Raw genomic sequence first — 125698 nt, forward strand, 5'->3', positions numbered from 1 at the left:
CTGCCTGCCCCAGCGACACGGACTGTGCTGAGACAAGCATTCTCTCTCCTGCAGGCCACTTGCCAGTCCTTGGAGGTCTGGGGTTCAGAACCACTGAGAAACTTGCTTTCCTTAAAAGGTAAGGAGAAGGCCAGGTGTGGTGGCGCATGCCTGTAGTCCCAGCTACTCGAGAGGCTGAGGCAGGAGGATTCCTTGAGCCCAGGAGTTTGAAGTTGCTGTGAACTAGGCTGATGCCACGGCACTCTAGCCTGGGCAACAGAGTGAGACTCTGTCTCCAAAAAAAAAAAAAAAGAGGACATACAAATGGCCAAGAAGCACATGAAAAGATGCCCAACATTGTTATTTATCAGGAAATGGAAATTAAAACTACAAGAGGATATATCGTTACACCTACTAGAACACTGGAATGGCTAAAATTAAAATGACTGACCTGCCAAGGTTGACATGGACGTGGAGCAACTGGAACTCCCATGCACTGCTGGTAGGAGTGTTAAATGATACAACCACTTTGGAAAACTGTTTAGCAGTTTCTACTAAAGCTGGACCGGTGCCTACCCTGTGATCCGGCAACTCCACACCTGGGTATATAGGTATATACCCAACAGAAACACATACATATGTTCTCTAAAAGATGTGTATTGGGATGACTATAGTTAACAATAATATGTAGGTTCAAACAGCTAGAAGGAGGATATTGCATGTTCCCAAAGCAAACAAATGATAAATGTTTGAGTTGATCAATATGCTAATTACCCTAATCTGGTCACTGTAGGTATCAAAACATCACTATGTACCCATAAATATGTACAATTATTATATGTCAATTAAAAATAAAAAAGAAACAAGAAGTGTATTAGAATGTTCATAGATATCGCTTCTCAGCCTTTTGGCTAAGACCAAGTGTGGAATGTTCGTGGAGCATTGTTCTGAAGACCCCCTCACCGGAATGTGCATTGACTAGAAAAGAGATAAATGAAGGGCGTTTTCACACAACAGAATAATATACAGCAATGGAAATAACCGATTTACAACTGCACACAACGTCATGGGTGATTCTTGAAAACACGATTTTCAGCAAAGAAACTAGACACAAAAGAGTACGTGGTCTCTGGTGCTGTTTAGCTAAAGTGCAGAAACAGGCGAAATGAATCTTTGCTGTTTGAAGTGAGAGTGACACCCTTGCTTCAGGGGTGGGTTAGTGACCGGAAAGAGCCCAAAGGAGCTTTCGGGGTACTTGCAACGTTCCATTTCTGGATCTGGGCCGTGGCTACACGGGTGTGCTCGGTTTGCGAAAATTCGTCACGCTGTTCCTCACGACACACACCTTTCTGTGTGCATACTGTATTCCAAGAAAAGTTGAAAAAATGATGATGCAGACTTACAAGAAATCACTTGGAAAGTACAAAACCACTTTATTTTTCTTTTAAAAGCAGATTGCAAAATAGCGTGCACTGTACCGCGTGGTCCCATCTCTGTAAGTAAATAAATATATTCATTTACAATATTAATGGTGGTTAGTTCTGGGTAGCGGAACTATGAGTCATTTTAAAAATTTCATTTATCGATAAATAATCTACACTGACCGTGCATTACTTGTAGACTTGGGCCAAAAATGTTATTATAAATTTGATTTTTAAAACCTTTATGCACCTCTGGAGAAGCAGGCCAGGTCTGGGGCTGGGGAATGGAAAACACAATGCTCTCTTTGTTGATGGAAGATTGTGTCCCTTTGGTAAAACCTTGTTTGAAAGCTCCTAAGGGACCAGCCATCCAAGCCCTATCAGAACAGCTCGATAACACTTATCACGTTTAATTGTTGTTTCCAGCTTGCCATGATCGGGCTCTTTTGATTTCATTCCATTACTTGATTGGATATGTTCACAGAACATTTCTGAACACCTGTGCCCTTGCCAGGGGGTGCCTGCCTTAGAGGCGATGTCCCCAGTGCCCCTGAAAGCAAGGCACTACGATACCAAGGGAGGCAGGGCTAATGGCAAGACAAACATTGTTGTCTAATCTTTCTGCTGGACCGGTCTGGCACCATGAGATCACGTGGCTTCCCTGCTGGCAGCCACGGATTGGCCCCGGCTGACCAGACTTCACGGAGAGCACACGGTCCCAGAATCAAGGCTCCCTGTTCCCTCCCAAGAGTTCCTCTGGCAAATGGGGCTGTGAAACGGCTTCTCTGAGTGGCCCTGGGATGGAGGCTGTGGCCATCAGGGAATGCCCACAGTACACTCTAACTCATGGGCAGAAACCAGGTGCGTGTTCGTGGACACAGAGTGTGCCCTGGGACAAGAGCCTTCTGAGACCCAGGTTCAGGTCCCGCCTGTGTCACTACTCAGTTATGTGAGCCTGCACTGATCACTTAACCCCTCTGAACTTAGTCAATGGGGAGAAAGCAGGATTAATAATTTTTTTTTAAAAAGATCGTGTATCTCAAAGCTTTCAGAAAAGTATAAACAGCCACAGAAATGTAAGCCCTGCTGCGCTGATGGAGGTTTGCAGATCCCTCGACCGATGATGTCAACTTCCTCCTTCTCAGATCACTCACATTGCCTGAGCAGAAAACCACCTCACAGGGCACTGAAATGTCCCCCAAAAGAGGAAGAGCATGAACAGCCAGGTGGATCTTTGTGGAATTTTCAAGGAGGTTTCCAGTCCTGTTTTCTATTGCTGATGACAAATTAATACAAATTTAGTGACTTACAACAACTCACAGTTTTTGCGGGTCAGGAATCCAGGCTCGGTTTAGCCGGTTTCAGAGTCTCCGATGAGGCTGCAGTCAAGGTACCTGCCAGGGCTGTGGTTGCATCTGAGGCTCCGTGGAGAGGCTCTGCTTCGAAGCTCACGTGGTTGTTGGCAGGACCCGGTTCCTTGCTGACAGTCCGACTGAGGGCCTCAGTTCCCTGCTGGCCATGTGGGCCTCTCCACAGGGCAGCTGTCTTCATCAGAACCAGCGAAGGAGAGAGTCTATACAGAGAGTCAGCTAGCAAGATAGACTGTACAATCCTATAGAATGTAATCACAAAAGTGACATCCCTGGCCGGGCGCGGTGGCTCACGCCTGTAATCCTAGCACTCTGGGAGGCCAAGGTGGGCGGATCGTTTGAGCTCAGGAGTTCGAGACCAGCCTGAGCAAGAGCGAGATCCCGTCTCTACTAAAAAATAGAAAGAAATTATATAGACAGCTAAAAATATATATAGAAAAAATTAGCCGGGCATGGTGGCACATGCCTGTAGTCCCAGCTACTCGGGAGGCTGAGACAGGAGGATCCCTTGAGCTCAGGAGTTTGAGGTTGCTGTGAGCTAGGCTGACGCCACGGCACTCACTCTAGCCTGGGCAACAGAGCGAGACTCTGTCTCAAAAAAAAAAAAAAAACAAAACAAAAGTGACATCCCATCTGCTTTCCTGTCTCCTGTTGCTTAGAAGCAAGTCATAGGTCCTGCCCACACTCAAGGGGAGGAGATGACTCAGGGGAAAGAACCCCAGCAGGCCTGGGTCACTGGGGGCCATCTAGAGTCTATCTGCCGTGTGCCCTGAATTGTTACCAAGCATGTCAGCCTCCCTCAGGGTGCAAAAATCTCTAATGTGGGAAGACTTAATTACCTTCACCAATCCAAGAGCTTCCTCCCCTGGGTGTGATCCAAATACCCATCCAGGTGGGAAAGAAAGACCTCCCCCATCCTGACCACAGATTCACTGAAGACACGGCCTATTCCCATCTTGCTCACGGATGTACCCTCAGCTGCTAGAGCATCCCTGCACAGTATACAGCAAGTGCACAATAAAAAACATGTTGAATGAATATATAAAGGAGCCTGCAGGTTTTTGCCTGAGGGGACTTCCTCTGCTTCCCAAACACAGTTCTCCTCTCCAAAATTCCCCTGTGGGTCCCCAGACAAGCTGTGCCCCCCCCAAATCAATGCCCATACTTGGACTCCAAGCCCTGCACACCAGCTCCAGGATGCCAGGGGAGCCTGAACACGATCTGCTCCTCCTAGAAGGAGCCTCCCAGGGCTTTAGTCACCCTCACCCCCAGGATGACACGAAAGAGCCTCTCTAGAGGGCTCAGCATCCGGGGGGTCTGAGAAGAAGGGGGATTCCTGAGTCAAATGACAAGTGCAGGTTTGCCTTCGAAGAACCTGCTTAAACTGTTTTCCAAAGTGGCTGGACCATCCTGCACTCCCACCAGCAAGATCAGAAAGTTCCAGTTGTTCAGCCTCCTCGTCAGCACGTGGTGTGCACCATTGTTGTAATTTTAGCTGCTGTGAGCGTGTGGAGGTGAGCACTTCATGTTTAATCCTCACAACAATCCCACAAAATCAATGGTACTATTGTACGCACTTTACAGGCGATGAAACAGAGTCTCAGAGCAGCTGGGTCACTAGTTCCAGGTCTTATATCTACTCAGAGGCAGGGCTGGGTTGAAACCCAGACCCTGGAGCCAGGGCTCTTCATCCAGGCCTTCCATGGCCCCCAGCAAGCCCCAGCCAGTGCAGTAACGGAAAAGGCACAGGGATAACAGGGACCTAGATCCAAGTCCTTGCTCAGTCGCTCCTTATCTGTGTCACCTTGGGCAAGAGGCACGACTTCTCTGAGCCTCGGTCTTCTCATCCGTAAAATGGAGATAATAACATTGCTTACCACACAGAGCTAAGAATAAACCTAAATGCCCCTCTCTCTTCGCCACCAAGGAAGAGAAACACAAACGACGTTGCTCTGTGAGTTACCAGAATGGCTGACAAATGGCAAAAATAGCTCATTCCAGAATCCTGACCCCATTCTAAGGCACGTTCCCAAGCTGTTCCTAACTAAGCTTACCTGGGATTAATTTTAAAAACTGCTTTGAGCACTTCCAGGCACCGTGCAATTCACTGAGAAAGATGAAAATGAATAAGCTTGGTTCCTTCCCCACATCCCCATCCTGAGGGTGCCCTGACTCTGCCAGTGGCCCACAACTCTAATCCCAGCACTTCAGGAGGCTGAGGCAGGAGGATCACTTGAGGCCAGGAGTTCAAGACCAGCCTGGGCAACATAGTGAGACTCTAGCGCTACAAAATATTTTTAAAAAAATTAGCCAGGCATGATGGCCCTCCCAGCTACTCAGGAGGCTGAGGCAGGAGGCTCTTTTGAGCCCAGGAATTCAAGGGTACAGTGAGCTATAATGATGCCACCGCACTCCAGCCTGGGCGACAGGGCAAGATGACCCTGTCTCAAAAGAGTATGCACAAAGGACTCAGTCTTTCTTTCTTTCTTTCTTTTTAAAGAAATTATTATGAAAGTTTTCATACATGCATAGCACATACATAAAGTTTAAAAAAAATGACAAACACCGAAGTACCCGCCACCCAGCCTAACACACCAACACCTCTGAGGACGCCAGTGAGGGCTCCCCCGTCACATGCCTCCGTCCCTCCCACCCAGTGGTAGCCTTGAGTGCGGGGATTCCATCTGGTGCCCCCAGGACTCAGGCAGGCATCTTCAACACCACCGCGTCCTCCACACAAGTGCTGGGAGCAGCCCGAAGCTGAGAGCATGGCTCCGAGGAGAGAGGCTCCAGAGGGGGAAAGAGAGAGGAGAAGCAGGCTCTAGACGAGAAAGTGGAACTGCAGGGCAAGGATTCACATCTGAGGCACAGAGATGTCTGAACAGGTGAGTGTGAACTGCTGACATGCTTTGTACTGACAACCACTGGCCCTGACCTTGATCCACACTGCCATACCCACCTAGAGGCATGGGGGGATCTTTGGAGCTTTTATAGACTCTGTGGCTCTCAAGGCTGGAAAATCCAAGGATGGCCCAGGGGACCCGATTTCAGAGCAAGACCCTCAGACAAGGCTCCCTACGTACCTCGTAACCGCCCCCACCCTCCTCCCCAATAGTTCATGAATTAAGTTTTCACTCCACTTTGCCCATTGAATAAAACCCCACAAAGTAGAGAATCTGCTGGGTTGGTAAGCATCCTTTTTAAAGAAAAGATCCTTCCTGAGTCATTCACACCCTAGTATGAATTCCTGTTCACCGATTGCTTTGCTCCATTGCAGCTGATTTCAGCCCAGTTTTAAGCATGGAGCATCCGGGGGAGTCAGACACAGGCGGGATCTCAAAGGTGGGGAGGGTGGAAGGAGGGAGCAGTGGGAAGAGCAGGGGTGCAGGAAAGGAGGGACACGGTTCCCAAAGACAACCCGGCCTGGGTCAGGTTTGCCTCCTCCAGGAAAGGCGGGCAACACTCCTCCCTAACCTCCCTCCTCGCCAGACTCAGCCCAGCCGCCACAAAAGCAAGCCACGATAAGTCCCCCAGGCTGGCTAGACACCCAACGACCCCACACAATGACATTTACATGGGGAACTGTGTCCTGAGTCACAAACAACCTGCCTACCCATGTGTCTTGGGTTCACAACTACAGCAACGTCCGCTAAGAACCCCAGCTGCGTGTCCCACTGGGACCAATCAGGGTACTCGGAGCTCCTTTGACATCTGTTCAATGGTATGTTAAGTGCACTGTTAGCCAGTTTTGTCAAAATACTCAGCCTGTAAAGTTTTGATGCAGGCCTTTTTCATTATTTCAGAAAAGTGACCACTCAATCTCTCCTCTCTGCCTCTCTACGGGCGTCCCGGTCCAGGCGGTGGGCACAGTGGAAAGCTACTCAGCTGGCAACTTGTCAGAACATGCATGGCTCGGGGCGCAACAATCTTATCAGGCACTTTTCTGTTTGGGGTTAGGATAATCGGTGACATTTGAGGGCTGATAAGGCGGGTGACGGGGACCCGAGCCGTATATAAGGAGCAGCTCCCGCTGCTGCTGTACACCGCATCCCACCTCGCCTTCTCCCTCGACTTGGGCGCAGGAAGAAACAACCATGAAGTGGCTGCTGCTGCTTAGCCTGGTGGTGCTGTCCGAGTGCAGCCTCCACAAGTGCGTCCGCCACCTCCCGGGGCCACCTCCTGGCCCCTTGGCTGCCTCTCATAGCACCTTTCTTTCCTCCCACGTTTTTCTGCTTCCCTTCTCCCCTCAGTCAAAGCCTTCCTTTCCTGGCTGCCTCTCCGCCCTTCTGAGGGCCAGCCTAGGCTTCCTTCCCGGCCCTGTCACTAGGCAGCAAGCGCTGAACTTCCTTGCATTATTGGGCAAAAACATGGGAGCTTCTCCTCTCTTCCTTCCTTCTTTCCCTCTTGGACAAGCTTTCTTTCCCCTCTGGGGCTTCCGCAGCACCCCATGGGCAGAATCCTTGCCTACTCTCTCTTCCTCCTCCGCACCGCAGGGTCTCCCTTGTCAAAAAGAAGTCCTTGCGGCATAACCTGATCAAGCATGGCCAACTGAAGGACTTCCTGAAGAAGCACAGCATCAACCCAGCCAGCAAGTACTTCCCCAAGGAAGCCTCCCTGCTGTCCACCCAGCCCCTGGAGAACTACCTGGACGTGAGTGCGGGGCAGGCGGCGGGGCCAGAGAGAGGCCATCCCGGGGGCCTCAGAGGACAGGCCTAGGCTCTAATCTCCAGGCAGTAAGCCAGGGGCTGCTCCCTGGATCTCAGCAGCCCAGGGCTTTCGGGAAACTCCCGTTGCTCTCAGCTTTTCATCCATTCATTCAATGTTTATTTCCACTGAGCACCTTGTCAGGGCCCGTGCTGGGCCCCGGGGTGGCAGCGAGCAAAGTCACAGTCCAGCAGGGAGAGGAAGACAGTTATCAATGAGAAGAACACCAGGATGAGGACAGGAAGTGAAGGAGTTGCACTGTGAGGGTCTGACGCCTGGTGGGCACGGAGGCCCCTGGGGCAGTGAGGGAAGAGCAGGAGTTTCTAAGAGCAGGAGTTTCTAAGAGCAGGGGGGAGAGCTCCAGCGAGCTGGACCACTTGCGCCAAACCCCAAGGCAGGAGGGAGCAGAGTGTGTTTGAAGCAAGGAGGCCAATGCGTGTAGGGAGAGCAGAGAGGGACGCAGGGTGCTGCAGGGGGAGGCCCGAGGGGCCCGGGGGCCAGACCAGAGAGAGGCCAGGGATGAAGGTGGTTTATATCCTAATTGCCACCAATTTACCTTAACCAGGGGGTTGACATGATCAGATCTGAGTTTCAGGAAGATCATTCTGACTCTTATTTGAGACCCAGTGGCAAGGCCATTGTATGTCCCCTCTGTGAATGGCACAGGGCCAAGGACACAAAACAGTGCTGCCTGTGGTTAAGAGCTTGGCCTCTGAAATCCACCAGGCCTGGTGCAAATGTGGGTTCTAATGCGCCCAAGCCCTGTGACCTTGGGCAAGTCATTTAAATTCTCTGAGCCTCAGTCTCCTGGTCTGTAAAACAGAGCCACTGATATTTGCTGGTAATAACACAATAATGTTTTCTGGAGTGCTTAACATGGGGCCTGGCTGGCCCTCGGTAAGAGGCTTAGTTAGTCTGTTTGCTGATTTGACAAATAGTTAAGAAGCACTTACTGTGTGCCAGAGGCTATGCAAGTTGCCGAGGAAATAATGGTGAATAAGCAAAGATCCTGGAGCCTATCTTCTAGGAGGGAAGACAAACAAGCGTGTGAGATAATTTCAGGAAATGACAAGGGCCAGGAAGAAAAATAAATTAATTGGAGCAAGGGGAAGAAGAAGAAGGAGGGGCAAATTTAGACAAAGTTGTCAGGGAAGGCCTCCTGGCAGTGGTGACATTTGACTAGAGCTCTGAATGATTGGAAAAAAAGCAATTAGCCAAGGAAAGATCTAGAATAAACATTTTCCTAGGAAGAGTAAGTGCAAAGGCTCTGGGGTAGGAATGAGCTTGTCACCATCAAAGGATAGCACGCAGATCAGCGTGGCTGGAACAGAGCTGGCCGGGAGGAGATGCTGCCACTGAGAATAAGAATACTGACAATGCCCTTTCTTGCAACCTGCTGTACACACCTAGATTTAAAAACAAGAGATCTCAGGCTGGGTGTGGTGGCTCACACCTATACTCCCAGCACTTTGTGAGGCCAAGGAGTGGGGACTGCTTGCGGTCAGGAGTTCAAGACCATCCTGGGCAACATAATGAGATCCTATCTCTACAAAAAATAGAAAAATCAGGCCGGGCGAGGTGGCTCACGCCTGTAATCATAGCACTTTGGGAGGCCGGGGAGGGAGGATCACTTGAGCTCAGGAGTTTGAGACCAGCTTGAGCAAGAGCGAGACCCATCTCTACTAAAAATAGAAAAAATTAGCCAGGCATGGTGCTGCGAGCCTACAGTCCCAGCTACTTGGGAGGCTGAGGCAGGAGGATGGCTTGAGCCCAGGATTTTGAGGTTGCTGGGAGCTAGACTGATGCCACGGCACTCACTCAGGCAACAGAGTGAGATTCTGTCTCAAAAAAAAAAAAAAGAAAGAAAGAAAGAAAGAAAGAAAGATAGATAGATCAGCCAGGCCTGGTGGCACACCACGCCCTCGGTCCCCTCGGGAGGCTGAGACAGGAGGATCATTTGAGCTCAGGAGTTTGAGGTTGCAGCGAGCTATAATGACCTCACTGTACTCTACCCCGGGCAAAAGAGCAAGACTCTGTCCTTCCCCCTAAAAAAGAAAGAAAAAAGAAATAGATCTCTAAAAAATAAAAATAAGAGATCTCGGGAGGTTTCCATCTTTAGGTGACTTGTTTATCTCCCAATCAGCAATTTAAGGAACAGACATTTACATCTCTACTCTGCCGGGTGCTGTAAGGCTCCATCCCGTCCGTCCTCGTCCTCCTCGGAGAAGTGCTATCTCTAGGATGGCAAGACTAAGACATAGGAGGCCATGGCTGAGCGCGGAAGGCAGATTGCTATTAGGTGCTAATGGTACTTAGGAGAGAACAGGCAGTGGGTGATCCAGGGAGCAATCTGGGAAGCCTTCAAGGAGGAAGAGAGATCAGGCTGGGCTTTGAAGGATGAGTGCAGAGAAAGGCAAGATGGGGGAGAAAGGCAAGAACTGTGAAGGGAAAGGTAGGGAGGTGGAGTGAGGAGAAGACCCAGAGACAGTCACTGGGGAGGCCCGGAGAGGGAGGCTGGGTCCGTGAACGTGCCACCCTGGCCCCGGCAGACGGAGTACTTCGGCACCATCGGCATTGGAACCCCCGCCCAGGACTTCACCGTCATCTTTGACACCGGCTCCTCCAACCTGTGGGTGCCCTCGATCTACTGCTCCAGCGCCGCCTGCGGTGAGTGCCTGTTGCCCTGCTGCCCTGCCGCCAGCCCCAGCTGCCCTGGGAACCCTGAACACTCATGGGCTTCAAATAGGTCCCACTTCAGGCCTGTCGGAGTCAGGGATTCACTCAACATTTACTGATCACCCACTGTGTGCCAGGCACTGGGCTTGGGTGCTCTGGGGGGTGCAGGGATAAATCGGACATGGTGCCCACCCTCAGGGAGTTCACAGTCCCAGGGCAGAGAGAAGCTCTGGTAAATAACCACAGCCGGGGAAGAGAGTGTTTGGGGCCCAAAGCAAGAGGGGGCTACGAGGCGACAGGACCGCCAGCCAGGAGGAGAGTCCAGCGTGAGAAAATGGCTCAAGAGCCTGGCTAGGGCACCTACAGGTGAGCAGTGAGCTCATTTTTTACAAAAATCATTGGCTTTTTCATGTTAGAGAGTTCGTCTTTGGAAGTCACAGACAGTGTTGGAACCTCCTTCCTCTTCCAGATTTTTAACCTGAGTTTTACTCAGAGCAGGTGCCCGTGGACTGGCCCACGTCACAACAGGAGCCCTGGCCGTGCTGTGATGGCTGCCGTCACTGGGCAGCCACAGGCTCTGCTCCGTTCAGTGTCTGCCTGGAGGGTCCTTGGGAGGACGGTGGGGTTGGCTGGGGACCTTCCAACAGTGAGACAGTCCCAACTAATCCAACGAGATGGGAACAGAAGCTGGCGTCTCTCGGGCTCCAAAGGTCTGGGGCAAAGGTCACCTGCTCCCCCAGAGCCCCACCCAGGACCACGGTGCCCCATCGCAGGGAGATATCCCCCCACCCACCATGACCCCCGGCTTCTGGAGGCTGACGGTGTGACTTCTCGCACCCACAGAGAACCACAACCGCTTCAACCCTGAGGACTCCTCCACCTATGAGGCCACCAGCGAGTCCGTCTCCATCACCTACGGCACCGGCAGCATGACAGGCGTCCTCGGATACGACACTGTCGAGGTGGGTACCTGCAGGCTGTCACCACGTCTTGTCCAGCCCTGGGGCCAGCTTCTGAGGACCTTGGGGACCACAGTACATCCCCAAAATAAACTCATTCAAGCAAGATGAGTCCTAGTGTTCACAAAAGTAACTAGTGATTGGGAGGAGGAGAAGAGGTGGCAGAGATGTCACAGACATTTCTAGCTGGGGCAGTAGTGGCTAAGGGGCTGGGGTGCCCAGATCCAGGAGCCAGCCTCAGCTCCACCCAAGCTGCATGTTATGGAGAGGTCAGGGTGGGAAGGAGGTGAATAAAGGCTCAATTCTCTTTTAGCACCTCCTCCTCCCCCCATCAGCAGCCCCTCTGTATCACGAAACTCCACAAGTGCCCCCCGCAACTTTCAGGGCATGGCAGGGTCAGGGCCCTGATTCACCCGGGGTCTGCTTTGCTCTGCTCGTGAGAAACACAAGCGCCCAGTGACCATCTGCTCTCCAGCAAAATCTCACACCGAGTCACAGGCTGCGGCCATCTGGAGATGCGCTGCCACGGGTACCTCCAGGGGAGACACCAGCATTCCAGGAGACAGCCTCTCTCCCCTCCTTCCAGCCTGACGCCCCGGAAGCTGAGTCCCACACAAAACGAGCCAGTGTCGCTCTGGGCCCAGGGGTGTCGCTCTGGGCCCAGGGCTGGCGCTCGGCAGAACTCCATGAGCGTGAGCCGATGGTGAGCACCATCTCGGTCCCCCCCACCCACTCAGGTTGGAGGCATCTCCGACACCAACCAGATCTTCGGCCTGAGTGAGACAGAACCCGGCTCCTTCCTGTACTACGCTCCCTTCGACGGCATCCTGGGCCTGGCCTACCCCAGCATCTCCTCCTCCGGGGCCACGCCCGTCTTCGACAACCTGTGGGACCAGGGACTGGTTTCCCAGGACCTCTTCTCCGTCTACCTGAGCTCGTAAGTTGGGTGAGGAGGGGCCTCCCCCAGAGAGGTCACGGTCACCTGGCCCAGCAGGGAGCCACCCCGGCTGGGTGGGTGGAGAGGGTCTTGGAAAACAAGGGACTTGGAAAGTCAGAGTCTGAGCGTGGAGAAGTGTGTCTTTGGAGAATAACGTGCTAACTCTCTCTGTGACGACCAAGTGCGTTCTGTCGTATTTTATCGGTGTGAGTCACTGTCCCCTTGATTTGCACAACTCATATGTCATCAGCCATTTGTCCTGCAGCCCCAGCTCCCTCGTCCTTGACCCCCAAATGACAGCATTTAAAGTGAATCCAGTTAAAACAGGGACCAAAATTTCATAGCAAAAAAAAGAGAAAAAGATTTGATCAGGACTTATATCTTGAACAAAGACATTTTAAAATGATGAAAGCAAGTTTCTTTGACGATTTAACAAAAATCTAGGTTCCACTTGCGACAGTGAGTTAATTCTAAGAATGAACAAAGAGCAAACCAAGTGTTAGTTTTTGGCTGAGTAGAGTTCTATGCAGGAATATCTGAGGGTGTCACCAACTTTCTCAAGACACTCACCTCCTCCTCTTTTGAAAGGGTTGTTCATCATTTGTGTTTCTTTAGTCGTTAACCGTTCTGCTAGTCTTACTATACCGCACCGCACTGCCGGACACTCACAGCAAAGGTGGGGCGAGTTAAGTGAGTGGGATCATGTTATATAAATGGCGAGTTCTTAGGGTAATTAATTTCTTATTACCACCTACATTTGCTTCCCCAACTAACCTAAAACTACAGGTTAGAAAACTACATTTAGAAAATGAACATTCCAATAACAAGGACCCCTGCAATTTACAACAGGAGGGCTCTTTTATCACTTTTTTCCCTCCTGGCCACTTAATAATCATCTCTGCCTTTAGGAGTGCTTAAATATTTCATGCGGGGCCTTTTTATCTCTCCAACGAGATCAGAGTCTCTCAGTCTCAGCACTGTTGCCATTTTGAACCAGATAATTCTTGGCTGTCAGGGGCTGTCCCACGCACTGGGGGACGTTGAGCAGCAGCCCCCTACCCACTAGAGGCCAATAGCACCCTTACCCCCACCCGATCACGACCATCAAAAATGTCTCCAGACATTGGCAATTGTCCCATGGGGACAACACTGCTTCTGGCTGAGAACCTGAGCTACACCATCACGTCCTTAAGAGCCACTGCAGTCATGCCTTCGCTTCTCTTGTGGTCCCCAAGGCAACTAGTGAGAAACCACACATTTTGAAACCAGAGGACTTGAGTTCTTCTAGTCTCGGTTCTGCCACGTCCTGGCTGTGTGTACTTGGGCAAGTTGCCTCACCTCTCTGTGCCTCAGTGCCCTCATTGTAAAGTGGGAACAATAACAGTGACCAATGCATGGGCCTTGGTGTAAGATGGAAAGAAACCATTTCTGTCACATGCTTGTCACAGGCCCTGGCACTGGTAAGAGCTCGGTCAAGGGCAACTCTTAGGATGCACACAGCAGATGTCCAGATGAATGAATGACTGAATCCCTGTCTTCTCCCCTCACTGTTCACAGCGATGACGACAGTGGCAGCGTGGTGATATTTGGTGGCATCGATTCTTCTTACTACAGTGGAGAGCTGAAATGGGTGCCTGTTTCTTACGAGGGTTACTGGCAGATCACCGTGGACAGGTGAGACCACCCACAGATGGGCAGCGTCTGCCGGGGGCCCCAGATCCCCTTCCTCTATGGACTCACATTCACCCAGAGTGCCAGACCCCCCGGAGCAGCCAGCACAGGAAGGACGTGCTCCAGAAGGAAGCCAGAAGTTGGCCGAGCCCGAGAGACCCTGAGCAAGGTGTCTCACAGAGGCGAAGGGAGAGCTGTCTGGGAAGCCCAGACTCTGCAGGAGTGAGACAGCCACTTCCCTTCTGGTCAGAGGCAGGGCAGTCTTCCAGCACCCCGGAGGAGAGCGGGAGGACCAGCTTGACCACACATCTCAGCATTTAGGGGGCCTGTGAACCGGCACACGGAGTCTAGGGGGCAGGGCAAAATGGCTGAGAAATCACTTTCGGCCATTCCTTCCCACCCTACCCTCCAGGGCCTTCCCCTCAACCCCCTGTAGCCTCATTCCCCCACCGTTTGTCCCCTGCTAGCCTGCTAGGGTGCCAAATCGTGCAGGTTTTCCCAAGAATGAGCAATTTCCCAGGACACGACACTTCCAGCACTAAAACAGGGCAAACCAGGCCACACTGGTCACCTCACGTCTGCCCAGCCATGCTAAAACTTCACCAGTTCCTGCAACCGCCGCCCCAACGCCCTCTTGTCTCTGTCGCTCCCTACATGTCGTCCCCTCTGCTGCAATGTCTGCTCCTCTCTTCACCTGCCTGGCAACCTCTGGGGTCTGCTCCCCCGAGAAGCCTCCCTGGCGGCTGTCCACCACCCTTCACCCTGGACCATGTTTCTGTCCCTGCCATGTGTCCTGCCTGTCCTGCTCCTCCACTGGCCAGCCACGCTGGGAGCTCCTTGTAGCCGGGAACCGTGTGGCTGGCACAGAGTAGGCACTCAGCAAATATTTGTTGAATCCATGACTGCAGGATAAAGGAGGGAAACTGAAGTTGTATGTACCGGCCAATGGATGGGGTGGGGAGGAGCTGTCTGGGGTCACCTGGTTCCTTCTTGGGGAGACGCACCCCCAGGGGGTTCAGGGGATCCTTACCTGCATCTCGCCCGCAGCATCACCATGGACGGAGAGACCATCGCTTGCAGTGACAGCTGCCAGGCCATTGTTGACACCGGCACCTCTCTGCTGACCGGCCCAACCTCCGCCATTTCCAACATCCAGAGTGACATCGGAGCCAGCGAGGACTCAGACGGCCTGGTGAGTCCACCCCAACTGCTCCATTCTAAAGTGGTGGCACGTCAGGCAGAAGAACAAAACCCCTTCTAACCATCTCACCCTCGCCCTTTCCAGCTGGTGGTCAGCTGCTCGAGCGTCGATAGCCTGCCCGACATCGTCTTCACCATCAACGGCGTCGACTACCCCGTGCCCCCCAGTGCCTACATCCTGGAGGTAAGGGGCTCGGACGTCCCCTAGAGGGGCCCTCAGAATGTGGCCACCCAGTCCTCTCGGCAAAGGAAAAATGCACTTTGACGAGCTGAAGGCGAGAGGCCCGTTGACATCTGCTCTGGACAGGCTTCAGAGAAAAAGAATATATTAAAAATAGATGCACGAATGAGAATTTGGATGCAGCCCCGAAGGGAAAAATCAAGGCAAAAGGTGGCAGGGCAAAAGGAGGAGTCCGTCTATTTGGACACCCGGGTCCAAGTCCTGGGTCTTAATTACTAGCCCATGGACTCTGAGCAGGTTGCAACCTATCTCAGCCTCAGTTTCCTCACCTAACACCTACCGCAGCTTTCCCCACCCTCGAGGTGTGGCAGGGTAATCAAGTGAGACTGGCCGCATCAGAGCTACCAAGGGGTGGGCCAGTGGAAATCCTGACTTCCATAGGTTTGGGGTTTACAACACTCCTCCTACCATCTCTCCCAAGTAACAAATCTTAGCCAAAGCAGCCCCAGGAAAACTCTTCACCTTCTATTATAACGTCAGGTGGAAAGCTAATTTTGTCCAGTGCACTGATGTTATTCACCAAGAGTACTGGGCCCGGCCCAGGTGATTCCGAGTACAGGAAGAGGGGGTGAGGCCTGAGCAAGCGGCGAGGGAGGGCGGTGTGCAAAGTTTCCCAGGTGGTTCTAACGTGCAGCTAAGGCTGCAGCCGGTGACCTAGTGAGGGAAGGACAGTCCCTCTGGTCTGCCACTGGACAGGATCGGAATAACGAGAAAAGGCTGTGTCATCAGGGCTTCCAAACTCCTTCCAAGCAGCTGGGTTCTCCCTGAACCCCTTAGCTCCAGTGCTGATGTCAGGGTTCATGTGCCTGCCAGAAATGTCCAGTAACCTGTGGACACCAATGGTTCTGCTAACAGCCCCGTCCCAGACACTGGGCCAGGAAGCGCCTTGCACACACCTTGCAGCTGGACCACGGCACCCCGGGTGTTTACCACCCAGGGCCTGTCACTGCTGAATCTGTGTCCCAGCTCCGCTTTTATCTCCTTTTCTCCAGGAGGACGGAATCTGCACCAGCGGCTTCGAGGGCATGGACGTCTCCACTTACACCGGAGAGCTCTGGATCCTGGGCGACGTCTTCATCCGCCAGTACTACACCGTCTTTGACAGGGCCAACAACCAGGTCGGCCTGGCTCCAGTGGCCTGAGCTTCCCGGGAGTCTGACCTCCGTCCCGTGCCCGCTTTAGATGTACATAATTCTCCTGACTGTCCTTCCTCTAGGAGTGTGGAGGTGGATTCGTGGCCCTGTTCCCTGTCATACCAATAACGTAGAATAAAAACATAACCTACTGAAAAATGTTCTGTGGAGCTGCTTCTCTTTGCTGACACTTGTCCTTCACATCGCTGGGGAGGGGGTGACACTGCATAACAGAGCTGGGAAGACAAATGGGTCCCAGTAGGTCATGCTGGAAGCATCATCAAAAAAGACTTGGGGACCAAAAATGCTGGGATGGTTGTCTCTTTATGGAATCGGGCGCCTAAGCTCTTGAAGAGTTCAGGGAGTCAACTTCTTCTCCTGAAGCCAACGAGAGATAATGAGGAAAGGAAGGAGATCAAGGAAGGGGAGGTGGCCTCTGTTGGTGACATTCCTAAATAGACAGGACAAGGCGGTGTTGTCTGCGAGACATGGACAGGAGAGGTGAGAGAAGCTGGCGCCTCACCGCCCTCCAGGCCGCCCTTGTGATTGGACGGCTGATGGAGGCTAAAAGACACTGAGCTGATCTGTTTCCCCACCCGTAATTAGATTAAACGAATAACTGGGATGGCCTCCCACCTCCCTGAGCAGAGGTTGTGAGGGGAGAACTAGGCGCGCTCGTTAGCATATGTGCCCTAGAAAGGCAAACAGGAAATAGTCACAGCAGCGCTTCTCAAAGTGAGTTTAGTAACAAAACGTTCAATGAAAAACACAATCTCAAAATAAGTATGGAACCTGCTACATTCTAGGCCCTTCTCCAAGGTTCACAAAGTACAGTTCCCAATCCAAGGCTCTGAGAAGTCCTGCCGCAAAGTGCTCTGTTTCACTTGGACTCAGCTTAGCTTGATCCCAGGCTCTCTCTTGCTAGTAAACCTGTTACAGCCCTGTGCTCCTGGCTGGACGTTGGGAAAATTCCCAGAGCTCCTGCCCCTGCCGACAGCTGACCCAGGCTGTTCGCTGGAGACACTGGCCCACAGGCTGGGGCTGGGTTCTGGGAAGGGTGGGTGGACCCCACTATCCAATGTCACAGTCACTCTCCCCCTCCTGAGCCCACTTTCCACAGCTGAACAATCTTTTTGAAATATCAATTTGATCACATCCCCCCTTGCTTCAAACCCTTAATTAGTACCTTGCAATTACAGTTGGAATAAAACAACAAATCTTTGGCGTGGCAGCCAGGCCCTGTGTGCTCTGGGGCCTGCGAACCTTTCCTGCCTCACTTTGATCCCTTTACCCTGAGCTCCCTTCACACTGGCCTTCTCTGTCCTCCACAAGTAGCCCAAGTTCTTCTCCAGACCTTTGCACATGCTGTTCCTTTTGCCTGGCTTGCTTTTCCCTTTTTCTTGACTTACCAACCCCTAGCATCTGCAGACTCAGGCATTTATCACTTCCCTGCAGAAGGGGTCAGTCTTCCCTGAGCACTGTCTCACAGAGCCCGGCCCTCCTTTTCCCTCACGGCACTGGGTACGACCTGTAATCCTGCATTACATGAGTGTTTCTTTCACCCGAGCACAGAGACTGTGATCCTTTGGTTTACTGTTGAAGCCCCAGCAGCAAGAGCAGGGCCTGGCACATAGTAGATGCTCAATAAATATTTGTGGAATGAGGGATTAGAGATGACTTTTTAAAAGGAAACAACTAAGACAGGACTTGATTAAGGACAACAGATCGGTCAGCTCCCACCACCAACATTCTGTGCCAGACATAGTGGGTCATGGGACAAGCAGGTGGGTTTCTCGGGTTTCTGGGAAGGGACTTCACTGTGTCCCGGCTCCTTTGCTGCATTTGTTTCCTAACGCTCCCCATGCACCTACTTTGGCAGGGCAGAGTGCCGGGCTCTGGACGGCAGCAGATCCTCCTGGATCCCTCCCGGCCTCCCACCCCTGGCCCCATCCTTCCTTCCTCCCCCTTCTCAGCTCCAGCAGCTGCTGCCCAGCCTCACCGCTGCTCCAGCCCCTCATCTATCCCCACCCCAGGATTCCTGGCTCCAGACAGAAGCTAAAGAGCCCCCCATCAGACAGGTAGTTTGCACTAGCAAGCCCCGTGCTCGCAGCCGACCTGACGCTTCCCACCGTGCTCCACCAGGGAGGACGGAGTCACGTTCCTCTCCCACGGTCTCCGGTCTCTGCTTCCTGCACCTTTCTCCGAGGGCCCCACAGCCTCGGAGCAGCTCCATCGTCCTTTTCATCCACACTCGTCCAGGAGTGTTATTTTAATCTCACAGGTCTCTGCCCCACTCATCCCATCCCTCTGCCCAAGGTCACTCTTGCCACTGCTGTGGGGGTGAGAATCGGCATCACTCCTAAGGAGCACTGTGTGGCTGTAGCTATCAAGATTAGAAATGCATAAACCTTTTGGCCCAGTAACCTGACCTCCAGGAATTTATCTTAAAGATACACTTGCACACACGTAAAATGATGTAAAAACATCATTCTTTGTAGTACCATGTGGAAAAGCAAGGTTCAAAATGACCCAAATGTCCATCCACAGGAGAGGGTTAAAAAACCTTCGGCGCGTCCCTGCAATGAGCCCCTACACGGCTGTGAAAAGGAACAAGTGGGTATGCTCCTAGGTAGGAAGATGGAAAGATCTTAAAAAGAGATTAAGTTTAGGAAGAAACAAACTGGTGCACAACAAGGCCTGTACTATGCTATCTTTGGATGATAAAAAAAGAAAATAAAAGTATCTGCTTACATATCACAAAGGAATTCAGGAAAGATGCCCACGAGCCAGAAACCATGGAGAGAACAGGGGAATGTCCCACTGAATACAATTTACATATTTTCATTTTTAATGATGCAGACGTACTATACATTCAAGGTAAGTTGATTAAAGCTATTTTGAGCCAGGCACTGTGGCCGGCACCTGTAACCTTGGCACTTTGGGAGGCCAAGGCAGGACGATCACTTGAGGTCAGGAGTTCAAGACCAGCCTGAGCAAGAGCAAGACCCCATCTCTACAAAAAACAGAAAAAGTAGCCAGGCGTGGTGGCACACGCCTGTAGTCCCAGCTACTCGGGAGGCCGAGGCAGTAGGATCGCTTGAGCCCAGGAGTTTGAGGTTGCTGTGAGCTAGGCTGATGCCATGACACTCTAGCTCAGGCAATAGAACGAGACCCTGTCTCAAAAAAAAATTGAAAAAGCTATTTTGAAACCTCTGAAAGCGTATCCTAACTAGAAACCTACTGTGATCTGTCTTCAGGCTCAATCACCTAATAACCTCCAAAATCAGGTCTCTTGAAACAGGTCTGATCATTTGGCACTCTGGAAAGCTCCCAGGTCCAGGGGACGTGAGGCTGCGGAACAGGCTTCTGACATGCCGCGTCCTGCACTGCTTCTCAGAACCCCAGCCAAGTGGAATCCTAGCTAGGGGAGTGCAGGGAGTCTCCATCTAAGAACACACACACCCTTGCTTGTTGGAGCCCAGGCTGCTGAGAATTCAGACCAGCTCATCCCGCTAAAAGCACTGCTCGCTCAGCTGGAGTTTCTGGGTGGTCCCCAGTCTTCTGGTGCCAGCCAGCCCTGGGCAGGGGCCATACACGCAGGGCTTGTCATGGCAGAACATGTTCTTACCTACCCCAGTGCGAGCCCCGGCCCAGCCCGGGGCCTCTGCAGATGGTGCCTGCACCTCTCCCCCAAGAGCCTCCTCATACCTGGGAGCACCAGAGGGGAAGCAGGTTCGGCCCTTGGGCAAGGCCAGCTGGACGTGCTGGAGAGCCCAGGAGCCAGGTTCGCCCAGGGAGGAACAAGAGAGAGGAGACAGCCACTCTGCAGCTCCACACCCTCAGGGGGACAAGCCTGGGGCATGAACGTCCCTAGAAGGCCGAAAGTGCCGATTGCCCCAGCAGTGACCAGCTCATAAATGCACCTCAGCTGGTCTCCTTCCCTTGACTGTCACCCAGATACTTAGCTCTGGGTCTGCTCTGGCAGGGACCCAAACTCAGATAAGCTGGTCAACTGTCTGTCTGAACTTCAGTGGAAGGACCTAAGCAAGTGAGATGTGAAGGAAAAAAGCCGGGACCGGGAGTCAGGGGAATGAGGCTTTCCTCCCAGCTCAGCCACCATAATCTGTGCAACCTTAGAACCCTTTCCTAACCTCTCTGGGCCTCTGCTGCCTCAGCTGGAATACTGGGGCTGGGGGATAGTCCACGCAAGTATGTCTCTATGTATTTATTTATTTTTTGAGACAGAGTCTTGCTCTGTTGCCTGAGCTAGAGTGCAGTGGCATCAACGTAGCTCACTGCAACCTCCAACTCCTGGGCTCAAGTCATTCTCCTGCCTCAGCCTCCCAAGTAGCATGTCCATGCCACCACGCTGGGCAATTTTTTGTTTTGTTTTGTTTTGTCTTTGTAGAGACAGTCTCGCTCTGTTGCTCAGGCTAGAGAGCAGTGGCATCATTGTACCTCCCTGCAACCTCAAATTCCTAGACTCTTGCCCCAGCCTCCCGAGTAGCTGGGACTACAGGCGAGCACAACCAAACCTGGCTAATTTTTCTATTTTTTGTAGAGATGGGGTCTTACTCTTGCTCAGGCTGGTCTCAAACTCCTAGCCTTAAGTAATCCTCCCACCTCGGCCTCTCAAAGTGCTAGGATTACAGGCATGAGCCATTGTGCCCCGCCCAGATAAGCATGTCTTTCTTTATACTTGGACCAACTTGGAGAACATGTTCACAGCTGTCTCCCTGCCCACTCCACCCACCCACCCCCTTTTATTTAACATTCAAAATGAACAACGTTGACTTGAGTCCTACGGAGGGGGAGACTAGTATTAAAACTTAAATTACATGCGTATTTACTGAGTAGAGGAACAGTGATGAGAAAGTTGGCACTGATTTTTAGCCACTACCATTGGGACAGCCAGGCTGTGTGAGAAGGTGCAACGTGGAGGCAGTGACATTCTACAGTCTCGTCCTGAAATCAGATCGCGGTGGCATCGTGAAGCTGGGCAGGCTGCAGCCAGCTCAGGGGCCGTTACTGCACGTCATCGTCACAGCTCCATAAGGCAGGACTGTTTTCTATCCCCGTTGTCTGAGGGAGCAGAGACCCAAGAGCCCAGCACTAGTCAGCAGCTGAGCGGGGCACACACCTCGCCCCGGATCACCACCCTTGTGTCTTACTGGACAAAACGGCCGCTCAGTCTTACGCCTGTCTGAACTCTTTGATTTTCACGCTCCTAACTCCCAAGTTCATTATTCCTGCCACTGTACTCAGATTAGGACGCACGACTACACTGGGGTCTGGGCTGGAGCCCCCAGATTGCCTGTGCAGCCAGCAAGCACGTCAGCAGACCCCTCCCCTGGGCAGGCAGGGCGAGCAGCAGGTCAGGGAAGCGCCAAGAAGACAGAGGGTGGCCCCGGCAGCCTCCAAGGGTTTCAGTGGTAGCCAGTGGCGACTCAGCGACAGGCAGCTCTCTGTCTTCCGGCCTCATCTCACCTCGCCCCAGGAATGATGGAGACCGTGCTGTACTGTCCAGGTCCCCTCCAGCTGCCGAGGTTGTTGGCTGGCAGCTCTCAGCACCAAGCCTCAGAGGGGGCGGCCCTGGCTGGGGAGAGCTGCCTCCCCCAAGCTCACACCCTTTCCTGCAGTGACCCAGTTGGAACTACTGGTCAGCATGGTGACACAAAGCCCTGGGCCCAACTCAGAACGACTCTGAAGAGCCGTCCCAGCCCCAGAGCTTCCAGAGGGGCTGGCTGAGGCTTCGGGACCACCCCACACCCCGACTCTCCCTCCGACCTGCCTCCCGCTCCCCCTCCCGCCCACAGGTGTTCATGCCGAGAACACGCCCTAAGAAACCATCTGCCTGTGATTTCCTCTCAGCGCTTCCTTCCCAGGGTGCCCAACCCGCAAGGCCCTCTCCATCGTCTTCTCCCTTCACTCCACACGTCTCCCAACGCCAAAGGCCACCAGCCGCTTACACAAGACCCCTCCCCATCCCAGCCCCAGTGTGGTGCTCGCTTCTCCCCCAAGCAGCAGGGTCAGGGTGGGCGCCCGTCTACCACCTGTGGGCTTGGGGTCATGTGTCCCACCTTCCCCCAGGCGAGAAGGGAATGAGCAGGGCAGCCTGGGGAAACCGAGACAAGCTTTAATCGGGAAACCTCAGAGGAGGACACGTGAGGATGGCGGCACAGTCCCGGTGGCATCCCGGCCCTATCTGACGCTCCTCCTCCGGGAGAGAGCTTGGCAGCCCTCACTTTCTCCAGCGACGAGCAGCGGGTGGTCCAGGGAGGACGCTGACAGTGGACAGCACCGTTTTGCTTAATTCTTATAGCACATTCCCAGTGCTGCTCGGGAACAAGGCTGCATCCAGCCTGGGGCCCGCCATCCCTGCAAGGAGCCCTGCGGGGGTGCACCCCTGCGCCACCTGCCAGGTTCACGCCCGGAGCGACCCTGCACGTGCCCTGCGCCACTGGCAGAGCTTCCTCTGTCCGGAGTCTCCCAGGAACAGTGACCTGCTTACGTGGTGGACTCTTGTCGCCGTGAGGTCCCCGCCGGCAGCTGCTGGGTGCCAGGGCGGGCAGTGGCTGCAGGGGCCTCGGAGAGGCTGGAGGTGGTAGGAGAGAGTGTGCGAGGCCTGAGGGGGGTGATGCGGGTCTCTGAGGGGGTGGGGTCCGTCGTGGAAAGTGTTGAAGCTTCGGTCAGGAGGGTGGCCGGCAGAGAAGGCCACCTGGACGCTGTCCGGGGCCCGGAGGCTGAGGAGGAGCGCTCCGGAGTCACAGGAGGTGGCTGAGGAGCCCCCAGAGAGGCTGGAGGTAGAGAGGAGGCTCCTGGAGGGGTCGAAGGCCGAGGAGAGAGTGGAGGGGACTGGACAGCCCTGGGCTGCCCTGGGAAAGTGCCCCGTGGCCCCAGAGCAGCTGAGGGCGAAGCCTGAGCCCCTGAGGGGCTTGTCGGTGAAGTCTGTGTGTTAGACAAGTTCGTTCTCAAGAGGAGCTGGAGCAGACGGAGCGCTGGCCTCGGGGGTGATGCCGGCGGGGGCCCCGGGCAGGAGCTGCAGTTGACAGGGGCCTCGGAGTCTCCACGGGGGCTCCGGGCAGCTTTGCTGAATTCCACGTCTCCGGGAGGGGAGAGCACTTGCCTTCCTTCCAGAGGAAACAGAGAATCTAGAGAGACGGGAAACGGGACGCACCACGGTTCGTCCCAGCGGCTGAGGTGGCTCTGGGGCCAGCGGGGCCGGGGACAGACACCCAGGCCCTGCCCTTGGAGGGGCCTCAGCACACCTGGTCAGGACCAGCCAGCTCCTGCCCTGGGGAGAGAAGACTGAAAAGGAACCGTGAACAAAGGGAGGCAGTTCACTGCGCGACCTTGCACAAGGCAATGTCACCTCCCTGGGCCTCCGTTTCCTTGTCTGTAAAATGGGCAGAAGAATAAGGACTGGTTCTCAGAGTCTCATGTGGGGGGGGGGGGGAAGAGGAGTGAGTCTGAATGACGGGGTACATGGAGAGTCTCAGCCTAAACCTCAACATGAACTACAGACTTTGGGTGTTAATGACATGTCACCATAGGCCTGCAAATTATAACAAATATGCCACCCTGGTGTGGGTCTGTGGCAGATGTGGCCTTGGGGTAGATGGGAACTCTCTGTACTTTCTACTCAATTTTGCTATGCACCTAAAACTGTTCTAAAAAATAAAGTCTATTTAAAGAAAATTTGTTTAAAGTCTCAGCGTAGAGCCTGGTAAGCGCTCGATACACAGGGGAAAAACAAACACAGATGCCCGTCGACTGACATGGGGGCTACGTCCCAACAAACCCATCCTAAGTCAAAAATGCGCTTACTACACCTAAACTACCAAACATCAGAGCTCAGCCTAGCCCACCTTAAACGCACTCAGAACACTCATGCTCACCTGCAGTTGGGCAAGATCATCTAACACAAAGCCTATGTTACAATAAAGTGTTGAATATCTCATGTACCACGCATCACTCGCCCGGGGGAAAAGATCAAAATTCAAAGTACGAACAGTTTCACATCATCAGAAGGTCAAAAAATCATTAAGTTGAACCATCACGTGAGTCAGGAACCATCTATAAGGGAAGGAGGAAGCTCAGCAAGAGGAAAATGAGAGTGAAGAAGCAAAAGGAGGAAGAGATTCGAAGGCGGATCCAGGAGGAGAGGGATGTTGTCAAGCACGTAAAAAATGAGAATGATCAGATTTGAAAAATCATTAAGAGGACGGTTGCACAGCTCTATGAACATGCTCAAAACCACTGAATCACACACTTTAAACGTGTGAATTGTAGAGTATATGAATCATATCAAGAAAATTGTTAGCTTTTAAAAATCAAAAGAGAATAATTTATATTCAGTAAAAAAGTTGTTTTTCCTTAAAGAGAGCTCTCGGTAGGAAGAGGCATGTGGCAAACATAGCCAGGGCAGTGTGCTCCGGGAGAAGGAGCTGGGCTCTGCAGGGTCACCTCTTTGGGCCTCAGTCTCCCCAGCTGGAGGCAGGCAAGCAGTGGGGAAGAGCACAGGATAAGGAATGGGAGAGAGCGGGGCTTGAGTCCAACACCACCCACTAGAACTTACCTTCTCTGAGCCGCCATTTCCCTATCTGCAAAATGGAGATAACGGGCAGCCACGCCCAGACGTGCTCACGGGCATGTAAATGCGGTAATACAGGTAGAGTGCTCAACACACGGCCTGGCGCGTTAGCCTGCAATTAGTCTCTAGAACGCTGGGGGAATAATATCTGTCAGCTTGCAGAGGCATTTGTGGTGGTTAAAACAAAGTAAAATCTATAAAGTACTAAACAGTTCGCAGCATAATGAATTTACACACGCAGTGGATGTTCCCAGCCCCAGCGTCCTAACAGTAAGTAGCTCAGCGCGCATATCTGAAGAGCTGCCCTAAAAACAGGATATACTCTTCAAAAGGGCAAAGGAGGCCGGGTGCAGTGGCTCAGTCGGTAACCCCAGCACTCTGGGAGGTCGAGGCGGGAGGATTGCTTGAGGCCAGGAGTTCAAGACCAGCTTGGGCAATATAGCAAGACCCCATCTCTACAGAAAATACAAAAATTAGCCAAGCATAGTGGCATACACCCTGTAGTCCCAGCTACTCAGGAGGCTGAGGTGGGAGGATCGCCTGAGCCCAGGAGTTCAAGGCTGTAATGAGCTATGAGGACGCCATTGCGCTCCAGCCTCGGTGACAGAGCAAGACCCTGCCTCTTCAAAAAAAAAAGGCAAAGGAGGAGTTAAACAGATATTTTATATTTTATACAAGAGGAAATCCAGGCCATAGATCTGTGACGAAAAAAATTCCCTGTCTTCCTAGAAGTTTAAAAACATAAAATAGACCCAGCAATCCCACTCTGGGTATTTACCCGAAAGACGTGAAATCAGTTTGTGGAAGAGATGTCTTCAGTCCCATGTGCACTGCAGCCCTATTCACGATGGCCAAGTTATAGAATCCACCTAGGTGTCCATCAGCACATGAATGGGTACAGAAAATGTCCTATATACCTGCACAACGGAACACTATGCAGCCTTTAAATGTATAACGTGTAAATGCATCGTGTTGGGAACTGTTTAGCATTTTACAGATTTATTTTGTTTTAACCACCACAAATGCCTCTGCGAGCTGACAGATCTTATTCCCCCAGCTTTCTAGAGACTAACTGCTGGCTCACGTTGTCATTTGTGACAGCGTGGATGGAATTAGAGAACACTATGCTAAGTGAAATAAACCAGGCAGACAAATCTTACTTATATGTAGAATCCAAAAGAGTTGAACCCATAGAAGCAGCGAGCACACGGTGGTTTCAGAGGCTGGGGGTGGGGGGGGGAAACGGGGAGACAATGGCCAAAGGGAAAAAAATCTCAGACAGGAGAAGTATTTTTTTTACTTCTATTGCACAGTGTGGTGAACAGAGTTAATAATAGAACAATTGTACATTTAAAATTGCTAAGAGAGTACATTGCAAATGTGCTCACCACAAAAATGTTAAGTATCCGAGGTGAGGGCTGTGTTAACTAGCTTCATTTCATTATTCCACGTCGTATTCATAAATCGTAACATCACTTTGTGCCCATAAAATTTATACAATTATAAATTGTCAACTTACAATAAAAAAGTTAAAAAAAAAATTAAATAAGCCACATTTAGGGTACTTTATAGATAGTTAATTTAAAAAATTAAAATTCTAAACATAGAGCTGTAGAATTGGCAGGAACAGGGAGCCAGCCATGGCTCTGCAGGTTCCCTCTTCCTTTAGGGCCCTGTCTGGCGTCCCGTCATGGGAGTTGTGGGAGTCACGAAACCACTCTGATGCCCCGGGGCCCGGGGACTCCACCTAGTAACCACACAGTCTGAACACAACTCACAAGATTTGAAAAATATAGTCTGACCAAAGACTTTTCCCAGTGGTTCTATTATGGATAGAAAAGAAGCCACCTAAACGCCATGTGAGCAGGCAGGAGGGAGGCAGACCAGCCCGGGAGGGCACTCGGGAGCTTTCGAAACGGCCGGCTGTGAGCCGCAGCAATACAGGGCGTCGGAACTAGGGGTATGGCAGGTCGTCGCATCCTGCTTATAACTCTGCAGAAAGATCCGCATGGACGTGCACGAACAATGGAGAAAGGCAGACAGATGAGGCAGTAATTTTCGGGAATGACCTTGAGCACATCCCTGCACCTCTCTGTGCCTCAGTTTCCTCACCTGGCAAAGGGCAATAAGAATGCCTGTCTCAAGGGCGGCTGGGAAGATGGGATGTAGACACATGAGGTGCCCAACACACAGTGAGTGCTCATGCACACCAGCAATGACTCTTCTGCAAGACACACGCAGTTCCTAAGTTGGAACTTAAACTAAAGAAGAAAGCAGGGGAATAGATTAAGGAAGGAGTACTGAGGAAGAAAAAGGAACAGTAAATGAACAAACAAATATGTCAGGCGGCACGTCCTGGTGTGGCATTATGAGCACTGGTCGAGTGTCAGCAAGCCCCGCCAAGGCTGTGCAACCTTGAGCAAGCCAATTCCCTCTCTGAGCCTGGGTTCCTCACATCCAGCCCTTTATAAGTTCTATGTTTCTGGGAAGAAGAGTGAAGCACAAGAGGATGGCGGTGAAAGTCCAGGACCCAGAGGCCCGCTTACCTGGGCAGGTGGAGCAGCAGTCCCCGGGGAGCAGGGAGGGGTCCGCGCAGGCCCGCTGGCAGGGGACGTTCTCACAGCTCACCTCTCCCAGCTGGGGAAGCAGAAGGACACCCGTGAGGAAGCCCTGAGCCTCTTGCCTGCCCAGGGCAGTGTCCTCAGGGGGCTCTCGCACCAGCAGTGGGACCCCCAGAAGACCCCGGGACAGAGGCTGCGGTGCCTGGTCCTCGCCTGGAGAACAGGCGAAGCAGCGACAGCGGGGCTGCCGTAAGGAAACCACTTCTCCATCGGACGCCCACAAACAGGCAGGAGACGGTCAGAACCAAGGGTGTCCTGGCAGTAATTAAAGGAAGAATGGCTCTTTCGAGTCCTTGCTTCCAAGGTGACAAAGAAAAGAAGGAACAGTGGTCACGTCCACAAGGGCCATGGTCAGCGCAGCCTATTCATTGCATGACTGCGCCTGACACGCGCCCAAGGACAAGGCTATTGCGACGTTCATCATTCAAAACACGGGGAGGACGCAGCTGTCAGGGACATTTCCGAAGCGAGTGTCTTCGACGCCTGCATCTTCCCCAGCTGCACGTGAAGCCACGTTGCTGCATGAGTCGTGCCATTCACACAGGGTCGTCAGGAACAGACCGAACACCCCCACCCCGATTTAGACCTGTGGGCACCGCCCGGACCTCCACCCGAGCCCATGTAAGGAGCTGAGTCCTTAAGGACTGAAGAAAAACTATAAGATAAAATGGAATTTTTTTTTTTTTTTAAAAGCAAAGAACAACAGGAAAAGGTGGACTCACATTGGCTAAGGGGCTCCGTGTTTCGCAAGTGGACAAAGGGCAAGAAGCAGCCCCCTGGCCGGGCAGCTCCTGGGCTCCCAGGCCCAGCTCACCTGGCACGTGCACCGGGTACAGGGCTCGTCGTCCAAGGTGAACACCTGGCCGTTCACCACCTTCCTCCCCTGGTAGTTGCAGTCTGCAGAGGCAGGGGAGACGGGGCCCATGAGGGCCACGGCCCACCCAGGAGCCCAGGACGTCGGGCAGCTGGTCCCACTCACCTCGGCACACAGGGCAGCACTCGCCGTCAGGGTGGAAAGGGTAGGTGCAGGCGATGGGGCAGTCCACAGGCGAACAGGCCACGGAGCCCAGCTGCAGGACACGGAAATGTACAAGGCCCTTTGTTCAGGGCAGTTGGTGGATGCTCAGGAAAGCACAGCTCGTGCAGCCAGTGAGCACCCATCAGAGCAAGCCACGTGTGGGAGAAGTCCACAGGGGGGCAGGCGGCAGGGACGGCACCTACTCAGGGTCCATTTTCCTGCTAGAATGCAAGGCCCACAAGGGCAAGAGCCGCCTTGTCCACAGAGTTCCTCTGTCAACAAGTGCCTGCTGGCTGGGTGCAGTGGCTCATGCCTACAGTCCCACCACTTTGAGAGGCTGAGGCAGGAAGATCACTTGAGGCCAGGAGTTTGAGACCAGCTGGGACAATATAGCAAGACCCCATCTCTACAAAAAATTAAAAAATTAGCCAGGCATCATGGTATGTGCCTACAGTCCCAGCTTAAAAAAAAAAAAAAAATTCAAATAAATTGAAAAAAAAAAAAAAAAACAAACAAACCTATACAAGTGCCTGTTGCATGAACTGCCCAGAAAGGTTAAGCACCAAAACCCAAGGAGAAAGAAAGACCCAGAGGCCAAAGCTCCCCACAGCACGTGGCTGTGAGCAAATGGGGCCAGTGCCATGGGTCACTCAGGGTAAACACCCCTGTGGATGTAAATGGCCACAAGGATGTTTACCCCGAGTTTCTCAATCTTCTGCAGACCACGTCACTTTTCACGCACACACCCAGCTGGGGCTCCCACCCATGCCCACGCCAGCAAGGCAGCTCCACTCAGCATTAACAGTCGGCGAGACAAGCAATAAGGATTTTTTTTCATCCTTCAAATACTAAATTATACTTCTATCTAACATGCTTTTTCAGACCGAGAGGCAGCGTGCCTGAGGGGTAGAGACGTACATCCCGGAGTCAGAGTACCAGGGCGCAGTTCTCGGAACCTTCACTAACCAGCTGCAGGGTCTTAAGCAAATGCCTTGTCTCTCCAGGCCTCAGTGTTCTCATGTAGAAGAAGGAGCTGACAGTGGCACCTACCCCGTGAAATTCTCAAGGGCATTCACGGAGTTCATGCGTACCAAGGCCTAGAACAGGGCCTGGCACAGAGCAAGAGCTGGGCGGTGTTAGCATATGGAAAAGATTCCACTACAGAGCCCCGTATAGGGTTTGCGCACCTCCTCGCTACCCTCGGCAGGAATCCTTGGGCCTCGTTTTACACTTCGAGAAGCCCCCAAGACTCTCCCTGATAACTCAGAAGCAGAGGACTTTTGCCAACTGGGCTTAAAAATATTTCTCTGGCCCAGTCTAAAGATTCACCCTGGGCAGGGCTGGAGGGAGCCGACTTTCGCCATGAACCTGAAGCGACCCTTCTCTTGAGAGAGCTCTGGATTTTTGCATCTGGGGTTCAGGAGCTGACGGCAGTCGCTGGGGACTTTCCAGAGACGGGGTCAGGTCTGGGTGGTCCATACCAGGCAGATGCAGCTCAGACACGGGTCCAACACAGACGGGAAGGTCTCGTTGTTGTAGAAGATTCTGCCTGTGTAGGTGCAGCCTGCCAGAGAGCACGTGGTGAGCTGCGCCAGCCAGCGGGGTGGCCAGTGACCCGGCTCCCCACTAGGGCAAAGGTCGGAGGCTTATCTGGAAGGCAAAGGTCAGGCCATGCGCCTCCACCTCCAAGGCAGTCACCCGGGGGTGAGGGAAGGGACAAAACACTCATCTGAATTGAACTGGGCACTGACTTTTGTCCCACTGGATTCAGCAAAGGGATCACAGTGTCTCAGCCTTCGGTGTTCTCACCCCAGAGTGGGGGAGGGTCCCCCTCTACCCCCTCACCAGGTGGCACAGGCAGGTACACGGTGTGTCGAGGCCTCACGGCCGCCCCCCAACATCCTCTCTGCCCCTCCCCCACGGCCACACCTCAACCCCCCTGTCCAGTTCCCCCACATCGCTCCCTCTCTGACTCCTGACGCCCCCAGAGGCCCGGCCTGAAAGACGCCACCTTGAAGATCTCATCACGTACTGGGAAATGTAAAAGCAGGTGGCGACACAGTGCAGGAAGATTGTGTAAGAAAAAATACACATCATACACATCAATAAGTATTACATATGTGTGCGCGCATGTGCATCGCAAGGAGACGAGAGGGGAATAACCACAAGATTAACAGTGGTAATGAGCCCTTTTAAATTGGTCCTTATTTATGCTGTCTGTATTTTCTGCAACAAAATGCTATTTCTGAAATCATGGAAAAGGTAAAAATTACCATGAAAAAATAAAAGTATCGCGTTTATCTCCCCTGGCTGTTCTCTGTCTCACAGGTACAGTTCCTACACGGCCCCACCTGGGCCGTAAACTCTGCGCCTTCACATCCGCCTCCAGCACCCAGACAGGACCTGCCTTGGGCAAGCTGCTTTGCCTCTCTGAGCCTCGGTTTCCCCGTCTGTAAATCAGGGCTGCCCCTCAGGGTTGCGGAGAGGACGACACGAGATGAAGCCCGTGCGGTGCTTAGCAGAGAGGAGCCTGGTGCAGGGCGAACCGGATGAGGGCAGCCCTGAGACGCCCCCCCCTGGGGCTGGGGGTGCTGGGCAGGGGGTTACCTGCCGAACAGTCTGGGCAGCACTGTCCAGGGATCCGGATCGGGTGAGGGCAGGAGTCCACACAGTCTGTCCTCTTGCAGCTCACCGAGCCATCTGCCTGAAGGAAGGAGGATCTTCACCAAGACCCCACCTGTGACAACAGTCCCTGCCTCCCCACCCCCAGAGAAAGGGCGACACTACAAACTGGCCAAGGCGTGCCCTAAGGGTGCCATGATGTGGCTGGGAGGTGACAAGTTCCCCCTAAACAGGATCAGCTGCTTGGGAAAGGTGATGCGAGCCTTCCAGAAAGGTTTCACATATTTAAGGAGAAGGAAAGTCAGAGCTTGTGGTCCCCTGGGCTTCCTGTCCACCCCCAGCGGCAGCCAAAGGCAGCACCCTTAGCCCATGCAAATTCTTCCCTCAGCTTTTCCCTGAAACCCTGGCTCACCCCAAACTTATGGAGTACAATAAAATCCTATTTTTATAGAAAATTATTCTCCTAAAACGTCTGTTTCAGAAGACCAAAGTGCCATACAAGGTTTCTTTCTTTTTTTTTTTTGAGACAGAATCTCGCTCTTTTGCCCAGGCTGGAGTGCAGTGGCATCATCATAGCTCACAGCAACCTCAAACTCCTGGGCTCAAGTGACCCTCCTGCCTCAGCCTCCCAAGTAGCTGGAACTATAGGCACACAGCACCACACCTGCCTAATTTTTTCTATTTTTAGTAGAGACGGGGTCTCGCTCTTGCTCAGGCTGGTTTCGAACTCCTGACCTCAAGCAATCCTCTCGCCTTGGCCTCCCAGAGTGCTAGGATTACAGGTGTGAGCCACTGAGCCCAGCCTTTTTTTTTTCTTTTTTTAAAGAAACTGAATATTGGCCCGGGCAATAATTCACCTTCATGAAGAAAGCATCGCAATTTCATAGAAACAGCCCTGGCACCTGGGTCCCAGGCAGCCCAGCCCCCCCGCCATCTGTGTGCCCCAGGAAAGCCTTCCGTGAGGACGCCTAATGCTAACTCCTCGTGCTGGCAGCTCCCTGCACAGACACAGTGTGTCACACACAGTTCATAAGGCAGATTGCCGAGCGCCATTGTCCTGAAACCTCTACCAAGAGCAGGAAAACTGGCCCCTGGCCCTTTCTGCAAGAGGGGAACGTGACAGCACGGGAGGGAGACCGAGGCAGCCTGCGGGGGCCCAGCCTCTGGAGGGCAGATGCTGGGTCTCCGCTGGCGGGCGGGCGGGCAGCGGGTAAAGCAGCTGAAGGCGAGCAGGTTGTCATTCACCTGGCAGATGCATAACTCACAGGGGTCACCGGGCGACCAGATCTGTCCAATCGGAAACTCAACCCCGTTGTCGTCGAGAGAGCAGCCTGGCCAGCGGACGGGGAGGGAGGCAGACAGTGGGCTCAAGTGCCCGCCAGACCTACAGCACCACCCCCAGGACAGACACCCGACACAGACACACAGACACACGGACACACGGACACACAACCTACACTCACACAGACACTCGTACAAATGTACACTTACACACACACATATATTACATAGACACAGCAGATACACTAATATGCACACTCACACAGGCATATTCACACAAACATACAGACATACACACACAAACACACTTGTACATACACTTACATTCACACTTATATGTATATTCACACAGATACAACAGACACACACACAGATACCACTCACGCAAACACACACATACTACACCAAACACAGACACACTCATACACAGACGTATGTATACACACTCGCACATACAGATACCACTAACACACATACTAACAGTCTCAGCAGGTGAAGTTCAACCTCCCTCCCCGGGGCATCCAAGCCCTGAGACGGCCTCACCTGTCGTGGGCGTGGGCTCCCGGCAGGTGAAGCAGCACTGTCCAGGCCCCAGCCACCATTCCTCTCGGGGACAGTCCAGCTCTGGACACGGCATGAAGGAACATTCCACCTCCCCATTCTGGAAGAGAGCCAAGGGCCACAGGCCAGTGAGGTAGCCCCCACCATAGGCCACAGAGGGCTAAAGAGGATGCTGGCAGGCTGCCATCACCCATGCCCTCAAGTAGAAGTGACAAAGAAGTCTCGAGGGAGTGGTGGTTGTGGGGACAGGCCAGTCCTTCATCGAGGACTAGGGTGTGAGGCTGGGGGAACATCCTGCGAATGTGCCAGGTCCTGCATGGTCACTAGTCCTTGCTGCGCACAGCAAAGAGAGTCTGTACAACCGGCTCATGCTAGGGCACAGGGCTGGGCTCCCAGGCACAGTCCCCCTCCAGAGCTCCCCGGAGGTCAGCCCGAGAGCACCCTGCACTTCCCTGCCCTGCCCGGGCCTCCTCCCCAGCTGCCTGTCCCGAGAGCACTCCCTCGGTAAGTCACCTGCACAGCCCCGCTGCTAGGGACCCAGCCAAGGCAGGACTCCTGCCCGCAGCCCCGTCTCCCGCCAGGATGGCCCGTCTCGGTCCTCCACCCTCTCCCACCTGGTGCCCTCTGCCAGGCACAGCACCCGGCTCCCTGCCATCCTCTGGGTCTCCACCTGGCATCTCACCCTCCAGGAGACCTCAGGATTCCCGGTTACCCGGCCATGGCCTGCCTCGGCTGTGGGCTTCTGGACTGAGGGCACGGGAGACCTCTTGTGCTTAGTTGGGTCCCCAGCACACAGTAGGTGCTCTATAAACAGCAGTGCTTAAGAATCAACTTCAAAGAGACTTGGGAAGGCCTGGGGAATCCCTGTAGTAGGTTTGCTGCCTCAGTTTCCCTTCTGCTGCCTGGCAGCTCATCTTGTCCTGGTCAAGCCATCCTGGATAAAGTCCTATGTCCTGCCCTCCTCCCCGTCACCCACCAGGACCCTGTGCCTCCCTACCTGGCAGACACAGGTGGTACACTCGTCACCACCCCCACTGAACACAGCCCCGTCCGCGTACCACCGGCCGTGGAAATAGCATCGCACTGCAGATGAGAAAGGGAGAGGCAGCTCAAGGTCTGTGGGCAGGGGCAGCTAAAGAACAAGGGGAATGAGTGGCCAGGGGGTCCTGGGGCGGCTGACACCCACCCACCACACTCCACAGCACACTCCAGGCCCAGGAACCCAGAGCGCTTCTTTGCCTCCAAACCCCGACGCAAAACAAGTCACTGTGCAAAAACCAGCAGAGAATGAGTCACATGCAAGATGAAGTCCTCAGCCGAAAGGCAGGGGAAGTCGCAAACAGCTAAAGAGTAAGAGGAAAAAAGAAATAAGAAGTGACAGCCCCCGACACCTAAGACAAAGGTCTGGGAATGATGCCCCCTTGGAGGTTTCGAGGATTTAGTGAGGGCCTCTAGTCTAAAGAGCCCCCCTGATGAAAACCAGCCTCAAATACTGCCCAGGCCCACCTGCCTTTAGCTGGACCACCTAGGTGCAAATCCTCACTACACAACTCACCAGGGAGTGACTTTGGGCAAGATACCGAAAGCTCCCTCAGCCTCGGTTTTCTCATCCAAGCTGCTGATGACAGTTCCTACTTCATAGGGACTACACTGACTATGCAAAAATAATTTAATTTAAAAAAAACATCATTGGCCGGGCGTGGTGGCTCACGCCTGTAATCCTAGCACTCTGGGAGGCCGAGGCGGGTGGATCGCTCAAGGTCAGGAGTTCAAGACCAGCCTGAGCGAGACCCCGTCTCTACTAAAAATAGAAAGACATTATATGGACAACTAAAAATCTATATAGAAAAAATTAGCCGGGCATAGTGGCGCATGCCTGTAGTCCCAGCTACTCGGGAGGCTGAGGCAGTAGGATCGCTTAAGCCGAGGAGTCTGAGGTTGCTGTGAGCTAAGCTGACGCCACGGCACTCACTCTAGCCTGGGCAACAAAGTGAGACTCTGTCTCAACAAAAAAAAAAAACAAACAAACAAACAAAAAAAAAAAAATCACACTTAAAAGTTAAGAAAAAATATTTTAAAAAGAACACCAGCTTTGAACTCAGGTAGACTGAAGTTCAAGTTCTGCTCCCTTACTAACTGGTTGTGTGTCTTCGGGCAGTGACTTGACTTCTCAGAGCCTCAGTTTTCTCATCTATAAAATGGGGCAATGAATTGTACTCCTCACAGTGTCAACACAAGGATTCAGTGAGATCAAGTGCTGGCAAGTGCCCACACAGCACGGGGCACAGAGCTGGCAGGGAATATCTGTGACAGTGTCAAGGCCATCCCAGGCAAGAGAACCATGCTAAAAAAACAAAGGAACAACTAAGGGGAGACCCCTCCTCATCTAGAGAGACAGAGTAATGCCAAGGGTGGACTCCGAAGGTACCTCCTGGGGCCGGGGGCAGGCCAGGCTGTGAGCAGTCTAGCGCACAGTAGGTGTGCACACAGTAGGTGTGCACATAGTAGTTGCTCGATACAAACAGACAATTTGAAATGCTTCACTTCGTCTGAGTTTCTAAAGCAGTAACCAACCTCCTTCCTCTCTCCTCCATTCTCCCCACCCAACACATACCCAGAAACATCCCTCCCTTACATACATGAAAAAAGCAAAATGCCCCAAGAGAGTCACTTACCTGGGACACAAGTACAGCAATCAGACTGTGGAGGGGTCTGACAGGGGCCGGGGGGACACTCGGGGGAAATGCAGGACACGTTTCCAGCCTGAGGAGGAGGGAAGAGATGGCACTGGGGCTGCAGGGGGTGGGACAGGACTGGTTCCCTATTTCACACCTCGCCTTTCCAACACAAAAGCTGCCTAGAGGAAGCCAGCCGAGACCTGCAAATGCTGCCTCGGTCACAGGGACCACGTTCCTGTGTTTATTCCGGTGTGGTTTGGAACATCCGCTTTGCCGAGACACATTGTTTCATGACAAAGGCCAGTGCAGAGGGCAGAGTCCACCCCGCTCCTTACACAGAGGTGCCGGGACGCTCTGCGAGGGTGCCGAGGGGTGCAGAACAGTTACCCCTGCACCTCCCTGTGCGTCTCAGTTTTGAACCAAGTGGCTCACGTTGGCTATTCAAAGAATTAAATTTCAAAATAAATTTGAATAATTTGGCTTTAAGATCAAAAAGCCTCCACTTTGGAGTCAGCCAGACCTGAGTTCCAGTGTCTATTTCTCCACTAACGAGGCTTTGGGCAAAGTACACCACGTCTCTGAGCCTCGGTCTCCCTGCGAGACGGACCGGAATCGGCGCCTCTCTCGGGGCTTGCCAGGAGTCACGTACAACGAGATCACGCACGAGAGCCCTGGGCCACTGTGCACTGGCCTGACACACAGAAAGAGCTCAAGAAATCGTGCAGTAGCTGATTATCACGCTGCAGCTTCCACCCTCCGTGCCAGAGCAGGAGCCACTTGTTTTTAGAGACAAGGTCTCACGCTGTCACCCAGGCTACAGTGCAGTGGCATCATCATAGCTCACAGCAACCTCAAACTCTGGTGCTCAAGCGATCCTCCTGCCTCAGCCTCCCGAGTAGCTGGGACTACAGGTGTGCACCACCACACCTGGCTAATTTTTCTATTTTTTGTAGAGATGGGGTCTTGTTATGTTGCCCAGGCTGGTCTTGAACTTCTGGACTCAAGCGATCCTCCCGCCTCAGCCTCCCAAAGTGCTGGAATTACAAGTGTGAGCCACTTTTAGATTGTCAGAGGGCAGCAGGGTGAGTTGGTAGACTTTGGGCTCATACAGACCTCAGATCAAACCCCAGCTCTGCCACCTCCCAGCCTCAATCTTTTCATCTATAGAATAGGGACAATAAAGCTGACCCTGAAGAGCTGCCAGGAGCCTCGGTGAGGACAGAGACAAAAAGCACCAACTCTGGGCCTGGCACACAGTGGGTGCTCAAAATCAAATACATTTGACAGCATCTGGTGGTGTCTGCACACAGTAGGTGCTTAAAAACTATTTTTGGAGGAGTGAATTTGCCTAAAGCAAAATACTCTTAACAAGGTGCGTTTGGTAAGGAGCTTTCTGCCTCCCAGACGTGAGACCTTTATTGTGCCGGCAAATATTTTGCCTGGAGAGAAAAACAGCCTCCCCGGTGGGAAGTTTCCAGCGAGCTTGGTCCCCCCTCCTTCCTCAACAGACGGACCCTGTTTGCCTGTTGGCTCTTTTCTGCCCGGCAGAAGCCTCCCTGACTCCACGACCTTCAGGTTTTACACTTCCCCCGCCCTTTTAAATTCTACAGGTTCTAACCAAAATCCACAACCTGAGAACTCTGCTTCCCACTCAACAAGCTCACCTTCAACATCCAGTCCTTCCCCCCTCCTCTGAAACCCCAAAGGTTAAGAAAACAGCCACGAGGCTTTGAGCATCCCGTGATGCCTACCAGGCAGACACAGACGGTGCAGTTCTCATTGGGAGGTGAAAACACGTCCCCTTCAGCTCGGACGACGCCACTGTGAAAACAGCCTTTGAAAGACAAACAGGAGGTGGTGGCATCAGACCTCTTCAAAGAAGAGGAAACTTGAGGTCTCACTACTTTTCCAGGCATAACGTAACTGGAACCTTCCCTCACTACCCTGGGTGCCCCAGGGGCGGCAGATTCAGGTACCCTAAGTGTGTGGTCCTAAGACCCCTGGGGAACTACCCAGGAGACATCTGCAAGGACCAGCCCCTGATGGCCCCAGGAGGGTCTATTCATGTCTGGCCCACAGCTGTCTACAGGACACAGCATTTTATTCCCAGAAGGCAGGAAAAGCAGCCTGGGTTCAAAACCTGGTCTGCCGGCTCAGTTTACCTGAGTGGCCTTGGACATGCCATTAACATCTCTGGGACACAGTTGTCTTCACTGCAAAACGGGAATACCACCATATACCCTGCAGGGGACTTGAAGGATCCGAAACCTCAGATGTAAAGTACCCAGTACTTTACATTCAGGGCTCAGTGCATAGTAGGGACATAGTAAAAGATCACAATTATCATTAAGAAAATCACTAAGTGCATTTCCATTTTAATCCTTTTTGTTTCCTCCACGCCTACTCAAGTCCATCCAGTCTAATCCTTAGGAAGACTTTTTAACTGCTGCTCAATGTCCAGCAACCTGGGCATCCTATCACTGAGCGCATCAGAGGAATGAAGATTCTCAGGCCTCTCCCCAGACCTGCTGGGTGGGACTCCGAGTTTCAATGGGAGCCCAGCGACTCTTGTGCAGGGCAAGTTTCCAGGAGGTCTGTGAAGGCCCTGTTAAGAATCTGGGTCCTATCCTCACCGCCACGAGAAGCAAATGCAAAGTTAGAAGCAGACGAGAGGGAATCAAAAGTGGGAGTTGGGACAGAATTTAGAAATGACAACTCCTCCATCTGTATGAGGGGCTTTGGGGCAGGGGAAGGGGACTGCAGAGTGGATCTGGAGAGGCTCGTTGAATGAACGAATGAAAGAACCAATGAACGAGGCTCAAAAAGGATGCCCAGAAGATAAAAGGCTCCCCTTGAAGGATATTACAGCATAGACAAGTGGTTCTCAAAGTGTGGCCCCTGGACCCGCTGCATCAGCAGCTCCTGGGAATTGTCAGAAATGCACATTCTCAGGCCCATCCCAGATCTGCTGAATCGGGAGCTCTGGGGGCAGGGCCCAGGGTCTGTGGTTTCGTAAGCCCTCCTGGGGATTCTAATGCACACTTAAGATGGTGCACAGCCTTCGGCTGCAGGAGGGCTGGGGGAAGGGAAGAGGCAGGACTGTGTCATTCCCTGGCACCCGCTCTCACCTGTGCAGGAGGGGCAGCACCCTCCATCTTTGGAGGGAATCGGGTGGGAACAAGCAGCTTCACACCTCAACTTTTCACAGGTCACCTCCCCGTCCTGAAAGCACAAGCAGAGTTACAGCCACCACAAGGCCCCAGACGCCAGACCAGGGCAACCTCAAGGGCCCCTGGCACCCACCTTGCACCAGCACTGGGAACACCCAGGCTCTGTCCAGTGGCTCCCTGATTCGTATATGGCGCCCAGGTGCCAGCAGGGAGAGGGCCATGTTGCCAGTCGTGGGGCCTCGGGGCCCCTGGGTGAGGAAGGGGTCCCCACGACCTCCCCCTGGAGGAGGGAGGGAGGCCTGAGGGTCCCCAGCAGGGAGGCAGTAGGCACTGGGGTGGCCATGGGACTGGAGAGCAGCCTCGTAGGGGTGGAAGGGGAGGATGCGGGTAGTGGTGGGGAGGGAGATGGCAGGCGGGTGGTCCTGACTCCAGCTGGGGGCCCTGGAGCCCCAGAAGGAGGGCTGTGTCCTGGGGACAGGGCAGGCCGGCCCGCCTCTGGAAGCAGCAGGAGCATCTTGTGGGGGTGCTGCCGGGGCTGCAGGATGGCGGATGGGGCCAGCACGGCTTTCGGGAACGCTGAAACGGAAGCACAGGATCTCTCGAGGGGGAAGGCAGGGGCAGGAGGAGGGATTCAGGGGGACCTGGACTTGGCACCACCACCGAAAGTCACTGAACTGGGCCAGTTTCTTCATCAGTATAATGGGTCTAACTGCTGGGGTGACAAGCCCAGGAGAATACGGATGGAAAAGCACCACAAGCAGGAGGAAGTTACACTTGGACATGCCGGAGGTCTGGCTGCTGCAGGCGCTGCACGATCGGATTCTCCTGCCTCCCGTTCCTCACCCGCCACGAGGGAGCTGCAGGTGTTCCAGGCGGACCGCTAACCCCTCAGGGACCCATCCTGGGTAACCTGTCCGCACTCCTACGTCCTGACAGGTCGGAGTGTGCCCCCTGCACCCACCCAGCTGTGGCTTTCCTGGAGGGGTCGCTGAGGCTTGGGATGGAGGAGCAGCCCAGGGGCCGCTGCAGCCCCAACACACACACTTAGGACAAGGAAAGGGCATCTTCCCTGCAGATGGACTCCCGCTGCCCAAAGGTCTGAAAGACGGAGAGAGAGAATCAGAAAAACTAAGAGGGCAGAGAAGGTGGCAAGTGAGGGATTCAGGATCCCAGCGAGAAAGGGAGACTGCAGACGCCGGGCCAGGAGAGGAAACGGACAGGCGAGCTCAACGGTCATCCCGGGAGATTTATAGGATGTGAAACTCTAGGCTGTGCACTAGAAGGAAAGAGGTCACTTTCTCGGCGCTGACAAGGAGAGACCCCATGGCACCCTGAGAAGTGAAAAGTGGAGGATTCTGGCAAGGCCCCCATTACATGCATGACATTATACATGTGTTCGGGGCACCATAAAAGCGCAGAAGGGTGGTCCCTGGGAGCCCCGTCACTCGGACTCCTCTGTCACATGTTCTATCGGTTTCTCTCCTTTTACCATTGGGGGAAAACAGAAGGGCTGGGGAAACAGTGAAAAAAAAAGGGAAGAAGAGAGGATGCAGAAGTGGAAAGAGAAGGCGAGGAAGAAAGTGGGATGCTGAAAATAAACAAGATGGGCCGGGCGAGGTGGCTCACGCCTGTAATCCTAGCACTGCGGGAGGCAGAGGCAGGAGGATTGCTTTGAGGTCAGGAGTTCGAGACCAGCCTGTGCAACATACCAAGACCGAATCTCTACAAAAAATAAGAAAAATTGAGGCTGAGGGCGGAGCATCGCTTCAGCCCAGGAGTTTGAGGTTGCTGTGAGCTCTGATGACTTCACTGTACTCTAGCCAAAGAGACAGAACGAAACTGTTGTCTCAAGAAAACATTGAAGATGAACCGAAAACAAGGTGTGACAAGAAAAGGGGGGCCAGGAGGGCGGGGCCTGGTGCTGGGGGCGGGGCCAGTCTCCAGGAGGGCCAGGCCGGTGCTCACCTTCACAGGACACGCGGTCAGCTCGGAGCCTGAAGCCAGGTCTACATGTGCACAGGAAGCTGCCCACGGTGTTATGGCAGGAATGGTGACAGACTCGCCTCTCCAGTGGCCTCCGACACTCGTTTACATCTGCAGGAGAGCGTCGCTGCAGACAGCTGCCTTGTCCAGACTAGGGAGCTCTTCTTCCTCCCATCCCTTAGCCCAAAAGCCTGGGGGAGTCCCCCTCCCAGGTTCTTATGGGGTCCATCCCTGCCCCAGGGTGCGGGATGTGCTCAGACAGCTGGAAGCAGGGCTGAAATCTAGTGCTAGTCTTCTTGCAAGGTTCGTACATATGGTGGGATTCAATGGGTACTCAGTGACTCATCCCGACACTATGAGCAATGATTAAGCACTAATGAGCAATGATTAAGCGCTACCTGGGAATCTCTTCACCAAACCTTCCACCCTCCCGTTTTCTTTCTGAAAAAGTCTCCACATTCCCTGAGCTGCTCAAGGTAGGCTTCAGGACAAATACCTAACTCCACTAGAACAAGGTCTTTTTTCAGGCCCACGGGACCCCACCTTCAACCCATGAGCCAAGCTCAAGCCAAACATGCCAATCCCTTTCTGGAAATTTCTGCTAATGGGCTGAAAACACAGGGGTCTCCTTCTAAACCAGAGGAACCAAGACATAACGTGCTTTATTTACCCAGGGGAGCAAAGGCAGCCAAGAAAATGGGTGAGCAGAGAGGAATCCTTGGGGTGTATCTGGGGGAGGAGCGGAAGAGAAACATAACAGGATGAAAGTGGCACGTGGCCAGGAAAAGTCCGAGCCGGGATCTCCCGTGGGGAGCCACGCCAGCCCGAGACGGGCAGGCTCCCAGCAAAGGCTCCAGAGGACCAGAAGGTCCAGTTGTTGGCCTTCCGGGTCCCTGGGCTTGCCCTGTCCATCTTCCTGAGCAGCAGCCTAAGTGTGCAGGCCGCAGGGTCCTCTGGGCCTTACCTACGCAGGAGTGCCGGTTGCCGTGGAGGTGGAAGCCGCTTCGACAGGAACACTTGTAGCTGCCGATGCTGTTTTTACATCTCTGCTGGCAGGGGGTCCCTAGGCATTCGTCAGTGTCTGGAAGGACAAAGTCCAGGGCGGGGGTCCATTGCCTCATGGAGCTCTGGAAATATGTGGTCCCCTCTTCCTCTCTCATCACGATCTCCTACCCTACTCAGGGTCCTGGGGGACCACCTTAACTCCCTCTCTTCCTCGCCACCTACATCCAGTCTACCAACTCCTAAAAACACCCTGGACCAGCTCGCTTCTCCGCACCCTCACTGCCACCCACTGGCCCAGGCCACTTTCGTCTCTAGTCTGGAGAGCAGCCAAGCCTCCTGCACATCTCTCTGTCTCTACCTGTTGCTCACAAGCCGTCCTCCACACAAAGGGGACTCCCAATCAGGCAACCCCCTGTTTAAAGCCGCTCGTGGCTCCCAAAGGCCACAGGCCTTATCCTAGGATAAAGCAGCAACGCTGCACCATAGCTCAGCACCATAGCTCACAAGGCCTCTGAACACAGCCCTCGGCTGCCTTCCCCATCTCCCTCCCTGCCCCTCACCTTCACTATGGCCTGAATTCTTGCCATCTTCCGAACACACCACGCTCTTTGGGCCTCTCCATTTGCCCACATTCTCCTGTCTGCCTGGTATGCCTTTTGCTCTTGTCTGGCTGGAAAACTCCTACTCATATCTCAAAACTCAGCTTTGATAGCACCTCCTGTATAAAAGCTTCCCCATGCTGTTGTTTGAAATTGTGAAAACTGGAAATAATCTCCATGTTCATCAATAAGAGAAGAGTCCGTAAACTATGGACTGCAGGGTCAGCAGTGAAAAGGAACAAGGCAGGTCTGTTTATCCTGATGTGGAAAGATCTTCAATACCAATTGTTGAGGAGGTAAAAAACAAGCAGAGGAATGACTGGGTTCAAATCTTAGCCCTAACAAGATCTTGGTCAAGTCATTTAATTTCCTTAAGCCTCAGTGTTCTTATCACTATGACTTTTAAAACTTTTTTTACACTTTATGAAAATTTCGAACACACAGAAAATAATAGCACAGCGTCAAAGGGGACCTTTTATCTGATCTGCTTTGTTTAAATGAGAATGTTTCCTCATATAACTTGTGTAAATGAGAATCATTTTAAAAGAACAAGTGATTATTATAAAAGATCTCTCCTGCTCACCTAGGAAAAAAGGTTCCTTCTCTTCCCCAGGTTCCCACAGCGCTTATCACTCCCACCCACCTTGCCCTTCCCCTCCCCACCAGCTGGCTCCAGACCCTGGGCCAGCACCGGCAGGTGGAACCAATGAATGAGAGACTGAATGACCCCAGTCCAGTGTGCCCCCCCCCCAGCTCCTCCGTTCTCGCTCACAGCCCTCCGGCCCCCTCCCCCCTCATCCCGGTGGCCTCCTTCCCCAGGCTAGCGGGCCCCACCCCTCCCAGGGGCCTGTCCTCCCTCCCCATCCCTCTGGGCTGCAATGGCAGCAGCAGGTTCTAACAGTCAGACGTGCTAGGGATTCAAACTCTGACTCCACCTCTTACTAACAGAATGGCCTTGGGCAAGCCTCAGTCTTCTTATGCAAATGAAGATGATAACAGAAGATCTCGGGGAAAGTGATATGCGGACAGCACACTGTGCTGGGCCCAGCAGGGCCCAACTTGGCATTACTGTCACCCTTCCAGAGCGGCCATCCCTTCCCTGCAGGCTCACCTTGGCAGCTGTGGCGATCGGCAGATAGCTGCATACCTGGCCCGCACTCACACACGAACCCGCCTTCCGTGTTCACGCAGTGGCCCTCGCAAGAGGAGCTTAAACATTCATCAATGTCTGGGAAGAGAAACACCTTTGCACGATCCACTCTGAGCATTGCTGTGACTCGGGGAACAAACTGACCCCACGAGGACCCTGTGCCCACACTGAGCCTGCCCTCAGCAGCCTGGAACCTCCACCTGCACCCCAGGAAGACAAGCAGGCACCAGGAAAGCCACTGGCTAGGAGGGAACCCCAAGAAAGAAGAGGGAGCAGGCCGCCCTTTGACTCATGCAGATCAGCTGAAGAGAGCAGAGAGCTGAGACAGGACTGTTTCCAGCGCCCCCACCCGCAGGGCAACCCCACAGGGCCCCTAACATGGCAGAGAGCAGTAGACGGGAAGGCGGATCAAATTATCAACAGCGTCATTGCCTTGAATGTTCACTGAGCACCAACTGTGTGCAGCAGACCTGGAGAGGGACTGTTAAGGACACACATGTGGCAAAGACACAGCTCTGACTCTCCAGATGTTTACGGTCTGATAACATAGGAGCCAAAACACACGCCCAGCGGGCCCGTGCGGGCCAGTGATAGATGCCTCACCCAGGAACCACTGGCCACAGCAGGTGCCCTGGAGGCGTCATGGGCTGGGAGGACCAGGGCATTAGGAGGAGGGCCCCCCCCCCAGTGGAGAAAGAACTTAAGAGGCTTCCGGGCAGCAGCTGGGCTCTATGGGGGCTGCACGGAGGCCCAGGCTGCCTGAAGCGTGGGTTACCATCCAGAGAAGTGGCCTAAGATAAGACCAGGCTGTGGAGCACAGAGGAGTTCCCTGAGGCCTCTGCCCACGGTGGGGTGACCAGATCCAGGCAGTGCTTAGGCAGGTGGGCTTGGTGAGATGCTCTGGCTTCAGGGGTGCGGGCGCCAGGAGCTAGAACCCCCAAGTCCTGCTGCATGGCGCCTCTTCCCCACCAAAGAGCCAGGGCAGCTCCTGAGGCCCCACAGGATCGGCCAGCCTGCTCCAGTCTGCACCACGTCCCTCACCGCCTGGCCCCCAAGCCCACTGGACACTTCCACTCCCCTTACCCCCTACTCAGCCTTCTCCCTGGTATCTACTTGCTCTTCTCATGGGCAGGCCCTTCAAGACCATGCCCACCACCTCTAAGAAGCCCACCCTGACTAACCCCATCCCACTGGGATCCCTCATGGCTACGGCCAGGGCCACTCTGTCCTGCACCCTGTGCTCTGACATTGTTCTCTGGTTTTCCCTTGGTCCAGTTTGCCCCGACAATGAGAAGTGTGTGCGGAAGCACCCCATGAGGAAAGACGAAAGGCACTCCGGGGCAGGATCATTGCTCAATTGCTTCTTCTTTCTGGAGGAGATGGAGCAATGAGCTCTAAGACTCCTTTAGGGAGACCCTCTGACCCAATACTTCTCCTTCTGGGAAATAACCAGAGTAGCAGACGAGAAGCCTCTTTACTGCAGCATTATATAGTAGTGAAACATGGCAGACTGCCTAAAGGAGGGGTAGCAGGCTAGTATCGCAATTACAGCAGCCAAGTACACAGCTGTTAAAAACTGTGTTGCAAGGAGTAGTGATTCAACATAAAGCTAAATGGGAAAAATAATAAATAAAAACTACAGATAAGTTACAATCGCAATTTTATAAAACATATATACGCATATACACACATAAGCACTCACAAAAAAGAACAGAAAAAATAACTTCATTTTAGTAACAAATGTCTCCAGGTAGGGACTTCCAGGAAATGTTTATTTTCACCTTTCTTCTCTTATTCCAAATGTTCTAAAATGAAATTATCTCTTACTTTTCTTTTCACGGGGACAAACATTATTTTTACAACGTTAAAACTCCAAAAGGCTTTTGCTGCTCTGGCAAGACCAGCAAGAAACTAGTCACAGTGGCCGCCTCTGGGGAAGGTAACAGACTTTGCCAGTAGGAACTTATTTTAATCACAGATCATACTTTTACAAAATAATTAGTGAGTTTAGCTTTCCCAAGGAGCCTTCCCTTGCCAACCCCCCAACCCCAGACTCCAGCTTCGTGCCTCTCTGCAGGCCTCCCCACCTTGCACGTCCCAGTTAAGGTCCCCAATACGTTGGGCTGTCCCGTTCCTTGTCTCCTTTCCACATATAGGGAAGCTCCATAACAAACAACAGGGACCAACTGTGGCTCCAGTAACCCCAGGCCCTAGCTCCGTTCCTGCCCATAGAGGTGCTCAAAAAATATTTGGGAAGTACCAGAAGTGACACATTTCTTTCGTTTGCACGCCTCCCTGCCCACTCCCAAATGTCAGAGCTTGCCCTGGCTTAGCCTGGCTCTTGCGACTCTCTGGAGACACCCTGGCAGGCCAGGGAAGAAACACAATTCCCGCCCTTCCCCTCCCCTTCCCCCACGGCTCCCAGGCCTCTCACCTGTACATCGGATGCCAACAGCTGTCTCTGTCATCGAGAAGCCCACGGGGCACACCCGGGCCACCTCCTGACAGCCGCCATGGTTACACGTAAGGTCACAGCCGTACTCCCCACAGGGTCCATGGGCCTCTACAACAGGCATCGCCCCGGTGAGCACGCACCACGCGGCAGGGCAGCCCAGCCACCCCCGCCTCGCCAGGCTCATTTCTGTTGGGAGGGTGGCTCCGCAGGCAAACAGGGCTGGGTTTAAATCCAGCTCTGCCACTTACTACCTGTGAGACCCTGGGCAAGACAGTAATTTCTGTGTCTCAGTTTCCTCCTCTGTAAGATGGGAATGAAATGTCTACCTAACAGGGCTCTTTGTAGATGATATTCTAGAACGCAGCTCAAGTGCCTGGTGTCCGGCATATAACCTCAGTGTTACTTCAGTCCTTCCCATCAGCCACTGCCCATCCCCAGTTACCTGGGCAGGTGGCCCCTTGTTCTCCATCCTGGCAGGAGCAGACATTGGGAGCGATGCAAACGCCACCCCCGCATCCAAAGGAGCAGAGGGCTGAGGGGAGAAATGCAGGTGAGGGACCAGGCACTGGGGCCCCCAATCTGCCCCTCAGACCAGGGACTGAGTGCTGGCAATGCACACTGCTGGTGGAGAAGGCTCGGGGCACAGGGACAAGCACTTACGCAGGGTGCAGTGCCCGCTGCCCATGGAGGGCGCCCAGCCAGGGCAGCAGCCACTCCCGAACCCAGAGAGGCAGACGTGGGGGCCCAACCGGCGCCTGCAAGAGAGAAGAAAGCACTTTCCACGTTCTGTGTCAGGGGAGGGATTGGCCAACAGGAAAACTTCCCAGCCAGTCTGTAAGTCAACCAGCAAACAGTTCTCAAGAACCCCTGGAGGGGCAATAGGAAGTTTCCAAAGAAAAAGGACCCAGATAGTCTCCCCTGGAGGGAGGACGAAGACACAAGTGTGAGAGCAGATACCTGCCACATGGATACAGAGCAAAGAGTGGCCAGGAAGAGGGGACTCAAAGCTGAGGGAAGGCTCTGGGATGAGTGAAGAGCCCAGGGATGGCTGCCTCAGGACCTTTGCACTTGTAGTTCCCTCTATCAGGAAGTTTCTTCCTCAGACACACACTCAGCTCACTCTCTCCCTTCCCCCAATCTCTGCCCATGGCACCCTCTCAGAGAGGCCTTTCTTGTCTGCCCTTTCCTCGCTTTTATTTTTCTCCATAACACTTCCTGGGACATTATTCATTAATTTGTTGATTTGTTCATTGTCTGTCTTCCCTACAGCTCCCTGAGGACGAGGGCTTCTTATCTGTTCCCCCCAGCACCCAGAGCACTGTCTGACACATAGTAAGTGCTCAATAAATGGCTGCTGGGAAACCAGCTGAGAAGGGAGGCCAGAGGGCCCCCACAGGCACTGGCACAGGTGACAGCTCTGCGGTGAGCGTGGGAGCACCAGCGAGCTGCCCAGACTGGAGAGGGCAAGAGAGTCTGCTCAACCAGGAACATGGGAAATCCGGAGTCCAGAAAGGGCAGAAAGCCGGGCACAGCGAACCATGTGCCGGACACTGGGCGGGGCGTGGCCACATAGCCATGAGCAAGTTACCATCCCCACCTCTCAGGGACGCTGGGCAGACCAGGGACCAGGTGACAACAACATAGCATGACGAGCGCCACATCAGGATGGGCTATGGAGCCCTGGGGAGGGGGGGGCGGTTCCTGGGAGGGCAGCGCCTCGGCTGAAGCAGAACAGGAGACTAGGAGCAGCCAGCAAAAAACGAGGAAGGGAGAGGGTGGTCCAGGTGGGAGAGCAGCACAATCACAGGCCTGTGGGAGGACAGAGATGACAACCACAGCCAGTTCCAGTAATGAGCTGGACAGAGGGTGATGAAGTCCCGCCTGGTTTGAATTGGGAATCCCAGTGCAACAGAACAGGGACAAGAAAACCCTCCCAGCTGTGCTCTCTATCCCTGCTCAGAGGCTGATGGGAATATCATTCTGCCAGTCCCGCCCTTCACAGACCACCAGGCAATGGGGACGTGGGGTAAGACAGATTCATCCTGTTCCTGCGGAGAATAATCCATGTCAAATATGACAAGTATTCTGGAAAGGGAAGCTCAGGACACCATGGCACTTTTAGAAAAGTCTACTGACATCTGTTCCTGGGGACTTGGGACCTTTTTTCCCTCTGTGAAGTCATCACAGAAGAAGAGGAGGCACTCCTGGAGGAGGCCGGAGTTGGGGGGGGGGGCGGTTGGCAGTGAAGTCTCATCGCCCCCTTGCTGGAGCGATTATGGCAGCAGCCTCGGAGGCAGGAGCCGGCAGCTCCCGATCCTCAGACCTCTCAGACCGGCCTAATGAGCTGAGCCTTGGGAGGCTCGGAAAGGGACAGGCAGTGCCACCAAAGCGCCAGATGTAAGGATGCCCGGGAGGCTGGTGCAGTAGAACCCTCAGGTGGGCAGGAGCCGAGCACCCGCCAGAGAGCCCCAAGGAGCCTCCTAGGACCGGTGGTCACCGGGAGACAGGTGGCAGGAGGCTGTGAAAGGCCGCGGAGCCGGCAGGATCTGAGCAGGAACTGGTGTTGGCTGCGGAACACACGTGCGAGCAGCGAGACTGGCTGGGCCGCCCCCGCTGCGCGCCCCCCTGAGGACGTGGCCACGGGCCAGGCCGCCCGCTGACACCGTGTTCCTCCGCTCCGAGCGTCACGCACACAAGCGCAGGGCCCCGCGGCTGCCGGGCCTCGGCCCGGGGACAAACACGTGCGCAGGGCGGCATCCAGCGTTAAAGACAGCGAGGGGGCACACCCCCATTCCCCCACCCGCGCGCACGCACGGACAGAAACCGAAACATAACCCAGAGAGACCCGGTCGGTTCCAAGGTCCACGATATGCGTAAAGCCAGGACACAGGGAAAGCCCCCAGCCCCAGAGCGGCCAGCGCAGTGGGGAAGGCCAGGCGCTTGCACGTTTGGGAGCGAAAGCCAGCCAGTCCCAAGACCAGGTGGCATGTCCCGGTCTCCCCTCGCCAGGGGTCCGCGCTCCAGGGCACCCTCGGGCTCACCCAGTGCCTGGCTCTCCATCTCCCCAGGTCCCAGCCAGGACAGTCCCAGTCAGGGGCGCACGACTGGCACCCGCCCAGAGGCACAAGTTGCTGTCTCTTTGTCCGGACCCCCCGGCTGCGCCCGCGCGGACAGCGCCCCAGAGCGAACCCCGACCCGCGGCTGCCGGCGGCTCCGGGGCGCCCCTAGGCGCCTCCAAGCTCCATGCCGGTAGCACCCCCCCGGCGGCGCCGGGAAGGGGCGCGGGGCGCTTACCTCTCCGCCGCGAAGTGCCCGGGCGGCTTCCTCCCGGTGTAGCTTCGGGCCGGGGCCCCGAGCAGCAGGAGCGCGAGGCAGGCGGCCCGGAGGAGCAGTCCGGCCCACATGACCGGCGGCGGCGGGTCCCCCGGGCTGAGCTCGGCTCCGGCGCCGCGCGCGCGGGGGAGGGGGCTGCCGGCCCTCGCCCCTCCTCCTGGCGCCGCGGGGAGCGAACCAGCGATCCCCGAGCTGGCACGCGGAGCTGAGCGGGGGGCTGGGGACGCAGAGAGGAGGGGCCGGGACCGCGAGGGGACGCGGCAGCCGGCTGGGGGTGGTCTCCAGCACCTCGAAGCGAAACACACAAAAGGTAGCGCCGCCCGCCCGCCAGTGCCTCTCCGGGAGGCGCGGAGCCCGGGGCGGGGGCAAAGATCAGGGACCCCTGGGGGCGGGGTTTCGCCCTCGGCCCACACCCCCTGCCCGGGTTTGGGAGTCGGCTTCCTGCGAAGGGCTGAGGGCGTCAGACTGAGGCCCTGAGAGGAAAGAGACTTCGGGAACAGCTAGCGCCAGAGGCTGCGCTCCCAGGGCATTGCCCGCCTCGGTGGAACCCGAGACGCCTGTGTTATCAGAAGGTGAGAATCGTGGAAATCCGAATCCAGGACGCTGGGTCGCTGAGCCGCTGGGCGGTTCTAGGCCTGCCCCGGCCTGCAGGTCTACACCCTAACCCCTGAGTGCGTGGATCGGTGGGTCCAACCGTCCCGGGCTAGGGGGCAGCCCCCGGTCTGGTAGCCACAGGCTCCCCTGGGCACCCAGAGGACAGAGAGAGGCCTGGCCTCCCCGGCTACTGGTTGGGGGCGAGGAAGCAGTGGAGCGGGCAGAAGCAGAACTGGAAGGCACCCGCTTTGCCCCTTCTGCCACTGCTCCAGGCCAGGGTCAGAGATGGGTGGGCTGCGGAGGGATTGAGGCAGCACAGTGTCGAGCCAGTGGTGGATGGAACTCAGTAGCATCCAGCTGGGAGAAAGCTGGGAAGATGATGGACTTTTACCTTTTGCTCCGTGTAGGAACTTTCCCTTAGCCACCCAGACCTAATTAGTTCAAGATTTTGCTTAAACACTTCCAAGTATAAGAAACTCACTACCTGTCAAAAAGCAGCCCAATCGTTTTGAATAACTACATTTGTTAGAACTAGTCGTTACTTCCCAGCTAAACAATCCCAATTCCTTTGGTCCTGCCTCTGCCATTGCCCTCCCGCTGACTACCTCAGCCTGCTGCTGAGGTCCTTCACGTTGGTGGCCACCAATGGACGTGGTGTACCAACAGTGGCTTGGACTCTCCCCTCCTTCCTACAGACACGGTACTTTTACTAATGCAGCCTAACAGGACCATGATACCGTTAGCTCATGACACAGAGTTTGCATTGAAGGAAAACCTCAGATGTTTTTATTGTTATTAAACACAAGCTGCCAAGCCAATCTCCCTACGTGAACCTGTGTGGCTGAGTTTTAGCAGACATTCACATTTAGGCCCGTCTCTCACCTTGTTAGTTATGACCCATCTTCTAATCTAGTCGACAAATTCTTAGCAAGCAGGTTGCTAACATACTCTGCATTGTAAGATGAATGCAACTTCTGCGTTTATGTCCACTGAGTCCTAAGGACTCCCAGAATCTTCCAAGCATCTTTCCTTCCTGCCTCAAACCTCCAAAGGCTGCACTTTCCCCCTCCCCTACCAACGGACCACCACTCAGTGTCGAACAGGTGCTCCTTCCTGGCCCTAGGAGCTAGCTACCCACACATTTTCAACATGTTTATTCGGGACAAAAGTGAACTTTTACATGGCTGTCATCTCTCATGCTATCTTCTTTCTCCCACACTCCAGCACACCTCGACTACCTCCACTCTTAACTATTAATACTACTTTTTGGAGCCCCAGCCCCTCCACCTCACCCTGTAAAACTCAATTCTCTGGCAAGGTTTGCTCCATACTGGTAAATGAGCAGCTGGAATAGAAAATGCCACTTGGTGCTTAAACACCTCACCCTAACAAGGCATTCAGGATACTTACTACACAGTAAATTCCTGTTGGTGAATCTCTTAAACAACTGCCCCTGGCATTTCTTTCACTCCCCCATAAAGTTCATGACCTTATGGCATTCACCTTGCTCCTTCTACCAAGTTTGCTCCTTTAGTTTGTTTGTTGCTGCTTTTTCTTGTCTTTTTGTTTGACCCCAAGGCTTCTCAGTTTGGACTCGTCTCTAACTTAATATTGTTCATCTTCAAGGACCAGTTTGGGCATATCACTTAACTGAAGTTCCTCAGTGTTTCTTTCCCACTTCTGTGGCTTGTGGCTTCTCAGTAACAAAAGGGACCCTCCACTAAGGGTGGAGGATCCAAGTTGTTGTTGGCTGCAGAATGACGGCCTCTGGCTTGTGACCCTTCCAAATGGTCATGTGATGAGTCAGTGTTTCTATTATTCTCCCAAAGGTCCCTTCATGCAGAGGCCTGGAGTGATGCTAGCTCATCAGCGCCCGCATGGAATGGAGCTGTTCCAGCTGGCTAGAGCCACGCTCCAAGACAACCTTTCACCCCTAGAGAGGTGATTTAAGAAGGGGATGTGGAAGTACGGCAGTAGAATGTCAGTTTCCAAAGGGTTGCTGGAATGCAGTCCCGAGTGAATATACCCAAGATTATAGGAAACAAAAAAAGCAAAACATTGAAAGGACTCCACAAGCTTCCAAATTCCAGACTGAAGCCACTGATAACTACCTTCTACTCAAAGTAGCAGGTCTCAGTGGCTGCAGGTCAGACTGTGAAGAGTGCACCAGAACAGTAATCCCATTTTGCCTTCTGATCATGGCACCTTATAGTCAACACTCCCATCTAGGATTAAATTTTGGAAGTAATCATAATCTGGAGACTGTTGCTTGCTTGCCTGCTTGCTTGATTAAAGCTGTCTCTGGCATGGGGGCAGGCCTTTTTCAAATTCAAACCATGACTTTAAGAATTCAAATCACAGTGTTGAGTTTCAAGTTCAAACTGTGGTTTTTGAGCTGCTGATTATTTTTTCTCTTAAGACCCTTATCCCCCACCCTCAGAAATCCCAGGAGAATAAGGGGCAAAGAAAGGTAATAAAACACAAAGAATTTCTCCAGGGAAGGAAACTTACTCCAGAAGACCCCTGAAGCAAGGATGCTTCCTTGATCTTTTCCTTTTAAGCTAGAATCTCTCAAAACCACTGTTTGAACTTGAAACCACAATTTTCCTGACACTGTATCAAAGGCTGGTCTTAAAGGAGCCAGCCAATATGCCTAGGATCAACCCTACTCCACTGTTGGGACACAGCAGCCTTTATTCCCACTGGATCACTGGTAGCAATATGGGCCCAGACACTCTGACCCACTGAGCTGAAAAAAGACAGGCTTTGTTTGCTGGACAGAAGGGTGAACCCCAAGTGTGCCCTACTCCTGTATTTTCAAACTAAAAGCACCAAAGCTTCACTTGATTAGACCAGAGGAAATAAAATGAGAATCCAAAGGGCATGTGGCAACAGGAAGCTGGGAGGTGCATGAGGAGCCACTTGGTGGCCTAGGGGCTAATTGGACACTGCCCACAGAGCTAGCTGTAAAGTGAGCTCAGGGAAGGCAGCCCAAGCAACCCCTAGGCATGCCAGGTTACTAGCGGATGCAACTGAGAATCAAACAGTGTTCTTGAGTCAAGGGCAACAGAAAGGCTGAATTTCCAAAACCTGACATCCTTGAGATCCCACCAAAAACAATCACATGACAAAGGAGAGGTACAGATGTCATTTCACTACTTGAGAGAGTTGTTCTAATAGCAAGGACAAGTGATTGCAGCAGCTGCCATACAGTGGGGACACTGCCCAAGTCTGCAGTAAATTGGGAATAGCATGCCTGGGATGCTGGATATCTGGGCAGGGAGAAGAAAAGCCAAAACAAATGTACTTTTCCGCTTAGATTCTACTTTATTTGGTAAAACTCAGGAACTAACAACCAATTCACATCCCCCCACCTCCTTCTCTCTGAAGAAGGCAGTTTGCAGAGACAAAGAGCAGTGGCTTGGGGATCGCCCACCATCTCCAGGTTTTATGCCCGGGCAGCCCACGGCCTGGTAACCCAATGCGCTCAGAGGCAACAGAAGAAAAGTAAAAGGAAGGTTTCACTTCAAGACAGTGAAGCCCTCCTAAACTTCTTCCCTACTAAAGGCAACCTCCCCACACCCCCAACCTAATTAAAAAGATGGTAGAGGACAATGCATGAGTGTGAGATACACACACACACACACACACACGCACGCGCACACACAGAGCTTCCTTTCAGCCAAAGAACCGCAAAATCCCTCCCTGGAAGGAGGACAACTGGCAACCCCAATCAAGGCTTGGTGGTCCAAGGTGATGGCTGGAATCATGTGAGACTGGTAAAAATCCAGGGAGAAAATGGTTCACCTTTAGCCCATTCCCAGGTCTCTAGTGAACTGGTTTTAGTTCTAAGAAAGCCCCATTTCCGCACAGGTGAACTGTGGCTTTGGGGCAGCTGGCTTAGGGAAAGGCCCCCCCGCCATGGCCGAGAAGAGAATGGTAGGAGAGGAGGGGGAGGGCAGCAGAGCGAAGCCTTTGGGGAGGGTCAGAAAAGGGTACCCTTGCCCTTGGCTAATGGATCCGAGTCAGCTCCTCCACAACTTTGATGAGGTCATCTGCGGTGGCCTCTCGCTTCATACCGCTGCCATCGTCATACTGCAACAAGAAAAGGGGCAGGGCGGTGAGGGCCAGGAGGGTACTCTCCCTCAGCTGGGGAAGGGAATGCCCCCAGCAATGGAGGGACATGGCTCCCCCACTGCCACGGCAGGGAGAAAGGACTCAGCAGAAGCCCACCCCACCCCCCCTTGGTAGCACAGGTCTCCTGAGGCAAAGCTGGCTCGTAGGCCACCCGCTGGCCTACATTTCTCCCTCTTTAAGGATGTTCCCCAGAGGTACCATCTCCAGTGAGCAATATCCCAAACTCCAGAATTGTGGAAATCCCTCCTCCCTGTAGGATCCTGACTCTGCCTTCCACCTTTGGGTCTTGCCAGAGATCCCAAATGTGCCCACGTTGATAAGGACAGAGGTTAACATGGGTAGAGTTCCTAGTGGGTACCCATGAGCTCATCCATATACATCTCCTTTCCCTCAGACTCCACCTTCCCACCTGGTAAGGATCATAAAAGGCCATAGAGGGCCGATGGCACCTTAGAACTGAGCAAGAGAGGTACCCAGAGCTTTCAGAGTCTCCTAGCATGCTGCGACCTGCAATGACTTATTTAATTGGCCCATGGTTGAACACCACATGGCTCACCTGTAGGTTTGCCACAACCTCCTGCATCTTGGGGCGGCTGATATCCAGGAAACTCTCAATCAAGTCGCCATCTATGAAGCCTGTGGCCGGTTCTGTCTTACGCTCAGTGTGAAAGGATCTCCAGGTAGACAGGCAAGTTAAGGAATGCGTGCTTACTGGCAAACAACCTTTTTCAGTCATCCCCACCTCTGAACAAGACCCAAGTCTAAAGCAATCAGGGTTAGAATAGGAAATGACAGTTTCAACTAAAAATCACATTGCTTTTTGGACTTTTTTGGAATTGTAAGAAATATAAAATTATTATATTGAGAATTAGTTCTCAATTGGGGTAATCTTCAAAATACTATTTTTAAAAATCCAGATCAGATTCTATTAGTGTTAAGCCTGGGCATGTCTGGATATTTTTAAAAAGTGCTCTAGATGAAGCTGATACACAAGAACCACTCATCTGAGTCTAGCCTCAAAGCCTCATGGACGAATAAACTGAGGCTCAGCGAGCCAGGGGCTGCCAAAGGTACTGCCAGTTAGCAAAGAACCAAGACATCAGCCCATCAGCAACCCCCTGGCTACAGCTAGGCCAGACTCCCAGGGAGTCCCTGCCTGGGAAGGACTCTTTGTATCTCCCGCAGCAAATAAACTTCCAGTAGCACTTGGGTTCTGCGTGTCCCAGCGCAGCTGATTCTTGAGCTTCCAGCATTTTCTTCTTCCCTTTTCTCTTGCTCCTCTGCTAGTGTCTCTAGCCTCAGACACTGCTGCCCCCAACACAGGAGAAAGGATGTTCTCCTATGTCATGCTCTAAACTTATGTTTGAATTGTGGAAACAGGTACACTAAAAGCCCTGACTTCAGCATTATAGAATTCACCCATGTAACAAAAAATATTGTATTGAATGTTTGAAAGGTATTAAAATAAAAACATAAATAAATAAATAATCAAACAAACTTACGTTTGAAATGCAACACCAAGAAGGCCAGGAGCAGACATATTTCAGGGACATAAACGTACATTTCCAAGATGGACCAGTTGAAGCCCGGTGGTGAGTATGTGGGAAGTCATTATGCCATTCTCTCTCTACTATGCTGTATGTTTGAAATTTTCCACATAAAAAGTTAGAAAGAAATTTAAAAAAAAAAACAACCAAAAAAACCTGATCCATGGAGGAACTTAGTGAAGACATTCTGGATAGCAGTTTCCCGAAGCAATTTAGGGTAATGTGACTCTCTGCACGTGGTAGGATGTGCTTCCCAGCATGGGACAGCTCTGGGAAGGATATAAGGAGTGTTCAATCTTGCCCACACTTTTGATGACTTTATTGAGTCGATTCTGCATGTCCAACAGGAGGTTATACCAGCTCTCTGACAGCGAAGTCACCAGGCCTGAGGAGGCGAAGGGGGCAGTGAGCTGCAGAGCTCCGGAGCCCACAGCCCCGGGAAGCACCAGCAGGAGGAAGCTTGCTGCAGCCTGGGTGAGCAGCCTCCCACCAGCCTCCTACGTCTTGTCCAACCGTTCTCCCCAGTTCCTCAGAACGGCAATCTCAGGAAGAAGGCCTGTGGGGCTGTGCCCTGCAGCGGGGGTTAACCTTACCGATCATGCCATTGACCGTGCCGAACAGCACTGAGCCTTGCGTGGGGGTGGACGTCTCGCCCAGATTCTGCATGACCAGAGAGCCGTGGCAAAAGACGTTGACAAACTCGCCCAGGTGGAAGAGACCAACCTCCTGAAGGTGTTGCCGCTCCTCATCAGTGGTGGCAGCGCTGAAAGGCAGCGAGAAAGTCACTCCCTGATCATCCTGGTCTCCACGAGGCCCCGACACACGACCATGTGCAGTGGACACCATGTGCTGAGCTTCCCTGGGCAGCCCACACACCCCAGAGCAGGGGAGCCAGTCTGGAGAGGCTGATTTGTGTGACCTTTTCTTCTCTCGTGAAGAAAATGCTACCTCTGTGAAGAGGAGCACCTGAACCTGATACAGAGCCCCACGTTCTCAACACCACAGACCCAGGAGCTCCAGCCCCTCCCCACCGTCCCCAGAGCTGGTCACTCACCTATCCTTCTGACACACAAACAAGTTAAAGGCATTTTCAGCCCCCAGGAAATTGTCATCATCCAAGATTTCCACAGCACTCATCCAGTTGGGATTAAAGTCTCGAGCAATCTTAAAATAGATAAGGTTCAACAAGAAAATCCAATCAGCAGTTTGCATGGAATCCAGTTCTGGGACTTGTCTTTTTTTTAGTCAGAAGCCAAGACCCTACCCTGCAGAAGATGCAGCTCTGTTTAAAAACTGTCATGCTAGAAGGAATCTTCCCCAAAATCTCTGGCCTACATAGCCCGTTTGGTTGCAATTGCCCAGAGATGAAGCCCACTCAGAGTTTAGGTTGGGGGTCTCTAAAAATACATACTCGATGCAGAATTGTATCCTTCGGGGAAATTCTGCCCCCACTGGGCTTGAGTATCCTCCATCACCAGAGAAACACTTGCAGGGATCATGGCTTAAGCAAGACATTGGTCCCTCATCGCCCCACTACCTCTTCGAAGTTTCCTTCCATGGGCTTGTAGGCCAGCAGCAGCACTGAGCGCATGAGGTCGCCCACCAGGATGAAGTCTCCCTTGGTCTTCAGGTAGAGGGCCATGATGTTGTTGTAGTGGTTGCACTCGGTGCGCAGCTCCTTTTCTGTCGTCCACTCGTAAAGCCGCACCTGCAAGGGCGTGTTGTTTCTCTCAGCCTGAGGGGCCGGAGTCCTCTCAGAGCAACTGTCCCCGTTCCTCAATCCTCCACCTGCAGCACCGCTTCCCAAAGTGCAGTGTGGGGTGGGAAATGGTCTTACGTGTTTACTAGGGCGAACATTTTTGTTTCACTATTACATATCTATGAAACATGAAAATAGAGCACACCAAACTGGGAATACAAAGTTTTGCTTTACATAAAACAATGAGTCCATGTAAAGGAAACAGTAATGCAAGTATAATACTATGGATAGGACAAAAAATCTTCTTATGACTCAAGTTTGGTAACCGATCTACAGAAATATCTGTTAGAAGATCCAACTCCAATTTCCTAATCAGAATGGAACAAGATCACCCCCCAACAAACTGCCTTTTCTGAACCCTTCTCAAAACGTACATTCCTGGAACTTTTTAATGTAAACCCAATGAGTAGAGAAAAGCGAATGAGAAAGTCCAACAGAACCTGTCAAATAACTAAAGGAATCTAAAGACCTTGATTCTATGGCCACCCCCTACCAACCCTAAAAGGGAGAAAGAAACCCTGCTCTTCTCCTTCTTCACTGCAGTGCTTCTTCGATCACAACCACATCTCCAAAACACTGGAGGTGCTTTACCATCAGCACACAGATGGAGAGACACGTGGCACAGCCCAGGGCTAAGGAAGACAGATGCAACTTGTCTGGGTTGACAAGCTTCCCTGGCAAATCCCTCAGGATCCCAATAATCGCACCATGGCCTCTGCACATCTAGAAACTCCTGGACAGAAAAATTAAGCCGATTTCTCAAGGTGTGTCGGAAGAACCCTGCCTCCACAGGTGTATACTCTAAGAGTCATTCATAATGATTATGATGGCTACCATACTTCTGCCAGCAGGGTCAAGGGCACCTCCAGAGTGCTCCATCTTCGGGTGAGGTCAGCCTTGCTGGGCCTCCACACCTCCAACAGTGGGAGTGAAAAAGGGGTACCAGGGCTCCCTGTGTTCCCACCAACACCTGCCACCCTCCCTCTCCACACTCTCAGCTTCCCCATTACCATCTGCCATGAAGACAGACCAAGGCCAGATACCACCAAGCCCAGGACTCCCACTCTATTCCCAAGAGGTTCTAGACCTCTGCTGTCCAATATGGTAGCCACTAGCCACACGAAGCAATGAAACACTTGAAATGTGCCTAGTCCAAGTCGAGATGTGTTGTGAGTATAAAATACACATCAGATTCTGAAATCTTAGTATAAAAAAATGTAAAATATCTCAGCAGTAGTTTTTATAATGATTACATGTGGAAATGATAATATTTTAAATATTGGATTAAATAAAATACATTATTAAAATTAATTTCACTGGTTCTTTTTACAGCACTGACAGAGCTGAATAATTTGACCTGCTTTTTACATTTATTAATGTGACTACTAGAAAATTTAAAATTACATATATGGCTCGTACAGTATTTCCACTGGCCAGCAACAGCCTAGACATCTAATCTGACCTTGCATGCCACACCCACTTCCCACATCCACACAACGTACCCCTGGAACACACACTCATTAATTTCGGCAGCCTCTTCTCTGGCCTGACCCTTCACCTTCTCATTCTGACCGATAGCCGATACCCGGGGCCCTCTCGGCTTAGCTGTTTTCCCTCCCACTGTCCCTCCCAACACGGGACTGCAGGTGAGACAGTCTTCCATGCTCCTCCTGGCCTTCTCCCTCCCCCTCCCTAAACATCCCAGTTCTGAAGTTCACATCAGCTGAGTACACCCCCACTACCGTGCCCTGAAGCAGTCACCTAAACTCTCACCCCACCACTCTCCCTCAGCGCTCCTGCGATTCTCTGTGCCTTACACATTCACAAAGAAGGTCCTTCCAATAACTTTTCTGACCCTCCTCTTTCCTACTTATTTTGTCCATTCTTATGATCACCTATTAGAGCCCATCATTAAAAATAACTGCACCCCATCCTCAGTTCCACCTGTTCTCAGACGCCCAGAGCCCAGCCCCTAAGCACTGTCCTGCAGACTCTCAATTCCCCTGCCCCTCTCCCTTCCTCAAGCTCACCAGACAAAACCCGGCTTTGGCTAAATTCTCATGTTCCATACAGGTGAGGGCAAACAACCCCCCAGGGTGACCGCTCTCATTTTAAAGACTACTAATGGAAAGGGGGGCTCTTAAACCTCTTGGTAATTGTGCATTTTCCTAGTCCATTCACTCTTCTGCTCCTAAAACAAATTTCGTCTCCTCAAACCACTAATACGTCCCCTTCCATCCTCCCTCTCAGCTACGTCACAGAGAAGATGGACACAACCAAAAGAGAACTTCTACACACTTCTGCCAGCTGTTCCCTTCTCTGCCCTCTCAGACCAACACTGTGTTCCAGACCCACCTCCTTTCTGCCTATTCAAGAACATGGCTCCAAGCAATCCTCCTCTATCTGACGGACCATTTCCAGAGAAATGTGCAGCAATATTTCCCAGCTTGAAAAATTAAAAACAAAGTCTTGTCCTGAAATTTCCCTCTGAAGTCACTGCCCCCATCACTCTCTCCCATGCTGTGAAACTCCTCGAAGGGGTTTTCCTTACCAGCTGTCCTCTCCTCCCACTCTCAGCTGAACCCATTTCATCCAGGTTTTTTTCCCACAACTCGCCGGTCAAGGTCACCACCGACTTCCATGTTGCTAAAACCAATGATCAATTCTTAATCCTTGTTACTGACCTATGGGCAGCATTTGCAGTTTACCAATTCCCTCCTGTTTGACAAGGTCTTTCCATGGCTCCCCGAACACTGTCCTCTCGGTTCTCCTACTTCACCAGTCACCCTTGCTCGGTTTCGCTGGATCTTCTCTGTCACCCCTACTTTGAAATGCTGGACTGCCCCGGGATCAGCCTTCAGCCCTGCTCTACCCACTCCAGTGGATGGCTGGATCCTGGGTGATCTCATCATGACTTTTAGCTTTAAATGTCACTGAGTAACTGCCATGCTGACATCTCCAGCCTACCTCTTTCCTAGATACCTCTCTGATCGTTACCGAGTTGACATCTCCATTTACATAACCACTGAAACTTAGTGTGTCCAAACCCAAGTTCCACTCCAAACCTGCTGCACTCACAATCTTCCCCATATCAGTAAATGGCAACCCCATCCTTACTGTTGCTCAGGTCAAAACTCTTGACCCTTTATCCGCCACCTGTCACACCTCATCTACAACCCATCACCAAAGCCTCTCAATCCTACCTTCATAACACATGCACAATCTGACCACTCTCATCCTCTCCTCCGTCACCACCTGGTCCCAGCAACCACCGACTGCTGTCTGGACTATTACGAGAGTCTCCTAACTGACCTCATTGCTTCTACCCTTGGTCTCCTACATCCTACAGCCTTTCCAGAGAAACAAAATGATCTTTTAAAATACAAGTTTAATCATGTTCAAACCCTTGCTCAAACCTTGCAGAGAAAAAGGAAAAAATAAAACCCCAAAAAACAAAACCAAACCCTTCAGAGATTTCCATCACCCTCATAAAAAACCCCAATTCCTTAAACGGCCTACCAAGCTCTGCCTGTTCTGGTCCCTTGCTGCCTCTCGGGCTCATCTCCCACCACCACACCAGCTCACTCCTGCCAGACACCAGGCCTGCCCATTCTCACTTTCGACCTCTCACCCTGGCATCTGTCCTCCCCAGACACAGGCATGGCTCCTCCCTCCCTTCCTTTAGAACCTGCCCAAATGCCACCGTATCTGCAAGACCCTCCTGACCATCTGTTATGAAACAGCCACCCCCCACTTCCCATGTTCACCCTGGGGCTCCTCCAGCCCCAGGCCTCTTTTATTCCCTACCATTTCACATACTATATACTTTATTTGCTCATAAGTTCCAAAAGGGCAGCTCTTTGTTCATTTTGTTTACTACCATATCCAAATACTAAAACAGTGCCTGGCATACAGCAAGTGTTCAGATGATATTTTCTGAATGAACAAATCACTTAGAAATGCTCAATTTAAAATATCTGCCAGTCATGGTGGCTCATGTCTACAATCCCAGCATTTTGGGAGGCTAAGGTGGGACGATTGCTTGGGGCCAGGAATACGAGACCAGCCTGGTTAACACAGTAAGACCCTATTTTCTACAAAAAAAATCAAAAAAAAGTTAGCCAGGTGTGGTGGTGCATGCCTGTAGTCCCAGTTACTGCGGAGGCTGAGGTGGGAGGATTGCTTGAGCCCAAGAATTCAAGGTTACAGTGAGCTCTAATCCTGCCACTGTACTCCAGGCCTGGGAAACAGAGTGAGCCTATCTTTAAGGAAAAAATAGACACACACACACTTAAGTAATGTTTCTTTACTCTCAATCTTCTTAGCACCTTTAATATGCTACAATGCACTGTGACAGCCCAAGAGAGGGATCCAAGATAGTGCGTTTTTCAAATTTATTTGACCATGAAACTTATTTTAAAAATTTTTAATCAAAACATCAAGTTGTACATCTTAAATATAAACAATTTTTGTCAATTATACTTAAATAAAGCTGGGGGAAAAAATTTTAGCAAGGAAGGAGGCAGAGTCATGGTAGAAGGGAAGTGGAATACTTCAAAGGACTGGGATGTCTTCAGGATATTCTGTCGATACAGATAACATGTTCTTCTTTTTGTTTGTTTGGAGACAGGATCTCACTCTGTTGCCCAGGCTAGAGTGCAATAGTGTCATCATAGCTCACTGCAACCTCCTCCCGGGCTCAAGGGATTCTCCTGCCTCAGACTATGGAATGGCTGGGACTACAGGCGCGCGACACAACACCTGGCTAATTTTCCTATTTTTTTGTAGAGACAGGGTCTCACTCAGGCTGGTCTTGACCCTTGACCTCAAGTGATCCTCCTGCCTCAGCCTCCCAAGTGCTAGGATTACAGGAGTAAGCTACTGTGTGCAGCCTAACCTATTCTTTTGATGCGGAACACCCTGCACTCTCTCCCTCCTTCGATTCCTGCAGCACCCAGCATTTGATACACATGGGGTTCCCTTAACCCAGTCAAATGCCTGGTCCAACCTCAGCTCCCCAAATTCCCAGCTTAGAGCTCTATCCTCCATACCCACTACTTTGTTATCCTTAAAATCTCACCACACAGCCCCAGAAAACATAAGGGAGGTACGTTCTGTAGACAACAATGTACAACAACTGGTGTGCAACCTAAAGCAGGGTACCAAGTGGTACGGGCCTCACCGTGCTATTGATGCTGGCTAACAGCTTCCCATTAAATTCCACCATGGAGTACACAGCCCCTTTCACTTCCTTTTCAGCCACAGTCTGTAGTTTTCCTGAGGGGGGAAAGATTAATTCTTGAGTCTCAAAATTAAAGAGCCTACACTTTACCTAGTAAAAAGAATCCTGTGGTTGCCCTCTGGCCCTTATTTTCTGCCTCCAAAAACCACTCATCTGAAAAGTAACACAGAGTCATCAGTATATATGCTGGGATTAACGGCCACCTAAAGTATGAGCCCCAAGGGAAAGTGTAGTGATTCCAGATGGTATCCAAGATCTACCTCCCACCCTAACTCCAGATCTGTCTCTCAGGATGGAGACCAAATTCCATCTTAGCTGATCTGAGATTTCCGGGCTGATAGCCAATCTTTAGAACCATCTTGGGTCGGAGTAATGAGAAATGATATAAAGAAATAAACACAGTGCTGAAGCTGGAAAGAGCACCTAAATGCCTGAGCAACCAACTGGAAAACAAATCTAGGATTCTCAACTCTGATTCTGGCCACTAGATTCTCTTACCCATTTTTCACCGCCCCCTGCTTTTTTTTTTTTTTTTTTTTTTTTTTTTGCCTTTCGAAGAGTAGAAAAGGAAGAAAGACAAGCTAAATTTTACTTGAGCCCTACTCATCTGCTCCAAAACTCAATCAATTAATGGCTTGAGAGGAAGGAATAGAATGGCTCTTCACAGCAATGAACCCAAGTTTCTTCCACTACTTAACTGAGGCTCTGAAATCTCAAATGGTCTGCCCAGTTTCCCAGCATTTCCCATCCCTCAGCAGCTGGAGACCGAGCCCACTTACCATCTGAATACTGAAAGACAACAATGCGACCCTGCTTGGGCTCCGCCTCTTCAGGATATACCATGGCTGTGCCCACGATGAAGTACGTGTTCGGGTCTTTGCCCAGCTTGCAGGAGACCAGGCTGAGGGCATACTCGTTCTGCAGAAACTGGTGGGCATGAAGCACTAGACAGAGAGTAGAGAGATGACTGGTTGATGACACCTCGCTCACACCCCCCTTGCACATGTAACCCTATGCTTCCGTGAGGCCTGCAGCTTAGGCGGTGAAAGAGCATGTGTCACCTGCTGTCCTTGTCTCTTCACATTGTCCGACTCCCACCAGCCTATGCCAAAGAGAGGATGCCCAACCCCAGCCGCACTGAAACTCAGAGCTCCCAGCCCTCCTTTCTGCTCTGCCACACTGTCTGTCCAACAGGGCCCAGAAGCCCAGTTTAGGAAGGACGTAGGTAAAAATTATAGAAGACCCAACTGCACCTTCAAAGGTGTGCTGGTCGATGATAAGGAGGTTGTGCACCTCCACCTCTTCTCCAAAGGAGGTCTCGTGAGGAGCTGTGCTGCTGGAGAACAGCTTGCTGGAGCTGACACTGCTGGACAGGGCCTAAGAAAGAGAGAATCCCCATCATCCCGCTCGAAAGCAGAACAGGTGCTCAGAATGGCAGAGTGAGGGGACCCATCAGAGCAGAGACAGGCTGAGGAGAACTCTAAAGGCGGGCAGTTCGGTGGAGCCTGCCATAGGAGCCAGTTTACATACATAATGACACCACAGGAACCTAGCAGTCATTAAAGACAGTTAAAACAGTGATGTGCAAGTCAATCAAGCAAAGCTGAAGAGGAACCCTGGGGCCTAATAAAGTGACACGCTCCACCTCTCGATGGGAGGAGCAGAGGAGCACTCCAAATAAAAGGAAAAATGTAAAGACTCTGGACTAAGGGAGGAGGTACTACGACAAGTGTCTGGGAGCAAGAAAGACCGAGAATACACAGAAGAAAACAACCAGCTGCTATCTCCATCGAACCTCTTATGTGCAGCTCTAGACCATCCTATTATCATCCTCATTTTACAAATGAGAAAACTAAAGTCTAGACTTTCCCGAGGTCACACAGCTGGCAATAAACCTTGAAGATAGTTCTGTTAGACTCAACATCCCAAGCTCTTACCTATTCTATTACTCTGCCCCCAATTACACATACCCTACTAAGTATCCACACTGATGACAGAAGAGGAATTATTCATGCTGCAAGGCCACCAAGTAGCAACCATTTTTTTATACATAAAGTTTTACTGGACCCCAGCTATGTCCACCTGTTGTCTGTGGCTGCTTTCAGGCTATAATGGCAAAGTTGATGAGTTAGTTACAACTGAGACCACACGCCTGCAAGCCAAAAATCTTTACTATCTTGCCCTTTACAGAAAGCCTGCCAGCCCCTGCACTAATGCCACCTTGTTTGTCCACTGCCCTCACCTGGGTGCTGGCACTGGGCCTTAGAGCAGTTGTGCCCCCACTTGTGTCTTGGACCTCAATGCGGCTGGAGAGGACCCCGAAACACTGGGACACTTCCTGATAGCATATCTTCCTGCAGAACAAGTACAAACAACAATGCCACTCAAAAAAAGCCAGGAGCACCCTACACCAACTCCCAGATCGCCACCCTCCGCAGCTCTTTTACCCTGGCCCTCACCTGGGAGACTCGTAGAGGGGAACTGTGCGAATGTGCAGCTTCTGGATCTCGTCAATGGTGCCAATGGTGAGGGTGCTGTTGTTGGCCAGTGCCAGGCTGGAAAGAAGGGTCTAGGTTTAGACTGAGTAGACCCAAGGAAGGAAAGGATTCTACGAGGCAACTCCATAAGGGGAAGAAAAACAAAGCAAAATTACACCAGCTCACTCCAGGGCAGTGGCTCTCAACTTTGACTCTATGCTAAACATCACCTGAGGAGGGGTCTTGCTCTGTCACCTAGGCTGGGGTGCAGTGGCAGGATCAAAGCTCACTGCATCCTTGAACTCCTGGGCTCAAGCAATCCTCCTGCTGCTGCCTCATGAGTAGCTGGGACTACCAGTGCTTGCCACCACACCTCGCTAATTTTTTGACTTTTTGTAGAGACAGCGCTATGTTACCCAGGCTGGTCTTGAGTGGCCTCAAGCAATCCTGGTGCCACCCACCAACCTGGCCAAGATATTCTTTTTTAATTGGCCTGGGTGGGCCTAGGCTGAAATTTTTAACAGATTTCCATTGACTGCTAATGTGCAGGCAAGGTTCAGAATCAAAATATCACTGTTGTAGGACAGTAACTTTCAAACTATTGTGTGCATAAATCAATCAGCTGGAGGGCTTGTTAAAGTAGACTGCTGGGCCCCACCCCCAGAGTTTCTGATTCAGTGGGCAGGGCAGGACTCAATAACCCAATAATCTGCATTTCTAACCAGTTCCAGATAGTGCTGTTGCTGCTGGCTGGGACCACCTTTTGAGAACCCCTGCTCCAAGGGAATACATAATGATCTCTTAATCAGGTGTTATGAAACTTGATTAATCATCTGAATCATCTGAGAAGTTTTCTGAAACTATAGCTTCTACAGCCCAACCTCAGACCTACTGAATCAGAATCTGAGGATTCAAAAAAATCTGGTTTTTTTTTAAAGCTTCCCAGATGTTTCTAATGGGTGGCCAGATTTGAGAACCCCTGCTCTACACTGCCCATCTCAGCCATTTACTGACTTTGACATTAGGAAAAAGCTTGAGGGAAAGGGTTTGAAGAAAACATCATGATGCCCTCAATGACCTTTGTTGAAGAAAGAAAAGAGACTCACCTGTCAGGATAGCCATCAGAGTTGAGGGGACACATGTAGTTCACTTCCTTGAGGTTGACATTGGAGAAGACCAATTTGTGGTTGCTGCTGTAGATGACAGTGGGGCGGTCAGAGCAAGCAAAGACGTTGGTGGTAGAAAGAGAACGGAAAGTCCTCAATACCGTGGGCTGGGTGCCCAAAGTCACCTTCTTACGGTCGCTCAACAAGCCTACAGAGGGAACGGCATCAGGAGGAAGAAGGAAGGAAAGGAAACAGGACAAACAGCTGGATTGTGAAGGTTCAAAAGCAGTACCCTGAGGCTAAGAACTCTATGCAACTATAATACTCTCCATTTTTGAAAGAGCCCCTCACTCCAGGTGTTTTTCTCACCTGTCTCAATGTTGAGCCCAAAGTAGAAAAGTGCCCCATCTCCCAAGGCACAAAGGAGGTAGTGGCTACTCTCAAAGGTGGTCATCAGAATGGAGCGAGGGATGATCTCTGTGGAAAAGGGGTACATTAAGTTCTTGTTCCACATGATGACTCTGATCCCAACCGAGGTTCCTAAATGACACGTACCTCCACCCAGCATCTCCTTATGCAATAGTTCAAAAGAGGGCAGCTTCAAGATACGAGCTGAGATGTCTGTCCAGAGGCCAATGGCACAAAGAGGAGACATCCCATTGCTGTCCCCTAATGGTGTGATGTCCAAGCATGCCACTTCATGTTCCATCTCTGTGTGGCTGAACAAAGAGGAATATGGCAGAGGAAGGAATCCAAGGATCAAAGAAGTCCCAGAGAACAGGGGAGGAAAACAAGCAGACAGGAACACACACACACACACCTGATCTGTCGGAGCTCCTGAGGATGGATCTGCAGGTAGTAGAGGGCCCTGCCCACAGCTACCACTACCTGGCTGCTGTTGCAGGAGGCCACACTAATGTTCTTGCCCTGAGGCTCCTTCCATTCACTGACCAGAGCTTTGGGTTCTTGAGAGACCAACCTCACCGATGCTGATGTGATCTAGAGAAAGAAGAGCAGACAAGCAGATGTCTCCAAGCACCTGCAGGGATCTACACAGGAGCGGAAATGTGGTAAATGCAGCCCTAGCAGAGCCCTAGGAATAAGCTACATGAGGTCTCTTCTGCCATATATATATATTTTTCCAAAGTCCTGCTATGAATAATTATAACAGATGTCATTTTTGGATGAAGCTCTGAAGGAGACTGGCTTGAAGCAGCTTACAGCTTATAAACCTCCAGCGAGGGGGAAAAAGGCCTATTTCATTCCTGCTGAGGCTTGCTTGGGTAACACAAACTGCATCCTGTGGTAAGGTATTAATAGAGTAAGACCATGTGACCACCAGTCTAGCAGTTTTTTCAAACCCCAAATCAGACCTCTAAAACATCCAAGTTCTTTACTGTACACGAGCCATTAAAATTATTGAAAGCTCCTTAGTAAAGGTTACAAAATTATATTGAAAAATGTTTTATAAATTCATTTTATCACTGAAATAAAACAAAGAGTAGGTTGATTACACTGTTACCTATTGATTCATCTTACCTAGCATGATTGAGTTTATATTTAAGGATGAAAGCTCTTTAATAATAGATAGGTGAGCTGGTGCCAGTCTTCAGGCCAATAGTTAGATAACACTGACAAAGCAATGACTCAGTATCTGGGCACATCCCACACTTGGTCCACAAACCGGCAGAACTTTCCCTCTGGTTTTTACCAATCTACCACTGCCAGGTGGCTAAAAGGAAGACCAGGTGGATAAAAAGATGGAGACAGTTCATTAATTCTCAGGCACCCAAGTGCCCTACCCACCACTGGCAAGACACGGACTCTGGCCACAGAGCTGAGAACAGCTCAGAAGGCAAGGAGGGCATGCAAAAAACTGAAGGGCATCTGGAGTGGGCAGTGCAAACTTCAAAAGATTGCTGTGGGGTGGCAGGGTGCTCAGAAATTGGGCTCTCGTGAATACCAAACGCCAAAAGGCTATCTGTCCCTATACTGCAGATAAATTGAAAATTAGGATCAGAATAGAGTAAGAGCTCTGGTTATAATTAATATGTGGAAAGGGCTGCCAACAGTTGTATGTGGATGGTGACATTATGACTAATTATTTTTCCTTCTTTTTGTTTTCTAAATTTTTATAAATAAGCATGTATCACTATTATAATGAGAGGAAAAATTTGAGTGTCTCAGAAGACATGATATAATTAGTGCTAAAACAGGACCCCAAACAATATATGATCCCAGTCTATAAAAGAAAATGTGAAAAATATACATACATTTGCAGAGGAAAAATAAGCTAAAAGGAGCAAGTCCAAAGTTGAGTTGTGGTCTGAGTAATAGGTTATCAGGTAATTTTACTTTTTTCCCTAGCATTTCTACATTACTTTTAGAGCCATACAAATTGATTGGTTTAGAATCCAGTAGTGCTCCGTACCACACCCTAGATCAGATTCAAGCATGCAGTCACGTCTGCCCCGTTCTCAGTTGTTACCTGGATAAGCTGTTGGTGAGCCACGTTGCCACAGAAGAAAGTCTGCTGATCGTCCACAAAACCCATCAGTTCGGTTTCTTCCACCTCCTCTCCATTTAACATGAGAACTCTGCAGCAGAATGGAAGGCCTGGCTCAGCCTGGGACCAGCTTCCCCACCTCACAACCTTCACACCAGCACCTAGAGCTGGCACCAGACCCTTCCTTACCTCGTCTGGCCCACAAAAGAGAGCACCAAAGTGTCATCAGTCTCACGGTTAGGTTCAGACCGCAGTGGCCATAAGCCTGGAACAAGGACCAAGGATTCAGATGCATAGCACAGACCGACACTCAGCGTGCACATCTAAGAGCAGGACAGTCTGACACCACGGGAAAGGCAGGAGCTTCGCAGTCAGAATCCTGAGCTCAAACTCCCTCTCTATTCCTTCCTGGCTTTAAGACTCGGAAGGAGTTAGATATTTTAAACTTGGATAATACATTTTCATGACTCAAAGTCAAAATTCATTTTGAAAAAGTACACAGAGAAGTCTTGCTCCCATACCTCTCCCCTCCAACTCATCCCCCAAACAAGTAATCAATTATAGCTTCTTGTTTAACTTATTAATTTTTTAAAGAGATGGGGTCTCACTATATTGCCCAGGCTGGCATCTAATTCCTGGGCTCACGTAATCCTCCAGTCTCAGCCTCCCAAGTAGCAGAGACTCCCAAGTAGGCCAACTACACTACACCCACCTTACTTTTTTTTTAAATTAATAAAATAGGGTAAGCACTACTACAAGCAAATACAAATATGAAATAGGCTATCATACACTATTCTACACCTTGCTTTTTCACTTAACAATATATGCTGGAGCCCTTATCACAACACAGTGTTTCCTCATTTTCTGTACCTGTGTAGTATTTAATTGTGTGGATGCACCAGTTTATTAACAAGTCCCCGCCAGTGGACACATTTTCAGTATTTTGCTGTAACATACAATGCCACAATGAAAAAGACTGTATTGACGTCATTTTATTCACAAGAAGGTCTGTGGGGTAGAGACTCAGAATTGGGATTGCTGGATAAATCACTAAATGCAGCTTTTGATATTGCCAACTTCCCTTCTACACAGGGTGCCTGAGCATGTTTATTTTCTCACAGCGCCACCAACCTAAGGTACTGTTAAACTTTTGGATTTTGATAAACTGGTAAGGAATGATGTTGCCATTTAGTGTTGACATGCATTTCTCTTACTACAAGTGAGGCCTGTAACCTGTCCATTCATGTCCTTCACCAAACTGGGGACAGGGAATTTGGTGATCTTCTTTCTAGAAATTTTTTATAAATTAGGGAGATTGGGGCTTTGCCTGTAAGATGAACTGTAAGTACTTTTATCCAGTTTGTCATTTGTTTTGACTTAGTTTACAGTGTTTTGTTTTTGCTATACAGAAGTATTTTATTTTATGTAGTTGGATTTATCAATCTTTCTTTCTGGCTTCTGTATTTTCAATCATAATTTAAAAGACCTTCCCCATTCCAAAAGTATAAATGAAAGAATTTACCAACTTTTTCTTTTAGTTTTTGTATGGCTTCATTTTTTATATTAAATGTTTGATCCATTTAGATTCTAACAAAGCACACATTTGGCAGTGTGGATACAAACTTATCTTTTCCCAAATGACAGCTAGTTATCCCAAACGATTTATTAAAAAGTCCCAACTTTATTTCACTGAATGGATATGCCACCATGATCATACACTAAATTTCCACATGTAATTGTGTCTATTTCTGGACGTCTGAATCTGCCCATCAGACTCTGCCTTTCATTGCCAATACTACAATTTTAATCACCAAGGCTTAATACTAAGTTTTAATATCTGGTAGGGCTAGTCCCATCCCACTGCTTCTAAGTTTTCCTGGCCTTTCTTGCTTTTTCCATTTGGACTTGTCTAGGTCAAAGAAAAAACATAGATATCTCTATTGAGAGACATTAAATATAAAAATAAGTCAAAGAGAGAATACCTTTATGATGTTGATTTGTAAACCTTGGTATGTGTTTTTCACTTGATCACTCTATTCTTCTCATCCTTCAGGAGTATTTTAAAGTTTTCCTTGCACAGATTTTGCACATTTCTTGTTAAATGTATTCACTGGTATTTTATTTTTTTTATTGTTATTGTAAATTGCTTCTTTTCCTCTATTATACCTTCTAATTGTCTGTGTTTACATGAAAGCTACTGAATTCAGTATATTAATTTTACATCCTGCTACCTTAATTAATTCTTATAGTCTATAGCAGTTTTTCAGTTAATTCTCTTGGGTTTTACAGTTATGCTCTCTCCTTTCTAATTTCATAGTTCTCTATTTCCTTCTTCATCTTTCCTCATCCTTTTTTATTTGACTATTCTGAATTGCTCTTTTAAAGATATACCTCCTACATACAGTTTTGAAGTGGTTTTGTGATTCAATCTGATTATGTTTGCCTCATAACAGGTGAGTTTAGTCCATTTACATTGACTGCTGTGACACCCACGTTTGACATCAATTCTGTCATATTGTTTTAGATTATGTTTACTGTCAACACATTGTAAAAGTCTTTCATTATGCAGCCTTCCTCTGATCTTTTTTAATTGTAATTCTTCTGGAATTTAGAAAGATTTTACATTTCTGTTCCAGAACTTACTTTTGTATTTTGTATGGTATCCTCATCCTCTCTTTCTTCGTGGATTCTATCACTCCCTTATAGAAACAACATTAACTTGTGATCTTTCCTCCTCCACTCCTCTACTCTACCACCCAATTCTGATCAACAGTAGTCTTTTTTAAAGTTTCCCTTATATTTTTAAATATGTCACTGCTTCACTTGACTAGCCTAAAAAAAATTTTTTTTAAATAAATGTTTAAGCTTCTACCACTTGATCTGTCATTATGACTTTTTTCACTCTTTGTTTGATCTGCTTTCCCTTAGCTCCCACCAAAGTGCCTTCACGACATGTAATGAGGCCAATGGCCAAAGTCACTCAAATAAGATCTGTACCCTATGTCAAAGGCTACCTTTGATGCCGGGTAAGTCAATGCTGGCATGCTCATGGATTCCAATTCCATTCCGGATGATCCGCAAGGAGCCTTCCTTGAAAGCCCCAGAGCAAGTAACCAGCTGCAAATAGAGAAAAGGTTTCTAAATAACCCTCCCAGGAGACTGCAGGAATCATAATGAGGCCCAGAAAGCAAATGTGTTATACCTAAATTCGAGAACCCTTATTGTGGAACTAGGTTTGAGGCTGCAGACTTGGCAGAGGATGATCTCCAAAGTGTCTCAAATTTACCAAGCAGAAAAGATGTCCTAGTCCAAGGACCGAAAAGCTCCCCTACCACTGTTCCTAGCAGGCTTGCTTAGATCCTTAGAACCTAGTTTATTAGAACAAACAAAGGATCCAGAGTCACACACACCTGCCATTTACTAGTTGGATGACCTTGGGAAGTTACTCAATCTTTCTCAGCCCTAAGTTTCCTCACTTCATAGATGGCCAAGAATCCCTATCTAATAGGGGGCTCATGCGATTAGAGATAATGTATATAAAGTGCCTGGCAGGCTAAGATAAGAACTCAACAAATAGCAATTATCTTTGTATCGTTGAGATTTCATTGAGTGAGGCTCTTAAAACTATCTTCAGTGCACACTCCCCATTCTGGATAAGCAAACTAGGAGGACACGGTTTGAATGGGCATACCAACTATCCACTTCCAGGATAAGCCCCTTACCTGCCCCTGCCCCTGCCTCTCCAGGTCCACCACACACATGTCCACAATGGGTCCTAAATTGGTAAAGGTTTCCATGGCCACTACATAGGAACCTTGTTCATTACTGTCAACGTTGAGCTAAGAAGAAAGAACAATGTTAGTCCTGGAAGGCCGTTAACAGACTCACCCACCCTAAAGAGATAGTTGTTATCCAGAAGAAACTCTCAATCCTGCTAGATCTGCCCTTCTTGGGCTCCAATGGATGCTTCTAAAAAGGGACTGTTGACAAAGGAAGATGGTATCCTACAGGTGACCCACTAACCAGCAAGGATTTTGCTCTGTCATGTAGGCTGGAGTGCAGTGGTGAGATGATAGCTCACTGCAACCTCAAACTCCTGGGCTCAAATGATCCTCCCACCTTGGCCTTCCAAGTAGCTGGGACTACAGGCAGGCACATGCCACCACGCCCAGCTAATTTTTAAAAATTTTTTTTAGAGACAGGCTCTCACTATGCTGCCCAAGCTGGTCTCGAAATCCTCCAGCCAGGGATTTCTAACCTAGACTCCCAGTCCCATGGATGGATCTCAGAGAAACAGTGAATTTTTGCATACATTTTTCTATAGGGAAGGTCCAAAGTTTTGTATTCTAGAGATCCATTACGTTAGACTACGACCCATTTGAAGGCAGGAGCTGGGTCTTGTTCATCACTGTATCCACAGCATCTAGCACCTTGCCTGGCACATTTGCTGAATGAACCATTAGGACGAAGGGCTAGATGTGGGTAGGATGTTAAATTACAGGTAGAAAGCTGGATAGTAGTGGATAAGCTGCAGAAATTCTGAGAGGCACCAAACACAGGAGAAATTTGATGAAGTAACAATGATGAGCAAAAAACAAACCAGAAGAAAGAAAATGTCTTCTTACCTTCACAAGCTGGGAGTCGCCCAGGCGAGACCCAACAAACACAACACCATTATCCAGGTATGTCAAGCACTCAGCAATAGAGGTCTGGAAGAAAGTCGGCAGCATGAAAGAAATCAGAATGGACTCCATGTGGGATCCAGACACTGCCCTACCCACCTCTCAGACATCTGCTGAAAAAATTCCCAACTGCAGCCCTAACTTAGGAAATAGTTCTCTGTCTCAAAACCCCAGGTCACACTAAGCAAATGTTCCTAAATCTCTGAAGTTTGTCATTCTTCTTCTATCACATCCCTACACTCAGAAAAATCTATAACTTATCTTGCAGGTACCTGCTCCAAATGATAATTTTAATCCCAACAGTTCCAGTCCACACAAATAATTAGAAATCTCTAAAATACTTTGTGTAAGTATTAAACTTTTGGGGAACCTCCACCCAGAATTGAAATCAGCACTGATCTTTAATTCTGGATTATACCCTTTTTGTTTCCCTTTGTTTTCTTTTTCTCACAGGCTGCTAGGCAATCCCCAGCAGCCTGTGAGATTCTCCAACATCTAACTCATTCAAAAATCAACTTCCACAGCAGGACAGTTTGTCGCTAGGTATTAAGTAAGATAATTTCCAGAGTTAAGATGTGGGACCACCCATCTGGGGTCCTTAAGAACCTAGGAGAATGTGGCAGAGAAGTAGGAACTTCTCTAGGGGGGCCCTACCTCCCCAAGGAGTTCCACTCGGAGATCCTTGAGGGTGACAGTGCCATCCATCTGTTCCTCCTTCTCCAGAAGCAGCATGAAAAGCCGTCCTTCCATGTCTCCCAGCAGGTACCTTGAACCATTAGGGTCCACTCGATTGTGGCACACAATCGTGCTTTGCTGCCGACAGGGAAGCAACAGGATTAGAGACTCAGCCTCTCCTACTCCAGAAAGCAAACCCTAGCAGACCACTCCCTTTACCAAACCCAGCCATTTTTACCAGCAAGGAAGCCACTCAGCTAACATATGTGTAATAGAAAATAGGAAGCATCTTTATTTTGAAGACAATTTTCTGAGGAGCTCAATCAATATACTATAAATGTTTATTCACATACTCTTTTGCTGGAAAATAGAAATACATATAATAGGAAGCTGCTGCAAGTATTCACTGGACCATAAATGCTACCACAGATTTTATTTATCCTAAATACCACTAATTACCCCCTACCACTAATGCTACCAAAGATCTTGTTCTGTATTCTCAAAAAGAAAGTAAAATTAAGTTTTTAAGACTTAATTCTTGTGACTTGAATATTTATGACTAACTTTCTAAAGTCTATACATTTATTACTATATTACTTTACATGACTTAAGCCCTGAAAATAATACATTCAATAGAATTTGCCAAGGGAACATTTATTCTATTTTATGGAATAAAGTGTGGCCCATAAAAACAATACAAAATAAAAAAGGATTTGCCAAAATTTTCCCTTCTTAAAGTGCCCCAATCAATGGAAAGAGCAAGCCTATTTTGATTATTATTTCTCTTAGTTAGCAAGCAAGCTCTTTGTAAGCAAAACCAGGCCAACCTCTCTCTGTATTCCCAATGACTAACACAATATCTCATATACATAGTGAACAGTGTGACAGACATCTGTGAATCTCCTTTCGACAAATGGGAAGAAAGGGAAGAGCAGGATGAGGACAAAGGAATAAAAGATGTAAAGAAAAAAAAGGTAAAAGAATGTCGCTCACCTTGATGATAGGAGGGGCAATCGCCAGGTATTTGTCACCATTGTGATAGGTGATTGATTCCTGTCCAATGATGATGGCCCCCCCAAAGGGCTCTGGGACTACAGGGGAAAGACAGCAGTATTAGAATGCTCAGCACTTTGGACCTGCCAAGCCAGGGGTGGAAGGGCATGAGTCCAGTAAGCCCTGAGGCATATTTTAAGATAATCGTTAATTTTAAAAGGACATGAAAGCCCAGGAAACATGATAGCCTTTTGGAGATTCCTGTCTTGGAAATTTTAGACTGTCCATTATCTAATCCTGGCAATATTTTTATTTCTTTTGGTGTTTGGCTTTCCTTTGGGTAGGGAGTCTTCCCAGTGGGCTTCCACAGACGTCCTCTCATTTCCCTCCTAAACTTCTGGTCCTTTCTAACTAAAGTCTCTTGCTTTTTTCCCCCTCATCTCTTCTCTTAGCTTAATTTCTCCCGATTATCAGGGCCACCATTTAGAAGATTTTCTCTTAAGACTTTTTTAAAACTCTTAAGAGTTTTAAAACTTCTCTACTGAGTGAGACAGACAACATAATGTGGGGTGCAGAGTACAGGATACAGAGTGAAGAGGCTGGACTCCAGCCCAGGCTTTGTCAATCATGTACAGGCACGGGCAAGTCCCTCTGCCCCATTTCCTCATCTAGGAAATAAAAAAGTCAGATAAGTTCTATCGATCCTTTTCAGCCTTTTTTTTTCTTTTTTTTAAGACAAGGTCTTGCTATGTTACCCAGGCTGAATGCAAACTCCTGGGCTCAAGTGGTCCTCCCACCTCAGCCTCATGCACCACCACACCCGACTTCCTTTCAGTTTTTAAATGTTATGCCTGGCAATAAAATAATGACTCATTTCTGTGTGCCACTGTGCAAATCACTCTCAATGGTTTATAATCAATCCCTCCACCCCAAATAAAAGGAAAGTCATACTTTTGGAGAGAGGAGTAAAAAACAGAAAATCCCAAAGACAGAAAAAACAAAAGAAGGCACATTTTAGAGAGAGGGGACAGAAGGGAGTTGTAAACAATGCACCTGCTCTATGATACTGATCACTGAAACAAAGGGTAGAGAAGGTGACGAAGGGAACAAGAATAGGGAACTAGCCCAGACCTGGGGTGGAGGCAAATTTCCTAAAACCCCCAACTAACCTGCAATCACCATGGAAGCTTCAGCTTCTACATTTTCCTGTTTCCAAGGGCCCTTATTGAACTCCTTCTCTCGGAGAGACACCTCATAGGTTTTTACGTGCCGCCCCTGAGGGTCCTGGAGGGAAAAGGTGGAATTGTTAGCCCTTAGGAAAGATGAACTTTGGGCTGGAGAGGGGTCCTAAAAGGGACAAGCCACCACCACCACTCAGCATCTGACAATCCTGTCATGTCACCCTTCCCATCCTTATCCATCAGTATACTGACAGTCACCAGCTGAGCCTGAGAGTAATTTCTAGGTGAACTGGGATATCTGAGATCTACTGTTTCTAACCATTCAACCAACCAAGAAAGGTTTAAAGCATTAGAAAAATGAGCTTGTCATGCTGTACTAAGCACTATAAGAGATACTGTGTGTGTGAGAGAGAGAAAGAAAGAGAGAGAGTTTCTTGGCCTCAAGGATCTTACAAAATGGCCAAAAAGAAAAAACATTGAGAAGCTAAATTTAAGAGATTAAAAAAATTGATATAATTCTTAAAAACATTCTGACAGGGTGATGATATGGAGAACAGAACTTATTGCTCCCCTAAAGTGAGTCAAAACCGTCAGTCCTGCCATTGTCAACACCATCTTCCCCTCCTTTTTCTAAATCATGACTCATGTCAGTCCTGGGGCTACTAAAGTCACCTTTAAGAGGCTAAAGGCCGGGCGCGGTGGCTCACGCCTGTAATCCTAGCACTCTGGGAGGCCGAGGTGGGCGGATTGTTTGAGCTCAGGAGTTCGAGACCAGCCTGAGCAAGAGCGAGACCCCATCTCTACTAAAAAAAATAGAAAGAAATGATATGGACAGCTAAAAATATATATATAAAAAAAAATTAGCCGGGCATGGTGGTGCATGCCTGTAGTCCCAGCTACTCGGGAGGCTGAGACAGGAGGATCGCTTGAGCTCAGGAGTTTGAGGTTGCTGTGAGCTAGGCTGACGCCACGGCACTCACTCTAGCCTGGGCAACAGAGTGAGACTCTGTCTCAAAAAAAAAAAAAAAAAAAAAAAAGAGGCTAAAGACTAGGGCTGGGGAGAATGGAGCCCCAGTGCTTCGAAGGCGGCTTCAACAAAGCTGAGACCAGAGTCTAAGAAGTTACGAAAGTTATGAAAGGAATTCAGCAACATGTTTCAAGACAGGGATCACATCTCCTGAAGCATGAAATTGAACCTTTGGCATAAGATAGGAAACAGTAATTTTCAGCTGATGAAAAGAATTTCCCATCAATCTATCAACGAGTAGGGATAAGACCCAACTTCACAAAAAGTTCAACAAGTTCAACAAAAAGTTCAAGCAAGGGTTTGGACTTGGGCTTCTGAGACACACATGCAGAAGTGAAGATCTGATCCAAACTGGCTCCCTGGGGGTGGGAACAGTCAGTCAGCCTTGAATAATAAATAACATCAAGGTTTTTTTTTTTTTTTTTTTTTTTTTTTTTTTTTTGAGACAGAGTCTCGCTCTTTTGCCCTGGCTAGAGTGCCATGACGTCAGCCTAGCTCACAGCAATCTCAAACTCCTGGGCTTAAGCAATCCTTCCGCCTCAGCCTCTTAAGTAGCTGGGACTACAGGCATGCACCACCGTGCCCGGCTCATTTTTCTATATATATTTTTAGTTGTCCATATAATTTCTTTCTCTTTTTAGTAGAGACGGGGTCTCGCTCTTGCTCAGGCTGGTCTCGAACTCCTGACCTCAAGTGATCCTCCCGCCTTGGCCTCCCAGAGTGCTAGGATTATAGGCATGAGCCACCGCGCCCGGCCAACATCAAGGTTTTAATAACCTGACATTTACAAAACTAAAGAAGGGAGAGAAATTCTAAGTTTTTATTTCAGCAAACAAAAATCTCCTAAACTAGTTTCAATCTTATTCAATTGAACCTTATTCCAATCAACCTCAGAACTACAGCACTTATGGTAACACTAAAAATACATAAAAATACATCAGTATTTCCAATACTTAACATGGCTATCAAAGTGTTCACATGCACCCACACTCCCCATGGAGCTGGACTATCATTTCTTTCTGTCATTTATTCAACTACATGCAAGTGAAATGACCTCATATTAGTCTGGTGCTCTGCCACCCGACCCTTGCTTAACAGATCTGGACCAGAGAACAGCTGCCCAGGATCAGCCCTGCTAAAGTTTTAGACACAGACTAAAATAGAAGTCAAGAGCCAGCAAGTCACCACAAAGTAAGGGCTGGACAAAACACAAACCTCTTCTTAGAAGACACAAATAAAAGACATCTTCTCTTAGCTTGTAAAGGCAAGTTCTAGATCACTTCTCTATAGCTAAGTTTTAATAATCCCCTAGCATGCCAGTAAAAGACTCAAAGTATAAACTGGGTCACCCTATAAAATCTCCAAGGGCCATAACCAGAGTGTAATCTCCGGATTAAAACCTGCTACAAGCCCCAGAGAGCTTGCTGCCCCCACAATAAGTACTACTGCATTCAAGAAGCAACCAAAATCTGACCAATATTAATTCTATTGGTCAAAACATTTATTTCAGGACATATACATTAAACACTTCTCCCTACCCTACTAGCAAATCCACACATTCCAGTTAACAAAAACCAACTCCCACCAAGCCAAATCACAGTTTCTCCCTCTCTCCTCCCAATCCAGTACCTGGTAGACAAAGCAAATGGTAGGTGCTTGGCAACCGTATAGGAATTTGACGTCGATGACATGCAACTCCTCCAGGCGGATATTAAACGCCTTGAGCTCTTTATTGTCACGATCTAGAGGAATAACCTTGAAAAGGCCATCGTACAGTCGCAGGCCGATCATCCGGCACTCAGGGTCAATGATGCCAATAATGCCAGTCTCTGAGGGGCGGCCAATACGGTCCTGACAAAAAAAAACTGGGATTAGAGAACAACCTCACCACTCACAGAGCAACAAAGGACACTGGGCACCACTTTCTCAGGATGATTTTAGGAGAGGTAGTAAAATTAATGGATCTGCTTGACATGTCAGGGAGCCTGAATGTCAGTGCATACTTTTTTTGTGAAACACTGAATCTCAATGAATTATTACCCTGTCCCTTGGATCCTGAGTGAATTACAGAAGTCCTTTCTCCATAAAGCTCAAACCCTTAGTGTCTTCTCCGTTTCTCTGATCATACAGAAGGCTGCTCCCAGCACTTTAATTTTCATCAATGAATCATGACAGCCCTACCTGGAAAACTCTCATCGGCCTGAAGCAACCACCTCACCTGGACATTGCCATGGGCTCTCGTAATGATATCAATGCTCTCGCCACTCTGCTTATACTCTAGGATGCAGGCATTGTACTTAGCAGTCAGGATAAACAGCAGGTCCTTGCTCTCCCCCTGGAAACCAACATTATGCCATCAAAACTGGTTCTTTTTAAAACAGGAACAACCTGTCCAGTCTTAAAGCATCATTCTTTAAACAAGCCAAATTCTTTAGGAACATTCCAAATTCTTCTCTTCCTGAAGATAAAATACACGGTGAGTTTGTAATCCACACTAGGTACACACACACCCTAAGGGTATGTACAAAAAGCCAGAACTGAAGCTGGTAAACAACCAGTCCCCATTTTCATGATCTTCTGTTTCTCTGTTCTATTAATATATACAATGTCTCCATTTATTTCAATCTCAAGCTGATCTTAGTCATTCTGAAAGATGAAAGTAATGCCTTCTCTACTCCTCTCCAAGTAGTTGGAGAAAAAGAAGAAAAATGTAAGAATAACAATGGAAGCTAAAATGGATCTACAAAGTCTTACTTATTTAACAGACCACAAAAAAAATGACTGTTTTGTTCAAAGGGTTATGGGTTATAATGACAGCTCTGAACCTACTACTTTCTTGCCAGATTCAGTTAAGACATAACGAAGCAATGTGGTGGCAGTTATTTTGATTAAAATAATGACAATACTAATGATGATGATAATTGTTAACATAACACTGAATGCTTGCTATGGGCGAGGCTCTGTATTACTTAATCATTTAATCTTAACCCCAGGGACTGGATACTGTTATCCCCATTTTGTAGATGGGGAAATTGAAACTCTGAAAGGTGCCTTAAATGCTTAAATGACAACTAAAGTGACACCCAAAGTCAGAAGTAATAAGGAATGAAGCCAGAACTGCCCCACACTGTATGTACCCTATCCTCTGAATCACCAAACAATATGGTGACCCACATTTCAAACTGCTTTAATTTCCCCTTCCTAAAGAAGTCAACTTCATAAATGTTTCCCTAATAAATCTCTCCTATTTCTAGGAAGCTTGGTCAAGAAGAGAATACACTGCAATCTGCCATTCAAGGAGAGCAGAGAGTTTCTCTGCTAAATCATATTCCACCCATCCCCAGCAATCATAAAAACAACCTACAACCAACAGTTCCCCCTTCATTGCTTGTCCCAACTCAGAACACTTACCTTGGGCCTGAAAAGCTCCATGACGGCAATCTTCCCATACATGCCCACCTCTTTGACCGGCCGAAGCCCCTCAGCGGTGACCACATAGATCTCTAATCTCGTGTTTTTGGCAATCAACAGGTTCAAATCTTCAGCCGAAGTAAAATGTCCTGAAAGAACAGATGCTCTAACTTTTGAAGCCATTGGCAAGGCCTCCCAAGCCCTTCTAAATAATCCTATCACTTACACCTAAACACCTCCAGAATTCTCATTTACTTCCAACTCCCTCCATTCACTCCCCTTTTTGCCAAAGCCTGAACCTCGAAGAGTCTCACTTCATGCATTCAGCAATGCTACTTCCTTAATCAGACTATGAAAATTGGACTGGACCTAAAGGCTGCATGTCCTTCAGCTGACGATGACTGTGTAAAACCTTCACATGGCTCTGATCTCTCGAATTTTACTTTTATTACAGTGGTAGACTCTAATTGAGAATGCTGGAGAAGGTGTTCATCTCTTCCAGTCTTCATCTAAAGTCTCACAAAACTTTTATCAAACAGACCAGGTCAAATGAGGAAAATTTCCAGAGCTTTATGTTAAAACATTGTTTCGTCCACACCTTTTGTCCTCCCAGCAGTCTACCGATACTCTCATCCACACTCTTAGCCACCTCCAACTCTAAACAACAGAGTTTTGTTTTGGAATCATGATGAAGATTTACATAAACATACAAGTTTGAGGTATGCAACTGGACATTGGTGTCCTTAATAACCCTTGCCCATAGTCAACATGACAAATCCAGCCCAGGGCCAGGCAAACCAAACCCTATTTTCCAGCAGCGCCCTCACGTAAACAACAGCCCCAGGCAAAGGAGAGAGCCAGGAGAGAGCTCCTCTCCCTCTCAGGGTGAATGCGGACATTCCTCACATCCCTGGGCACCCCCCCCACTCCCACATATGAAAACTCTGACCCAAAGTCGCCATCACCACCACCCCTTTCCTCGGCCACAAGAGGCCAATCTGCGCCCAAGCAACACTGCAAAATCAACTCTCCGTTCGCTGTCCCACTGGACCCAGCCCTGCCTTTGAGGCCAAGTGACCTCCCAGGACGAAAGGGGCCCCTCAAGAGCAGCTTCTAACCCCGCAAAGGCGCGTGCTAAGACAGCTCCTTTGAGGTCGTGGAGCTGGGGGAGGTTCCTCGGGTGCCAGCGCCTTCTATTCCCCGGTTCTACCCGGCCGCACATGGGGCCCCAGACCTCCCGCGGCCTCGGTTCCCCCCAGCTGCCTCCCTCGCCGGGGTCTCCTGCCCCGGCAGACTCACCGGTCACGCAGCCGTTCACAGCGGTGGGCTTCTGTGCCGTTACCACGTAGTTGTACGACATGTCGAAGGCTGGGGTTGCCCGTCGGGACTCGAGGGCGACGAAAGAGAGACGGACACCAGCGAAGAGACAGGTGGCCCCCACCCGCGCGCAGCGAACTCCACTGCCGCTGTCTCCGCCCCGGAGACACGTTGCAGGCCAGAGCGGCCGGGGCGCGGGGCATCACGGGATGGCCTGGCCTGGCCTCTTGGAGGACTCCCGGAGCCCGAGGCAGCCAACCACGAGAAGCCCCGCCCCCTCGCTTACCGCCAGAGCCCGGAGGACCCGGATGAGGGTGTGCTGTTTTGGGGTGCTTGTGGAGCGGCGACCGCTACGGAGGTGGTTGATGCGGGCATGAGCCGTTGGGAGAGGTTCGCCAAGGCCCCCCAACTCCGCTCCTCGCCCCTCGCCCTTCCCCAGACCTCGTCTTCTCCCACTTCTATTGCTCCAGCAGCTCTCAGGCTGTTCCGCTTTTGGAACGGGAAGGATTGCAGAGTCCTAGAAACGGGAGGGAGGTGACGATTTTTGCACATCCCAGACTAGAACCGTGCCTCCTGCCGCTTCACTGTCCCAGTTCCTCCAAAGCCGCTGCCCCCACCTGCCCTTAGAATGACCGTGCGCCTCACCTGGGGGGCGTCAGGGTGCTCACCTCTCCCCTTTAAACTGTTTGATTTTTCAGACTTTGAAGGGCTCCCCCAGTCCACGTGCTCAACAATATTAGTGGCCCCACTGCTGTACAAATTCTGACCTGAAACATGAAACCAGAATTTTGCCTGTGAGAGTCTTAATAACCTAGGAGGGCAGGTAGCCCTGGAACCTGTAGGCCACCCCACATTCAAACAGGCTCCCCAGGGAGCAGGAGGAGAAACACGTGGTTTAGTGCACCTGTAGAATGCCAGAGAGGAACCAACCCCCATTTTACAGATGAGGAAGCTGGGGCTCGGAGGGGAATTGGTTTACCTAAGCTCCCCTGAGTAAGTTGGGGCAGAGCTAGGTGCAGAACCATGTCTGGGTTGTTCCCATCGTGCACTCACGTTCACTTGTGCAAAGCCCAAGACCCTGAATGGCCCAAGACCCTGAACCAGGCTGAACTTAGGGAAACTAGCTGTCATTGTGGTTTACATGCTGGGTTTTCCACAGCAGGGGCTCTGCCTGCTTTTGGAGGCACTGAATTATCAGTAGAAAGAATACAAGCTTTGTAGAAAGACTAGACACAGGTTTGAGTCCTGGCTTTTACCTGTATGACCTTAGACAAGTCACTGGAGCTCTCTGAGTCTTTCCCAGAAGTCAAACGGGATCACAAACTCAGCTGGCTCCCTCCTGGTGTGGTGCCAAGGCCAACGAGAGCAAATGTGTGAAAAGCTTTGTAAATTTTTTCACCACATGTGATGCCTGTGTAAAAGATGAAGTTATTCTGTGGGTTACTTTGCTCCTTGGTGGTAAGGTGGGCCCTACTCCTGGGTATAAAGGTGGCTCCCTGCCCAACAGGAATTGATCTGTCTCCTGGCAGCCAAGTGCAGGTGTGAACCTTGGTCTGCCCCATGCCTTTCTCCATTCCTAGCTCACGTTCTAGAGTTTGGACTTGGACTGAAGTCTGGGGCAGCTCCCTAATTACTAGGGCACTGGAAGCGTGATCGTGCCAGTCGGCTGCAAGTGCCTTTCAGCAGCTCGTATTGTTACCCATTCCTGCAGGTGCTGCTGCCGCCTCCTCTGTGCTCAGATCCAGGTAGCACCCACAGGATCATCCATCTTCCAGCAGCTCTGTGCGAAGGTGTGAACTCAGTTTGTTTCAGAGCCTCCCCACCATGGTGAGTCTTGTGGGGCCTGGGCATGGGGAGGACACCGTGGTCTCAAAGCAGGATCCCAGCCCTGGGCATGCTGGAGTTCCTTACCCCCTGACCAAAAGCCGCTGCTGCCTCCTGAGGTTCAGAGTTTGAGAGGTAGGACCATGATCTCTGCCAGGACCTCCTGCTTCTCTCCATTTCCTGGAGGCCACTGGTCCCAGCCAGGCCTGGGGCTGCAGCCTCTGAGTCTCTCTGGAGCCCCTCAGCCCCCAGTCCAGGTCACACATTTAGATTAGAACATTAGCAGATACCTGCTTTGTGATAGACCTTGTACCAGTCACAGAAGGAACTTTGATGATCAGCCTTGTCACTGTTCCTAAGCCTGGGGCATGTGAGGGCTGGTCCCAGAGCTGGGTTCTGCAGTGCAGCAGGCTGCCATGCCCTTGGGCTTTGTTCCAGGCCAACTGTAAAAAAAAAAAAAAAAAAAAGATCTGGGCAAAAGCAAACCTTGAGCAGATGTGGGTTCAAATTTCAGCCTGCCACTAACCAGCTCTGTGGTATTTTGCAGAAGACTTGATCTCTCGGAGCCTCCTTTTCTTCATCTGCAATATGAGGTGGATTAGGCCTACACCAAGTGGCCATGAGGTGTTGATCAGAGCAGAGTCCTAGAGACCTTGTCTGACTTCTTTTCCTTTTCCATTTCCTCAGGCCGCTGGGGAACCTGGTGTAGCTCTGGTGCAGGGACAGTTGAGAATCCCAGGCAGGACAGATTATCAGGATGGGGAGCAGGGCGCATTCTTGGAGGGAGGTAGTACTGGAGGCTGGTCTTGGGGGTGAGACCAACTCGCAATCTCACTGTGTGTCCCAGTCCCTGGTGGGCTCTGAGAGCCACCAGCCCCTGCCCTTCATCTGGCAAGACCTCTGCCACCCTCCCCCTCCCTTCCAGCCTCTTGGGAAAGCAGCATGATGTGGCCAACATGGAAACAGCTTTGGAGCCAGGCAGACCTGGGCACTTGCTGTGTGACCTTGGGCAAAGTCATTTAACTGTGCCTCAGTTTCCTCACTGGGCTAATCTTTCCTCTATAGGGCTGTTGGGAAGATGAAATGAGACATGTTCAAAAACACTTAGAACCAGGCCTGGCCCTTAGTCACTGCTGGGCAAATGGAGCCAATCTTATTATTCTGCTTGCTCCCTTCTGACCTGGGCTACTCGCCTCATCCTGAAGCAGGTGGCTTGACCGCCCCCCAGCCCTGGCCAGACCCAGGAAAGGTTGACAGGGAGACATCAGGGCCAAATTTTGCACAAAGGAACCAGTGTTGGCACACTCAGGAAGGAGCCGCAGCCGGAAGTATACCTTGCCAGGACCTGGCTCAGCTGCAGGCTCTCACCGGGCCACCAGGTGGCACTGGGAGCCCAGGCCTCCGGGTCCACTTGGGCCCCCTCTCGCTCTCCGGGACAAAGGCAGGGGCTGCATCCAGCCTGTGGCCCCGGTTCAGCTGGCTCCAGCTTTTCACAGCCTGTTTGAAAAAGTAAATAGCTCTCTTTGCGTTGACTATATTGCAGGTGTGTACTCTGTTCTAGTAAACCCCATTTTACAGAGGTGGAATTGCAGCTCACAACAATGATGTGTCTTCACTGAGTTCTCGCAGCTAGTAAGAGACAGAAGTGGGATTTGAACCTGAGTCCCTGTGACTGGAGAGCCCAAGCCCTCCTCTGCTCTAGCACCCACACTGCTCCCTTCTGCCTGCACCCCATGTCTGCTCAGACAAGCCCAACAGCATGAGTTCTGACCAGCCTGCCCACGTCCCCCTCCTGAGGCTGCTCAGAGCCAGCTTCCTCCTACGTAGGCTGTGAGGCCCCTGCCTACCTCCTCCGGTAGGCCACACTGGCTTCCTGGTGCCACCATATTAGTCACACCTGCAGGCCTCGCCATATGCTGCCCCTCTGCCTGGAATAGCTTCCTTTTTCCTTCCCCCGACTCTCCCTGCCCCCTTTGGCCCACCCAACTGCTTCTTCACAAAGACCTCCAGGCCCCCTCGGTGCTCCCAAGGTGCACGCAGGCTCCTCTGGGATAGCACTGCCCCACAGCACGTGGGCATGTTCTCTTTGTGTCTCCATCGAGGGCACACTTACCCAAAGTGTCTAGCACTGGGCCTGGCACACCGAGCGGCTCAGGAAATGTTTGCCCCGTGTCACAGGCCCAGGGGAACAGCAATGGCTCGGGCCTGCTCAGCTCCTTTCCCCAGCACAGGAGCCTCAGCCTGGAGCTTCTCTTCCTTTGACAGAAGACATCGGACCCCAATTTTTTAAAAATGTTTTATACCAAGGATTCCAACTCCCCCCTTTTTTTTTTTTTTTTTGTATTTTTCATTTTTCAGGATAAATTCAAGCCATGGTGCAAAATGCTTCATAAGTTAGGCATTGAGTAAAACTTCAAAAATTAAAACGAGAACTCACAGAAACATCTACCTGATAAAATGTCACCTAACTCAAGGAAGTGGGGTGTCCTTGGAGTTCCTAGGTGGATGTGGAGAGGGGTCTTCACCGCAGCACCGTGGCTGGGCAGGATGGGGGTGTCCCTACTGGCCATACTCTGAAACTCCCCCTCACTTCTCCCCTACAGACCTCCAAGAAGCTGGTGAACTCAGTGGAAGGCTGTGCTGATGACGCCCTTGCTGGCCTGGTAGCCTGTGACCCCAACCTTCAGCTCCTGCAAGGCCACCGCGTGGCCCTCCGTTCCGACTTAGACAGCCTCAAGGGCCGGGTGGCACTGCTGTCGGGTGGGGGCTCCGGCCATGAGCCTGCCCATGCTGGTGAGTGCCCTGGGGTGGGGGTGGGGTGCTGGGTGGAGCGGCAGGGGCTTCTGGAATGAGGTGCAGGACAGAGCCCAGCCCAGAATCTGGAGCGGGCCTGGTTCCCGCTCCCCCAGGCTGTGCTCTGGCGCAGTCACAGCATGTCTGGATCTCACCTACAGAAGTACATTTCTATATCTTTAAAAGTGTGAGGTTGGGCCAGATGATCTCTAGGCCTTTCTAGCTCTGAGAGTCAGTGGTTCCATAAATCCTGGCCTTCCGGGCCCAGCAGATGCACCCTCCTCCGTGAAGGCTTCCTGACTTTTCCAGCCCAGAGCAATATCCCTCTTCTGAATTCCCACCCTGCCACTTCCACAATGGATAGTCCTGGGTCGTGTCCTGTTTGGAGCCAGGGATGGATATGAACTCTCCTGGAGAGCTCCTGGAGGGCAGTGACCAGGCTTGGTATCATTTGTCCCTTTCCTGTCTCCCTTTAGCAAACCCATTCATTCATTCAGCAAATGTTACTGAGTCCACTGTGTGCCTGGCACTGTACTGGGCTTTAGGGATACCAGAGTGAACCAGACAGACAAGGTCCCTGCCGTTGGGGAGCTTATATTTGACTTTGGGGAGACAGATCATAGCCAGGTAAATGCATAAGCAAATAAGATCATTTCAGGGAGCACTAAGTGACGGTGAAGATAGTAGAAAGGGTAAAGGAACAGTGAGTCCCTGAGGATGTAGCAGGTGACTGCTTCAGGCTGAGAGGTCAGGGAAGGCCTCTCGACGGTGACTCCTGAGAAGGCATCGGCGATGTGAAGACCTGGGGGGACCTAGTAGCACCAAGCACACAGTAGGGCTCACCAAACCATGACCCCCAGGCGTGTGGGAAGCCCCAGTGACTGCAGGCACGGTTCCCTCCTGCCTCTAGGTTTCATAGGGAAGGGGATGCTGACCGGGGTCATCGCGGGAGCTGTGTTCACCTCCCCAGCAGTGGGCAGCATCCTGGCAGCCATCAGGGCCGTGGCCCAGGCGGGCACAGGTAAGCCTGGTGTGCAGGGAGGGACACTGTGGGTTGGGGCAAGGGCAGGCACTGATGGGGCCCGCTGCTCCGGCAGTGGGGACCCTTCTCATTGTGAAGAACTACACTGGGGACCGGCTGAACTTCGGCCTGGCCCGGGAGCAGGCCCGGGCTGAGGGCATCCCTGTGGAGATGGTGGTCATTGGGGACGACAGCGCCTTCACCGTGCTGAAGAAGGCGGGCCGGCGGGGGCTCTGCGGCACAGTGCTCATACACAAGGTGAGCTCCCTCCCGGCCCGCTCTCTCCGGGCAGCACCTGGCCTAATAGCTTCTCAGTTTCTCAGTATGTTTTCAGATTTGTTTCTTTGCAGCAAAAGCCCAGTTGAACCAATTACTGCTTTTGTTTCTCTTTGTATACACTGAAATATACTTGAAGTGTTAGGCTGGCGAAACTCTGAGTACCAAGTGTTAGTTATGGAGGAAGAAAAAAAGCTCAATTAGTAAAACATTCTACTCTCTGGTCTCCTACACTCTCCTTTTGGGATGCAAAAAGGAGGGTAAAACCATATTCTTGCTGTTTTGATTAAGTTAAAAACATAAGCCAGAAAACACCTCCGTAGGAAAAATGTATTAAGTTGACGAGTTACAGCTGTCATACGTATAATGAAATAGTACGACAAATAATCACAGCACCTTTCCAACCACCCATTCCCTCCCCCAGGAATCCACTCCTTCTTCTTCCCCAGTGTTCCCTGACCCAGGAAGGCCCTGCCATCCCCAGTTACCTAAGCCTAGACACAGCATTCTCCAGACTTCTCCGCCCCTTCCCTTTCCTACACCCGGTCCTGGCGCTTCTATTCCCACTTGCCTCTGTAACACCGTCCTTGGTTCAGGGTCATCTGCTCATGCCCAGATGGCTGAAGCCACCTCCTCCCCGGGCTCCCCTGCCTGCTTCCTGCCTTCCTGCCTTGCCAGTCTGCTCCCCACACTGCCACCAGAGGTGTCTTTTTAAAATGTGTATCTGACCAGGTTGTTCACCCGCTGAAAGCCCTCTTGGGTTCCTAAAGTGACCGCACACTCCTTGCTCAGGCACCCACCACACTCTTGCCCCACCTCTGTGACTCCCCAACTGCATCTTCCATCACTCCTGCCTCCCTCATGGTCTGTTAACGCCAGGTCCCTGTACCCACCGGGCTGTGTCTCACCTCTGTGGCTTTGCTTATACTATCTACGATCTGGAAAATCCTCTCCCTGTCCAGCCTCCTTCTGGCCTGTCTGACTCCAGCCTTTCTGCAGAGGCCCAGCCTGATGTCTCTCCGCTACCCTGAGCAGGCTAGCAGCCCCTCCTCTGTGCTCCTGTGGCATCTCTTGTAGACACCATCATTGCGTTTAGCACCCTGCAGATTTTCAATTTGTGTGTGTCACTTCCCCACCCCTTCCCAGACTGTGAGTTCCTTGAAGGCAGGGACTATGACTTAGTCATCTTTTTCCTTTTCAGCACATACTGGATGCTTGGTAAAAATTGGGTGGATGGGCAAAGTGACCCACAGTACATATGCTGTGGGAGAAAAAACACTAGACTAGGAATCAGGAAACTGGCCACCAACTGGCTGTGTGACATTGGACAAGTCACCTCTCCTCTTTGGGCCCATTTCCGCATTTCTAAAGTCTCTTCTGGTTCCAACAGACTGAAATTCTTAAAGATTCCTGGTAGGTATATTGTGAATGAGGGGAGCACACTCTTTCGCCCTAAATGTGATGGGCCAGGTTGAGTGTGGAAATGCTGAGAAGTTCCCATTCCCAACAAGAAATTCATCCCCAAAGGCCAGGCACAGTGGCGTGTGCCTGTAGTCCCAGCTACTCAGGAGGCTGAGGTGGAAGGATCGCTAGCCCAGGAGTCCAGATGGAGCCTGAGCAATATAGTGAGACCGTTTCTTACCAAAAAAAAAAAAAAAAAAACAAAAAAACACTGGCCTGGCGCAGTGACTTATGCTTATAATCCCAGCACTTTGGGAGGCCAAGGGGGGAGGATTACTTGAGGCCAGGAGTTCAAGACCAGCCTGGACAACATAGTATGAGACCTCATTTCGACAAAAAACAATAATGATTTAAAAATTAGCTACTGGGTGTGGTGGTGCTTGCCTGTAGTCACAGCTACTTCGGAGGCTGAGGCAGGAGGATCTCTTGACCCCAGGAGTTTTAAGGCTGCGGTGAGCTATGATCACACCACTGCATTCAACCTGGGCAACAGAGCGAGACCCTGTCTCTAAAGAAAAATTTAATTATTGATAATTAATTCAAGTAAATAAATAGGTAAGAAATTCATCCCCAGCCCATCTTCTACCCCCAAGTGGTACCGTGACTCCTCCCCTCTGTGTGGCTGCAGGTGGCAGGTGCCCTGGCCGAGGCAGGCGTGGGGCTGGAGGAGATTGCAAAGCAAGTGAGCTTGGTCGCCAAGGCCATGGGTGAGTGCCAGCCCGGGGCCTGGGGAGGAGCAGGTTCCTGTCGGCTGCATGGGGGGCTTTCCAGGTCATGCCCTAGGGGCCGAGGGAGGGTGGCCCTGGGGGAGCTCCCGAGGACTGGTGGCCCTGAGTACACAGCTCACAGCTCAGTTCTCTCTCATGGCTGAGATGAGTCTGACAGCCTTTCTGAGAGGAGAGGACGCCTGCGGGCTGCCGAGGTATTGCCACTGCCCCTCCTGACGCCTGACACCGAGAGCAGAGCAGTCATCTCTTTCATGCCTCGCTTCTCACAGGTACCCTGGGGTTGAGCCTGTCCTCCTGCAGCGTCCCTGGTTCCAAACCCACCTTTGAGCTCTCAGCCGATGAGGTCGAGCTGGGCCTGGGTAAGCTTGTGGCCACCCCGTGTCAGCCGTGCCTGCCTTGGGTTTTGCCCACCTCCTACACCCTGGGAGCCATCTATCCAGTCCTCTCTGTCCACCCGGAGCTCTCCTGAGGTGGTCTCAGTATTTCTCTCCTGGGCACTTGAGGCCCAGCCTTCCGATTTCTACCTGCTTTGCCACCCACACCCAGGGCTCCAGCCACGGTGTGCACTGCCCGCCTCCCTGCCTTTGCTCACACATTCCTGGTCTTCCTGCCCCTGCCAAAACTTACCCTTCTTTCAAGGGCGGTCCAAAGTCCACCCCAGCTACAAACTTTCCCGCCTCCTTCCTGTGCTTCCAAAGTGATGGGTGTCGGCCTCCTGTGGCCCTACCTAACTTTAGGGCCGATCTCTCTAAACTTAAAGCGATCTCCACCACCAAGCCACCAGCTCCCGGAGAGCAGAGACTGTGTGTGTTTCATTATTCTGTCCATTTCCCTCCCCCCTCCCCCACTTACACAGTACCTAGCCTAGCGAACAGCACTAAGCTCTTGATAAAGGTGTGGTAAGCGAGTCCCCAGGCCCTGAGTGGGTCAGCAGTGACCACCTCTATCCACAGGGATCCACGGGGAAGCTGGTGTGCGCCGAATAAAGGTAGGTGGACTCCCTGGCCCAGCCTGCCTAAGGCCAAGGACCCCCAGACGCCGCTCACTCCTGGCTCCCCCTGACAGATGGCAACGGCCGATGAGATCGTGAGGCTCATGCTTGACCACATGACAGATACCTCCAATGCGTCCCACGTGCCTGTGCAGCGCGGTGAGTGGCCTGTCATCCCCGTCTCCCAACCCCTCAGTGTAGGAGGTGCCCTGAGAGCCTCACCTGGGGTGTCGTGTCTGCCCACAGGCTCCTCGGTGGTGATGATGGTCAACAATCTGGGCGGCCTGTCATTCCTGGAACTGGGCATCATGGCTGATGCTGCCGTCCGCTGCTTGGGTGAGCCCCACACTGGGCATGGGCCCCTCCAGCCCTTTGACGCTGGTCATAAGAGAAGCAGCTGAGGTAGGGTCTTGTGATGGCACAGAACACGGCCGTGCGGTCATATGAGCCTGAGTTAAATCATCATTCTGCCACTTCATTGCTGGGTACCTTGAGCCTCTGTTTTCTTGTCTGTATATTGGGGGTAACAATAATGGCACTTGCCTTATATGGTTGTCATGAGGATTAAATGTGATTAAACATATGTAAGATGCTTAACAGTGCCTGGCACCTCGAGAGATCCCAGTAAGAGACCTATAATTACTCATCTGTTCCTCAGAGGGGACACTTCCAGGGAATGTGGTCATTGGGGGTGGCAGTGAGGGAGACCCTGAAGAAATCGGGCCATCTCCCTACTGACCTCAGGGCCCCAGCTCCTAAGGGCCTTGCTTTTCTGTTCCTCTGTTTCTTTCCCTGGTGCCCATCGTTCCCTCCTGGACCTCCGTGCTCTGGGGTTGCAGAGGGCCGCGGGGTGAAGATTGCCCGGGCCCTGGTGGGCACCTTCATGTCAGCACTGGAGATGTCTGGCTTTTCCCTCACCCTCCTGCTGGCGGATGAGCCCCTCCTGAAACTGATAGGTGAGACCTGGAAACTGGGGTCACCAAAGCCAGGGGTTCATGTAGCTGGAAGGAGCCAGGGAGACTTGTAGAGATCCCCAACAGGGCTGACCCTGACCCTTCCCGGCTTCTCCAGCCTTCCCCAGCTCTCCCTGGACTATGGAGTGTTGGTGTCAGGGTCCTCCTCACATCGGCCTGACCCTTTCCCCAGGGACCTTCCCTCCTTCCCCCTGTACACAGTAGGCACTCAGTACATACTTGTTGAGATGGACTCTCTTCCTCTGGGGCTGCTGGGGGAGCTCTGCTTAATGCCGAGCTGGCAGCCGAGTCTAAGAGAGTTGTCTTGCTGTCCTAGATGCTGAAACCACCGCAGCCGCCTGGCCTAACGTGGCCAAGGTCTCCGTGACGGGGCGGAAGCGGAGCCGGGCAGCCCCCAGCGAGCCCCGGGAGGCCCCCAGTTCCACTGCAGCAGGAGGTACCAAGCCCTGCTGTTGGGGAAAGGGCAGGCTTCCCAAAGGACACAGGGCTGTGCAGTGGGGCACACGGGGGCCCTGGCACCCACGCCTTCCACTCTGATTGTTTGGTCATGAGGAGGGCTGGGCAGGCCTCTTCCCTGCCATTTTCCCTTTCTAGGCTTAGCCTCAAAGCGGATGACACTTGTGCTGGAACAGGTGTGTGCCACCCTCCTGGGCCTGGAGGAACATCTGAACGCCCTGGACCGGGCTGCTGGTGACGGGGACTGTGGCACCACCCACAGCCGTGCAGCCAGAGGTTGGTACCAGGGCCCCTGTGAGGACCCCGGTGGGGGTGGCATGGCAGGCATGCTGGTTCTTAGATTTTGGCATTTCATGAAACAGAACAATTTCCAAAACATGTGAGTGCTGACTTGGAGTGGCCAACTTTCACTTTGCCAAGTGAGGTCATTCACAAAACCCCAGCACCCGTTTCACCTGTTTTCCTAAAGAAAAGGACCTTCTGCGCTACAAGTAGGAGGTCGTCATCTCAGAATAAACAGAATCCTTGACAGTGAATAACTTAGAACTGACAGAAAATGCATTCTGTTGTCCTTATTTTTCTCAGTTTACCCAGACCAGTGAAAAGCTCTGAGCTGCCCAACATGATTCGTTCAAGAGAAAAGTCTTTAATACCTGCCATGGGCCAAGCACTGCCCTCAGTTCTGTGGATACAGCAGTGAGCAGAGCAGACAGAAATCGCTGCCCTCGTGGCCCGTGTGCTGGGAGGAGAGACAGAGTAAATAATAGGAATCAGTGAAACACACGGGCATTAGTGCAGAGGGCCAGGGGGACAAAACGTAGCAAGGAGGCAGAGGAAGAATGTCAAGCTGAGGGTGCTGGGGCAGGCCTCACCTGCTGGGCAACTCCCAAGGTCCCTTCAGCTCCCATCCCCAGCCCCGCTCCAGGCTGCACGCTGGGTGTGGAAAGGGAGCCTTGGGATCCCTTCATCCTGGTCCCCTCTTGTCCCCTCGCAGCCCCTGTTCACTCTGGCTGGCAGTCAGGCCTGTGTGCTCAGTGGGGTCCAGGCAGATGGAGGGGAGGTCTCTGAATTCCTCACTCTCTCTCTCTGCCTGCAGCGATCCAGGGGTGGCTGAAGGAGGGTCCACCCCCTGCCAGCCCTGCCCAGCTGCTCTCCAAGTTGTCCGTCCTGCTGCTGGAGAAGATGGGAGGCTCCTCCGGGGCAGTGGGTGCCGGCAGCCCCCAGGGCTTGTGGGGAGGGTTCTGGGTGGCCAGGGTCCAGGCCGCCATGCTCAGCATTCTCGCCCTCCCCAGCTCTACGGCCTGTTCCTGACTGCAGCTGCCCAGCCCCTCAAGGCCAAGACTGACCTTCCAGCCTGGTCTGCTGCTATGGACGCCGGCCTGGAGGCCATGCAGAAGTGAGCCAGCACCCTATGCCTTAGACCAGGGTGGCCTGAGGGAAGTGGTCAATGTCATCTGCTCCTTGCAAGACCCTGGCCCTGCCCCCAGAGCGAGTCCCTTGGTTCCTGCAATAAACCTCTTTCATTCTCTCTCCCTCCCAGGTATGGAAAAGCTGCCCCAGGGGACAGGACTATGGTGTGTACTTGGGCTGTAGCCCCAGCCCTTCCCCTTTTGAGCCTATAAGCCCTAAAGGCCACCCTCAGTGGCAGGGCCTCTCCTCAGCCCCCTCTCCCTCACCTTGTCCAGCTGGATTCTCTGTGGGCGGCAGGACAGGAGCTCCAAGCCTGGAAGAGCCCAGGGGCTGATCTGTTCCAAGTCCTGACCAAAGCAGTCAAGGTGAGTGGGGCAGGGCCCAGCCACCTGGGGAGATAGGCTTGGAGCCACTAGGTGCCCATGTCCCTGTGACCTTGAGCACGTTAATAACCTGCCTGCACCTGAGTTTCTTCCTCTATAAAATGGAGATGAACATCTATCTCAGAAGGCTGCTGTGAGGCTAAGGAGGTATGTAGAGCCCAGCACAGTGCCTGGGACATAATAGGCCCTCAGTAAATGGTGGCCCCTTTCCCTGCTAGAAGTACATGAAAGGTAACCTTTCACTTGGTGACAGTGCAGAGGGTGCTGGCAGATAGGTGACGAGGATCCAGGGCCAGCCTGCATAGCACTCTGCCCATAGCAGGAAGGAGAGGCCTGTGGGCCTGCCCTTGAGCCTCCTCCCACCCCTGCCCCCTCAGAGTGCCGAAGCTGCAGCTGAGGCCACCAAGAATATGGAAGCTGGAGCTGGAAGAGCCAGTTACATCAGCTCTGCACGGCTGGACCAGCCGGACCCTGGGGCGGTGGCAGCTGCCGCCATTCTCCGTGCCATCCTGGAGGTCTTGCAGAACCAGGGTGTGTGACTGCTTTCCTGGGCCTCAGCTCTTCTCACTGCTGTGCTGATGTGGCCATTGTCACCCCGCTTCTGCCTTCGAACCATCACCATCCCCCTCCCAAGCCCCCATGGCCTGTCCTCCAACAAGCCGCCAGAGCTACTCCACTGCAGATATGGCAACCAGAGCAAGCCGAGTAGGCCACGGGCCTCTCCAACTCTGCCCTTTCCCTCCTCGGGAGGGTAGAGTCCCTGGGTCACCCCACCCCGTCCCAGCCAGCTGTGGGCTTCAGAGATAAGGCATTTTCCCTGAGCCACAGCACAACTTGTAACTGGCAATGCTGTTTGGTTCCAAGACTCCCTGTGAAAGGCCTTCTGCACTGGAACCCCAGTCAATTGGAAAAGAAAGCTAACAGAGCACATTCAAGCAATAAAGCTCCTGCTTCCTCTGAGGGACCTTTTGCCAAGTGTGTGAACAAGTTGGCCCACAGATGCCCAGGGCCTGAGCTTCAGCCTCGGCTGCGGTGATCGTGACCCGTCTTCTACCAGGCAGCGCTTTACCACCTGTGCCCCAAGGGCAGGGCCTGCTTGGCTGGGCTGGTTCTGCTGGGATCTGCTCCTGTCCTCCTCCTAGTGCACACATCACGCCTTATACATGTAGGAATGGTAGAAGGCTTTTCTCAGCACTGAGTTAATATTAATAATTCCTTGGGAATTGAATGGGCAGTTGGGACACCAGAAGGAAAAGAAGTCACCATATTCTAAGGTTCAGTTGTAGCTGAGAAACTGTAGCCCGGCCAGCCCCCACTGACAGCACCTGGGCAGGAGGATGCCGACGGCGGTGTGCGGTGGAGACGTACAGCACACGCCTGGTGCGTCCTCAGTGTGGGGCGTGGTTAAAGGCACTGGGTGTGGACACACACACGATTTGCAAGCTGGTTCTGCAGTAACCAAGCTAGGAGAACTCAGGCCTATTATTGAGTTTCTTGGAATCTGTAAAATCAGATGGTACCAGCTCACCAGGACATGAAAGGATTCAGATGAGTTGGCAAAGGTGAAGCCCCAGCACAGTCCAAGTGTCCACTCCCTGGGAGTTACTGTCATCACCAGTGTCAGCCACTCCACCACCGTCTGTCACACTAGCATCACCTACCTGGTCCAGATTTGGCTGCAGGCTCCTCAGCCCTAGGCTTCCCTCCCCAGGGCCATCGTCTGCACCACACGTCCCTGAGCACCAGTGCGCACAGGGTTATGTGCCCAGGGGCTGGGAAGGAGGCTGGCGCCAGACAGGGCCTGTGGATCCCAAGTCTGCCGTTCCCTGGCTGGGTGGTCTCAGGCCAGTCACTTACCGTTTGAGTCCTGTTTTCCAAATTGTAAATAGGGAAAATTTCCTTCCTCATGAGATAATCAAGTACTCAAAAGTCAGTAGCTATTAAGGACATCCACACATAAATGAGTCACAGTCATTCCATGAAGACAATCACGTGGCTCTTTGGTGCCTTCCCATTGGCCCTTCCCCAGGTCTGTGAGGGTCAGACCTGTACTGAGGCGTTCACAGGTTGCCCCGGAACTCATTTAACCACAGTGCATGTCATCAGACAGAGCTATTATTACAGACTGAATGTTTGTGTCCCCCAAAATTCCTATGTTGAAATCCTCACCTCTAATGTGATAGTTAGGTGGGCCTTTGGGAGGTGACTAGATCATGAGAGTGGAACCCTTATGAATGGGTAAGTGACACTTCATCAAAAAGGCCCCAGAGCTCTCGTGCTCTTTCCACCCTGTGATGTTATGGCGAGAAGACAGTCTGTGGGGAAGGGCCCTCACCAGGCACCGAATCTACCAGTGCCTTGATCTCAGACTTCCAGCCTCTAGAAATGTGAGAGACAAATGATGGTTGTTGAAGCCATCCAGTCTATAATATTTTTGTTATAGCAGCCCAAACAGACTAAAACAACTTTGATTCTTAAGAACACGTTTAATGAAAAATCAAGCTTTATGAACCAGTAAAATGCCTACACACGTGGAAAGGGGGCAGTTTCACGTGAGCACAGTGGCTGGCAGTCATCCCAATGGCTGTGAAGGCATCATCCCATCAGGAAGTTCAGTCTTGCCCCTTCTGCCACCATCTGGCGATGTGGGGCTGGGCTGGACAGTCGGCCTCATCGCTACTCGCCCGCAAGTAGGCAGGCTCCAAACCCAGGCTTCCCACTTGTCTACTAAGCACAGCAGTGTAGGGCCTGGCAGGGCTTGTTTGGAGAAGGCAAGAAAAGCCACAGCAGTGACACTTAAGAGAGGAGTGAGGCTCCTCCCTCCCCACCCCAGCTCCTCTTCAGGAGAAGAGCAACAGCTCACACTCAGACATGACACAGAAGACTGGGTTTAGCCAGACGTGCAGCCCTTGTGGGGGCAGGTGAAGCACTTTGGTTCTCAGCAAGGAAGCCCACTGAGGGTGGCAGCAGCTCCCAGGGCTCTGCTGGACATACGAGACCACAACTTTGGCACCAGTTTCGTGAAGAGCTGGAGAGTGATCAGCAGGGCCAGGGCCCTGTCAAGAGAGCAAACTTGGACCTGCCAAGGGGCAGGTCAGGACCCAGCAAGGAGAAGTAAAGGAAGTCCACAGCCACCTCTGTCACTCATCACTATTGGGACATCTGGGGACAGGTGGTCTATTCTTGGGAGAGCAGGTTACCAGGGTTCATGGGGCTGCCTGGTGGTGACAGGCATGTAAGTCACAGGGAAAAGCGGGGATCCACGCCTCGGCTGTAGCAGCAGCTGGAAGAGGTGGAGCCACACAGTCACAATACACACAGACACAAAACGTAGTGACAGAGGGGCTCAGAGAGGGCAGCTCCTCAGCTGCTCCTCTCCGGAAGCCACAACTGCCACCCTTTTCCCCTTCTGCAGTCACCTTATGATATGAATCACATCCAGGAGGGGCTGGATGGGGACAGCTACTCTGTGGCAGGGTGGCCTAACTGAACGGCTTGCCTTCAAGGGGAATGCTGATGGGTGTGTCACCTCCCTCATTTTCCATGTCATGGATTGCACTTGAGTCCTGGCCCTTCTGAGCGGTCGGGATTTCCCACGACAGCCCAAGGTGTAAGGGGAGATCAGCCTGACCTCGTCAAACAGAACGCAGGGCCTGCAGGAGCGGCCAGGGCAAGGAGGACCTTGTGTAAGTGGAGGACCTGAGAAGTCGATGCCAAGAAGGGTACAGAAGTTGAAGCCACCAGAAAAGCAGACAGGCAGCAAGTGGCTGGAGGGGGGAGGCCCGGCACCGAGGCAAGGAGAAGTTTGGGCCCAGAGCCCAAAAAAAGTCTGTTGCCGACACCAGCTGGATGCCCCAGGTAGAGCAGAGCTTCTGAGGGGAGCACAGACCACACCACTGGGTGCTCCTGGGAGCCCCCACTTCACTCCCCATCATGCAGCAGGGGCTGGAGAAACAGGCAGAGGCACCAGAGTTAATGATATGATGTCAAAACGGCCCCTCCCCTGCAGGAGACACACCAAGCCTGAGCTGTTCAGATATACCCCCTGACCTGCAGGGCGGTCCCCGCCCAAGCCACCAAATCCTTCAGGAAACCCTAGAGCCTGGCACACAACCCATCTCCTACATCCCATAAAGACTCGTTCCAAGCACAAGCTTGTCACCAAGTACTGGTCCCATTAGACTAGCCCCAAAGCTGGTAAAGGAGAAATCACTGTACACCCTTGTCATACTCAAGCCCTTCCTAGAGGAAGATAAGGCCACGCTTCACAGAACCACAGGAATCTGGGGAGGGGAATTCTGTCTCCCAATGGACAGGCCGCTGAGAGCCCCGGGGCTTCGCTGGGATGGGCTGGTTTGGTACCAGTGCTCCCCGTCAGCCACCCTAACTCTACCTTCCAGCTACCTGGTTTCCCACCATGCTACTGTGTTGGCCTTCTTGGCAAGGCCTGAGCCTTTCCTGGGTGACCCTTCTCTAGACCCAGCCCTACCCCACCTGGAATGGGAGACAGGAAACCATACCTGTCTGTCAGTCAGGATCCCTGGCTCTGGGCGCTTCCAAGAGGACGCCAGAAGGATGTAGAGCACCAGCAGCCCAAAGGTCACCACCAGCATCCCAGTGCTGTTGGCAAAGACAGCCTGGCTGGGCAGGCTGGAGTATGGCTGGGTGGCGTTTTTCCTAAAGGTGACAAAACAATGCGGGCCCTTGAGAGACTTTTCCCCTGTTTCTGCCCAGTAGGAGACTCAATGCCACTAAGGAAAGATGAGAATACCTTCCCAGGGCCACCTGTGACCTGGAATTTAAATATACTAAGTCCCTGCCACAGCAACAAGTATCTGTGTAATGCTTTTTTTTTTTTTTTTTTTAATACTTAAGAGACAGGTTCTTGCTATGTTGCCCATGCTGGACTTGAACTTCTGGGCCCAAGCAATCCTCCCACCTCAGCCTCCTGAGTAGCTGGACTACAGGCACACGCCACCATGGCCAACTGTATAATGCTTTTTAGCCCAGAGGAAACTGAAGCTCAAAGTGGCAAAATTAACTTGCCCAAAGTTACATAACTAGTAAATGACACAGCCAAGATCTAAACCCAGGCTGACCTCAAATCTTAGTTGCTTTTCACTACACTGCACTGCTCTAAAAGTATGGGTGGTGGTGTTCAGGCATGCAGGCTCTAGAGGCAGACTGCCTCACTCGAGTCCCAGCTCTGCCACTTACTGGCTGTGTGCCCTTAGATAAGCTACTCAACCTCTCTGTTCCCGCATTTGTAAGTGGCAATGAGAACACCAATGTTGTAGGGCAGGTGAGAGGATTAAATGTAAGGTGCTTAGAACAGTTTCTGACACATAGTAGGTGCTAAATCAACCTGCTGTCAATAAATAAATATTTGCTGACCAATTTACCAATCTTGACCTAAAGAAAGATCGATTCCATTACCTTCCAGATCAGGAACGGGCTCAGCCCCCAAAGTTCTCTTTGCTTGGGTGGGTCCTATGATCCTGGGGTACATCTTTTGAAGGCCCTATTCCCTCCCTTCCACCTCAGAGTTGGGGAGCCCGTTGCACTCACAAAGTGAAGAAAAGCTTCTCATTGATGCCAGAAATGACAGATGCAATGGACAGAGAGAGGATGGAGGCCCCGAAGAAGACGTGGATGGGTTTAAGGAGGCTGCGCAGCCACAGGGACGCCCAGGGCAGGAGGAAGATGGCAAAGCCCAGGAACCACTGTGGACACAAGGGAGGACGCACCTTACTGTACCATGTGTGATCAAAGGTGCACCAGGTCATCCCACCCCTTAAGCACCTCCTCCTGTCGCTGTACCTCAGCCCTTCTTTCCCAGTGCAAACTTCCCCCCAGGCACTGCCCACCACCACGCCTCGCGTCCTCACCACGGCCTGTTTCTGTTACACCAGCAACAAGACCAGTAGAGGAAATGATTTGCTCCAATCCCACTCTCCCAGCAAACCCAGCCAGCCTCGTTTGGCTCAGTCCTTGCTCCTAAAACTCCTCACTTGTACAAGCCTGACATCAGATTATGGAAACCACTTCTGGAATTGCTCTGGGTCAGAGAGGTGGGAATGGAGAAAGTGGAAACCAGATGGCTGCCGAGAGCCAGCGTGGCGTATGCAGTCAGCACAGAGGCCCCGGGGAGCACAGACGGGCAGTGAGCTGGGCGGGAGGAACAGGGTAAGTGCTGGAGCCACCGACCCCCCATAGCCCTTTAAACTGCCGGTTCTACAGGACGTGGCCTGCAAGGCCGTCTCCAGACAATGAACAGAGGGAATATTTGGTCCCATAGCTGTCAGGCCTGGCAGTAGGAACCCGGAGGAAGAGGGTGGAGAGAACCCACCTGGCAGGCGAAGAGGAAGACGGTGGTGATGCCCAGCCAGCTGTGCAGGGAGTAGAGGTTGGCAATGCGGTTGTGGTTGTGAAACTTAAACACAGCAACCAGCCCCATGACAGTGAGGCTGAAGGCCATCAGGTGCAGGGCGGCGTGGAGGAGCTTCCAGGGCAGCTTGGGCCCCAGCCATGACTGGGGCAGGCGGTACACCAGCGACCCTGCAGGAGAGAGCAGTCCCAGGACTCAGCCTCTTCGCCTGTGCTCACCCACACATCAGGGCAGTTACCCCGAGAGGATCCCACACAGCCTGCCAGCGAGAGAAGAGGAAATGCTGGGACACTGGCATCAACTCCTTGTCATCTTCTATCCCCCCATCCTTTGTGGGACAGCAGTCAGCCATGAAGGGAGGACAGAAGGGCCAGTTAGAAAGGGAGGAGCAGATTTCTTAGACCTGCCATTCTGTCATTACTATTGTAAGTGCAGCTTGTATGCAGTTTCCAGGCTAAAAAGCACTGTCACGGTCATTATTTCATCAACTGCACTCTCACAACTGAGGCTGGTTGTCAGGAACAGGCATCAAGGTCAGACAACAACCTGGGTCCAAATCTGGGCTCTGCCTCTTAGCTGTTTGGCCTCTTCTTTCTATGTCTCAGTTTCCTCACAATTGAGTCACTGCAACATAGATCCTATGGCTGGCAAAGACTAAAATATTTACTGTCTAGCTCTTTACAGAAAAGCTTGCCAACCCCTGCCCTAGAGTATCTGTGAAGCTGCCCTTCTGAGATGCCCGCACTCTTACCACTTCCTCCCCCAAATGACAGCTGGGCCCAGTGACAGCCCAAACCACCCTGCCCCTATAACCTCAGACCCAACACTGACAAAGGCCAGTCTTGGAGAAGGAAAGGCTGCCCATTCCAGGATTGGGCCGTGTCACGCCTCCCTTGCTGACCTCTTACTCACCAGCTCCGTAGAACACCACCATGCCAGCAACTGTGAGCACCGGGTGCCAGTTGAACGTGTGGGTGCTGCCATCCCAAGCAAAGCCACCACACCAGAACTGCATCCAGTAGGCAGTGAAGAGGATGCACATCGAGCCCAGGGACCCCAGCACCAGGCAGCACAGGTAAAACCACCCTGAAGCCATGCTGATCAGGCACTCCTAGAAGAAGCGTAAGTCGTAAGTCTCGGTTAGTCCAGGTGTGCCCCAAACACTGGCTGAAGGAAGTAACACTGACTCGCTCTTGGCCCATGGGATGGAACCTTTTTGCTTCAGTGTCCCTGTCATCAGCCCAGGTACTGCCCCCATGAGGCCTGATGGCACGGTGGGCCTGATCTCTGGTTACAGACAGTGACTGAGGCCCCCCCCAAGCACCTGGCAGTCATAGAGCAGCAAGTTCAGGGCTATGGCTGGCCCTGGAGAAGGCCAGATGCCAAGGCCTTAGGAGCAGAGTCCTGGGATGAGTCTTCCTTCACAGGACCAGAAGGTAAAGAATTAGCACCCCCAGGAAAGAAGAGTCAGGAATCATAATCCAGGCTGGATTGCACAAATGCCCAGGCCCTGGATGCTAATATAAGGAGGCAAAAATCACAGTCTGAAAGGGGCAAACACACTACTACTATACTAGCAAGGAAGAAGTCCTATGGGCTCCCACTTCTACAGAAAGTTCTTCCCCAGATGGTGAACTCTGTGGGGCTAATCTTCCCGGGGGGCGGGGGGGGGTAAGATCAGGCCTTCACTCCAGACCCCACACTGTACACCATGAGTTGAGTGATAGCCCTCAGCTGTCTCCAGGCCTGAGACTTCTGCTTTCCCCACCTCTGGGGAAAGTCCAGAGAAGAAAAGAGGAAGCAAGAACTCATGGTCTAGAAAGCAAGAGGTTTATTTTGAGATTTCCACATGTGCTCGATAAACTCAGAAACCAACTCTGGTTTCAGACATGGCAAATGCTTAAGCCCCTAAGGAGTAGCTTTTAAAAGCCAGTCAAGTGGGCAAAGCCACAAGACTGGCCCTGCTTGGGCCCAAGCCTCAAGGCAGTCACCCTGTCCCATATACTTATGCCAAGGCAACAATGTGGTCTCCTACAGTTGAAGTCCGTCACTCTGAACCAGCTAACAGAGAAAAGTAGCCAATAATTCCCAAGAAGATAAAACACGTGACTGCTGACCTTTAGCTCTTATGGTAGACAGACAGAATGGTGGCCTGGGCTCCAAATATCACAAAGAGGGCACCTTGAGCAAATCACTTAACGTCTGCAGGACTCGGAGTCCTCATCTGAAAGAAAGGCATGGCAGTAAGAATAGTATTTATTAAACACCAGGTATGAGTGCTGGAACCTTACACACATGGTTCCATCTACTCCTCCTGACAACCCTTTGAGGATTATTATCCCCATTTTATAAATGAGGACACTAAGGCTCAGAAAGATTAAATAGCATCAGGACCCAGTGAATGGGCAGGGAGTTTAAAACTCTTGTCTATTTGGCTTCAAGACCCATGATTTTTCCTTGACCACAGGTTGTCAGAAAATCAAGTAGGAGCCAAACATTGTAACTCTTCTTAGTTATTGCTGTCACAGCACTTTATCCTAACTACTAACAAAAACCTGAAGTTCATGGTTCCCATGCCTGCTCGGGCCTCTCAACAGCCCTGAGCAATGCCATGCCACCTCTCCCCTTGCCAGGTGTCCACCTAACCAGGAACAGATGCTGGGCTCTCACAAGGTGTCCTAAGTTGGCAGTATTCTCTGATAAAGAAGGTCCGAGGGCTGGGGATAAAAATACAAGCTTCCATGAGGCTGGCAGGAGAAAATCATGTCACCAGTTTCCTAGAAGCTTGTGACTCAGCTACTCGGCTCAGAAATTTGCTACCCATCCTTGAAGCTGCTGCCCCCCCACCCCCAACAATTCCTGCAAGGGCAGAGGAAGTCACCTGATGTTCAGTTAAAACACCCTCCATCCGCCAGGGAAATGTTAAGGCAGCATTTAGGAGCTCTTGCTCAGCAGGCTCCATCCATCTGACACTATCTACTTCTACAAGTTTTTTGTTTTTTTTTTTCCTTTGTGAAAGGAAAAGTAAATATAGTCCAAAAGGGATTGTATCCACTCCTCTAGAAGAGGTCCTGGATTGCTGTTCTTACAATGGATGGTAGGGACACTTTCCTGACAGAGGAATGTGAAGTTATACTGCTCTGCTCACAGTACATAGATAAGCCCTGCTTATTACTGAAAGAGAGAGCAAAGCAGGTGAAAAGGAAGAATGCAGTGAAAATTGCAATGTAAATGCTGAGAATATCCTCTCATTTGTTCTAAGAGCACAGGCTGGGCTATGATCTCATTTTGTAGATCCCTATTTTAAGGCAGGGGTAAGCAAACTCTTCTGTTTTGCTTAGGGCCAGGTCATAAATATTTTAGGCTTTCTAGGACACATGGTCTCTGTCACAACTCTGCTGATGTGATACAAGAGTAGCCATAGACAATATCTTAACAAATGAGCATGGCTGTGTTCCAATAATGTTTTATTTATGAACAATGAAATCTTGAGTTTCAGATAATTTTCATGTCACAAAAATATTATCCTTTTCATTTTTTTTCAATCATTCGATCATATAAAAACTGTTCGGGTGGGACACATTTGGCCTGTGGGTTGTAGTTCATTGATCTGACCTTAGGAGTCTACTCTCCAACCTAATACCTTTCCTCAATACCTTGGCAGAAAGGATTCTTCCAGGGTGAGCTAAAACTGGTCAGGCCCAGGGGTAGGAAATGGGTATTTCCATTCAGCCCTTAGACTTAGAAAAAGGTTCTATTCCAAACTACCGCAATGTTACTTTTATAATTTACAACTACAAATAGATGAAGGGGCAAAAAATCAGTTTGTTTCTCCCCCTTCCCAAATGGATTGGGGCGGGGGGGCTTTAAGAATCCTGAGAACCAGACTTCCGGTACCAATCCTAAACCCTCATCTCATAGATCAAAAACACTAACACTGGGGCCCAGAGAAGGAAAGTGACTCAGCAAGGTGAGTGGCAGAGCTAGTACAGGAATTCAGGTCCACTCCCCTTCAGCTCCGAGGGCTCCTTATTTCCAAATGTAGCTTCTGTTACAGTCAAAACTCAGGAGGGGCCCAATATTACAGCCAGGAGGTAGGTAAGCAAGGTCCTCCTTAGCACCGGAGTAATTACAGACCCGTCCTTCTGACTGCACAGATCTGGCTGGCTCAGGTGTCCTAAAAAGAACCGTTCCAGGCATCCGGGGTCGGATCCCTGACCCCTCAGCTGGGCACTTAGTGTCAGCTAACATTGGGTGAAAATTGGGGCAAGGGGCTCCTCCTGCTTTCTGCGCCTTCCGAAGAGATATCGTGCATTTACAACCACCACTCTGGAAGGAAGGGTGCGGAGAACTGTACCCAATTCCTAAAAGAGAAAACTGAGGCCAAGCGAGAAGATCGCGACAGCGCGGGAAGCAGCGGAGCCAGCACTGAAACCCAGGTCCCTGAACTCCCAGCCCGGGCTCTTTCTCACCCCTAGCCACAGTAGGACGCAGCGGGCCGGGGCCTCCGGGATCCGCCTCTCGCCACTCTGCGCCCGAGCTGCCGCTCCCGAGGCTCCAGGGAGATGGAGGACTCTCAGACACCTGCAACCAGGTAACACCACCACCCCAGAGCTGAGCAGCGGGCGCCGCCTCGCGCCCTTATAGGCTCGCAGCACTTCCGGTCTCGCGCGAGGCTGCCTGGGAAATGAAGTCCGAAGCCCCAGGCTGGCCTGCTCCCAGCGCACCACCCCAACTCTGGTTCTTCCATGGACGTTTTCCCCAAGTCCGGAGTCGAGGCCCAGGAGTACCGCGACGCGTCTGCCCTGTCCCTCACCCTCGATCGCAACTAAGCGGAAATGTTCGAGTTGACGCGAAGCCTCCCGCCAGGGACCGGCCCTCGGCAAGGCCGCGCGCGGAGTGGGCGGGAGGCCTCGGTCAGCTGGCGGCGACACTGGGAGGACCGAGAGCAGGGCGGGCCCGGAACAGGGAGGACCCGGGAGAGGGAAGGCGCAAACATGGCGGCCCGGCTGGCCACAGAGTGAGGAGCGCGACGCAGACGGAGCTCGCGACTGTCATCTACTTCCGGAATTTAAAGCCGGTTTCCGGAAGCCAGGACGGTGTCCCCATGACAACCGACGTTGAGTCTCGGAGGTGAGCGTGGTTGATGAGGAATGGGTAAAGTGACCAAAAGTGAGAATTTTTGTTGCTATTGTTTTGGTTTAGGTTTTGTTGCCAGGGCAACTCCATTTTAAGGTGGATTGGGAAGCGTGAGGAATACTGCTCTGGGGACAAAGGCAAGGCGGCAGGTAGCGGAGGACGAACTGTGAGGAGACTCGTTGCCTTGCAAATCACCACTGCCCTAAGCTGGAAAGGGTGATCGATCGATCGTAGAGCGAGCGATGGCCGTTTCCGTATAACGGATCCTCAAAACAGCCCTCGGTGGTGGCTTGTGCAGTAGTGGTTAAGAGCACGGGTTTGGCGTCACACCTAGCTATGAATCCTGGCTGTGCTTACTTGCGACCTGGAGGAGTGCCTTGAACCCTGACCCCTGTGTCCTTGCTTGTAGAATGGGGATAATTCCCACCTTGCAGAGTTGTTGGGAGGATTAAAGGAAATTATGTTGGTTGACAAGTTTATCATGGTGCTGGTACCTAGGTGACAGCTATCAATATTATTTAATGAATGAGGAAACTCGGGCTCAGAATAACCACGTTCATAATCCAGGAAGGTGGGACTTCTCCGCCAGGTGAGGTGGATGAGGTGCCTTAACCTCTCAGAGCCTCTGTGTAAAACGGGGACTATATGTATTATAATGGCTACTTTTCAAGATGGTTGTAAGATTAAGTTTTTAAATATGAAGAGAATTTGTAAATTGTAAAACATTTTACAAGTGTTAATCACTCTCTAGCGATCCAAAGCATTTGAAATTTGTTTATAGACTTGATTCAGCTGCAGGGTCACAGGACACCCCCAGAGCAACCTGTGAGTCTTGAAAATAAAGGCCCAGCTACCTCACCTGGTGCCACTGTGTTGCTACCATAACCTTAAACATAAAGTTTTACAGAAGAGCACTATTTCCTCTCAACCTTTTCTGCCTACACCACTTCCCACTTCTGTGCTGACATTTTCTCTGCCTCGTTACATATCAGCCTATCAGTTACATAAGCGGCAATTTAGTGCAGTGCTAAGAGCACAGACCCTGGGCCCAGACTGCCTGGATCTGAATCCCAGCTCTGCCACTTAATAGTTATGTGACCTTAGACAAATTATTTTACCTGCCTGGGCCTCCATTTTCCCATCTGTAAAATGGGGAAAGTAGTAATGTATCTTCAAGCTCATGAGGTTATTGTGAGCTTTAAATAATGTTCATGCATAGGACAATCCCTGGCATATTGTAAGTGATATATAAGGGTTTGTTGCTATTACTATTGCTACTACTGCTAATACCATTACTAGATGACCAAGCAGTCACTCTTCTCTGTAATACCGCCAGATTCCTTTAGTTAGAAAGAGCTCTGCATTTAGAAGTTTCCAGGCATGGAGAAAGGTTTAGAGGGTAAGGGTCTCTAGAAGAAATGACTTGTTGGGGTTTTCTGTTTGTTGGTTTTGTTCACTAAGGTATCCCAAGCACCTGGAATGGTGTCTGGCACACACTAGGTTCTCAGTAAATGTTTACTGTATTAATGAATTTCTAACCTTGCCTCTCTTTTTGCCCCAACAGGCTCTTGCTTAGAGCAAGGGAAACAGCTCTGAGTCAGAGGAACTAGCAGCCTCTCCCTCAGTGGTGGGGAGAGAACCAGAACTGTTTTCTAGGGAACTGTGGAATGTGCCCTTGGGGGCCCCAGACAACGAAAGGAAGATGCTCCAGACCAGCAACTACAGCCTGGTGCTCTCCTTGCAGTTCCTGCTGCTGTCCTATGACCTCTTTGTCAATTCCTTCTCCGAGTTACTCCGAATGGCTCCTGTCATCCAGCTGGTGCTTTTCATGTGAGTTCCGTGGGTGGTTCTCGAAAGCTGAACCTAAGCACTTTGAAGGCCCTGACAGTCATGATTTAACATTTTAAAGTTAGTAGAGATGTATCAGGAAGAAAATTTAACATTGTCCTGGGCTCTCCAGGGTACATAGATATGGTCAAAGGTCCTGTTTTTATATACTTCTAACAAGGGTTGGGGATAAGGGGAGCAGTTTATATATGGAATAGGGTTAGACTGCTGTCGTTCCCTCCATCTGTGAGTAGAAATATTGTCTTTGCCATGAAAGAGGATTGCAAACTGACAGGTTAAAAGGAAAATCATATATATATATATTTTTTATTAGAGACAGAGTCTTGCTCTGTCACTGAGGCTGGAGTGCAGTGGTGTAGTCATAGCTTACTGCAGCTTCAAACTCCTGGGCTCAAGTGATCCTCCCAGCTCAGCCTCCCAAGTAGCTGGGGACTACAGGCTCACACCACCATGCCCAGCTAGTTTAAAAAAATTTTTTGTAGAGATAGGGTCTCAATATGTTGTCCAGGCTGGTCTCAAACTCCAAGCCTCAAGCAATTTTCCCCCATCAGCCTTCTAAAGTGCTGGGATTATAGGTGTGAGCCAGCGTGCCTGGCTGACAATCATATTAATAACGTATATGAATCCCATAGGATGGCAACTGTTAGCATTTATCCTCCACAATGATTTATAGACTCTATGAGGCAATTTCCAAGCTGAAAACTACAGTCATGGATATGATCTTCCTTCATTCAGCAAGTGCTCTAGTTGCAGTGGTAAAGCTGACAAGTTCCTGCTCTCATGGGGTTTCCATTCTAGTGGAGAGGGACAATGAATACATAAAGAAAAATAAGATAATTTCAAATAGTTATGTCATACGGTGGGTATGGAGTAGCGGGGATGGGGAGGAGAGAGCTACTTTAGGTAGTGGGGTTAAAGGAAAGTCTTTCTGAAGAGGGGACATTTGAACTGAGACTGAAGTGGCACAAAGGCACTAGCCAGGCAAAGATCAGGGTGTTAAGTACATTGTTATCTCACTAGATGACATTGTCTGACAGGACCAGGTTATATGACAGACTGGGCTAGCATTTTCTGGACATAGGAAGGAAACTGGTTTCTCAAAAGTGCTTACTTGGTTTGTTGAGTTGAGTGTCAGAGCAGGAAAGCCTTGTCTGTGGGCTGCAATTCAGCTGATAGGGCCAGTGGGTAGTTTTAGCTTCATGTCATTTGGGTCTCCAAACCCACGCTATGTCTTTGGGGGTTTCAGGTGACTATAATCACAGGGAAGGACTGACCTCATGAACTTAGGGCCAGCTCTTGGGTCCTCACACAGGCCTCCATTTGTCTATACTTTGTTTTCTATGTCTGCAGCATCCAGGATATTGCAATCCTCTTCAACATCATCATCATTTTCCTCATGTTCTTCAACACCTTCGTCTTCCAGGCTGGCCTGGTCAACCTCCTGTTCCATAAGTTCAAAGGGACCATCATCCTAACAGCTGTGTACTTAAGCCTCAGCATCTCCTTTCATGTCTGGGTCATGGTAAGCATGGAATTCTGACTTCCTGAATCTTTTTTTTTTTTTTTTTTTTTTTGAGACAGAGTCTCACTCTGTTGCCCATGCTAGAGTGCCATGGCATCAGCCTAGCTCACAGCAACCTCAAACTCCTGGGCTCAGGAGATCCTCCTGCCTCGGCCTCCCGAGTAGCTGGGACTACAAACATGTGCCACTATGCCCGGCTAATTTTTTCCATATATATTTTTAGTTGTCCATATATTTTCTTTCTATTTTTAGTAGAGACGGGGTCTCACTCTTGCCCAGGCTGGTCTCGAACTCCTGAGTGCAAAGGATCCACCCGCCTCGGCCTCCCAAAATGCTAGGATTATAGGTGTGAGCCACTGCGCCTGGCCTGACTTCCTGAATCTTTAAACGGCTAGGAATATCTTTTCTCTGGAAACCCAGCATCGTTCTTTTATATCACACACAATCCTTAATGAGAAACAGGAGAAATGAAAGTGGTCAGAGCTGGAGCACTAGGAACAGGAGAGTTTCATAAGGCACCTTTGGCCAACCTTATGTGTTGAAGAACAGCCTTATCCAGGAGTTGAGGAACTCTTCTGGAATATTCAGTTCACCCTTTGCCCCAAAGAGGCCTGCCAGGACAAAAACATGTAGTTGAATGTGTTTCATCATTAGCCATTTGGGCCAGTGGGTGTCGATGACGGGGTATTCTTAGGCATCAGTGTCACATGGCTAATGCAGTAGGCAGTAGATGTTTCTGGGAAGTAGCCAAGCAAGAGTGCTGCTTACCCTTGAGTGCTTCATGCCTTCTGTTGGGTCCCTATCACTTAACTGGGGAACCAGCCTCCAAGATGCCTCCCTTTGGTTCTAACGTAGGCCCTCAGGTCAGATCCAGTTTTCATGGTTTCAGACTTCTTCTTCTTCACAAATTTGTCCATTTCTTTGGGTATCCTGTGATTCTCATATATTCATTTTGATGGAACACATTAAAATCTCAGAGTTCTCTAGTCACCTTTTTTAAATATTTTTATTTTTTTAGAGATGGGGTCTTGCTGTGTTGCTCAGGCTGGAGTATAGTGGCTATTGACAGGCATGATCATAGTGCACAGCAACCTCGAACTCCTGGCCTCAAATGATCCTCCCACCTCAGCCTCCCAAGTAGCTGGGACTACAGGCATGCACCACTGCATTAGCTCTAGTCACTTACTAAAGTCCCCTTCTCAACCAAACCCTCTATTAGGTTGCCTTTGTGATTCCACAGGGAGAAGCAGAGCTCCTACGAAAGAAGCAGAGCAGTGCCAAAATCTCCAGGTGCTTCCTGAAGAGGATTCTGTGCTCTGGTTCCTGGAGCCAAAATAGGTCCTGGCTTTGTACTATAAAGCTGTTAATCTGATTAAACCCTGAGCACACCAGAGCCTTTATCTGATAGGAGCTGAGCCTGAGGTTTTCAAGGCAAGACAGTGACCAGATGAACTCCTTAGATAATATATATCATTTTCCTTGGCAAAGGCTATGAAATGAAAGATGATAAATAGCTTAGTTCAGGCTGGTCCAAGTGCAGCGGTGTTTACAACTATTTGATCACAATCAGTTACAGATTGCTTTGTTCCTTCTCCACTCCCACTGCTTCACTTGACTAGTCTAAAAGAAAAAAAAGAAAAGAAAATAGCTTAGTTCACACTTCCTGTCTCAGGGTTAAAAGTATATTCCCTTTATAGCAAAAAAGGGAGCTTGAGGCTCCTTCAAGAAACATTCCTTGGGGTTGTAGAAAGAAAGAAGGTGAGTGAGATAGCATGATTTTAAACCAAGTGGCTTCTCTGCAGCTAACCAAGTTGGAGGTGTCAGGGCCTCAGGTGTCCATTAACCTTTCTCTGTCTGCTCATATCTCCTTCAGAATTTACGCTGGAAAAACTCCAACAGCTTTGTTTGGACAGATGGACTTCAAACACTATTTGTATTCCAGAGACTAGGTAAGAACCAGAGCAGTGTCAGGCTCACTTGGGCCCCTTGATCCTGGCTTCCCAGCCCTGTCACAGCTGGCTGGGGGTGGTTGGGACAGCCATGCCAAGAACAGGAGGGATTCCTGCCCTCTGCCCTTGCTGGGAGACTGTGGGAAACCATGAGGCAGGGCCCCTCAGCCTCGTTAGGTTCTGTTCTTACCCTGAAACGAATGCTCAGGAGCATCCCTAAGGCTTCTCTTCTGCTTGCCATCCACAGCGGCAGTGCTGTACTGTTACTTCTACAAACGGACAGCTGTGAGACTGGGCGACCCGCGTTTCTACCAGGACTCTTTATGGCTGCGCAAGGAGTTCATGCAAGTCCGAAGGTGACCTCTTCTTGTCACACTAATGGATGCCTTACCTTCTTGATAGAATCCATGTTTGCTGCTCTGCAGGGAGGGTTGTCCCTATGTACCAGGAAGCAGCTGGATTTTCCCAGGAGGGCTCAGGCCAGTTGTGTTCAGCATTCAAGAAGGAAGATCCTCCCTCTTGTAAATTAAAGAGTTCCCCGACAGACTCTAACACATGATCCCTTCCTTGCCTCCCACCTCAGTTCCACCCACTTTCCTTCCTTTGCTGCTCCCTACTGTTCATTCTCTCTGCTCCTCTTTCTTATAGAGGGCTCTGTAGCTCTTACCCTTGAGAAGCTTTTCATTTAGCCTAGGACTGGAGGACCTCCCAGCCCCCACTTTCCTTGCACCACACACGGGTGACTGAAGGTTGTGAAGAGCGATAGTTATGTGCTCCTGACTGATCACACCTAAGACATCTATATTTTATACCCAAGGCACTTTTTTTACATTTTATAAATAGGAAATAAATTTCCTTTTTCTATAACTAGTAGAGTTTATCTGTCCAGCGGGATCTCATCATGGTTGAAAGGCGTGCCAAGTCCTAGCTTCAGCATCTACACGACACATGAGCAGATTGAGCCACAGATCAAATCCAGGTATTTCTTGAGCCTCATTATGAGTATAAGGTATTTTTGTAGAAATTCAAGCTGTAATCTGATGCGCCATCCCCTGCCCCTGGAGTTCCAAACTAATATGCTTCATTCAGACTCTCTCTCCCTATCAGAAGTTTAATCTGCCTTCAGAAGAATAAAAATGTTCTTTTGCCTGTTTTGGCAAAAGAAATTTTTAAAATTCGTATGCCCATGATATCATTTTTCTATTGCCAGAATAATGTATAACAAGCCACCACCAAACTTCAGGAGCATACAGTAATAAACAGTTACTTAGCTCCCAGATCTTGGGCTACAGCTGATCTGGACCGGGTTTGGCTGATTTCAGCCAGGCTTGCTCATGTGTCTGGTCAGCTGTGGGTCCGGTAGGCAACTGTGATGGTCTTGGGATCCTTTGGCTCTTGGCTAATAACGCAGGGTGACCTTGGCTAGAATAGCTGGGGTTCCTCTGGTTCACATGATTGACCCTCCAGCAGACTAGCTGGGATCCGTCCACATGACAGTGGCACAGCAGGAGAGAGTAAGCCCCAGCATGCAATCCCATTTCAAGCCTTTGCTTGTGCTGTGTCTCATGTTCAAAGCAAGTCATGTGATTGAGCCCACAGTCAGGAAAAGAACTGCAAAGTTTCAAGGCCAAAGGGGTGACTACTGAAAAGGTGAAGAATGGGGGCTATTAATTCAATGAAGTCCGTCACACCAGAGAGTTTCTCTATAAAATGTGTTATTCAGAGACACTTTGGCACAGGGGTTAGCACATTTTTTTCTCTAAAGGGCCAGATCATAAATATTTTAGATTTCGAAGGCGCAACTATGTAACTCTGACATTAAAACATGAAAGCAGCCATAGACAATATAATACATAAATGATGTAAATGAATGAACACGGATGTGTCTATTTAGTTACACTGAAATTTGAGTTTCATATGTTTCATATGTCACAAAATTTCTGATTTTTTCAATCATGTAAAAATGTACAAACTATTCTTGGCTAGATTTGGCTGCCAGGCCATAGTTTGCCAACCCCTGCTTTAGGAGCCTGGAATAAATTCTGTGGAAAGAGATGAAAGAGAGGATAGGTAATCAGATGTCAAGATTTTAACATACATTAAGAAAAGGAAAAACATTCAAATAAATGTTTAAGGCACCAGCCTATCATCTAATTGGAACAAGTGATCTGAAATTCCAACAAAGCCATCATCTACACTTAGTGTATCTTTATCTGTGAAAAAATGATGAACAGTAGCCTGATTTGAATCTTTTCATAAATGCTTTTAATGGAAAAAACAAACTCTGTGAAATAATTTAAAGAAGTTTATTCTGAGCCAATATGGGTGCCCATGGCCTAGAGAACATAGTCCTAAGAGATCCTGAGAAAATGCATCCAAGGTGGCTGGGTTACAGTTTGGCTTATTTATTTATTTTTTTATTTTTAGAGATGGGATCTTGCTCTGTCAGCAGGGGCTGGAGTGCAATGGTGCGATCGCAGCTCACTGCAGCCTCAAACTCCCAGGCTCAAGCAATCCTTCTGCCTCAGCCTCCCGAGTAGCTGGAACTACAGGTGTGAGCCATGACACCTGGCTAATTTTTAAAAATTTTTTTAGAGACAGGGTCTCACTGTGATGCCCAAGCTAGTCTTGATCTCCTGGGCTCAAGCAATCCTCCCACCTCGGCCTCCCAAAGTGCTGGGATCACAGGCATGAGCCACTGCACCCAGCCACAGTTTGGTTTTATACTCTTCAGTGAGATGGGACTTGCAGGTAAAATCATAAATCAATATATAGAAGATATACATTGGTTTGGCCTGAAAAGGCAGGACATCTCAAACCGGGGCCTACGGGTTATAGGTGGATTCAAAGATTCTTTAATTTGTAACTGGTTAAAGGAATAAAACTTTGTCTGAAAGCTTGGAGTCAGTAGAAGGGAATGTTTTAAGATAAGGAAGTCTGCTAATCATATAGCAAGCCACAATATGCCAACTCAAAGTGATCTGTTAAGCAAGTTAATGACCTGCAGGTGTGAATTAACCTTTGTCTTGCATGGCCTTACGCCCTGTTTGTAATTTAGTATTTTATTGCCACAAAGAGTCTATTTTGTCAGTCTTGTGATCTCTATTTTTTTTTTTTTTTTTGAGACAAGAGTCTCACTCTGTTGCCCTGGCTAGAGTGCCGTGGCGTCAGCCTAGCTCACAGCAACCTCAAACTCCTGGGCTCAAGCAATCCTTCTGCCTCAGCCTCCTGAGTTGCTGGGACTACAGGCATGTGCCACCATGCCTGGCTAATTTTTTCTATATATTTTTAGTTGTCCAGATAATTTCTTTCTATTTTTTAGTAGAGACGGGGTGGGTCTCGCTCTTGCTCAGGCTGGTCTTGAACTCCTGACCTCGAGCCATCCTCCCGCCTCGGCCTCCCAGAGTGCTAGGATTACAGGCGTGAGCTACCGCACCTAGCCTCATGATCTCTATTTTAACAATGCTCATCAGTTTTTATGTCTAAACTCCAAGAGGGAGGGAGTATAAGGAAGTGGGTCTGACCTCCTTTCCCTTCATGGCTGGGAATTAAGGTTTTTTGAGGTCCCTTTAGCCAAGAGGGCATCCATTCAGTCGTAGAGGGTGAGGAGGTTAAGATTTTATTTTTAATTTATAGCTCTTACAGGAATGATTGATTTCTTCAATATAATACTCAATATATTGATAACTGCTGTACTAGAAAACCACTAAATATTTAGAAATTAAACAATACACTTGTAAATAGTCCATGGGTCAAAGACAAAATCATAAGGGAAATTAGAAAACACTTTGAAGTTCAATGAATGATAATGAAAATTCAACATATCATAGCAAAATGTCTGTGATGCAGTTTTTAATTTTTTTTTTTTTTTGAGACAATCTCACTTTGTTGCCCCAGGCTAGAGTGCTGTGGCATCAGCCTAGCTCACAGCAACCTCAAACTCCTGGGCTCAAGCGATCCTCCTGCCTCAGCCTCCCGAGTAGCTGGGACTACAGGCATGAGCCACCATGCCCGGCTAATTTTTCTATATATGTTTTTAGCTGTCCATATAATTTCTTTCTATTTTTAGTAGAGATGGGGTCTCTCTCTTGCTCAGGCTGGTCTCGCGAACTCCTCCTGAGCTCAAACAATCCATTTGCCTCGGCCTCCCAGAGTGCTAGGGTTACAGGCGTGAGCCACTGTGCCTGGCCTGTGATGCAATTTTTATTGGAAATGAAGAAAGAAAAAAATCAATGGTCTAGGCTGGGTGCGGTGGCTCACGCCTGTAATCCTAGCACTTTGGGTGGCTGAGGCAGGAGCATTGCTTGAGGCCAGGAGTTTGAGACCAGCCCAAGCAAGAGCAAGACCCCTCTACAAAAAATAGAAAAATTAGCCAGGCCTGGTGGTGCACAACTGTCTGTAGTCCCAGCTACTCAGGAGGCTGGCTCTTTTGAGCCCAGGAATTTGAGGTTGCAGTGAGCTATGATGATGCCACTGCACTCTAGCCTGGGCAACAAAGCAAGACTCTGTCTCAAGGGAAAAAAAAAAAAAAAATCAATGGTCTAAATTTTCACCTTAAACTAAAAAAAAGAAAAAATTAAACCCAAAATAAGTAGAAGGAAATGAGAATAGTGATAAGAAATAAGCAAAAAATGAACAAATAATAGAGAAAAATATGTGAAATCAAAAGTTAATTCTTTGAAAAGTTAATTGATAAGTCTTTAGTTAGACTATCAAGAAGAAAAGAAGACACAAATTATCAATATTAATAATGCAAAAGGGAGGCCAAGGCAGAAGGATCACATGGAGCCAGGAGTTTAAGACCAGCCTCAGCAACATAGCGAGACCCCCGTGCCTAAAAAAAATGAAAAATGACAAATTAGCCAGGCATGGTGGTGCACACTTGCTAGCCGTGACAACATTCAACACCCATTCATGATAAAAATTCTTTGCAAACTTAGAAGGAAACTTCCTCTACCTGATAAAGAGCATCTATGAAATACCTATAATTAACATCATACTCAATAGTGAAAGACTGAATATTTTTTAAGATGAGGGGAAAAGGGCCAGATAATGCTTATGCTTCTTCTATCAACATTATTCTAGATGGCCTAGCCAGAGGAATAAGAGAAAAAAAGAAATAAAAGGCATACAGACTGGGAAGGAAGAAGTAAAACTGTCTTTATTTTGAAAGTGATTTAAAAATCCTAAAGAAGCTATAAAAAAGCAATTATTAAAAGCATTAATAAATTAATTGACTTCTTCAAGGGCAGAAGATTCAAAGATGTCTCTACCATGTAGAGGGGAATTTACAGCCTTAAAATACTCATATTAGAAAAGAAGAGGCGGGGCACAGTGGCTCATGCCTATAATCCTAGCCCTCTGGGAGGCCAAGGCAGGAGGATCGCTTGAGGTCAGGAGTTCTACACCAGCATGAGCAAGAGTGAGACCCCATCTACACTAAAAATAGCAAAAAATTAGCCAGACATGGTGGTGCACACCTGTAGTCCCAGCTACTCGGGAGGCTGAGGCAGGAGGATCGCTCGAGCCCAGGTGTTTGAGTGAGCTAGGCTGACGCCCTGGCACTCTAGCCCAGGCAACAGAGGAAGACTGTGTTTCAAAAAAAAAAAAAAAAAGAAGAAGAAGAAGAACAAAGGCTAAAAAAAGGTATGATCAAAGTTTCCATCTCAAAAAGTACACGAAGTGAAACCTAAAGAAAGTAGAAGGAAGGAAATGATGAAGTGCAGAAATCTATAAAATAGAAAACAAAGTGAATAAAGTGAAAAAAAAAGTCAAAAGCTGTTTTTTTTAAACACTAATGAAATTGATAAACACCTATCAAAACTACTCAAGAAAAAAAAGAAATTAAAAATATCAGGAAGGAAAATGGAGACATCACTGTAGATTCTACAGGCATTAAAAAATGTGAGGAATGTTATGAAAAACTTTACACCGATACATTTGGAAATGTATACAAAATGAGAAAATCTATGAAAAACACAAATTTATCCAAAGATTACTCAAGAAGCAGAAAGTCTGAAGGGTCTTATGTATATTAAAGGAATTCAGCTGTTTTAAACTTTTCTACACAAAAAATTTCAGGTTTAGATGGCTTCATCCATCAGTGAATTCTTCCAAGTATTTAAAGAAGAAATGTTACCTATCTTACACAATCTCTTCCAGAAATAGAAAAAGAAGAAACTCTTTTAACCTCATTTTATAAAGCCAACTTAACCAACTTGATAAACAACTTGACAAGATCCTTCCAAGAAAGTCAAATTACAGACCAATCTCTCTCATGAACATATGTAAAAACCTGAACAAAATTAGCAAATAAAATCCAGTGACATATAAAAAGGATAATATATCTGTGTCAAGAATGCCCAAGACCACACCCAGGTTTGATGATTTGCTATAAGGACTCACAGGACTCAGCATACAGTTGTACTTACGGCTATGATTCATTACAGTGAAAGAATACAAAGCAAGGTCAACAAAGGGAAAAGGGACATAGGGTGAAGTTCAGAGGAAACCAGGGGCAAACTTCCAAGAGTCCTCTCCCAGTGTACTCACACAACACATGCTTCATTCCCCCAGCAACGAGTTCTGATAGCATACGTGAAATGTTGTCAGCCAGGCACGGTGGCTCATGCCTGTAATTCTAGCACTCTGGGAGGCCAAGGGGGGAGGATCACTTGAGGTCAGGAGTTCTGGACCAGTCTGAGCAATAGTGAGACTATGGTCTCTACAAAAAACTAGAAAAATTAGCTGGGCGTGGTGGCATGTGCCTGTAGTCCCAGCTACTCAAGAGACTGAGGCAGGAGACTCACTTGAGCCCAGGAGTTTAAGGTTGCAGTGAGCTATGATGATGCCACTGCACTCTAGTCAGCGTGACAGAGCAACACTCTGTCTCAAAAAAAAAGTGAGGGGAAAAAGCTGATCACACAGGCACCCTCTGCCTAGCATGTACCAGAATTACAGACTCCCAGAAGGAAAACAGGTGTTCAGTATAAGCCACACTGTACAAACAGTTTAGGTACAGTAAGCCACTTTGGATTGGTGAGCGCCCTTCCAAAATCATTCCAAGTTCCCAGATGCTAGCCATGGGCCAACCTCGCAAGTAGGCCTTTCTAAGGATAGCAGTCTCAGGCCTGCTATGTTAACTTTTTCTGTACAATATCATAACGAAATAGGTTTATTTCCAGGAAGACAAGGTTTATTTCCAGGAATCAATATAATTCATCATATTAATAGAATAAAGGGCAAAAATCATATGGTCATTTCAACAGATGCAGAAAAAGCACTTAATAAAATATATCATAAGCTTTTCAGCAAACTAGGAAAATAAAGGAATTTCTTAACCTCATAAAGAGTATCTACAAAAAAATCTATAGCTAACACATTAATGGTGAAATACCGGACACTTCTTCCTGAGGTTAGGAGGGAGACAAGAATATCCACCACTTCTATTCAACATCATACTGAAAGTCCTAGCCAGTACAATATGGCAAGAAAAAGAAATTGAAATTATAGGGATTGAGAAGGAAGAAGTAAAAATATCTTTATTTGCTGATGATGCGATTACATATATAAAGAGCCAAAAGAATCTACAAAAGCCTATTAGAAATAATCCATTTAGCAAGGTCACTGGATGTTGGGACAGACAGTTGGTCATGTGCCCTAAGCATCCCTGCACGTTTTTACTGACTGTGCCAAACCAAAAGGCCTGACAGTTCCCTGACAGTGAGCACATAGGTAATTAAGTAGTCTTAGACGACCATGGTGTGACTATCTGTAATTTCATCCTTTCCAGTGGAAGGGGCTTGGGTTTATTTGATGCTTGTTAAAAAAAGCACTGAGCCCTTGGCCCTGGGTTCCTCAGCTGTGTCATAACCCATTGCACATGCCATCATCTGGGCTCATTTTGTCACTCATAGGACTTGAGAGTAGGGGAACCAGGCTGCCATGCCAATGTTCCTGCTGTTTGCTGTGCTGCTGTGAGCAATTCAGTCTCACTGTCTACTTTTGGCATCTGTGGAGTTGTGGCATACTTTGCTGACAAGGGTCAGCAAAGTTTTTCTCAAAGTTTTTCAGTAAGGTCACGGGCCACATGGTCTCTGTTGCAACTACTCAACTTCACCATGATGGCATGAAAGCAGCAATAAACAATATGTAAATGAGTGGGCATGGCAATGTTTCCCCCAAAATTTTATTTACCAAAACAAGCAGCTGGCCCACCTTCCTTCCATCTGAGGGTTGGAGCAGGAACTTTTTTTTTTTTCTTTTTTTACAGTTATTTTAAGAAAGAGTAGTAAATGTTTTGCCTCTTATGAAATACCCTAAGGAAAATAAACACTTCACCAAGGAAAGATCAGAGCAGGAACTTGTCTAATGTCTCATGTCTAGTAGGCAATGGAGATGCGGGTGCAGAATCCGGATCCCTTTCCACCTTCCCCTCCTTGCTGTGCGCTTTGCAAGACTGACCCTAAAGAAATGCACTTGAGGATTTCCTTGCTCTCCTGCTTGCAGTTAAATTCTGCCCAAGGGAGGCACAGAGAGCAGAGAAGTGGGAGGTGGTGGAGGTCAGGCAGGTATCTACCCACCAGCTCCCGGTGGGAGGCTTCTGCACACCCACTGCTCCGTCCAGGCTCAGCGAGTTGCCTTTCTGCCCCACTCCATCCCAACTAGCCAGGGGCGCAGCACTTTCCTTAAAGGTTAGTCACTCTCCTCAAATTACCTGGTTTGAGCGTGCCATCTGTTTCCACGCTTTATTTACCCTGACTGGCAGGGGCTAACAGCCAAGTCCACCTTTCAAAACCCCATTCATTTTGCTGTCCACTGCCACGCAGCAACGAACTCTTACTGCTCCAAATCGTCATCGGGCTTCAAAGCCCAATTCACAGGCCATCTCTTGGAAACTTCCTTCAGCCTCCACCTGGGAGCGCAGTACTTGGACCTCTCAACTCCCACTGCACTTTATGGGTCACTTTACAGGTCATCTTCCCTCGTTCTTACTCGTCGGAAAGGTGGGTCTTTTTCCGACTCATTTTGGTCTGCACCTGGTGCTAAACCCCACCAGGCATTTGCAAAGAACCATTTCTCATTTTCAGACGAAAAGAGAATTGTGGGAGTAGAGCGTATGTGCCAATCCTCTGGGCACACGGCCACATCCGGTCACTTCTGCCGATCGCCCTGTAACCCGGGGGCGGGGGAAGCCCGAGAGCTGCCCCTGTTCCGGGGTCCTGCGGACGAAGGCTTCGTGGGCGGTCACTGTTCTCCCCCAGGTTGGGAGAAGGGACATCCGAACCAAACTCACTTGCAGTCGGCCTCGATATCGCCCACGCCCGGGTGACCATAGAGTCCCGCAGGGTGGCAGAAGGGCCACAAGCCCGAGCCGCTCCGTCTCCGCTTCCGGCAGCACCTCGCTGCTCCGGGAGCGGCTGGTGCCGCGTACGCAGTTTCCATGGGGACTGAAGATGGCGGCGCCAGGTGAGATTCCGGAGGTGTGTGTGAGTCGCTGGCCCTTCTCCCTTCAGTACCCCCCGTCCCCTTCTGTACCAGAGCTCGGCCTCAATCCTCCATCCTTGAGTGTTAGGGACGTCGCCCCTCCCTTGCCCAAAGCGGGGTTTCGCAGCCCCGCCCACCCTGGGTGCCTCAAGGTCTCAAGGTGTGGGTCTCAAATATCCCCAAATCCTTGGCTGGGCCTATTCGAGGCTGGCATCGAATGGGCCAGTGCTGGTTTCTGTGCCCCAGTTTTCCCTGCCAGACAGTGACGGGGTTGGTTGGATCTTTGAGGACCCTTTCAGCCGTGATGTCCTCTGAGTTACCGCTTGACTTTCACCCCCAAGTCGAAAGAGTCGAGTTTGACGGTGTTTCCTGGGAAAGAAGGGGAGTGAAGGAAGCCTCCTTCGCGCCCACCCCCGACCCCCGCCACCTCATTATCAGCAATCAGAAGTGTCCCCCAAGTGGCCGGTCCCACTAGCTGCGACCTCGTGTTTGCTCCAAGTTAGACACCGAACAAGGAACAGAGACTGAGCCGCCCTCCCGCACATCCCACTTCTGTATGCTCATCTTTTCAGGTAAAAGGTTGTCCTCAACCCCCCTGGAAATCCTGTTCTTTCTAAACGGGTGGTACTATGCTACCTATGTCCTGCTGGAACTCTTCATATTTCTATATAAAGGTAAGGCTTGGGGCTTGACGACCCCTGCCCCAACATTCCTTCCCCACTTCAGCCCAGAGCCAGCTCCCACCAAGAACCTTTTTATTTTTCCTTCTTTTCTGCCCTCTGCAGTTCTTTTTCACTGTGAGGCAGAAGTCTCTTCATCAGGTGGCTTCTTTGAGAATGATTCTGTAGGAAGCTCCTCAGCAAGAATTTCTTGTGTTCAGGAAATGCGAGCTTCTCCATCCTGACTCTTCCTCCATCACTTCTCTTTGCTGAACCCCACGTTAAGCCCACTGGTGACACTCAGAAACTCTTTAGTGTCCTGGGACCCATGTACATCCAATCATTTTGAAGAGTGGAGTCCCCACAGACTTTTGGAGTTTGGAGTAAAATGTCATAATAATGAGCCTGCCTCTCACAGACGTACTTGCACTATGAGTGAGTGTATCCTGTAGCTGTAGTAATACTCTCATCTCACTAACTAGTTCATGGAAAGCTGAGACTGATGGCCTCTTTATTCCCAAGTGTGGCAGCTCTTGAGGGTGCTGTTGTATGTTGTTTGCAAACTCTCGATTTTGTATTGGCAGGTCTCCTGCTACCATATCCAACGGCCAACCTGGTACTGGATGTGGTGATGCTCCTCCTTTATCTTGGAATTGAAGTCATTCGACTGTTTTTTGGTGAGTGTTGTCCAGAGAGCATTTCCATTCCTTATGAGATGAGTTGGTATCTGTAACTTGATTAACAAGAAAAGTACATAATCTAGGTTCACTATCAGAGATTGGATCTGCTGGTTTATCCCGTTACTGGCTCTCTTAAGTTTCAAGTTACTGCTTCATATTTTGGGTCAAGATTTACCTGATTGTTGCCTTGTAGTGCTAGAGGTGGGCCGTAGCTTAGGATATTAGAGGATTCCTTCCCAATTGCCTCACTGCTACAAGAGTGCATAGTTCCTCCCACTGGTTTGCTGGGAGAATAGAGTCAGTCACAACGCCATGTCCAGGGCCAGCAGTGGATGCCTGCACAAATCAGCACTAACATCCCTTCTACTTCTCTGACATCTCTGTAGGATGAGTTTTATAACCGCTGAAATACAGAGCAAACCCCTTATTAGTTAGAATATCTCATCCCTGAAAACAGTGTTAAAGCACAAACTGAGGAAAAATATACTTGCAACACATTTAAGAAAATATAAAGAAGGCTCACATAAATCACTAAGGAAAAGACAAAGTAATTTTAAAAATTGGTAAGGGATACTAATAGGCAGTTCATATAAAAATAATTACAGAGAACCAGTAAACTTGAGAAGATGCCCAAACTCACTAATAAAAAGCAAATTGTGGCCAGGCATCGTGGCTCACACCTGTAATCCTAACACTTTGGGAGACTGAGCGGGAGAATCACTTGAGGCTAGAAGTTCGAGGCCAGCCTGAACAAGAGTGAGACCCCGTCTTTTATTTTTTTATTTTTTTTTGAGACAGAGTCTCACTCTGTTGCCCAGGCTAGAGTGAGTGCTGTGGCGTCAGCCTAGCTCACAGCAACCTCAAACACCTGGGCTCAAGCAATCCTCCTGTCTCAGCCTCCCGAGTAGCTGGGACTACAGGCATGTGCCACCATGCCCGGCTAATTTTTTCTATATATATTTTTAGTTGGCCAGATAATTTCTTTCTATTTTTAGTAGAGATGGGGTCTCGCTCTTGCTCAGGCTGGTCTCGAACCCCTGACCTTGAGCGATCCACCCGCCTCGGCTTCCCAAAGTGCTAGGATTACAGGCGTGAGCCACCGCGCCTGGCCAGACCCCGTCTTTTAAATTAAAAAAAAAAAAAGCAAATTGAAACAACAAGGTAACATTTTTCACCTATCAGATTTGCAAAGATAAAAATATTTACAATTCTGCACAGGAGCACAGCAGGAAAAATAAAATAAAAAAATTTATAATACCCAGTATTAGAGAGAGTGTGGGGAACAGGTTATTTATATACTTCTGTGGAAATATAAATTAGTACAACCTTTTTAGTAATAGTTATTACCATGTAAAATTTTTTTTTTTAAGGCAAGCATGAAAATGAGGTTTATTGAGGAGAGAAAGCTAGGATTATACGGCAAGAGCAAGATATAGGTTTACAGAGCATGACACATATACCACAGACGACAGCTAGACCCATTGTCACAGCAAAGGGTGAACAAAAGGAAGGCAGGGAAAAAAAAGCACCATGTAAAATTTTTACTTTTAGCCCTAACAATTTCACTTCTAAAACTGGATTAAAAAATCATATACATCTATAGATATGCAAAGATAGCTATATGAAGATGTTATCACCACAAGTTTTATAATATCGAAATACTAGAAACAGCTTAAACAGCTATGTTATACAGGGTTAAATAAATTATGGTATTGATCCAATGGAGTCTACATAACCATTAAAAATGAATTAAGGTAGTTATATGTTTGGGAAAATGTGGGAAAAAATAAGTTGCAAAACAGTATATAGAATACGATTCTGTTTTTGTAATAAACAGTAATATGTGAGCATACACATACAAAAAAATCTGAAACAATATACATTATTCAGTAATAATAATCTTCAGGGGGTGGGGACATGGAGGCCTTTTAATTTCTATATTCTCTAAAATCATTTTCTATATTGAAAAGTTATCAATGATTATATATTATTTTTATAATTAGAATTTTTTTTTTTTTTCCTAACTAAAGATCACTTTGTCCTTTGAGTAGGAGCCAGGCTGGAAGCAGGACCTCTGGAGTAAATGACTCCAGTCTTATAACTTTCCCAAAGCCTCAAATTTTTGTACAGTGGGGCCTCACTTACACATCTGCACATCCCCATTCAGGATCATTTTTCTCTGCCTCGCCCATCACATCTCACCCACCTTTGCCCTGAGGCCAGAGAAAGCAGACCACTTGGAGGTGACTCCATGGGCTGTGTCTGACAGGTACAAAGGGAAACCTCTGCCAGCAAAAGATGTCACTTGGTATTAGCGTGGCTTTGACCTTCCCATCTGCCATGATGGCCTCCTATTACCTGCTGCTGCAGACCTACGTGCTCCGCCTGGAAGCCATCATGAACAGCATCTTGCTCTTCTTCTGTGGCTCAGAGCTGCTCCTTGAGGTGCTCACCCTGGCCGCTTTCTCCAGGTACTGCTGCTGAGGGACCATTTCCCATCACCAGAGGGTTGGGTTCCCATCCCAGGGAGGGATTCGTTGTTCTTCTGAAGGCTCAGGGATCTAGAAACCTTTTTTCTAGAGGGGAAAGGAGTGTCTGTGGGACTGCCTTTCCCGTTTAGGGTAGGTAGAAAATTTCCCACTTAGGGAAGATATTGTCCTTGTTCTTTGGGGCCAAGAGGTTTGGAATATAGAAGAGTCCAGGCCAGCTGCTCTTGTTCACTGGTCTTTTAACATTTTCTTTCTTTCTTTCTGCCATCAGTACGGACAGGATTTGAAGTACAAAAAGTTCAGCCAGCAGCCCATCAGGCTGACACCACACATACTTCTGGTACTTTAGTCACACCAGTGAGAATTGGTGGGTCAAGTTGTCCTGGGAAAGGTTGTGCAGCACAGACATTTGGGTAACCAACCCAGCATAAGGCCAGTGGGCACCATCTTCTAAACCAGGACCATCAGCCCAGGAGACTCTTCTACACTGCAGTATAGGGAGGGGCAAGGCTGTCCCCATCCTGACCCTTCTCAGAACCAATTCCCTGCTGACCTCAAGTTCACCTCTTTGATCATCGTGGCCAGAGCATCTTGTGTGGACCATCTAGGCTCCTTGGGCTTCCAGCAGGACTTGAGCCACGTGCCCCCGTACGTGCTGTGCCATACCTGTCCTGCATGAGCACGGAGGGCCTCGTGTTGGTGGGCTCCCAGAGTGATGCAAAAGCCTCTCACCGCATTCCTCAAGGAGACTGAGCTCCAGAACTTTTTTAGTAGCTCATAGTGTTATTTTTCTATTCTCATCATGAAACAAACATTATTTTATAATAAATATGTATTTTCTGTTTTGGGGGTTGCAGCCTTTTCCTTATGGCACCTGTCCCTCAAATTTCATCCACTTCAGGAGAGGGGAGAGACTATCCCAGCGGATTATTCTTAGGCCGTGCTTAGTGTACATCATGGACACAAAGGCCGAGATGACCAATGATTTTCTTCCCCAAGCTGCACCCTGAATTAGTCCCTAAAGGCACCGCTGTGCTCTTTTATCTTCTTCAGGTCTGTCATCCTACAAAAGATTGCTTATGTGCCCCACTTGTGCCCCAAAGTCAGCATCTTGTCTCATTCCTCTTACAGATAATTGTCAGTTCCTTTCTAGGGTGTGTTATGTGTAACTGGAAGAAGCATATTCTAAACTTAGCAAAATTTTGAT

The 125698-nt window shown here is 50.2% G+C and overlaps 7 protein-coding genes across 17 annotated transcripts; 4 read left to right on the forward strand and 3 right to left on the reverse strand.

The window, feature by feature from the left end:
• Positions 1 to 6864: 6864 nt before the first annotated feature.
• Positions 6865 to 16300, forward strand: LOC138384565 (pepsin A). The gene is made up of 9 exons (XM_069470090.1): positions 6865 to 6920; positions 7264 to 7420; positions 10024 to 10141; positions 10994 to 11112; positions 11847 to 12046; positions 13604 to 13720; positions 14765 to 14909; positions 15003 to 15101; positions 16151 to 16300. Exons 1-9 carry the CDS (start codon positions 6865 to 6867, stop codon positions 16298 to 16300), a joined length of 1161 nt encoding a protein of 386 aa, XP_069326191.1.
• A 6107-nt stretch (positions 16301 to 22407) lies between these two features.
• VWCE (von Willebrand factor C and EGF domains) lies at positions 22408 to 49709 on the reverse strand. Of its 4 annotated transcripts, none has more exons than XM_069471449.1 (20): positions 49322 to 49709; positions 46688 to 46782; positions 46470 to 46559; positions 46007 to 46135; positions 43534 to 43650; positions 41783 to 41899; positions 40801 to 40929; positions 38969 to 39411; positions 38794 to 38887; positions 37417 to 37499; positions 35663 to 35750; positions 33985 to 34070; positions 32970 to 33087; positions 32391 to 32476; positions 31131 to 31227; positions 30005 to 30087; positions 28485 to 28575; positions 28320 to 28402; positions 27431 to 27521; positions 22408 to 23442 (listed from the first exon to the last, which is right to left on the reverse strand). In XM_069471449.1, exons 1-20 carry the CDS (start codon positions 49429 to 49431, stop codon positions 22799 to 22801), a joined length of 2874 nt encoding a protein of 957 aa, XP_069327550.1. In that variant the 5' UTR covers positions 49432 to 49709; the 3' UTR covers positions 22408 to 22798. The 4 variants fall into 4 exon arrangements, with proteins under 4 accessions (XP_069327550.1, XP_069327551.1, XP_069327549.1 ...); XM_069471450.1 differs by having other exon boundaries at positions 22415 to 23442; positions 31131 to 31223; positions 32411 to 32476; positions 49322 to 49675; XM_069471448.1 differs by having other exon boundaries at positions 22415 to 23442; positions 29853 to 30087; positions 32411 to 32476; positions 49322 to 49675.
• A 3553-nt stretch (positions 49710 to 53262) lies between these two features.
• Positions 53263 to 82194, reverse strand: DDB1 (damage specific DNA binding protein 1). Its single transcript, XM_069471452.1, has 27 exons — positions 81997 to 82194; positions 80698 to 80846; positions 79505 to 79621; positions 78916 to 79137; positions 76248 to 76362; positions 75079 to 75176; positions 74065 to 74223; positions 73354 to 73437; positions 72451 to 72567; positions 71743 to 71845; positions 68918 to 68993; positions 68711 to 68819; positions 67043 to 67221; positions 66778 to 66941; positions 66592 to 66699; positions 66223 to 66430; positions 65099 to 65194; positions 64882 to 64993; positions 63893 to 64016; positions 63419 to 63583; positions 62580 to 62674; positions 57176 to 57346; positions 56693 to 56802; positions 56232 to 56401; positions 55921 to 56023; positions 54648 to 54771; positions 53263 to 54049 (listed from the first exon to the last, which is right to left on the reverse strand). The coding sequence occupies exons 1-27, from the start codon at positions 82055 to 82057 to the stop codon at positions 53966 to 53968; spliced, it is 3423 nt and encodes a 1140-aa protein (XP_069327553.1). The 5' UTR covers positions 82058 to 82194; the 3' UTR covers positions 53263 to 53965.
• A 1436-nt stretch (positions 82195 to 83630) lies between these two features.
• TKFC (triokinase and FMN cyclase) lies at positions 83631 to 100343 on the forward strand. Of its 2 annotated transcripts, none has more exons than XM_069471454.1 (17): positions 83631 to 83841; positions 86442 to 86631; positions 87542 to 87652; positions 87729 to 87910; positions 90018 to 90096; positions 90387 to 90476; positions 91071 to 91105; positions 91183 to 91267; positions 91355 to 91444; positions 91948 to 92064; positions 92399 to 92518; positions 92677 to 92814; positions 93635 to 93741; positions 93831 to 93934; positions 94079 to 94112; positions 94224 to 94313; positions 99775 to 100343. In XM_069471454.1, the coding sequence occupies exons 1-17, from the start codon at positions 83839 to 83841 to the stop codon at positions 99904 to 99906; spliced, it is 1707 nt and encodes a 568-aa protein (XP_069327555.1). In that variant the 5' UTR covers positions 83631 to 83838; the 3' UTR covers positions 99907 to 100343. The 2 variants fall into 2 exon arrangements, with proteins under 2 accessions (XP_069327555.1, XP_069327554.1); XM_069471453.1 differs by lacking the exon at positions 99775 to 100343 and adding an exon at positions 94709 to 95293 and having other exon boundaries at positions 83634 to 83841.
• CYB561A3 (cytochrome b561 family member A3) lies at positions 97543 to 105529 on the reverse strand. 4 transcript variants are annotated; one of them, XM_069471458.1, is made up of 7 exons: positions 105192 to 105254; positions 102837 to 102943; positions 101632 to 101830; positions 100681 to 100889; positions 99900 to 100054; positions 98852 to 99008; positions 98184 to 98276 (listed from the first exon to the last, which is right to left on the reverse strand). In XM_069471458.1, the coding sequence occupies exons 3-7, from the start codon at positions 101813 to 101815 to the stop codon at positions 98253 to 98255; spliced, it is 729 nt and encodes a 242-aa protein (XP_069327559.1). In that variant the 5' UTR covers positions 101816 to 101830; positions 102837 to 102943; positions 105192 to 105254; the 3' UTR covers positions 98184 to 98252. The 4 variants fall into 4 exon arrangements, with proteins under 4 accessions (XP_069327556.1, XP_069327559.1, XP_069327560.1 ...); XM_069471455.1 differs by lacking the exon at positions 98852 to 99008 and having other exon boundaries at positions 97543 to 98276; XM_069471459.1 differs by lacking the exon at positions 102837 to 102943 and having other exon boundaries at positions 105192 to 105529.
• Positions 105530 to 105727: 198 nt separating this feature from the next.
• TMEM138 (transmembrane protein 138) lies at positions 105728 to 112240 on the forward strand. Its single transcript, XM_069471460.1, has 5 exons — positions 105728 to 105852; positions 107423 to 107688; positions 109057 to 109228; positions 111102 to 111177; positions 111425 to 112240. Exons 2-5 carry the CDS (start codon positions 107561 to 107563, stop codon positions 111535 to 111537), a joined length of 489 nt encoding a protein of 162 aa, XP_069327561.1. The 5' UTR covers positions 105728 to 105852; positions 107423 to 107560; the 3' UTR covers positions 111538 to 112240.
• An 8325-nt stretch (positions 112241 to 120565) lies between these two features.
• On the forward strand, positions 120566 to 125393 carry TMEM216 (transmembrane protein 216). 4 transcript variants are annotated; one of them, XM_069470093.1, is made up of 5 exons: positions 120566 to 120659; positions 121236 to 121337; positions 121907 to 121999; positions 124272 to 124473; positions 124763 to 125393. In XM_069470093.1, exons 3-5 carry the CDS (start codon positions 121954 to 121956, stop codon positions 124776 to 124778), a joined length of 264 nt encoding a protein of 87 aa, XP_069326194.1. In that variant the 5' UTR covers positions 120566 to 120659; positions 121236 to 121337; positions 121907 to 121953; the 3' UTR covers positions 124779 to 125393. The 4 variants fall into 4 exon arrangements, with proteins under 4 accessions (XP_069326194.1, XP_069326195.1, XP_069326192.1 ...); XM_069470094.1 differs by having other exon boundaries at positions 124772 to 125393; XM_069470091.1 differs by having other exon boundaries at positions 120566 to 120645.
• The last annotated feature ends 305 nt before the right edge of the window (positions 125394 to 125698 follow it).

The sequence above is a fragment of the Eulemur rufifrons genome, chromosome 6 (assembly GCF_041146395.1).
Source record: "Eulemur rufifrons isolate Redbay chromosome 6, OSU_ERuf_1, whole genome shotgun sequence".
Lineage (NCBI taxonomy): Eukaryota > Metazoa > Chordata > Mammalia > Primates > Lemuridae > Eulemur > Eulemur rufifrons.

Coding starts and splice junctions, on each gene's coding strand:
- VWCE (XM_069471448.1), bottom strand. CDS start 49,431: ATGTGGGCCGGACTGCTCCTCCGGGCCGCCTGCCTCGCGCTCCTGCTG. Junction 39,412..40,800: donor TGACCGCGTGTCCTGTGAAG/GTGAGCACCGGC, acceptor CTTCCGTTTCAG/CGTTCCCGAAAGCCGTGCTG. Junction 28,403..28,484: donor GTGCTGCCCTGTGTGCCGAG/GTGAGTGGGACC, acceptor CTGCCTCTGCAG/ACTGCAACTACCAGGGGAGG.
- TMEM138 (XM_069471460.1), top strand. CDS start 107,561: ATGCTCCAGACCAGCAACTACAGCCTGGTGCTCTCCTTGCAGTTCCTG. Junction 107,689..109,056: donor ATCCAGCTGGTGCTTTTCAT/GTGAGTTCCGTG, acceptor CTATGTCTGCAG/CATCCAGGATATTGCAATCC. Junction 109,229..111,101: donor CCTTTCATGTCTGGGTCATG/GTAAGCATGGAA, acceptor TATCTCCTTCAG/AATTTACGCTGGAAAAACTC.
- TMEM216 (XM_069470091.1), top strand. Junction 121,338..121,906: donor CTTCATATTTCTATATAAAG/GTAAGGCTTGGG, acceptor TTGTATTGGCAG/GTCTCCTGCTACCATATCCA. Junction 122,000..124,271: donor AGTCATTCGACTGTTTTTTG/GTGAGTGTTGTC, acceptor TGTGTCTGACAG/GTACAAAGGGAAACCTCTGC.
- TKFC (XM_069471453.1), top strand. Junction 87,911..90,017: donor GCACAGTGCTCATACACAAG/GTGAGCTCCCTC, acceptor GTGTGGCTGCAG/GTGGCAGGTGCCCTGGCCGA. Junction 90,097..90,386: donor CTTGGTCGCCAAGGCCATGG/GTGAGTGCCAGC, acceptor CGCTTCTCACAG/GTACCCTGGGGTTGAGCCTG.
- CYB561A3 (XM_069471455.1), bottom strand. CDS start 101,815: ATGGCTTCAGGGTGGTTTTACCTGTGCTGCCTGGTGCTGGGGTCCCTG. Junction 100,055..100,680: donor TCTTCCTCTTCGCCTGCCAG/GTGGGTTCTCTC, acceptor TTGTGTCCACAG/TGGTTCCTGGGCTTTGCCAT. Junction 98,277..99,899: donor GAGAAGCTTTTCTTCACTTT/GTGAGTGCAACG, acceptor CTGTTTCTCCAG/CCCCTGCTGCATGATGGGGA.
- DDB1 (XM_069471452.1), bottom strand. CDS start 82,057: ATGTCGTACAACTACGTGGTAACGGCACAGAAGCCCACCGCTGTGAAC. Junction 75,177..76,247: donor AGCTTCCATGGTGATTGCAG/GTTAGTTGGGGG, acceptor TTTCCCCTGTAG/TCCCAGAGCCCTTTGGGGGG. Junction 71,846..72,450: donor AGAGGCAGGGGCAGGGGCAG/GTAAGGGGCTTA, acceptor CTCTATTTGCAG/CTGGTTACTTGCTCTGGGGC.
- LOC138384565 (XM_069470090.1), top strand. CDS start 6,865: ATGAAGTGGCTGCTGCTGCTTAGCCTGGTGGTGCTGTCCGAGTGCAGC. Junction 13,721..14,764: donor TGGCAGATCACCGTGGACAG/GTGAGACCACCC, acceptor TCTCGCCCGCAG/CATCACCATGGACGGAGAGA. Junction 14,910..15,002: donor GCGAGGACTCAGACGGCCTG/GTGAGTCCACCC, acceptor CGCCCTTTCCAG/CTGGTGGTCAGCTGCTCGAG.